This window comes from Saccostrea cucullata, unplaced genomic scaffold (genome assembly GCF_032062105.1).
Source record: "Saccostrea cucullata isolate Sc308-1 unplaced genomic scaffold, CSIRO_AGI_Scuc_v1 ctg965, whole genome shotgun sequence".
Classification (NCBI taxonomy): domain Eukaryota; kingdom Metazoa; phylum Mollusca; class Bivalvia; order Ostreida; family Ostreidae; genus Saccostrea; species Saccostrea cuccullata.
In genome coordinates, this window is record NW_026928551.1 from 168,536 (window position 1) to 284,911 (window position 116,376).

Genomic DNA, 116,376 nt, shown 5'->3' on the forward strand with positions numbered 1-116,376 from the left:
AACCTTGATCATAATTTCTGAATGGTTAAGGCTAGGGCTTCCATACTTAACATATGTATTTTTTGTGGCAAGGCCTTTCATTGAATACCAATACCTTGACCTTGAAGGTTTTGTGAGAAAATTCTTATTTTTTGTACAATTTTTCTTTGAAGTACCCTACTTTTTACAATATATTAAATTTGAATTTAAGAAAAGTTTAATCTTTGCTATGTTGAATACGGGGGCATCAGTGTTTCATAACACACCTTTAGTCAATGCAAATTTGCAATTACATATAAATGGAAGGCACTTTTGTATTAAATGTTTTACACGTTTTAATTTGTGGGTCGTGGGCTGTGTTCACATTCTAATTCTTTGCTATAGACAGTCAAATACGCATTGTTTTCTGCAAAATACATGAGCAATGTGTTTTCTCAAAGCCTGTTTTCAAATACCTGGATTCTCAAAAAGAAAATTTATCGAATATAGGAAATGAAAACACCAAGTCTCTACTGTATTTTGATATATATATAAAATGGGACAGACGGTGATAGTCAATTAATTGATATAAGGACCGGGCCATTTTTACGTAAAAAGTGAACCTAGCTCTTTGCGAAGGTTTTGACAAAATTCTATTTTTTGTAAAGAAAGTGGGCGCACTAGATGGGCAGTCGGCAGGAAATATATTCAGATTTAAAAAGCACCATGTACGTAGTAACATTCTTATACAATGAACCTAGAAACTTCACGAGAATGGATTTCTGCCTTATGTTTATTGATTTGTAGATAATTTGTTTTTCAATTAAAAGGTGTCATGAAAGATAAATTATCTATGTTGCAGACATTCAGAAGACTTTGAACGCAAACTTATTTTTGTGCTCAGTTTTTAAATGCACTGAAAATATTGACTGTAACAGTACGATCGAAATTTCTAGTTTTTTTTTAAATACAATCAATATTTTTTCATCAGGTGTAACTTTGTAATTGCAAGTTCATGTATGTTTATCTCTATTTGGGAACGTTAACACTATAAATGAACAAAATGTGAACGCATTGAAAAATAAAACAATTAATGTAAAATAATTTATGAAACACAATTAGTAACTATATTATAAGAGTATTTCTTTCAGTACCAATTCAAAAATTATAAGCAAAAAGATTAAAAAAAAAAATAAAATATAAAAATCACTGTATTCGAACCTAAAATGCTGCTTCGATATAGTTTGAATCCAGCGACAAACCAATGTAGCTACCGCGGGACACTATACGTAGCTAGCATTTAAATCATTATTTAAAGCCAAAGCCGTATACAATCGGACTTGGTCAATTTTCTACCAGAAAATAAATGGAAAAAAGTTTAGATTTTGGTACAAGGACATTTTTTAAACAACTGGAATAAATTTTGTTAAAAATACCAGATAACACATTTAAAACCTGGAGAGAAGACCTAGAAACATGAAATTAATGAAAAAGGTCGATTTTTGCACACCCTTATATTCAGGTGCATATTCAAATAAAATCAAACATATTTAACTGAATATTTGCCCATTTTACATTCACCTACAACACATTCATTGGCTATGTTTTGGAAAAAAATGTATAAATCAATGATATTTTTTAATTCTTTTTATGAGCCACTTTTCCTGCCGAATTGCCATCTTAAGCGCCCACTTTCTTTTAGCTTTGAAGTCAGTTTTGCTTTAAATATATGCGATAACATTTTTTATTGCTTGGGTGAATAATGAACATCTTTCAAAGAAATTTGCATAAACGCTGAAGGCATTTTTGTATTAAACTAGATATTATTGAGATAGTGGCCTAAATGGCCCGAATTTCAGCAACGAATATTAAAATGTAATGGTCAAGGTCACTGCACATCCATTGATCAGTGGAAATCTGCAAGTGAAGTGCCACATTGGACCAAGGAGAGAGAAGATATGCTCCGGACAAGGATCTACATAACATTTTGCTACAAACTTTACCTTAGACCTAGAAACAAGGTTCAAGGTCACTTCGCACCCTATACCCAGAGAGACTCTGTGGGTGAATTATAAGCCAGACTGAGCCAAGGAGAGAGAAGAAATGCTCCAGACAAGAGACCTCAGACGTACAGATGGACTGAAGCACAGATGGGCTACCGACATTGAATATCTTTGGTAATTTTTCTTAATGTGGCAGTGGCATACAGAAGTCATTTTTCTCCTGCCCAAACCCAACATAATGACAAGAATGAGACTTCTCTACAGGTATATAACTTTACTGAGATTGATGTAAAGAGACTACATGTTATTACCCTTCAGTACATATACACATTGCAAGCCAACACATTTCACTCCAGATTTTCTCAAGTTTTTATTTCATATTAAATGCATGTAAAAATTGAATTAAAATACAATTTAATATTTCCGCACATGATCTGTGTAATTTGTAAAGTTCAATCTCATACTATCACAAATAAATAACACAAATACTCTCAGGAAAGAGTGACAGTCTTACATGCATGTCTTGTGGGATCAATTGAAGGGTTTTCCTCATTAATCAGTTTCCCTATCTAGTGGCATTGTTGTAAGTGACCATCAGATCGAATGAGGTAACTAAAACCTTCTGTCTGTACAATATCTTGCTAAAAAATTTGATTCCAGAACAAGGTCATAGCTTTTTCAAACTAAAAAGTACATGCCCACTGAAGTCATTATGGTACACTTGATGTAGAGAAACAATGCTAGGAAATGTAAAAACTTTAACAGTTTTCACATTGTAAAAACCTCAGAGAATATACTCTTAAAGATGCTGATACAACCACAGGAGTCATCAAAATAAAAAACAAGAGCTGCCATTTATAACTAAAAGATCCTAAGAACAGAGCATCATTTCCGCTTTCCTCTTCCTCTTTTTGATGCTGATGATGGTGATTCTTGGCTGTCTCCATCTAAGCTTCCATTGGCTAGAGTTTTAGCTCTCCTCCTAAAATTAGTGAAACACATTTCACATAAATTACTCAAGGTGAGACCAAGCTCATAAAACAATCCTGTAAATAAATATCTTAATCTACTTCTGTATTGCTATACATTTCCCCCAGAACCACCTTCTGGTCATGATTACCATAGAGATTTATTTCAAAATATCAATTTTTGTTCTCATTGACCTCATTACACATTTGTATTATCAGAAGAGACATTAAGTAATTTATTTTTAAACAAAAACTTTATCTGATTGTTATCCCGTCAACACTGTCAAGTTTGAACAAGCTAATAATGGCCAAGTATAGCACAATGAGTAAGGAGCCCCACTATTATAGGAGGTTAACTTAACTACTTTCTTGTTTTCCATGACGAGACACACCAACTGACAAAGATAGTCTACGTCTCACGGTGTACACAATATAATACCGGCACAACAAAGCTAACAGTTAGACAGAAGAGCCTATCTATAGCATAAAATGGCAGGTCATGATCAAGACATGGGCATACAACAATACTGAAGAACAAAAAAAGTGAAAACAGCCATATAACCGAGTTCTTACACATTTGATGGTTTGGTGCTGAACTGGTCTATTCTAAGTTGTTTAGTTGCTGCTCTTTTCCTGCCCTTAACTGGTGAACTATTTCCTTCTGAGCCCGATTCTGAGTGGAGTTTACTTCGTGTTAGGGTTTTCCTAAAAATATTACAGATAAGCTCAATATACTAAAAATCAAAATTTGACTGAAGTCTGTTCACATTTTATGGTCTTGGGTCCTGATGTCTCAGGTTATATAAAGTTTATCTTAAATATCAACACATGCTTAGTTTGCATTACTGTATTGTATGGATGAGCCGTTTGTACTGTTCACACAAGGTGGGCACAAGAAGATTGATTTACAAACAAAATACCGTATAAGTGGAAATTTTAGCGAGACACAAATTTAGCGATATGTCCTAAAAAAATTGGTATTTTATTTTAGCGAGATGTAATTTTAGCGAATTTAAAAAGTTCACTAAAGAAGTTTTTACAAATAAAACGCAATTAATTTTTAGCAATATTCAATTTTAGCGATCCCATCAACCTCGCTAATAATGCCAAAATTAAATCCTCGCTAAAAATTCTGCTTTTACGGTAGTTATTTTATAATACTGACTATTATAATGGGAGTTACCTGGATGCTGCTGGTGATGAGGTTGATTTTTTGGATGGCGTGACAGGTGATGGTTCACTCTCCATACTTATAGGTGACGATGGATCACTTTCTGAGCTGTCTTTTTTCACTGGTGTTGCCCTGGTCATGAAATATAAGCTCGAGTACTGAAGCTGAACATATTACACAACTGAATACTAATTGTTAAAACAACATATTGTCTAAGCAAATTATATTCATAAAAGTTAAATATCAAGCAGACAAAATTAATTGTAATAGTAATACTTTTTATTTAGCTCACATGGTTTTGATCAATTTTGATTTAACTTCATAGGTTCCATAATTTGAAAAAAAAAATTTGTTGCTTGAGATTGAGGAACATACCTTGTACGGCGAGTTTTTTTGACTGGAGATGATTCTTCAGAGGAAGATGGTGCAGATCTCTTCTGTGTTTTCCCTTTAGGACTGTCTTTTGCTGCAGTAACAGAGGTCTTTTTTGAAGCACCGTTAATTTGTTTCAGTTTCGTCACTTTATTATCACTATTTTTCCCCCGGCGTGGGGAGGAATTTGCAGAAGAGGAGTTGGAATTTGTCTGTTTAGGAGGTCTTCCTGGTCTTTTGGGATGATTCACAGTTTGTTCTTGTTCTGAGTTTTCCTCTACATCTGAAGAACTACACTGAACATTAAAATCCTGAGACTCTTTGGAGGAATCTAATTCAGAATCTGTCTTTTTATTGTCTGTCAGATTTTCCTTCTTTGCACTTTTCCTGCCTCGCTTTTTTGGAACACCTGAGACTTGGTTTTCTTCCTGAGAATCTATATTTTCCTTCTTAGAACGAGGTCTTTTTGTTTTTTCTTTGGGACTTTTAACAGGAGATTCCATGTCAACATCAGATTCACTGAAGAACACAAAAATAACATTTAATCTACATGTATCTTGTCACAAATGTACCCCTTTCATATCTATACACTTCTTTTAAATCTTCCATCTGAAACATCTATACAAGAAATATAAGCTTCCATCTGTTAAGTCTATAAACTAGTATTTATTATGATTTTCCATCTATAATTAGGCTTTTCCATCTGTATGACAGGTTATTTTTACTGCTGTAAATTGCAGCAAATTTATCGGCAAACAATTGTTTGGATTTTTACTTCAGAAATTAAGGTAGTCCGATCCTCAGGTTTATAAAATTAGCAGTTAAGTAATCAAAAATAATCATAAAAGTATCTCTGAATCCACAAAGTCATGCAAATTTATCCACAGTATTTCTTCAAAGTTAATCATATCATATAGGGAAAATTATCAAATCTCCAATATTTTTGCAGAAAAAGCAAATTGGAATATCAGCAATGCATTTTCTAATTGCAAATTGATCAACAAATATATTTTAGGTTAAAAAATGATAGGTATCCAGGCATTCAGAGAAATTGCCATGATTTTTAGATTAATTTGGTATTTTTTGTCTTCTATTTTCGTCACGTATTCTATAATACATAGGGTAAAAGGCTTTTGCTATCATTGCAAGACACCACTAATCACTTCTCATTTCATACCATGCTAATAAGCATTAGTATCTAAGACTGGATTCAAGAAAATCTTATTTCTCTAAAACTGTATTATTTTTCCCCTTTTATAGGGTACAAATGTCAACTTTTAGGCCAAAAAAAATTAATTGTTTCTCAGGCCAAAAAATTCAACGTTCAATGCGGCAGGCAGGCTTTTTTTTTTTTTTTTTTTTTTTTTTAAGCAGGTTTTACACCTTTTTTGGTAAGCCATTTGTGCAGTAAAATGATGATATCTACTAATTCTTAAGTTTTGTTCTCTGAAATTAGTTACAATATGCATTCTACGTTAAATAATGTTATTCCAAACATTTATTTAAAAGTTAACTGATAAAATATTTTATATTGTTTTTCTAATAAAAACGACTGGATTCAAGGGGAATAATCTTTTTTCAACTTGGAAAAATAGAAAATTGAGTTATTTCCCTTTTATATGTCAATAAAATTGATACAAATGTCTGAGAAACTATTGATTAATTTTTTTGGCCTTATAAGACCTTTTCTAAGACTTCCAAAAACCTTGAATCTTATAAAGATGAATAAAATGAAAATTGTTGCATGAAAAAAATTAATTTTCAAGCTTCATTTTGATGCATTTCAATTTAAATATTTTAATTTTTGGAGTTATCCTTCCTGGCTGAGGATCGGATATCCTTAAATCATTCAAAAAACATGCTATTTCATTTTGCAAAATGCACTGATACGATGTTTTATCTGTAAAACTTCATCAGGTGTACATGTTCCTGGTTGAGATATGAATTAGCAGAGTGATGTGTTTTTGTGTCCAAGTTCAAAAATTTGAACATTGCTAACAATTTTTGGGTAGTTGGTCAATGGCTTTCATAGGTGTTTTCTTTGTTATAAGATCTCTCTTTGGATACCTGACCACCAAATTTGACCCACCTTTAGAAAACTTTATCCTTGGCCATAACTTTTGAACAGTTAGCACTATGGCTTTCATATTTCACAGGTGTATTCTTTGTGACAGGACCTTCCTTTGGTTACCAGCAACTTTGTACTTTTGACCTTGACCTTTGGAGACTGACTTGCATTTAGCAAATTTCAACCCTCTCCATAAGCTGCCTTACAGGGGCATATTTTGAAATTGAGATTAATTTTTACGGATTTACAAAATGTGTAAAAATGATTAGCAGCACATAAAAAATACCCAATATACAGTATGGATCTATTTTAACAGAATTATTGTTATCTATATTTTTATTTTAAATGCCAAAAATAATTGAAATTTATATTTATCCTTAAACTTTTTATTTTCACTGCCAATAATACCTGAAATTATATCTACTCTACCTGAGTAAATAATGTCAATGTTAAAATTGCTATAATTTTGTATGGTACCAAAATAATAATGATCCATACCTTTGCTCTTTTTTGAGTTTCTTGGTCTTTGTTGGTTTGGAGGTTTTTTCTCGGGGGGTGTAAGGTAGGGGGTTAACCACCGGTCCTGGACACGCCACTATTTCTGGTTCACTTGGGGCCAATATGGAGTCGTGAACGCCTTTCCTCTACAAATGTCCAGTTTTAAGTTCATTAAAGTCTCCTAAATCTTGAGGATTTAAAAGTTTTACACTATAAGATGTAAAAGTCTGGTCTCAGAAAATAATCAGCCCCCCCCTTTTTTTTTTTCAAATGTTGATTTAACCACTCCACCCCACCCATCCCTTATAAGAGTGGCACAATTCTTTGTTGGAAAATTTGTATTGCATTGATTCTTAAAGCATTCCTAACCTATTTCAGTCCAAAACCTTGGCCAAATGTGAACGCTTCATATTCTGAAGTAAATAATCAAAGGCCTGAAGGGCCTGTGAGTTGACTCGCTCGAGTCAATTGAGCTATTCCATACATCTGGGCACCATACCTTAATATATTCAGTTTATTTTGCATCTTAAGAGATTGAATATTATATGTCTGATCCATGTTCGGTTCATAAATAAAGTGTATATTGCTTTTCCTTTATATATATAGTTTGGCACTAATGGGCTTCCCTATTATTTTGACTGGATTCTATAATGAATTTAAGCACATTAGCTGAAGTGGTCAGTGTTATGGAATAATCAGGTTAAAGATTCCCACAGCAAATCTGGATTCTAAAAATAGATTTTCAACAACAACTAGCTGCAGCTAATGAGAGCAGCAGGTGTTTGTGTTAGGGAGTATTCTAGGTCAATTATAAATAAACTTCAGATGGGAAGATTAGATCCGCCTAACATGCTTGAACATATATTCATACACAGTAATTGTACATCATACAGGTATTTAATCAAAAATTTCTTTAAAAGCATGAAGGCATAAATAATGTTACAGTATGAAATTTTATATTGTTTTTACCTCTTAAGTTTACACAATCACTCAAACCAAAGCATTTTTTGCTAGAACTATTATATTTGGCGTATGGATCACCTTGATGAATGCGTGATAAATTTTACAGCTCTGAAACGGCTATGTCGACAGGGAGTAGCTCGCTACGCGAGCCAACTCAAAAATGACTAAAAACTTCATACAGGTACCTGTATAATTATCACCTAATTTCACCAATACCTTTATTCGTACTTCAACACCAATTTATGACTTTTCAATATCAGATCTCGGAGCCCAAACATAAGACAAGAAAACCTGACCAAGGGGGTCCTCAAATTTCATAATTCAGGTAAAGAACTTATAACAATCATGAACTTTCAATAATCATGCCAACACTTTGACTACTTCATGTCTAGGTGTGAAGATTTGTAAAGATTGCATTTATTTGTGAAGTTTTAGCCCCACCCCTAAGTTAAAGGAGGGAGGCATGATATTCGAAGACTTTGTTCCCCTTTATCCATTAATGTTGAAAGCCAAAAAAGCAGGTTATGCTAAAAATGTTCAGTTTTACAACCGGTACACATCATCAAGCAGAAACAGAGGGCAATAGGTTACTTGAGTGACTCTGCTGGCCTTAAAATGTGTCTTACGTACGTAACTATTACTATATGTATGATTTGGCTCTAAAGAAAACATCGATAACCTAGGATTCAGTCAATTTTACAACTTCTACTGACAAAACATACAATAATACACCCACCTTGTGACCTTCCATCACCAGTTCTTTAGGAACATAAATTTTGGTATTCATATATCCCTGTATAAAAGAAAAAGGGTTGCAGGTTACTCTTTACATATACTGTAGTATTATTTCATCTTTAAATATATGAGGGTAGTAATTGTGGGCAACCAGTATGTTCAAATGTTATCATTAATGGGGATGTATTTCGGGGAAAAAGTGATTTATAAAATCCTAGACACAAGAGGCACTCTTGCTCATCATAACTATGTACTTAGTTTATTTAATACCCAGGAGCAGAGAAGAAAAGAAGAAGATTTTCAAAGAATTAATGTATTTTCACTATATAAGCAATAGAGCCCCGCCCAAACACCAGAACTGGGGCCATTAAATTCACAATTTTGAAAGAGGCACTCTTGCTCATCATAACTATGACTTTGAGATTGGAGTTGGAGCCTTCAAGTATCACCTACAGTGTATATACAGGTTTATGTCTTGTATAAATACTTTCCAACAAATACTTCCTTGACTCTAAAAGTAACACAAACCTTTGCTTGTTTGATAAAACACTTGGCAGGTAGGACTGGTTCCAGATTGGTGTCTTTTAAAGTGATGTGTGTGGCCTTACTCACAAGCAGACCTAATGCAAGATCACAGACTGCATACAGCTTCTGAAAAAAGTATATCATTCTAACTACTACAACTAGAACGACAAATACCCCCTTCTGATTATTTTCAGAGAAGGTGCCAAATTACTAATATTTTATGGATCTAAGAGAGACTTTTTTTTTTATTACATTGAAAAAAAAAATTGCAACGATCTGCAATCTTTGTGAGACATGACACTCTGCAAATTGATTTTTGAAAGAAATTTTTTTTTATATAAAATCAAATTAATCTTGATAACTTTATATCAAATTCATTTTAAAAATAGAAGGCTGGTCATCCAGCAACTAAGTACTTTGACAGACAATTACAATAATTACAATTAAGAGTATTATAGAACAGAGATCTTTAATTCTTTTGCCAAATTCCCAGGAAATATCAGCTTCCCGATAAAAATCTGCAACACCATGAAATATATATCTTGATCATTTGAAGACAGACACGAGATTTGCTGCTTTATACTGACACCATTGTGGTGAACTCTGACCTTGTTTGTCGCTTCATCCTCTGGATCCTGAGCATCCTTACACTGCTTAATGTTTTCTAACATTTTTCTGAAGAATGAATAATTGCAGTCTTCACTCTTACTGATAAGGGGGTCCATTATAAACCATAGGCACCTAAGATAAAATAAGAAATTTAACAGTAAGTAACAGTCTAACACTTGTCAAGAAAACAAAACCAATTAGAAGAAAGGTGTTGGGCAGCCGTCTGTGAGAAACAAATTTTTTGTTACTAAACAGGCAACTAAAGACACTACATTGGCAATAATGATGCAATCAGTTAGTAATATAACCCAACCACTATCAATTCTGTCATTCATACAAAATACTGTAAAGCAACTTTTGAGTGCAAGAAATACAGTGAGTATCACACTTTTTTTTATTCTGAATATTTCTTGCCACATTTAATTCACTGTATTTGATAAAAGAACATTTTCTATTTTAACAAAAATTTGTTGAAGCTGAGAGATCTCAAATGGCACAGCAATGTTATCACCAAAAATAGTTGGTGTGTAGTAATTCCTGCTGAAATCCTAGCTTGTACAATTCTGGAACGATCCAAGTTATCACTCAGCTTACTATATGAAAGGCCAGAGACTTTGTTATATGATTAACTTACTCCTTGATGTTTTTGAGGACTTCTACATGCTCATGAGACTGAAGATCTGGATCATGTGCTAGCAGATGAATTGTGTAAGGTATGGAATACTCCGGCATGAAATGAAACAGTCGAGCTGAAATTGCAAATATACATGTAAGTGAAACACTTATTTACACATACACCATTATAAACAAGAGATGATTGTGAAATACAAATGTTACCCCTCCCCCACCCCACCCCCAGTCCAAGGGGATAAATCTTGTCAAAAATTGATCAATACCCAAAACAGAACTTGACCTATATATTTTATGATTTATCTGTGTACCAAGTTTCATTTCAATATGTGCACTTGCAAAGAAATTGAACAGAAACTGCAAATGACTAGTATTTTTCTACATCCAAGGTGCAGAACTCTGTCAAAAATTGCTCGAATGTACCGACCAAAAAAGAATTTGAAATGAACAGAAACTGCTGGTGGACTGACAGATAGGCCTACCGACAAACAGCAGCAAAGCAATATGCCGTTTTTGAGAACTTTATACATACCTCCAATGGATGGATTCTGCTTGATATAATCCCTCCTTTTTGATATGTTCGCCTGTAGGAAGTTCTTAATTTGTAATTTCCTTTCCTTCAGTGGATCATTAGCAGCCAGACTAAATATACTCATATACTCCAATGGAAGTCGCAGAACAAGCAACCCTTTGTTCAATTTCAAGGCAAAGTTGAGCCTCACACGGTAACAGCTATCCTGTAAATCAAGTTTTCTACATTGAGAGTAAAGCAATCAGCTAACAGGTTTTATACACTAATTCAGCAAATTTAGAATTTTGTACATATGATAGCAGATGATAAAACACTTAAAATTTTTGAAAGATCTTACATTCATTAGTAGAGCTAAGGCCTGAAATTGTTCCCTTGTGATTAAATCTCCATAACATTTGTATTCTGCTAGCTTCAACATACAACATCCTGCCTGGAGTCTCAGTCTGGCTAACTCTGGTTTACTACAATAAATGAATTTGCATTTTAAGAAAAGGTCCATAGGTATAATGCCCACCTGAGTCTTTAACAGAAGATTTGTAAAAATATTTCCCATTAGGCTATCTAAATTTAATTCTCTGGTTCTCAGGCCAATTTTCTCTAAAACAGATGCGGGAGGGAGGCATTTTATTTATCATTTTATTGGCAATAAAGTAGATGAGGGAGGTATTTTATTAATTCTTAATTTTCAAATTTTCTTTAAAATAAATTTTTTTTAATCACAGATATACCTTCCATGTCTGATCAAAAGGTTTGCTTTATCCATTGCTTATCAGCTTGTGAACATCGTAGGCAATGTCTTTGAATGTATTTTCAAACGAAGTAGTCAAAATCTCTTTGAAAATGGCTACCGGAAGTGATATTTCAATACTAAACTAGGAAAAAAATTAGGATTGAACTTTTTTTTCCGGATTGATCTCCGCAATACCAACTTTTTATTTTATCAAAAATACAATATTAGCAATGTGGCTACCTCAAAATGGATGCGCGCGGGCCTGAGAACCAGAATTTCAATTTTATGTAGCCTTAAATACTTCAACCTACTTTAGGCTCCATTCTACCCTTTGATACCATCATGATAAAAACTTAATCTACAAAACTGAGTGTGTCAAAATATGACCTATCGCCCAGCTGTTCTGGAAGAAATATTTGAAAGACTATTAGTATGAAAAACATGTTTCCCTATAATTTTTCACTATATACTCAGTAGAGTAATATCCTATATTCCTAACACCAGAACCCATAGTTATAAATTTTTACAATAAATAATTATGGAAGAGACACTCTTGCTCATTATTAACAAAAAAAATTTCAAAATTATGGTAGATGGCTAGATGCTAAATACAAACCATTGGAGGGGGGTCATAATTTTGATTCCCCTTTCCATACAGAGGTTGTATGACAAAATTCATTTGAGGTTTCAAAGTTGAAATGTTTGAATTTTAATTCAAGCAGTATGGAAAAAAAATACGGCAATAAATCACCCGTGACTCAGATAACCTCTAAATGTAATAGTTTACAGACAGATAGACAACAGGGAAAATTTCACTTCTGTTTCAGCTCAGATGAGCCGAAAAAACAAAACAAAAAAAAAACAACTTTCAATGTGATTCTAAATTTTCTACTTACTTGATCATGCCCTTTTCCATGAGGTCTCCTTCATGAATGATAACAGTGTAGAGCAGTCGTAATGTGGAGGTTCCAGAATTGTTGGCATTGCTTTGTAAACCCTCTAACCATCTAACAAGCATCTTCATTGCCTGCAGCTATATCACAAATCAGTATATAATTAATGCCGACAAAATAGAGAGCATGAATTACACATTATTTAATATTAAGGTCACATTCATTTTAATCTTCTCTAATCATGTTTCAATGCAATACACATATCACTGTAACATGGTAACAACTACTTTTTAAGACGATGAGAAACCAGAAGTCTCTGTGGAGACTGAAGCTCTACTGGTTTGTACTTCAGGAAAGGAAGAGAAAAGTTGGGAACTGAAACTTTACCACAGCAATAAAATGGATAATGAACCTTGATTAAGTCTCTTTATGTTCTTAGTGTAGTCTACTTGCATGCCACATTATATTATAATCAGACTTAAACTGTATTTGGAGTAGAATTTTGAGAGTTTTTAACAGAAATTTCTATTTTTAGTAACAACGGCAACACCGTTCATCGAAATCTAAAACCGATATACAGAATTATGTATCTTAGTGTAGTGTACTTGTGTGCCAATTTATATTGAAATCAGACCAAAACTGTAGGAGGAGTAGCATTTTGAAAGAATTTCACAGAAATTTCTATTTTTAGTAACAACGGCAACACCGTTCATCGAAATCAAAAACTGATACAGAGAATTATGTATCTTAGTGTAGTGTACTTGTGTGCCAAGTTATATTGAAATCAGACCAAAACTGTAGGAGGAGTAGCATTTTGAAAGAATTTCACAGAAATTTCTATTTTTAGTAACAACGGTAACACCGTTCATGGAAATCAAAAACCGATACACAGAATTATGTATCTTAGTGTAGTGTACTTGTGTGCTAAGTTATATTGAAATCAGGCGAAAGCTGTAGGAGGAGTAGCATTTTGAAAGAATTTCACAGAAATTTCTATTTTTAGTAACAACGGCAACACCGTTCATGGAAATCAAAAACCGATATACAGAATTATGTATCTTAGTGTAGTGTACTTGTGTGCCAAGTTATATTGAAATCAGACCATAACTGTAGGAGGAGTAGCATTTTGAAAGAATTTCACAGAAATTTCTATTTTTAGTAACAACGGCAACACCGATGATCGAAATCAAAAACCGATATACAGAATTATGTATCTTAGTGTAGTCTACTTGTGTGCCAAGTTATATTGAAATCAGACCAAAACTGTAGGAGGAGTAGCATTTTGAAAAATTGTTTACAGACAGACAGACAGACAGACGGACGGACGACGGACGCATTACTATCGCATAAGCTCTTCTGGTCTCTGACCAGTAGAGCTAAACATAGGTAATCAGAGATTACAGAGCTCACCTCAACGAATGTTGTCTTTAAGTAAGGCAAAGTCACACAATTAATCAACAAAAAGTGTACATTCCAAAAATGAAAATATTTAAGCAATTTTGACCTGATACTTTGAAATAGACCTACATAAACAATTTAAACTAGTTCTTCTTCATGAAAATGTAATCAAAATCCAGCATCTGAAGCAAATTTGAGAATTTTCATCTCTTGATGAACACTTTAACCTGTTCACTCAACCGCAAAATGTAGGTCAGATTCAGCATCCGAAGCAAGCCCGGTAGTGTGCATCCTTAGATGTATCATCCATGCAAGTTTGGTCAACATAGGGCTAAAAGTTACTTGGAAATGAAACCTACACCAAAAACTTTAACCTGTTCACTCAACCGCAAAATGTAGGTCAGATTCAGCATCCGAAGCAAGCCCGGTAGTATGCATCCTTAGATGTATCATCCATGCAAATTTGGTCAACATAGGTTTCATAGTTACTTGGAAATGAAACCTACACCAAAAACTTTAACCTGTTCACTCAACCGGAAAATGTAGGTCAGATTCAGCACCCGAGGCAAGCCCGGTAGTATGCATCCTTAGATGTATCATCCATGCAAGTTTGGTCAACATAGGGCTTATAGTTACTTGGAAATGAGACCTGCACCAAAAACTTAAACCTGTTCACTCAACCGGAAAATGTAGGTCAGATTCAGCATCCGAAACAAGCCCGGTAGTATGCATCCTTAGATGTATCATCCATGCAAGTTTGGTCAACGTAGGGCTTATAGTTACTTGGAAATGAAACCTGCACCAAAAACTTAAACCTGTTCACTCAACCGGAAAATGTAGGTCAGATTCAGCATCCGAAGCAAGCCCGGTAGTATCCATCCTTAGATGTATCATCCATGCAAGTTTGGTCAACATGGGGATTATAGTTACTTGGAAATGAAACCTACACCAAAAACTGCACCAAAAATGTTAACCTGCTCCAAAAACATTAACCTGGTCATTCCTTTGCAGAAATTGCAGCATCTGAAACTTTGACTGGTACAATGAAACACACTATAACCATCTTCCATGCATGTCTAATCAATATAGGACATAGAAGTACTTAAAAAGAAAACTGCTCCAAAAAACTTAACCTTAACCTGGGACGCCGACGCCGAGGGTATTACATAAGCTCCCCCAACTTCGTTGAGGTGAGCTAAAAATCAGAAAGATTTCTCAAGAGAATTTGTAACAAAATCATAGCTGCAGACTAGCATTGGAAATCAGTAAAACTTTTCATTCACATACATCTTTCAAAGTGAGTCAAGACCCCTTTATAACTTATTTAAGATCTAATGTGTTAAATATTCCATTGATTGATCGATAAGACATTACTTTGGCCATGGTTTCCTCTGTCACATGATGCTCAGAGTACCAGCTTTCTGTAGTATCTGGTCCTGACGACTACAAATTAAAATTTACATCAATATTAAATTCAAACTTCTGAAATTTCCATCTTAAAGCTGATCATGGCTAAACACAGTGATATATTTTTAAAAAGAAAAAACTTGCCCTGTCCATCATCAAGAGGTCTTTAACTATGGTTTTGGACACGATGGCCTTGATATCAGCTGCAAAGTCTACAGGACACAGCTTGGCAATGTGTCCTAATGCTACTATAGAGGTTATAAAATTGGCTGACTCGGGGTTCAGAGATTTCTTGACATACTGAAAAAGAAATATCACTGATAAATGTACATTTTTACAAGAAAACTCCTTCAAAATATTGTATGTTTGAAGCTCATATTATCATTGAATCTAATATATCTTTGAATACATTTTACATGTAAAAAAAAAATTAAGTATTTGTGCTCCAGGGCAATGGACAGCCTTCAAAAATTCCTAGTTTGAGCTTTACCTCAAATACTTGGCTTAGGATAGCTTCTTTCTTTTGGCACACAATTGAAATACACTTGATGGCATGCTTGCTTTGTTTTGGGTTGCCAAGTTTTGCAGATCTTTGAAGAATTGGCAAAAGAACCCTAATAATGTAAATACTCTACATTAAAAAGATGCACATGGTTACTAGCTCATATCAAATAATTCTATTCCTGACAAAATAAAATGTACAATGAAGCGCATTGAAGTGGTAACATTTTCTGTTTGAACAACATGTTTTGAGCTATTTTCATTTAAATAAAAACATGAATACCCTCCCCCTTGAATAAGTTAGTTTGGTTTGAATTGACCCAATGTTTCCGTTGCCATACAGCTATACACACACAGAAGACAATCACTGATCAAAATGTCTCACTGGAGCCTATGGCTTACATCATGAAGTGTAATAAAGCTTGGACTGAGTGGCATCAGAACTTACGTGTAAATATTTGGGTGCTCTGATTGTAGATGTTTTCCAACATTGATGAAAATCTGTATGGTAAGATCAGCTACAAGAAAAACACACAAAAGCATAAAATAAAAAATCCACGTGCCCCAATTTTGCAAATTTTTTGTGGATGCTTAGCATGATGTTGCATGCAATTATTTCACTGCACCATTTTTGACCGTGTGCTCACATGGCTTATGGACCAGCTCTTTCCCAGGTGAGGAACAATAAACACAACTTCTTTTAAGAAACCCATTATAGTAGTTCATAACTTTAAGAGTGACTAAGAGGAAAAAACAATTTATAGGATCATGTTTAATATTTCGTCTGGAAATGGATTCCACACTGATTCATAACATACATTGAAATTTATCCAAATACTCAAATCAGGTTTATTTGTATTAATTTTGATTTTTTTTTTTTGCCTTATGCTCTTCAAGATATACAGCCAATATTGGAAATTGCCCCATTGTAAATCATATCCAGGCATACAGCCGTCCCTGTAAGTATTTGTATTGACTGTACTTACCCACTGCTTCATCATCATGTTTCAAGAAAGACAAGAGCAACTCATATGTCTCTTCTGTTTTGAAGTAATGTGGGTAAACACTGGACAGTGCCTAAAACATTTAATTCAAAAGTTAGGACATTGTCAACTGATTAACATGCATGTTTCTTGTAACTTATTTGTATCTGATCAATATCAAATTACTGTATAGGTTTCATTAAAATGGTGACAATCTCAAATGGCCTAACAGTTTGAATATGAATACCACAAGAATTTACAATTTGTAACTCTTCCAAGATGTGAAAATAAAGAAGAAAATTGTCTTCAACATGTTTAAGGCATGAATATCCTGCTCATGGTTCATAATAATGAAACAAAAGGATACGCACATTACAGTAAAGAGGGATAAGGTCAAAGTCACAAGAATGTAATTAATTTATGATGTCACAGTTGAATTGTATTTACCTACATGCATTAAAGATTTTTATCGAAAATATCTTTTTAAGTTTTTTTGTTGGTAATTGAACTTAACACCAAATTAAAGAAGCATTTTCAAGGTCAAAAGGAAGGTCATGGAAAAATCATTTGAAGCTTTCATCAATAAAGATCAGCTTATGAGGTCTTTTAAAAATTTCTTCAACGGGTTTCTTGAAGGACAGATGGCAGGATATTGTATAAAAAACTATACAAAAAGCTGTATTTGTGCTGGGGCATTTCAATTTCTTTTTCTTCTAAATTCTATTTTTATTTATTTAATGTTTGACAACCAGAATTATGAAAGAAAAGGTCAAAAGATAGCATAGAAAGATTTATGTGTGAAAAAAAGCATACCGTAATTTTGGGATTATAGGTCGATGGGGTATATAGGTCGAAAGGCTCATTTTCAGCCTTAATTTTTGAAAAATCCTAAGATAGGGCAAACTTACTATATAGGACGAGGCTTTCTTTCCCGTTTTCTAACGATTCTTACGCAGATACAACGTATCAGAAGAGGTAAAACCCTAAAATTACCGGGGTTATTCCGTGACATGAACGTATCAAGAAAATAAACAGGTATTTTAATGAGTACAGCATTTAAATTAAGTTTTTTTTAAAAATGTAGTTAAAACTTCTTTGAATTGTGTTACTACTTATTTTTCTCCAACTTGCATGTTCAATCAATCAATACCTCCGTAGTTTCACACTGTTGTTAAATCAGAGGCATAAATAACACGTAAATACGTTATTTTTTTACAGCTATAATTCGGGAAATACCCGAGACCAATGAATAGCAATTCCGATTTCAGAATAACTTGGACACATTCCTAATAAATTTTATTCAGACAGTATTTACCGGTGGACGACAATTACTTCGATGTCCGCCATTGTTATTTTTCTACTCCAGGGATTGGCTAAATGACGCAAATGACCATTGAATGTATATATCACGCAACAGTAAAGAATTGAAATCATATTAACACTCTATAAGGCCAAAAAAAATAATAGTCTTGTTTCCTGCTACCAGCCTAAAAAAAATAGGGTAGGTAGGTAGGAAAATTATTTTATTTTATTTTTTATTTTATTTTTTTCCGACGGCATTTTTAGGATATGAACTGAATACATAATCAAATTAAATATATCACAAGTCACTCAATATAATCTTTTACAATTAAATTTCATATCTTGATGCACAACAACTCAAGTGGTATTTTATAATATACAGTACACTGTGTAGAAAGCTCTTTTAGTTTTCTCAGAATTTTTTTTTTCAGTTATGGAACATGAAGGTATTTGTCAAGTAGATAATCAAACAATCATTCCTTTAAAAACTCAGTGAAGGACCATATGTGTTACAGAAACCATGAACTTTGTTAGATTACACTGTATTTGATTTCTGGGCAGGTTAATTTTATCGTTGTTTATTATTTGAAATCTAAAATAAACAAAAAAAAAAACAAAAACAAACAAAGATGATGAATCTGAATACATGTACATTTGTAATTTAAGTGAAATATTTTAGTGAACAGGAACTAAACTGAGAACAAATGTTAATTGAAATTTCTTTTTTAAACAGTGTAAAATAGTATTTTGTTTACATTAAACAATATAGGACTATTGAAACAGAATGTGAATTAATTTTTTTAATAAAGTCAGAAGTCCATGCAATGGGTTTTTTACTGATATTAGTCCCACCTTTCATTTAATATATGTATGTAAAATTAGTTTAAGTTAGTTAAAATTGAAAGTTGTAAAAGTAATTATCCAGAAGTTAGACATGTATTTATGGTGATAATAACGTTTAAAGATTGACTAGACTAATTATGTTTTCCTTTACTTGCAATATTACCGTTTCCTGGTATTAGTTTAACCCCATATTTAATCATGGCGGTAAAAGTATCTACAAGACACGGGATCCTTCCATGTTTTCAACATTCATCACTACTTTTATGCTCTTTGCACTTGGATTTGGTAATAAAATTAAAGTATGACAATTTTATTTTTTGTTAGCGATGTCGGCAACATTTATTTTATAATCGATGAGTAGCATCGAAGAGCTTCTTACAACTGACAATCGATCACTAGCAAAGATATCATTTAAAGTGGTAGTACTCGAAAAGGTTGTTATTACGCTTGTTTTTGTGTCCTTGTAGTGACACCGTTCCAAAATAACAGAGAGCACATGAGGCTGGCCTCTTCCAATGGCCGCCGCCATTTTGTTTTGTATTGATAACAGGGGAACTGAAAACGGTGACAGAACGACAAATTCCGGAAATATTTCGATTTTTTTCCAATTCGAAAAAAAAAACCTTTAGGGTCGGCCCACCAAAATAGGGTCGGTCGGGTAGCAGGAAACAAGACTATTTTTTTTTTTTGGCCTAAGTTTAATTTATAAATTTCATTGAGAGTACATTCACAATTTGACTGTCAACATGAATTTCACGGCTTTGTTTGTTCAATGAAGTGTAACACTAATACCCCTATAATGGCACGTGGGTTTCTTAATCATGCCCCGCAGGCAATTAATTAAATAACACAGGTGTTGTTTAACACCTTTGCGTACACAGTGTAAATCTCTTTATCTGTCAGACAATTAAAATTTTGTTAGAAGCCAATGTTTGTATACCGGTAGTTCAATGTACTTCTTGTGTACGAAGCTTTTAATAATGGCAACAAATTATTTCACTCATTTTACATTTAAATAAACATAAGACAATAAAAAATATTTAATATACTATTTCAATTTATCGCTACTAATAAATGGTAAAAACACTATAGTTGTGATCGTGAAAATTTTCCGTATTTTAAATTTTGATACGGTTGCGGTTTTACTTTTAGTACAAGATCGCGACTTCCTAGCTTCACAAGATGGATATCGCATGATGTTAATGGATAATACGTTGAGGAATTATTTAATAGGTGAAGCAATGTTGTTTTCCTTTCTCATCAACGGATAATTAATGAAATTTATTTTGTAAGAAAGTTTTAAAATAAATATGTTATTGTTTACCGGGGCATTAATTTTTTTTGCGAAAAATAATCAAAAAAGTTGCGAAAGGGGCACAGATTTGCTTTGAAATTGACGTAAATTTTACTGATTTTGGAGCAATTTTCGTAAACTTGAGCCTTAAATAGGTCGAATTCTGAATATTGGTCGACCCAAGCGGTTCTGAGAAAAAAAGTATCGACCTATATTCCGTAAATTACGGTACTTTAACATGCAAATTTTTGATATTTTGAAATTAGTGTACTTTCACATTCCATAACAAGAAAACAGTTTGAGAATAAACAACATAAAACTGGATACAGTTCACTTACTACAAGGAGTCTGACTCCCTTTTCAGCAGCAGCATCTATTCCATCAGTGATTATGCCAAGTCCCCTAACAGTCTCATCCACGTGTTTAACCAACATTTCAATGGCCGCAGCATCAAACATGACAGGGGCTACTCGCTCCAGAAGAGACTTGATGGAGTTGTAGAACAAATTATGCTGTCCAGGACCAGGGCCACCAAGTTTCTTTAATACCTCTTTCTATTTGGAAGAGAACAATGACCGTAATTGTGTGTGCATTAAAAATTTAACAGAAAGCTTAGCCCTGCTTTAATCTACACTGTGTGGATCGAAAAAATCACAATAAAACAATACTGAAATAAAACACTGACCAGACACCAAGTTCATTGCCAGGGCTCCCACTGGACCGAAAATATTTTTCGCCACTTTTCGCGACAAAAGGACAGGCATACTTACATCTGATTTCTCGACAATGCAATGCACTTATTCATTTTTTTTTTATTATCTTTATAACAGACATTGATTTAAAATTGTAATGTTTAAAGCTTATGGTAGTATCCATTAAAAAAAAAAACTTATGTTGAAATTATACAATTAATTAGATATTGAATTGATATCAGCCAATTCCTGACATGCAGAAAATGTCCTTTTTTTGCTTGGGAAGGGGAGGGGGGGGGAGGGGGGCTACAGACGTAGTTAATATATATATGACATTTTTTTAAATGGAAATTTTCACCATTTAATTAATTGAGAAAAATGAGAAAGGAAGTATAATTAAAAAGTAATGAAAATTAGGTTTAAAACTTGACTTTACTTTAACAACTTGGAGACTCCAGATTTTAATATGCAAGCTCATGTTATTGTAAATAATTGAAATTCAGTGTAATTTACTAAGATAATTCTGTTTCCAAACCAGTTTCTTTTTCACTCTTTGTCAGTTTATGATATAATGTGCATATTTTTTAATTTTTATCAGGTAAAATTTGAAGCCATTCTTTACATTTTTCGACATGTTTCCCTATTTTTGGTTTTAAAAAAACGATCTACATAGAACCAGATTTTGTTGATAAAAATCTTTTATTTACTGACTTCATCTCCTAATAACTCTTTATCCCCCTTGTTTAATCCAAATTATATTATTTCAATCAATTTTGTAACCCTTCATTGCTCCAGGCTAGTTACCTAGTCAGCTGTGTGTTCGTTCAAGCGAGACATAATTTCCTACATGTAGGTTTCAGTTTTCACACCTCTATTGCATTAAATAAACATAGGGACTTATCTGTATACATTGAATAAACAAAGGAGCTAACAAGGACTACACAAATTTTGTATATGGTACATCTAAAAAATTCATTTTCGCCACTTATGAATTCCTTTTCGCCACTTTTGAAAAAAATTCGCAATTGGCGACAATGGCGAATCACAGCTCAAGCACTGTTCATTGCTGATGGACATAAGGGATATGATAAGAGATGTAATCAATAAATATTTCAGTAAAAATCCATATTTCTTTCAGACAGCAATAAATGCATCCATGCTGCTACTTCAATACATTCTAACTTTGCTTTTTATGGTGCAAGTCCCTTGTTCCAATTAAGAGACATATTTTTCTGACTCAAAAGATGTACATTTATATATAGAACATGTGTGAGAGTAAATCATGCGACTGGATTGTTGCCTAACAACTATATTCATAATAGTTTTTATTTTAAACCTCTTCCTTCTTTAACCATACACTTAGTTTATATTTGTATTTATATATATATTTTAAAATTTATATAATATTTGGGACACTCAAATAACAGAAAAAAAGATTATTTAAGAATTGATGCATTGTGAGTAAGTAATCAATTGAACCCTACCCTAATTTTAGCAGAAAAACTTGTAGAATTGAAGCTTTTCTTGTATAATATATTCCTATATTAAGCTGGAATTAATTCTTCAAAAATCTTTTATTTGTTCTTATGACATATGAACTAAGCATTGTTACAATGAACATGGGGGCTCTTCTCCAATTAAATTCATAAGGTCAAAGTCACAGTGTCAGGTTGGAATACAAGAACTAGTGATCGATTTCACTACAATTCCCCCCAACAACTCTTATTAAGAAGAACATTTACCCTAAATGCTGAAGTTATTGCTTTCCTGACTGAAAGACTTACTACTAAATCTTGAGCTTTCTGAGAGGTGCAATCTGGTCCAAGTAAAGTCTTCAAAAATTGACGCATTCTTTTGTCTTCCTTTACTAGCATGGCAAACTTCTTCATATGGTCAGTGGCTTTGTGCGTTTCTGGCAGAGTTTCTAAAAATGAAAGAGAAGTGCTGTTATTTTCAAGCATTTTCTCAAGGAAAGATTCTATCTAATTTATTCATTATGCCGAACAGTTTCTATACCTGACATCAAAAGTTAAATACCTTGATGGAGAGACCCAAAAATCTTTATGTATTTATCAAATAAAAACAGTATTTCCTCTAATAATAATTAAATCAAAGCTAATCTGATGCCTTTTTTCCTCTATTCTGATAACAAATTACTTGGCATTTACTTGATATTGCCCCTAGTCTGCGATTTAGTGGAATGTTTTTTTCTCCTTCCAAGTTGACTTCTATAGCTTCCACCAACTGGGACACCATAACTTTCACACTAGATGAAAACAAGAAGACCATGGGTCAGAAGACTACCCTGAGTCACTTTGACCCTACTGTTCTTATCAGCAGCATTTTTTAAATTCTCTCATTAAAAAACAAGAGGCCCATGGGCCTTATAGGTCACCTGAGCATTATTCAACAACTTTCCAGTGATTGAATTTGATCCATGTTTTAAGCCAGATGCTATAGCATTTACAATTTGGTCATCATAACTATACATTTAGCAGTTCCTTAGTTTGGTTACTTTATACCCATAGGCAGGATAGGGGAACAACAAATGCATTTCAACTAAGTAATATTCAGCAATAATCAGTAGTGCCACTACCACACATGAACCCTTGACTCTTAGGCCTAGATCCTCACATTGCACTATTTTTGGAAAGGCATCCTTGCTTTTCAAAAATATTTGATTAATACCAAGGAGCACATTTCAAACAATTCATTCATTTTCAGTATATAAGTACAGCCCCCCCCCCCTCTATGGTACAACTGACCCTGGGGCCTTGAAATTTTCAATTCTTGAAGATTAAGGAATACTCATAACTGTATAGGTAGTTCATATGCTTAAAACCTAGGAGCAAAGAAGAAAATATTCAAAGATTTAATGTTTTTTCACTATACATGTATAATCAATACAGCCCCGCCCTAACACCAGAATCCTTGACCCTGGGGCCATAAAATTCACAATTTTGGTAGAGGCACTCTTGCTCATCATAACTATGTATTTAGTTAGTTTATTTAAAACCTAGGAGCAGAGAAGAAGATTTTCAAAGAATTCAGGTATTTTCACTATATAATCAAAAGAGCCCCACCCTAACACCAGAACCCCTGACCCTGGGGCCATAAAATTCACAATTTTGGTAGAGGCACTCTTGCTCATCATAACTATGTACTTAGTTAGTTTATATAAAACCTAGGAGCAGAGAAGAAGATTTTCAAAGAATTCAGGTATTTTCACTATATAATCAATAGAGCCCCACCCTAAAACCAGAACCCCTGACCCTGGGGCCATAAAATTCACAATTTTGGTAGAGGCACTCTTGCTCATCATAACTATGTACTTAGTTAGTTTATATAAAACCTAGGAGCAGAGAAGAAGATTTTCAAAGAATTCAGGTATTTTCACTATATAATCAATAGAGTCCCACCCTAAAACCAGAACCCCTGACCCTGGGGCCATAAAATTCACAATTTTGGTAGAGGCACTCTTGCTCATCATAACTATGTACTTAGTTAGTTTATCTAATATCCAAGAGTAAAGAAGATTTTCAAAGAATTCATGTTTTTTCTCTATATAATCAATAGAGCCCCGCCCTGACACCAGAACCCCTGACCCTGGGGCCATAAAATTCACAATTTTGGTAGAGGCACTCTTGCTCGTCAAAACTAAGTACTTCGTTAGTTTATATAAAACCTAGGAGCAGAGAAGGAGATTTTCAGAGAATTTATGCATTTAACACAATATAATTAATAGGGCCCCACCCTAAACCAGAACCCATGACCCAGGGGCCATGAAATTCACAATTTTGGTAGAGGCACTCTTGCTCATCATAACTATGTACTTAGTTACTTTATTTAATACCCAGGAGTAAAGAAGAAGATTTTCAAAGAATTCATGTTTTTTCTCTATATAATCAATAGAGCCCCGCCCTAACACCAGAACCCCTGACCCTGGGGCCATAAAATTCAAAATTTTGGTAGAGGCACTCTTGCTCATCATAACTATGTACTTAGTTTATATAAAACCTAGGAGCAGAGAAGAAGATTTTCAAAGAATTCGTGTCTTTTCTCTACATAATCAATAGAGTCCCACCCTAAAACCAGAACCCCTGACCCTGGGGCCATAAAATTCACAATTTTGGTAGAGGCACTCTTGCTCATCATAACTATGTACTTAGTTAGTTTATCTAATATCCAAGAGTAAAGAAGATTTTCAAAGAATTCATGTTTTTTCTCTATATAATCAATAGAGCCCCGCCCTGACACCAGAACCCCTGACCCTGGGGCCATAAAATTCACAATTTTGGTAGAGGCACTCTTGCTCATCATAACTATGTACTTAGTTAGTTTATATAAAACCTAGGAGCAGAGAAGAAGATTTTCAAAGAATTCAGGTATTTTCACTATATAATCAATAGAGCCCCACCCTAAAACCAGAACCCCTGACCCTGGGGCCATAAAATTCACAATTTTGGTAGAGGCACTCTTGCTCATCATAACTATGTACTTAGTTACTTTATTTAATACCCAGGAGTAAAGAAGAAGATTTTCAAAGAATTCATGTTTTTTCTCTATATAATCAATAGAGCCCCGCCCTAACACCAGAACCCCTGACCCTGGGGCCATAAAATTCACAATTTTGGTAGAGGCACTCTTGCTCATCATAACTATGTACTTAGTTACTTTATTTAATACCCAGGAGCAAAGAAGAAAATTTTCAAAAAATTCATGTTTTTTCTCTATATAATCAATAGAGCCCCGCCCTAACACCAGAACCCCTGACCCTGGGGCCATAAAATTCACAATTTTGGTAGAGGCACTCTTGCTCATCATAACTATGTACTTAGCTAGTTTATTTAATACCCAGGAGCAGAGAAGAAGATTTTCAAAGAATTCGTGTCTTTTCTCTACATAATCAATAGAGCCCCGCCCTGACACCAGAACCCCTGACCCTGGGGCCATAAAATTCACAATTTTGGTAGAGGCACTCTTGCTCATCATAACTATGTACTTAGCTAGTTTATTTAATACCCAGGAGCAGAGAAGAAGATTTTCAAAGAATTCATGTCTTTTCTCTATATAATCAATAGAGCCCCGCCCTAACACCAGAACCCCTGACCCTGGGGCCATAAAATTCACAATTTTGGTAGAGGCACTCTTGCTCATCATAACTATGTACTTAGTTAGTTTATTTAATATTCAGGAGCAGAGAAGAAAATTTTCAAAGAAATAATGCATTTTCACTATATACTTATTTAGCCCCGCCCTAGCACAAGAACCCCTGACCCAAGGGCCATGAATTTCACAATTTTGGTAAAGGACTCAATGCTGATTACAATCATGCAAACAGTTTGACTGCTTGATGTCCAAGAGTAAAGAAGAAGATTTTTAAAGATTGCATTAATTGTAGTGGTTTTGGCCTCACCCCCCAGGCCCCAGGGGGGCAGGGATCATGAAATTCACAATTTTTGTTCCCCTTCACCCATAGATGCTTTGTGCCAAATTTGGTTGAAATTGGTTCAGTGGTTGCAGAGAAGAAGCTGAAAATGTTCAAAAGTTTACGACCGATTGACGACGAACGACGTACGACGAACGACGTACGACGGACGACGACGGACAAAAACAGATAGCAATAGGTCACCTGAGTGACTCAGGTGACCTAAAAAGAAAATCTTACTCTAAATGATGGACCAGAATCTGATTAGTTCCTATTTAAGGTGAATTACCTTAATATGATTTATTAAGGTTTTTTCAATATTTTTCCACGCTTTCTTTACCATGTTTACACTTATAATTTTTTTTTAATATTCCTGTCCCACTTGTGATATAAATTTATGTCCAACTACAAAACACTGAATGTCCTCTCTATTACCCCAGCAAATTCATGACAGGGGCAAAGAAAGTTTAACAAATAAACTGGAGAATTGACAATGCTACATGTAACAATTTTTGTACAACTTCAAAAAATATATACTTACAGATTTTTGTTCTTCAACATTTCATGGAATGCTCTAAAGAAAAAGAAGTAAAAATAAAAATTATTTAATATGAAGTAAGCTTAATAATTCACGGAAAGATTTTCTATCAGAAAAAAAAAATTATGTCATTTTTCTTTAGCTTAGAATTTTATGATAAGAATTGACAATTATCAAAAATCTTTCGTCGGGGAAAAAAACAGTGAGTGGTAAGAATTAAGAAAGTGTCTCCCAATATGAATTACCTCACAGCATGATCATCTATTGTAGCATACAACAAATACAGCCTCTTCATTCTTTCAGACACTTCAGCATTATAGGGTACTAAGCATGTATTGAATACACGCTCAACGAGCAGTCTGAAACAAAGCAAGTAAGAAATGTCATCCTAAGAACAAACACTATCCAAACAGAAGCACCTTTACAGAAATCTAGAACCTACCTGTCCTCATTGTTACTCTGGTAATACGCATGAAAGACTTTGTCTTTAACCCAGGATATTTTTTCAACATTAGCCTTGTCATATTCTTCAGCTAAAACAAATCTTTTGTACAGCTGTCCAAGGCCCAGCAGTGCAGCTTGACGGATTTGAAACTAAAATGACAATAACAATCACACAACACTTCAATACAACATCTTTTGTTAAAACATAAAAGTTCTCCTAACCTATCACTTAATTTAGAAAGAGCCAATTGTGACATACCTAACCAATGTACGTGTATGAAGACAGATGACTTTCAATCAAATAGTTTCCAAAATACTGATCAGAAATCTTACATAGATACAGTAAAGCAGGAACCCTGGAAATTAATTGGGGTCACCATAGTATTGTGACCACCCTGTGTAAAGCAATGTTTATGGTGCTGGTCTAGAAGAAAACTAAGGAGAGGGGACATCTACTTACAAGGACCAAACTGCATTGAAAATTTGATGATTATGGTCAAAAATCATAAATTTGTGATTGGGAATACAATTATACAGGGTTTTAAAGACACTGTAACTTTATTGACTAAAATTGATCAGAACTAACCTTCTTGTCCAAAGTCCTTTCCTTGATGAAGCTCAGCAATTCCTCGGTGCATACTGAGAAGTCATTCTTAGCGACAGTCAGAATGACATTGACAACCTCCATCCTTACTGTCTCTTCAGGATCATGCTGACGAACTTTTAACTGTTCTACAATGTCTTTGAAAAGCTCAGGGTGGTATTGAAGAAGAAACTGGGAGTGTGAAACACAACACTGACGCACCAAAATACTAATGTCATTAAATCTGTCAAAAGAAAATAATATTTTTATATCCACCGATTATTATCTTCTTTCAAAAGACCATATTCATTGAAAACATAAGTTACCTGTATCGATTTTTTAAGCAGTGGCACTTCCATCAATGAAACATATGACAAATCAATAATGCAATATCCAACATACCTTATCCTATTTTAGGCCAAACAAATTGATATTACAGATTTCGTGCCCCACATATTTGGTTCAAGTTACTGTGAAATCACTACTGGTAATTTTTGTGGGGGTTTAATACATTTGGTAAATATAGAAGTTGCTATATTCCAGTTTGACCAAGAGAAATTCCCATTATTCGTTTTCTACAATAAAATTCTAGAATAACAAATGCTTCCCCATCTAATTTAATGCAGACGAAATGGTGAAAAAAGCCTGTCTGAAAACCAGGTTATCAATTTAAAGAGCTTTATATATGATTTCTTTTTTTGTTAGTATGGAAATGATTAATATTGCAGAAAAATATCTCATAGCATTTTTTCTGCAACAAATGCAGCAATAATTTTCATTCTTACAAAGAAAGCATTTTGTTGTTTAACTACAGTGTATGTTCAGCTGTAGGGGCATTTAACAGAATAATCAAGAGCTTTCCACATTTTAAAAATCACTTTTAGGAAATGGTCTTAAATGTACATTTGTACCTTCCAAGAAAACAGTTCCAGAGAGCTTTGTTCTGGTCAGCAAGAGTTGATCCTGGGTCAGAAAACATTTTTGCAAGCAGTTTTGTTACCTTCTTCCTTTCTGACTCCACATTGCTCTGAAAATATTTTAAAATAAAATTTTCATTCTACAATAAAAATCTGTTAAAAATATGATTATATTTAATGGAATTTTGATTCAAGAGAAAACAGACATATAAATGGGTAGGTACTATGAGTAAACCCCTATACAAGGTCAATCTTGATAAACAAACATCACGTGGCCTTGCTGTGCGGGCAATTTCTAGTCTTATATTCACATCAACTACAAATATCATGCGTTTTCTATTTCAACTCCAACAAGTGATAATGTAGCAGTCGACTTTTTTCCCAAAATTTCTAGAGTTGGTCCCACTAAACATGGGTAAATCCACTCTTGTGTCTTGTGGCTGATACTACATGTATAAGCTAAACTAATGAAAAGAAAGAGTGAAAAAATTTGGACTAACAAAATTAAGAAAATATTGTCTACTCCTGATACACACTGCTGGTGTTTGTAAATGTTTTAATGTTTTCTCATTATTTTACAATACCTTTAGTTTGAACTCCAGTTGTGGTAAAACTGAGAGTAAAACATTAGGAGAGATTTGGTTCAATTCATAGATGAGATCATACAGCCTGTCCGAGACTTCGCTCTCAGAGGATTTCCCCAACATCAAGGCATTGTTGAAGAACTACAAGCAAATCACATGAAAGAATCATCTGCACCATTGTCAGACCAAGTTGTCTAAATATCTGATTCGAAATAACTTTCATTAGTACAGATCATGCTGATGCGAGTGTATTACCAATTGTTTTCAATAATAACAAATACTGCATTGCCAATGATATCAAAACTGAAACATAGAATAAGCAGAATTTTCAGAAGGATTCAATTTTGGCACAGTTAGTTAAGGTGTGGGTGGCTAAAATTAAATGTTGCTAACAATTTATTCTGTATCAGTTGTAAAAATAAAGTGCCCCGCCACAGCATGATACGCCCGTCAAATATTGTTCAATAATGATCATAAAATGGTATTAGAGTGCAAGAAAATCAGGTAACTTTGATTACCAAGTTCAAGATTACAAGATTGACACTGATTTCAATGATCTAATTTCCATTAATTCCTTATCATATTTATTGTACATAAATCTCTAAGAGTGTAGGCAATAATTATAAGAAATAATACATCACATAATTCTAAACTGGCTGAGTTAGAGCTTAACAAATATTCATCTGCTGCTTTTTTTATTGCAAATTTTATGATTGATTAAAAATGCTACAGTCTAAAAAACATCAAACAGAAATTATTCTTTAGACTATAAAATTTTATAAGACATGGCACTCTGCAATTTGTTGCAAATATATAAAAATTGAAATGTATTTTTTTTTCAATGTAAATATGTATAATTAGTTTTTATTATATCATACAATATTAATTTAATTTTAATCATGTACTGTATTTTAAAACATCAATTTCTTTTAATTACATTACAGCAAATAACTAATTGAAAGATCTTTATCTGAACTAGCCATCAAGAACTCTTAATTAACACAAGCAACTATGAGGCCATTTCTTTTTGCCCAACTCCCAAGAGACAACAGCTGCATGGTCAGAGATGGTCTTCCAGTTAGCTCTTGACAATAAACTCATTAATTTCTCTCTAATTTGACATGCACATTTCTGCTATCAAAATTCTTCTTGACCAGTGCTTGTTAATTATGCCCATGGGACAAACTGCATTCCTCTTACAACATTAACATTTCTCACAGATTACTGTAAAGTATATGATGAAAAAATAAGTTTTTTACTTGATTTAACATTTTTTAACAACTATACAACTATAATTTTACATTTTTTAGGATTATGAAATTGAAAATTTAAAAGAATTAATTTTTTAAAAAATTTCACTTAAATTAAAAGTCAAAGTGACCTTGAAATAGGCCACGACACACCTTCTACCTAAGATGTATATTTTTGCCAAGTTTGATAGCTCTAGGTCTAATAGTTTTCTAGTAATGAGCCGGACAGGATTTTTCCTTATTTGGCCATAGCATCTTTATTAAAGGTCAGAGTGACCTACTTTTTGTGCGCGACACACCGTCTACCCAAGAAGTACCAGTTGACAAAGTTTGATAGTCCTAGGCCTATTAGTATTGAAGTTATGAGCCGGACACAAGTGGACAGACGGACGGACGGACGGACATGAAGCCTATAACATAATACGTCCCGTCTTAAGACAGGCGTATAAAAATCTTTGTTGGCATTAGAAAATTGGCTAAATTACTTCTCACTTAAAATTTCAACCAATTCTTAAGGAAAAGTTGCTGTATTTGCATTATAAAATACTCACTGTTTGGATAAAAGGTTCGATAGCATTGCTAGTCCGGATTAACAAATCTTTGGCCAACTGATAGACTACCCTTTTCTGTGTCTGAAATATTCACAACTAAATTTATCAAACATTTCATTCTTTTAAATATGATTAATTCTGTTATTCAGAATGTTTGAATAGTTTATTTATTAAAACTGTAGGTCAATACATTGTACCTGGTGTGTACTTAAAAATAGAGAAAGAATTTAAGTATTGTTTACTTGTGTAAAACTGTTCAAGTCTAATCAATTAAAATCAGTAGGAAAGTATTTTTTAAAAAATGTAAAAATCAAAATTTTTAGTAAACATTTTGAAAAAAAAAACTAATAATAAAATAATATGGATCTAGGTGAAGTCTATGTGTGTACCAAATCTTACTGAAATAGGAAAAAAACTGGAGAAGCAATTTAAAGTTTGTCGAAATCAAAAACTAATTCACAGAATTACGCATCTTTGTATGAAAAGCTTTACTGAAATAAGACCAATTTTGAAAAAAGTAGTGTTATTAAAAATTGTATACAGACAGACAGAGACATTCTATTAATGGATAAGCTGGTCTGATTATGATTATTGAGATATTATTAAGTGCCGCTGACTGCTACCTTGTAGGGTTCTATGATGTTGATGAGGATGATATCTAACAGTTCCTGTGACACTGCATCTGCTTCTGTGATCAGTGGAGCCATCATGTCCAGAATGAAGTTTCTAACCTTTGTGGAGTGTTTCTCACTGTCATTAAAAACAACATTGACAACAGGGTTTAAACTTAACGCTCGCCCACTCGCAAATTGCGAGTAAAATTTATAACTTGCTCGCCCACGTGGCGAATAAAAATTCTGCAGGGGTCTGTATTCACTCCCAGTCCCCTTACTGAAAAACAGACATTTTACGCAGGTTTTTGATTTAAAACTACAGAAAAATGAAATAAATCACAGCAGCATAGTCCTATAGTTCATAAATATCCTTCATCGTGTCCATTTAAAGTACTACATGATTTGTGAAATCCCTAAAACGATCGGGATTTTTCCTAATCCGAATTTCCTCCAACCCCCTGTAAATGGTTGATACGTGAGAGATATACAATTTTAATAACTCCCAACTACTCAGTTATATGAATAGTAAGTGTATTCACTTATTTAGGATATGTTGTAGTTAAAATATTTAACTAGAAAATCTTATTGTGTCATTGTCACTTCATCAGTTGAAGAAGCAAATATTTGTACCAGGTATATATGAAGGGGGCTACATATACACATATGTATTACCATGCTAAAAAAAAAGGATAGTAAAAGTTTTGATTGAATTCAATTTTATTTCCTTTGGTTAAATATTTATATGACATTTGATTTTTATAAAGTAAGAACTAGATGCATTTATACAGGTAACTCTCGATACCTCGAAGTCCGCGGGACCGAGGAAAAACTTCGAGAGATCAAGAGTTCGTGTTTTCAAGAGTCCGAAATTTTCTGGGTTTGTTTGACAGGTTTTAAAATTAGTCTTACCGGATGTAATGATTTCCATGCAGTGCTAACTTTTTACACGTTGTTTTTATAAAACAACGATATGTTTTCATTTTTTAGATGAATCTTTAATAAACTGAGTAAAGCAAAAAATGTGCATCATCAGTTCCTGTTCATTTATTTATTCTTTATCATACGGACATCATACTACGCATTCGTTATGTGAAAACGACATTTTACCAGCGTCGCGTGGTACATAGCATTGTGACTTTTCTGAACATGTGCATTGAACGAAATTCTGTAAGTATTTGTCCAACAATAGTCATCATATTGACATTGTGGCTGTTTCTGAATTTTCATATTTCGTTAAACTTTGACACTGATTCGAAATAAAAATTAAAAATTGTTCCATCTTGTAATCTGCAAAATACAATTTCTCAGTGACACTGCGTTTCTAAATTATCGTAATACAGTCAACGATAATTATTTTAATAGCATATAGACATCATAAGATTAATTATAAATCAATTATCACCTTGCAGTATTAGTGTCACCTGAATAAACATCCCGTTTCACGAGACCCGCGTCTTCTGCCTGATGCCATTAAATGTCAAGGTGAAGTTGCTAATTATGCAACTTTGTATACACATGACAACTTCGAGGCATCAAGGGTAAATTTCAATAGAATATGCAAAGCGGACTGTATTTTGACTTCGAGGGATCAAGGGTTTCGAGAGATCAAGAGTTCGAGGAATCAAGAGTAAATTTGCTTAGTTAGGCTGTTTAAAATTAAAACTACGTTTAACGTCACCCGCGCGCGTAGGCTGATGAGAAATTCGTCTTTGAAAAAAACAAACAATTCGGAATTCCGTATGTCCGTTCCGGTTTGGTTCTTCAATTAGCATCTGAATTCTGCTACCCGTAGTGATAGAAAATGTGCTTTGATAGCCTCAGTTAAGGCAGTTGGTGTCTTATTAATGAAAACTAGAGAATTAAAGAGTTTGGGACCATAAATGTAAGTAAAAAATAGATTATTTTATGATTATATTAATGACAAAGTCTTGTTTGTTGATTTTTTTTGTCAGTCTTTGAATCATATGTACAGACTGACACAGTGACAATGACAGACTCTCAGTTCGTGATTCTATTGGCTGAACTTTTCATTGTATTTTGGAGAGAATCGAAAAACTTTTTTTACTGAGTGGAAACTGTGTCAAAAACCAAGATTTATATACAGTGAAAAGCATCATTTAAATCTTACTAATATGTTTCATATTAAAAGTATTTCTGTAAAAAATCGAAAGGAACAGTAATGAGTAAAGTAATTGATTTCTTCATAATTTATGTACCTACAAATAGCTACAATTTTTGGGAAAGATAATATACTTGTCATAACCATTTGAGCAGGGAGAAGCTTACCGAAGATAGGGCCTTTCAAAAGAAGGAGAGTAAGGAAAGTGGTTGGGGTATTCCAAGATGTGAAGAATCCTGTCTTTTGTGTGGAATTCAAGGTATTAAAGATAATCTACATGTAACACTATCAGTATGGTCCAAATATTAGTATTCACACTTTCAAAACTTAATGCTAGTAGATCTAGTACTAAGAAAAAATACGACATAATTCAATTTGAGGATATTTCAACATGAACACTTTTAAATATTGTCATCAATAATTTTGATTGTAGATATTGATCAACTTTTCCCACAAGAAGAAGCATTTGCCTCCAGGTTACCATGGACGTGTGGCAATATAAATCCAAAGGACAACTGAGGCCTAGTTAAAAGCCACTTTCCTGCACATTCAGTCTTAGACTACATTGTTTGCTAACAATAGGACTCAAACTGATTTACATACTAAGGAAAAACTCTGCTAGGGATATTAATCTTAGGTGTCATATCAAATTAAATGCTCTTATTACTTAATTGTAATGTTTTTAATGTACTGAATAGGTTAATTTGAATAAATTCACAATTGTTTGAAAATTTTGTTTGTTTATTTTTTTCCTCCCTCCCTCATAGGTTTTGAACTTTAGATGTGACGTTAAACGTAGAATTAACTTTAAACAGCCTTATATAGTGGAAAAAATCGGGACCGGAGACTCACTTCGAGCGATCAAGAACTTCGAGAGATCGAAGTTCGAGCCATCAAGAGTTACCTGTATATGTATTTTATTTGTGTCAACTTTTTGTCCCAGTATATATCTACAAAAGGCTTTTTTTTTTAAATCACAGAGAATGTGGGCTAACAAATTTAGCAGTGGGCTCCTAAATTTGAAATGTCAGGAGCCCACATGGCTCGTGGAAATTTCAGTTAAGTTTAAACCCTGGACAAGAATTTTGGAAAACGGTTAGGAAGAATGCAAATACATATTGTTTAGCAAGTCCAATTCACAGATAAAATTAGAAGTAGCCAGGAAAATCGTTGGAACATACCTGATTATTGAAAACATTAACTGAAAAAGACTGCAAAATATTTCTTGGCTGTCCTCCAATTCAATACATATATTAAAAGACTTCACCCAGGCCAAATTCTAAAAAAAAAAAATTCAAAAAGACAAATGAAAATGTATGTTAATAGGTGGAAATAAATGCATCACCCATAAACAATGAAGTGGATTTTTTATTCATTAGAGCTGAATTAAAATATGAGTATTTTTCTTGCTTTTTTCATAAAAAAAAACGAAACACCAATCCCTTTTGTACCTTTGGTTGAGAAGTTGCCTTTTCTACACTGTACATAGTGTCAATTTATCATCATTTAAATTTAATGATTAAAGTAAGTCTTATTGTTTCAAGATCTTCTCTCTATATGAAGGAAATTTATATACAATCTCTGGGAGAGATCAAAAGATAAATATCCAAAATAAGATGACCTGATGAGGAAAACATAAATGAATTCAAAGTTTTTGATTTTACCTCTAACAAATAGAAGTATCTCTTGAATGAGGGAGCATCAGGATCTTCCAATCCTCGGAGTTGCTTTATCAGGAACATGAAGATTTCCTTCCAACAGAAACAAGAATTATAAAACTTACTATAGAATTTGCAAGCTGAAAAACAATTTATACATTTATTCAACTTGATTCCCATGGGTCAACAATGCTACTCTGAATCAAACTGCTATCACTGGTAACTGGTTTGTGTTTGTATATGTACCTTAAGTTTTTTAATAACCTGAATCTTAACAGAGGTCAACTTAAGTAAACATTTCACATTAATTTTTATTTAAAAACTTTTTAGTGGTCTTTCTACTTTTTCCTTTTCAAATTTTTATTGATAGTCCTAATATTTAATAACGAAAACTATGCCTACTGTTACAACCTAAGAAATAATTCACAGATTTTACAAGATACATAATTACAAAAAGTATAAGAGGGTTTCACTGGTATTATTTCTAAGATATTTCCTATTATTATAGATACATTTGTACATGTATACTGTGTATAATACCTTGAGTTGGGCAGGATCAGTGTAAGGTGCATCAGGAGCAAAGATTCGAAACACATCTGCAATACAGCATGCCACAAGTAAACGCACATCTTTACTCTGATGATCCATAAAATAATCGGAGGCTAGGTACAAAGCTAATCCACTATACTGCTCATTGTCATCCTGACCCATATCTTGGAAAGCCCTGGCAAGGAGCTACAAAAAAAAAATAAAACAAAAAATAATTCATAGTCAGTCATTTCTCCTCATTTATTGACAAGAGGCAATCTCCTACCAACTGTAAGGATAATCAAGAAATAGTTTACCTTGAGTCTTCTAACCAGTTCATCTTTCCCAAGCTCTTCATTCACTTCCTTACACCCAGATGGATACACCACCTTTTTTCCTGCAACACTGGTCATTGTTGCATTTTACTTAAAAATCTGTAATCCACAAGCAAATAAAGTGCCGCGCCACAGCATGATACGCCCGTCAAAAATTACAATTTTCTTCAACAGTTTAGCTTGCAATCACATCAACCCTGATTCTAAATTTCCATGATTTTTCCATTCCTAAAAAATATTTATCCATCCCCTGTGATGTAAGCATTAGTTATAATAAATATTACATCACTGATGGATTTCTATGCTGGTTGTGATAGACCTTGTCAAATGCCCATCATATTAAACAATATCAAATTAGTCTTAACAAATTAATCTATATCAAATTAATTTTGAAAAGAAAAGGCTGGCCATCAAATGACATATGCTGTAAACTAACCAACAGTTCTTCTGTCTAACTCCCAAAGGTCATCATACAGCTTGATCAGAGTGATTAAGACAGCTAGCCTGAACTCATTAATTAATCTTTAACTGGATGCTTGTCTACTCATTAATACCAATAGATGAATGGGTCTGCACTATTTACCATAACTTTTTTAAAAACATATGAAATACTCAAAGATTTTTTTTTGTTGACATTTAATGTCCGACAGGTTTTAATATAAAATTCATATGGACATGCTGATTCCACCCCAATCCCATAAAATTAGTTTTTATAAATTAACAATTTTATATAATATAAGATTAGTCTACTATGCAATATTAAATTAGTTTTAATTACTTTTCATTAAATTCATTTTAAAACTTAGGCTAGCCAGCCAGAGCTATTTTTAATCCAACAGGCTCACACATTTGCCCAATACTCAAGGGATATAGATAACACCATGCTCTAGCTATTAGCGAACTCCTCACACTCAAAACTCATTAATTTCTCTCTAATTTGACATGCAATTTTCTGTTATCAAAATTCTTCTTGAGTCTTGACCAGTGCTTGATAATTACACTCATGGGAGAGGTAGGATTTCTTTAACATACATAATATTTGTTATAGATTGCTGTCAAGTATATGCTTTAAAAAAATAAGTATTTTCTTGATTTAACACTTTTTTAATAAGGACAGTGCAATACTCTTACATTATTTGGGATGTGTAAGTGAATAGTAAAAAGACACATTTTTTGTTAAATTTCATTTAAATCAAAGGTCACAGTGACCTTGAAATAGGTCGCGACACACCTTCTACCTAAGATGCATAAACTGGCCAAGTTTGATGATTGTAAGTCTTATAGTTTTCTAGTTATGGGCCGGAAAGGATTTTTCCATATTTGGCTATATCTTCTTAATTAAAGGTCAGAGCCACCTACTTTTTGTGCGCGACACACCTTCTACCCAAGATGCATCAGATGACAAAGTTTTATAATCCTAGGCCTAATAGTTTTAAAGTCATGAGCCGGAAACGAAAAGCTAACAGACAGACAGACGGACAGACGGACAGACGGACGGACACGAAGCCTATAACATAATACGTCCCGTCTTAAGACGGGCGTATAAAAACAAAAACACAGTCATGACTATCAGTATTTTTTTCAAAACATGTTTTGCAAGTATTCAAGAGGTATACCTATTACCAATAAAACTTAATTTATAATACATTATGATTAATGCCAATAATGGCCTCCTTGTTTTGCAAAACATTGTATTCAAGGCACTATATTAAAAACTCCACTAACAGTCTTCACGAAAACTCACTGGTCCGAAGACCGAGGCCAGTGAATTTTGATGTCGGGTCAGTGAAAATCAAAATTCAAGAAGTCCGATGGGCTTGTTGATTATAAAAATCATATGCAGTCAAAATTTATTTCAACTGACTTACTTGCGTAATTTCATTGATATGTAAAATAAAAAGAACAAACATGTGTTGTTGAATCATATAACATCTAGTGTTGTATAATAGGAAAAAATCTGAAACCGATTATCGGTTAATAATCGGAGTCCGATTTTAGTGATTAATCGAATTAATCGGTTTCCATATTTATTTTGAAACATATGTGAAATAAAGGATATATGACTCTATAAAATGTTTATTTTTTTACTATTCAATGTAACTAACAACTTATTAAGTAAACATGAAATTTGGCAATTACAATAACAGGGTAACTACTAACTAGTAACTAGTACTAACTACTTGTAACTAACAAAATACATAACAACCTGGTGAAAAAATGGGGCGTGTATAGCATTTTCCCAAACTTCTTACCAAGGACGACAGAGCGTAAAGTCGATGTAGTACCTTTATTGGCGTACGTTCACCTGCAGAGTTTGCAAACGGCTCTTGACATGTCAGGGCTGTCGCAGTACCTTTTGGGAAAAATCCTCGACATTTTTGTCAAATTGGGAAAATTTTAAACATACTCTCATGTATTAACACCCCCCCCCCCCCTCCAAGCAAAATATTTAATCATGAAAGCCATTTATCACTTTGAAAAGTATACTTGAAAAGCCAAAATTTACAGGACATAAGTCATAAGGTCTGATAAAATCTATATTTAACAGATCAAACATTTACTTACTAGGCAGGCATTTTTTTTTTATTTTCATATAATACAGAGACTGAAAAATGTGGGGGGGGGGGTATTTCTTACTGTTTAATTGCATCTTAAATAAATCAAAAATTTAGATTATAAAGAATAATTTTATTGAAATTATTAAGTTACTATTTAAAATCTTCCTTTTAAAGGTAATATCATAAAATTGCCTAGATCTACAATTTATTTCTTTTTTCTGGTCATTTAACACATGCAAATGAAATAGATAGCATCCATGATTTTATTTTAACTTATAATTCACTTTGAAATATATTTATTTATTTTATGAACTAACTCATAATGGTTATCCTTGTTTAATAATGAAAATAAGTTCCCCAACCCAATCTACGTATGACCTATCTATAGATCTCTATTCCATGACAGAGGAAATTCGAGTTAGAAATAAACGATCATGACAGGGTTGTTGCAGATTAAAATCAACCATGCATTACTGCTAAATGGATCAAATAAAGGATGCATTTGTGGAAAATTAGGTGATATAATCAAGAAAACACGTTTTGGGGAAATTTTAAGTATGAAATTGGGAAAATCTAGCACTTTGTGCCACTGGGAATGGGTCCGATATTCGGTCCAAATTTGAGGGCAGTGACGGCCCTGCATGTCTAAGTTTTGTTTCGTCGGCGGACTTCGATTTAGTGCCGGGGTAGGGAAGTATTTCTCGCTGGTCGTCCTCGTTGTCTGCGACACAGGGCGCCATCTTTGCCAATGTGTAGTGTATTCGACTATTCGTGTCAACAACAGTTTGTTCTTTGTAAACTCGTACATTTACAGGTTTTACCAATTAATCGATCTCAAATTTCAATCCGATTAATCGAAATCGGTTGGGTTTCAGCGATAGATTCGGCGATGTCGGCGATAATCGAAACACCACTACCTATTATAACATGGATGTATTACGTAACAGGAACTAAGCTAGTAATTATTAACTAGTACATAAAATGTGCAAAGTTCCAACGAACAACTTACCAAAACGCATCAAAGGGTGAAAAATGGCGGCATTACAAAAGTTGAAGTACGTAAACATGTATAAATTTACAGTTATGAAAATGTATTTATTTTATTTTTTAAGTAAGGGGCCAGTAAAAATTTTGGTGGGCTAGTAAATTTTGAAAGTTCACTGGTCCGACTGGCCAGTTAGTTTGAAAAGTTTTCGTGAAGACTGCACTAATTAATCCATCCAACATGTTTGTAAAAATGTAATGACAAGAAACATAAACTAGAAAGTCTGCTATTGCAAGCAATAGCGTATGTCGCCCCGAACTGGACAAGACTTTCATTTTTTGTATCACTAAAACAATACCCATTAGCTAAGCTTGGAAAACCATCAACTCGTATCAGGCCTTTCAGTACTTTGATTTAAAAATCAAAGTAAAAGAATTTTCACTTTCCCCTGGATTCCATGGCAATAATCGATTAATTGAAAATTTTAAATGCGAATCGCAAAACTACAATTACTAATCACCAAAATAAAAAAGTTTCATGACGAATGTTCAAGTGACCAGAGAGAACACTTGCAGACAAAATTCATTGCTTTTTGCAGGTTTCCGTGGCAACAGTAGCCATTTTGAAACTGAATGACCACTCAACACAACTACAACCAGTAATCATCCATTGAGGAAAGTTTCAGGAATTATTGTCCCAGCCATCTCTGAGAAACAGCCTGGACAACAAAAACATGCGTACAATCGAAATATGTCCTCCCCGACTTCGCCCCGAAGTCGGGGCGACACAGTAACAGGGTTTTTTCAGAGTGTTTAAATTTTTTGTTGATTTTAAGGCATTCACCAAACATGCCTGAGTTACACATCACAGTTGTGGTCAATGTAGGTACATAAAAATAATGTACATACAGCTGCTAGATGCAAAGACTTAATGATCAATTCAATGAAAAGTTCATCATACCTGATAAATCAACATTTATATTTTTACACATATTCTAATAGACGAATTTCACATTCCTAAGAGTTATCTCCCGCAGTCGGCTTAAAGCTCATTTTTCTCACTTTGTCCTTTGTAAGTTACCAATTAATTGTTTTAATCTTCCAACGTTATCTGACAATTTCGATCTTTACCTGTTTTGCCAGAGTATGGGGCAACATGAAAAACATAATGAACATATTCGTACAGATTTTATTTCTAAGATACTGACCCATAATGTTGGTAAGGTTATACAGGGAAAACAGTACCTTACGCCATTTGACCCTGGACCGATCCCAAAAATGGGAATAACTTTTGTAAATGTGAAAATCGTTTATTGTGGTGAGGGCTTGTCCAGAGACATGGTTAGATCATTCTAACTATGAAGAGGTTTCACAATACACTTCAGAATGAAAACTCAAAAGGTTCCTGGTTTTATCCCACACTATAAATTGTTATTTACTAGAGTTTCCAGAACATCAATAAATTAAATGGCTTCAAATCATATAGAGGCTTGGAATAAGAACATATGGAATCATTTATTTGAGAGTCAAAATAAGTATCCCGCAGGAAATTGTCATGTTATATGCCTTGTGGAAAGAGAAAGAAATGAATCACTGTATGACAATGCATCCCTTTCTTTCCCTTTCCACAAGGTACTAAACTTGTGTATACATATTAAGCAGGAGCAAACCTATCTTTCAGCAACACAATATTTAGTAAATTAGTTAAAATTACACATATTTGAAGAAATGAATTCTGTACTTATATATTCGAAAAGTGCTTAATACGTATTAATATGTAAACATACCATAAAATAATATTTTTTTTATAAAGACACATCTTCTCTAGATTTGGTTCCTAAAATGTTTTTAGATCAAAATTATTCGGCCATTTTGAAAGCATAAATTCAACAGCTTTACCAAGAACAAAAACCAAAATGTTTCTTCGGGATGAGCTGCTGCTTCTAAATGATGTTTATCATCTATAGGATAATAACTAAAATTCCTTTACCTATTATTTAGCAAAATAACTTGTACTCTGAAGAATGTCAACAAAGAGCTCCCAAACGGCGCCAACTATTCCTCCATATGAGAGGTTAAATAATATTTTCGTCACCCAACAAAAGAGCACGTTTGATTGGTCAATTAAAAGAAGAAAGTTTAGTATAAATACAACTGTATATTTCTGTTTGACTTCATAGGAAGTTAAACTTTCAGACAAATCACTATTGTTTTCTTTTGCAGCTGTTATTTTCTTATCGATTGCTCTTGCAAAGTATTTACGAATTGTGACTAATTAATTTTCACTTCATACACATTAGCAAATCAGATGCCGCGTTTTATATGCGAGTTGGAGATATTTTCATGCGCATGGCATCTGCGCAGTATAGATTGATTCAGACCACGTTGAGGGAGGATAGTGTAAACATACGTTATCGTCGTCAAAGATGACGATGAATTTGAATGCAGACATTACATAGCATTGGTGTTTGAAATGAAGAGACAAAATCCGATCAGAGAGGTCAATCAAGTTAAACCACAAGCACCTTTAACCGGCTCTCAAAGACAACAGGAAGTGAACGACCAGATTTTTCGTCATGTTCAAGATATGTTTGACGGAAAGGTTGATGGGGATGTGGTGTTTATCATCCTTCAAGAATTAGAATGGAATGGTGTGTTATCAAAGTATTTTTCATAACCAGTGACTTTACATTTCCCTATTCACCTATCTCCCTATTCACCCATCTGTTGTCATATAAATTTCAGCCTGCTTTCGGTTTCTACAATCAGGTCCAGTAACAGTACAAGCAGTGAATTTAGCTACGTAGCTTGGATAACCTACATAGACTTAGCTTTATTTAGCTACTCGATGTTGCTTCATTTAATTTAGTATGAATTATAAAGATAATTTCTTCCAACATCATGAACATTAGACATGTTGGGACCACTCACCCAAATGGGATATAATAGTCCGTTTGGGATATAATATACCAAATGGGATATAAAATTACAGTGAAAAAAATTTAAATGTTTTATTTTGGCAATAAATATCATAAATCTGCATCAATACACTTAAAAAGGAATAGACTTTTGTTGAGCAAGTTTTTCTGCAACCCTACAGTTTGTAAGATTGATCCCCAGAAAGTTATAGAAATTCTGAGGGATCAGTCTCTTAAACAATGGGCATACAGAAAAACTTGTCAACCAAAAGTTATTCCTTAATAAATGTCCTGATGAGGATTTATGATATTTATTGCCAAATTAAAATTTTTTTACACTGTAAATTTATATTCCATTTGGGACATTATATTCCATTTGGGACATTATATCCCAAACGGACTGTTATATCCCATTTGGGCGAGTGGTCCCAAAGTGTGAGATAGAACATTCTATTGTTAAAATGATATTGTCCTCCGGACCCTGTTTAACAATAAAATTTGTTCTGTGTATTCGTAATATAGCAAAAAAATCCACGGACAATAACTCGTACTCAGTGCATTTACTATGACAAATCCAGAGGGTTCTGAATGTAAACATGGCAGGTAAATTTGAAGCGAGAAAAACCATTGAGAAAATTAGTTGAATTTTTGTCTTCATTTGGATTATTTCAGTTATGTATGCTTTACTATAAAAAGAAAGTTCTATCATTGTCCTACATACATTTTCTTAGGTAAAATTCATCCTATATGCATGTATTTGCAATGTAATAGAACAAAGTGGAAAAAGATAATACCAACTTATTAAACCAAATATTCTGGAGTTCTGAATTTCAAAACGATAATTTTGAATCTATAAAAATATGTTGATCATTTCCCATATATGGATTACTAAGAATATGCAAAATAACTTTGGACATGTGTACAGTTATAACAGTGTACTTTTAGCTACAGATCTATTAGCTACAGAACTGTAGTTCTCTGAGAAATTCGGACAAATTAAGCAGCGAGCTACAGACCCAAGCATAATAAAAACCTTTGATTAACATTGCCGCTTTTATGTCACTTTCTTTGGGTATAATTAGGGCCCCGCAAGGATTTCGGGTGAATGTAATCACATGGCAGGTCAAATTTGTCCACAAATTTTCTGTTTTTTCCTAATAACTTTTTTTATGGTAGCCCAATTAAGTTCAAATTTGGTATGGTAGTTCAGTAGGCAAAAAGACATATTTTGATGCTAAGTGTTTGATGTTTCTCTATGTTCTCTGGTTTGGAGCTGGGGTGGTGGGGTAGATTCCTGAACTTTATATAAGAATGAATTGGCAAAGAGAGATAACTTCTGAAAATGTTCCCATTGTAAACTGAATACTGCCATGAATTGTCCTAGGATTAATTAGCTTTCTCCTGAAGAAAATCTAAAGCATTCTTTATCTGTCACATTGAGATTAATTACCACCTCTGTCTGCAAATGTAATAGTTAAGTCCATTTGGAAAGTGGAGTGAAGTATAAATGTTTTTACTTTATTTTTATTGAAATACCCTATAAATATTCTGATTTCATTGAATTCTAAAAACAAGAAATAGATTAAAGAAGATATATATTTTTTATTTTTATTTATTTATTTATAATTTTTTTTTGCTGATGAAAATTCAAGAAGATTATTAATAGGATTTCTATCATTACTGAAAAAGTTCTTATTATAAATTAAGAAAATGAGAGAATACAATAATCCCTTGGATTAATTATCTAGCCTGCTGCAGAAAATTTAGAAGGCTTATCTTTATCTGTCACTTTAAGATTAATGAAAACCTTTGTCTGCAACTGCTGTTTGTTTTAAAGTTATAACAGTGATATGTACTTTTAGAAGGCAGATTTATATAACACAAGCTTCATTTTTGTTTAGATATATACCTTCAGTGTTGAGTTGTTCTTTACTGTCTTGTGTAATTACAAGGATATTATTTACAGGTTTTTAAACCTTTGAAATTTTAAGAAACATTGCCGTCATATATTTTTTAATCATTCCATAAGCAGCACTGTTATAATTCTACCTCATGGAGGGGCTATTGCTGACTGGTCAGTTTTCTAGTTTCCTGTTGTTTAATGCTTTCCCCCACTTTAAAATGGTATCCGATAATTTAATATATACATGTATTTTATTCAATTTGGATTGATATTACATTTACCGGAGTAATTGAATAATTAGATATTCCTTTTGTAAAATGATACAGTACGAACACTGATATTGAGAATTCACGGATATAGCGAAGTTATCTTGAATCCCTAGCTATATAAATTTAAAGAGTTTCTTATACGGATATAACGAATTACGGATATAGCAAAGTAATTTCATAAGTACCAGTCACTTCATATTAACCGAGTTTTACTGAACATGTATCAAGATTACTGGAAAAAAATGACTTCAGTTGAATTAAACCTTTCTTACATTTATTGTATATAATTAATTTTTTTTATTTCGTTTCAGTGGAAAAAGCAATAGATACACTATGTACTATGTGTGGAAGCCAGATAGATGCAACCAAGAAAAAAAGCAAGTTAACTGAAATAGCTAGAGATGTCTTGTGTTTGGATAAGAAAAATAAGTTTTCCCATCAATCAACACAGAACCTTATGCCCTCTGAGTTTCCTGCACTGGGTTCACTTCCAAGTTCTGACAGACCAAACTCAAGAGAGTCCACTCCAAATGTTGTAGATGCACAAAGGTTGGATAAAAAAAAATCACCTGTGAGTCAACAAAGAGACCATTTAGGAAATGCTACTACAAATGTAAATACAGGCAATGAACTCATTAGATTAACAACCCCTAGTGGGTATAATGCTGGTACATCCTCTCCTGGCAGTTTAACTCCAGTCCAAACCAGCCCCAGGCATGTTGGGGTAATTGGCGAAAAAATAAACAGAAAGTCAAGGGACAGTTCACTATCTCCTGGCGGTTTTGTAAGTCCATCTAAATATTCTGAAGAAGATAAAAATATTGAAAGCTATAATGGATTACCGAAGCTTGAACTTCCTGAATATAGGTCCGAGAGACTCACCGGGTATGATGAAGTTCAAGGAGGAAGTTTTCCTTCATTTCATGATAATAGTGGCAGTGAGGATGTATCATTAGATTTTGCGCAACTTGATCCACGAAAATCCAATAAAATACGGTCTTCACATAATTCTCTTGATGATATTGATGAAAATTTTGAAGAAGAATTGGACTTTAAGTCATCCTCGAAGAAATTATCCACTCCATTAGTTCCTTTTTCTGAAGGTATTGGACATTCAATTCTTGCAGGTGCCCTCAATTTGACCACTTCTCAGGACAATGGAATCCCTACTTCTGTAGAAGAAAAATGTCCAATGCTTGGTACAGAGCAGTTACCACATCACATATCTCAAACACTGGGAGGAAGTATTGCACCTGTATCATCTCTATGGCCACAAAACACAAATGACAGAAATAAGTCAAGTCTGAATGAAAGTGCAAGTAGTTATGTGTTGTCAAATTTCTCCCAGCCATCAGCACATGGAACTTCAAGGTATTCATTTGCTAATAAAAGTGCCTTTAATTTAAGACACGACTCAGGAGAATTTGACATTGATAGTTTGATAAAAGAGAGTAATCTAAATGGACTTCATGGAGCAAGCCAAAATCAAGGTAACTCAGATCAGGTGAAAGAAGCGGGCAGTGTTTTTCAAGACCATTCTGATCAGTTAAGTGTAGACAGCAGTGAAGCAGTTGAAAGGCCAAATTCAACAGAAATGCAGTTACCAGTTTTATCTTTTGAACTCTCTGTCACTGCAAAAGAATTTGTTCCAAGATTGCAAAAAGAAGATGATTCTGAACAAGCTGATGAGCAATCAGATAGGACACAGCCTCATTTTGTGATGCCAAAAATGGGGAAACCTTTAGATGGGGGAATACCTATTCAACAGCCTCGAATTCCTAATCAGTTTGTCCCAGGCTTTCGCCTACCACGAGCTCCTTTTGGTATGCAGATGCGTCCACCTTGGCCACCTAGAGGAGCCAGGGGCTCTATTCCAAGGGGAATGCCTCCTTGGATGCAGCATTTCCCCAATTTTCCAGAACCAAGAGGAGCTCCTCCTTTCCTACCCCCAGGTGGCGTATTACCTGTCCAAAGAAGTGGTAAAACTTCAGCTGAGGCTAATGAGAGGGACATTGAGAGAGTGAGTCAAAGGATTGCGAGTGGTGCTGAAGTGCTGGTAGTTTTAAGGGGACTTCCGGGAAGCGGGAAATCTACATTAGCAAGGTAAGCAAGTCTCTCTGCTTGCATTGAATACATCTGTGAAATGTAAAAGTTATAGCTCTACCCAATTAAAAGTTATGGGCAAGGTTCAAGTTTTTGTGGATAAACAGATAGACAGACAAATGGACTGACAAGACAAAATCTATATACCCCCAAATCTTTGATTAAGGGGGCATAGAATTTTTTGTAAAATTCTCAAGAAGAGCAAGATCATGATTAGTGATAAGGCCATGCAAAATTAATTACTTGGTTCTCAGGCCTTTTTTGTGAGAGAAATTTTTTTTCTGCCCCCAAAACATGATGAGGCAGCTTTTTACATTGTACAAAACCTCAAAAAATGATGAGGGAGGTGATTTGGTGTTTATATTTTATTGATTTAGCAATAAAAATCATGATGGAAGAGATAGGGTGAGAACCAAGAAATTAATAATAATACTGAAGCATAGTAAGGTAGGTAGAATCAAGTTGGACAAGGGAATATTAGGGAAGGTTTGTTCAAATCTGGACCAGCTGTGGTAGGGCTGAGTCACTTTCTGAATAATAACCAAGTCAAGGTCACTCAGATGAGCTCATTGGGCCATTAACCTCCTGTTTATTTTTCTGTTTGATATAATATTAAATCTCTGAAAGTGTTTTTTTTTCTGAAAAGCTTGCAATGAAATCATGCTAAAACAACTATAATATATTATGTTCATAGGCAGCTTGTTGGAGATGGACAAATTCTAAGTACGGATGATTATTTTTGGGAGAATAAAATATACAGCTTTGATGTCGGTAAACTTGCAGAAGCTCATGAATGGAATCGCAAAAGAGGTAAATATAAAAATACATGTATATGTATCGAAAAAAAAATTTCATACCTCAAATTTAATAGACTTAAAAAATAACTTGTAATTCTGATTACTCCAACTGACCTGTTAAAATCCCCCCCCCCCCCCCCAACTCATTATTTTTAGCTCTACTGGTCAGAGACCAGAAGAGCTTATGCGATAGTACAATGTAATGCGTAGACATCACTAAGATACATATAATTCTGTGGATCGGTTTTTGATGAACGGTGTTGTCGTGAATACTAAAAATAGAAATTTCTGTGAAATACTTTTAAAATGCTACTCCACCTACAGTTTTGGTCTGATTTCAATATACCTTAGCACACAAGTCGACTACACTAAGATACATAATTCTGTCCATCAGTTTTTGATTTTGATAAACGGTGTTGCCTTGGTTATTAAAAATAGAAATTTCTGTGAAATACTTTTAAAATGCTACTCCTCCAGACCTACAGTTTTCATCTGATTTCAATATTTACTTGACGCAAAGGTTTAAAATAATCAGAGAGTATTGTTTTTGTTTTAAAACAATTAGGATATATAACTCATGACATAGTAATAAATTTCTTGTTAGATAAGGGGTTTACATATAAATTTCATGTCTACCTCTTGAGCGAGTCTGTCTACAATAGACACAGGCCAGACTGAGCACTTCTTGTTAATATATAGCTACAAGAAGGGTGTTTATTTTTACTTATCATACTTTATTTTGTCAAAAGAAGTACATTTTTTTGATATACAATGCAATGTAGATATATTTTAATTATACATATCTTTTGATAATAGCTGAAGCAGCAATGGAGGAGAGGTGTACACCTGTCATTATAGACAACACAAATACTCAGTCCTGGGAAATCAAGCCATATCTAAAACTGGTAAGAAAACGATAGCCTGTCACTCAAAATAATCAAACATTAAATTGACTAGTTCTGTAGGAATTTCCAACAATGTCCACATGTAACTAGTCAAATCTCGATAATCATATCTCTTCAAAAAGCTGCACAGTGGCCTATGATGCTTAAGCATGTTAATCTTTTACCATTTCTTGCAGGGTAAAGCATTTTCATATGAAATGGAATTATTAGAACCCAATACACCATGGAAATATTCTGTGAAAGAGTTAGCAAGGTAGGGAAAATTATTCTGAAATATCTTCATTATTTTGCTTGTTGAAATATTTATGATTAAAGGTCAATACTAGAAAGATTTTAAAAGTTTTAAAGAACTTTTCATCCCTTGACTGTTACATGAAGTGCCAATCCAAAGAATTGTAATAAAAGATGTGTAGGTTTGACTTTACATAGAAAATTTGGTTTTGTTTAATTAGATTGTTGTGCAAAAGTCATATAAACAAAATTATTGAAATTTTATTAGGAGAAATGATCATGGTGTGTCAAAAGAACATATTCAAAAAATGAAAGAAAGGTACCAACGAGATTTAACAGTAGAACTGATCCTGGGTTCCCCTGTAAAGAAAACTAAAATGTAAGTGTTTTTATATGACCTTGTTTCATTATTGTTTTATCTCCTGTATGTAATGTGAAGAACAAAATACAGAAAAAAAATTGTTAAAGAAAATAATTGACAAAAACTGTAACAAAAAATTCTAAATCCCATCAAAAGTTTTTGTCTTAAGTGACTTCAGTCTCTGTGACTTTTGTATATGAAAGTGCTTTGTGTTCATTAGAAGAATTCTTAAATTAGGCAGTTTATGTTCTTTAAGTTCAATTTGAATTTGTTTAATGTGAAGTACTGATATTTTTTAAAAGAGAAAATGGTGACAAGCCAAAGGATGTAGAGTTTTCAGCAGCAGATTTTCCTGAACTCAGAAATTCCCAGCCAGGAAGGGGAAGTCCATTTAATTCTTCACGCAAAGATTCATTGGACCAGGAGGTTTTCTTGACAAGGCCGGAGGATTTCAAGGAGAGTGAAAGCTCAATCAAATTCAGAAAAAACAGTGGTGATTCTGGTCGTGAGTGCTCCACTATTGGTAGTGATACTGATTCTGAAAAAAGATTGGAGAAGGAATTTGATCAGCTGAGTGATAGCAGACAGAGTCCCATCCCTAACTCCATAGGATACGTGGCTAGGTCTCATGTGGCCATGTCACCCAGCAACATACACAAACAACTGGAAATCATCACTAAACGGAAAACTCTGATGTCACCACCTGTTTCTCAGGGTGTTAGACAGAAGGAAGAAACTTGTCCCAAAACTGTGGAATATTTCACAGTGTCTACCTCCACAGCCAACATTACAGACACAAACACAGCAGGAGAAGATATAGAGGGGAAAGTGGAGAGCCTTATTATGGAGAATGTGGGGAGCTGTTGGAATACTGACCTGGACCAAGATAAGATCATTGATGAACTGAAATCTTGGATCCTTTTCATGGACATTGATCCAACCCAGCACATGCAGGTAGAAAAAATGATAGAAGAAAAAATTAAAATATTATCTACAAGTTGTGATAATGAACAAGGTGATATCAAGGAGCAGAATTCTGCTGATGAAGGCAATGTTATAAGTGAGTTCAGAGAAATAACTGTGTCTAAGACTGAAGTGGTTTGGGATACACCCATGGATCAGAGAAGCAAGAAAAAAAATATCCACAAAAATTCTAACTCAGAAAGGGACCTAAAACCTGACAATGGGAATGGTGATAATTCAACACATAAAGAAGTACAACAAAAAGATAATATTGAATCAGATGACAAAGACCAGATGACTGAAACTATTCCAAAAAGTAATGTAACATCAGAACTAAACAACATTAAGGCATCTGAGCTATTGTACTGGTCAAAACAGGAAAACACTGACACTGATATTGTGGTTTCCAGTGACTCATGGGAAAATAAAGAACCCCTTGGACAGAGACAGGTCAGTACTCATCCACAAAGAAATAGCCAAGCTTCAGACACTACTGAGGCTAAAGTGGCAGAGAAATCTGATGCACAAAGTCTAGTAGAGAACATAAATAGTGCCATGAACTCCAAGCATGAGGATACAGAACCTTTTTCAGACACTTCCAACCTCTCAAAAAGTATAGCTGGCTCTCCCACGGAGCCCCAGGCATCAGCTCCAAAGAGATGTGAAGAAGCCAGTGAGTCTACTTCTAAAAAACCAAGCTCAGTAGTATGTGAAGCTAACAAGATATCATTACAAGATGAAAATGTTCACGAGAAAGATAAAGCAAAGTCACTTAAAAAGAACAGTAAGAGGAAAATGGCTGCTAGATTCCCACTACTTAATGACAGTGACAGGGCTAAGCTAGCTGTAAATGACTGGACTGCTATCAAAGTGGACAGCCTTGATGATGTGAAAAGTGACAATGTAGAGAAAAAACTCAGTGTTAATGACAGTAATGTGGTCATAAAAGTGGATTCAGAGACGGAGATAACACCTCACGATCTAAACATAATGCATGATCTTAGCAGGGGAACAACAGACAGCAGTAAAAAACCTTGTAAGGTAGTGATTATTGAAGGCAAGGAATGGAAAGTTAATTCAACATATAAATATTCAGAAAAAAATTCAAAAAGCTCAAATGTTATGACAGTGCATCGCAGTACAATGACAGAGGATTTTCTAGAAGCAGACATTGAATTCTTGAAGAACAGTTTTCCAACAATCCCAGAAGCAGACTTGAAAGATGTTTTACAGAGTTGTGATAATAATGTAGAATGGGCAGCAGACATTATTTTGGATTGGAACTTTCATGACATTTCGCTAAGTCAAGAAGACAAAAATAAATATTTAGACTCTATGTTTAAGGTACAGCATGTGCCAAAATCTCCAACTATCCCTGCCAGATCGAGAAGTTCTTCAAGCATGTGTGTGGGGGAGCAATCTGACCAACCTGCCTTGTTAATTGACATATGTATAAAATACTTGGAAGACACAAATATTGCAACCAAAGAAGACATTGAAAATCAATTGATTGCAAACTCTGAGAAAAGGATGCTCTCTTATGAGTCCAACATCCGTACCTGTCAGCAGTTCTCCAGAGGTAATGAAGGAGATGAGATATTTATAGAAGATGAGGAGTTCAATAGAATGATCCTGCAGGAATTGGTAGCTATCGCAGAAGATGAGCCAGCAAATGATAGTGTTTCTTTACAAAATGTGTCGAAGCTGGACCAGAGCTTGAATTCCTCGTATGTTGACTCTCCACAGAGTGGTGTGTTTGAGGAGGTGGTAGATACTAGTCAAGTGAGTGATGCTGGCTTTATCCCGGTGACAGAGTCCCCGGCTAATCTGACACTCTCCCTAGAACTCCCCAGTGACTTTATTCAGGCTCTTCTCAGCCTCTTTGGATCCGTTGGAAACTTGACTCCAGGTAAACAATATCTACAATCTCTGGGGATACATGTATATGAAAGAAAACTCTGTCTGTGAGGGTGGGGTTTTTTTTTGTGTAAAATAGTGGCTATAATATAACTTTATAATGAGAAACTGGAATGATGACCTTAAACCAAGATCATATAGGCAATATCAATGATACTGACCTTATATCTACTAAAATTACCAATTAAAGTTAGATGCAAACATTGCTTCACTGTTTGGGTACAAGTTCATTCATATTAAATATACATGTATTGTATTCACTTGTGTTGAGGTCGTGCTAGAATTAGGCATCAAATTAAACATATAAAAGTTTGTTCAGAATAGCGAGAGTCTTTTCCTGAAAAGCAAATCTACATTAGTAATATTTACATTCAGATATGCCCAAATAGTGTGGATAAGTTTTATTTTTCATGACAATTTATGCACTAGAATGGGACCCAATTTAGTGCAAAATGTTTTTTTTTTTCAAAAGCAATTTCCCATGCACTAAGATGACTCAGGTTTGTCTTATGGTCCTGGAGTCTCTTGTTTGACAAGTTTATCTACACTGTAGATCCCTACAGGCAGCTAATACTTCAAACACTGTCAATATATTATTTCAAGTGTAGTTTACAGTGTAAAGATTATTTTAGACAAAACAGTTTTGTCCAGAGATCCTTATAAATGCATTAGTTAACAGTTTGTATAGGAGTCTTTTTTCTTTATATAGCAGCTGCAGAAGCTCTAACAATTCCAGTAGATTACATAACGGCACAGCGACTTCACCAGTGTCTGAAGACAGAACATGTAGAAATCCATGTTAATCGCAGGCAGCAAATTTCTGAAGGTATATTATCACAGAAAGCCACTAGCTTAAAATGAATTGACCGAATTGAATGTTGATTGTAAAGGGAAATAAATTAGGAAAAAAAAACTGTTGGAGAAAGTGATCAGTACGGTAAAAAAAAATCATAGGCATGATTAGGAAAGGAAAAACTAAGATAAATATATGCAAACTGCTAATATGAAGTTTATTACTTTGCATTTAGATGAAGCCTTTGCACAACAACTTCAGTCAGAAATGAATAATTCTGTGTGCAGATCTACTGAAAAGTCCATGCATCTTATAATGCAAGAACAGTTACAAGAGGAGGAAAGGAAAGCTAATCTGGTAAATAAAACTGAAGAAATACTCAACATGTTCATTTTTGGGCATTAACAACAGTCAAAGTTTTTTATGCCCTGCGAAGAAGTTCCTGAAATCCAGGACAGAAAAACCTGTTACAGTATGCCATAAATTATTATAAACCAACCAAATAGTCCCTCAAAGTTTGGGAGCACATTTCTTTGAAATTTGATTTTTTTTTTTTTAATAAACTATTTTTCAGAAAGAAGATTTAAAGGCCTCAGGTTTACATAATACAATTGGAAATAGAATGAAAAGGCAGAAGCTGCATGAAGAATTTCCAGCCATTGATCCTTCTGTCTTAGATGAAATATTTCAAGCAAATTGGTATGCTATAAAAGATATCATTTTTTACTGCTAATTGAATTTAGTAATGATCTGTTGCTTTCATGATCTCAGCTTAACAGGAAATGACAAATGAGCCTTTCTGATCCAATTTTGTCAATGTCAGCAGATCTAGGTAATCCTTTTCCACAGAAAAATACCCTGCCCTCACAATAAAACCTAAACATCTCTCAAAATGATTGTAATTCTGATCCAAATGTATGAAAAAAGTGTCCTTTTCCCCTAGCAAAAATTGTTTATGTAATGGTAACAGACAAAAATTCTTTGTCTTAGTAATGAGTAAGAAGAAGGTCAGCCATTGGGGAATATTATGCACCCTAGAGATGCATTTGATTCAAATTTTATAGGAGTTGAGTCTCCCACAAAATGCATTAGTAATGATAAATTTGTATATTCAGCTTCAGTTATGCTGACACAGTGAGAGCAGTGAAAGGATCGCTGGGAAGTAATGAGCCACCGAAGACTGTGATGACAGCAGAAGCAGCAGACAAGTATGAAAGAAAATTGATTGAAGCTGCAAAACAGCAAAGTCTACAAGAAATGGTAAATCACTGCCTACTGTTTGCCTCTGTCTTATTACAGTTCACATTTGCAATATTACAATGTATTCCAATTTGCATATGAACTTCTAACTTGAATTTACAGATTGATTCATACACTTACCGTCCCAAAGTAAAGAAGGAATATCAAAGTGCTGAGAACCCGGAGTATGAGGACATCCGAGGAGAAGCCAATCTACATTACAGACTGCGCCATGAATGTTTCCAGAAAGCCCAGGAGGCCTTCAGGCGAGGCATGAAACAAGTGGCCCATTTTTACTCTAATCAGGTAGGTGTCATTGAATTGTATATTTTTAGCTCTACTGGTCAGAGGCTTCATTGACTTGTAACCACATTTCCCATGGACCTGGGTTTTTTTTTGGTAATTTTAATTTCCAGTCATCAACTGGACACTTGAACCTTATGTGAGCCTGACTGACTCCTTATAAGGCCTTAAGGGGGTCATTGAACATTCATGTGGTATACCATTTTTTTCAATAAAGCCAAGATAGTAAAGCCAGTATAAGGAATACAATAAGGAGGTGGATCTACGTTTGTCATATAAATATATTTAGCTTATTGGCCTTGATATTTTTTAAAACAAAAATTGTAATAATTATCATACATATTTTTGTTGCATGAATCTAATCAATTTGCTTGGTTTTCAGGGCCATTTGCACACTAAGAAAATCAAGGAGGCAAATGAAAATGCTGCACAAATGATTTTATCTCGGAGGTATGAAAACTAGAGCAAGTGATACCTTTTCCAATTCTTTAAAATGTTGTACAAATTTTCATGATGTGCTGAAATGTCAGAATCATAGACTAAGACATATTTAAATATATTAGTTATTATCAGCCATATTTCTTCTGAGATTTTTACCATCACATAGTTAAAACAAAATTTGCAAGTTTATTATATTTTTTTTTTAAGAGTTGAGTATCTTGAAACCAAGTCCACACTAGATTTGCATGGTTTACATGTAGATGAGGCAGTTACTGTACTTTCAAAGGTTATAGAAGATCAGAGGAAAAGTAAGTTAATAAGATTATCAACATGTTCAGCAGTATCATTCTTTCTTAAGTAAAATGAATGGTTCTTATCTTGTCTTTGATTAAAAACTGTGGTTAAATATTCTTTTGTTTGTGGAATGTGTTCTGCATACTTGATGAGTACTGTAAATCACTAAATTTTCGCGACACCTTATTTTCGCGAGATAGTCACTGACTCTTGATTAGCGAGACAAAATTTTCACAAATTGTGGTTATTGCTCTATATAATCTTAAGTAATACTATTATACGCGAGAATTAAATTTTCGCGAGTACACAATCTCACGTAATTACGTAAAAATAAAGTTTTCGCGAATAAAAAGTGATTTACAGTATGTTAAAATGTCTGTCAGTAATATCAACACATTTTAATATGGTAATTTCAAGCCCTTCCTAGATGCTTGATGTATTGTACATTTTTAGGTCACCTGAGTAAACTCAGGTGACCTATTGCTATCCGTTTTCGTCCGTCGTCGTGCATCGTGCGTCGTGCGTTGTGCGTTAACATTTGAACATTTTCAGCTTCTTCTCTGCAACCACTGAACCAATTTCAACCAAATTTGGCCTAAAGCATCTATGGCTGAAGGGGAACAAAAATTGTGGATTTCATGATCCCTGCCCCCCTGGGGCCTGAGGGGTGGGGCCAAAACCACTAAAATTAATGCTATCTTTAAAAATCTTCTTAACTCCTGGACATCAAGCAGTCAAACTGTTTGCATGATTGTAATCAGCAATGAGTCCTCTGCCAAAATTGTGAAATTCATGGCCCTGGGGTCAGGGGTTCTAGTGCTAGGGCGGGGCTAAATAAGTAGGTAGTGAAAATGCATTATTTCTTTGAAAATCTTCTTCTCTGCTCCTGGGTATTAAATAAACCAACTAAGCACATAGTTATGATGAGCAAGAGTGCCACTACCAAAATTGTGAATTTTATGGCCCCAGGGTCAGGGGTTCTGGTGTTAGGGTGGGGCTCTATTGATTATATAGTGAAAATACATGAATTCTTTGAAAATCTTCTTCTCTGCTCCTGGGTATTAAATAAACCAACTAAGTACATAGTTATGATGAGCAAGAGTGCCTCTACCAAAATTGTGAATTTTATGGCCCCAGGGTCAGGGATTCTAGTGTTAGGGCGGGGCTCTATAGATTATATAGTGAAAATACATGAATTCTCTGAAAATCTTCTTCTCTGCTCCTGGGTATTAAATAAACTAACTAAGTGCATAGTTATGATGAACAAGAGTGCCTCTACCAAAATTGTGAATTTGTTTGGCCCCAGGGTCAGGGGTTCTGGTGTTAGGGCGGGGCTCTATTGATTATATAGTGAAAATACATTAAATCTTTGAAAATTTTCTTCTCTGCTCCAGGGTATTAAGCAGATGAACTACCTATATAGTTATGCTGCACAAGGGCCCAAATCTTCCAGAATTTTGAATTTCAAGGCCCCAGGGTCAGGGTACCATAGAAGGGGGGGGGGGCTGTACTTATATACTGAAAATGAATGAATGGTTTGAAATCTGCTCCTTGGTATTAATCAAATATCAAGGCCTAAAGGTCAGGGGTTCATGTGTGGTAGGGGCACTATTGATTATTGCTGAATATTACTGATTAGTTGAAATGCATTTTTTGTTCCCTTACCCTGTATATGGGTATTAAGTAAACAAACTAAGCAACTGCTAAGTGTATTGATATGATGATCAATGGTGCCTCTTTCAAAATTGTGAATGCCATAGCATCTGGCTTAAAACATGAATCAAATTCAATCACTGGAAAGTTGTTGCATAATACTCAGGTGACCTATAAGGCCCATGGGCCTCTTGTCATGATTAATACCAGGACAGGTTAAAATTTGGCGGAGGTTCATACCAGTGTAATTTGAGCTCTGTCTGCACCAAACTTGCAGGGATTTTGCATGAAGGGATGCACCCTATCAAATTTGCTTCTGATACCTTTTCTAAATGAGTGACCATGCTGAAATGCCGGCAGCAGGTTCGTTCATAATATACTTAGATCAAACTTTGAAGGTGATGCATCTAGGGATGCACTCTACCAGACTTATTAGGAGTGCATACTTACAGACTTTCTTCACATGCTGGATATGAATGCATCAAGGGGTGCAAACTAACAGACTTGTTTTGTTGCACATAACTAGATTATTAGTTTAGTATGGGAGATTCATTCAGCCGAGCTGTTCCATAATCTTTGATTTCCTGTGTTTAATCTCTCGTAGAGCTCTGTGGTAGAGGTGACAAAAAGAAGGATCTCTTCATCATAACAGGAAGGGGCAGTCATAGCAGAGGTGGAGTGGCAAGAATTCGACCAGCCGTAATACGATGGCTCAAACAGAACAACTACAAGTAAATATACACTTCATACATCAGTATCATTGCAAAACTTTAGACTATTTCAAAGTTAGTTTATTGAGCTTTGAATATTGACTGTTCTTCATGCTTCTGTGTTCTATTTCAGCTCATAAAGTTGAGGAGATATCCTTTATTGCAATGTTTATTATCAGATTCAGTGTGAAAAAAGGGTTGGAATAAAAATTAAGTAGTTCTTTAAACTTTTGGACCCCTGGATGCTTTTCAAACATTTTACCTAGATTAACTTGGAAAGTTTGTCCAATAAAGTCCAATATGAAATTATTAGGGGGTCAGAGGACATAGAATTGAAGCATTACATGTACCAAATTACATTGCGAATATCAAGCTTATTATTTCTTTGCTTTGGAACTTCTAACTTGATAGCAATGACAAAGATTAAATAATTAAAACTTAGATATCTTATATGCCCATCTTTATTATGTCCTCCTTCAAAGAGGGGAGGGCATATTGCTTTGCTGCTGTCTGTCTGTCAGTCGGTCTGTTGATCTGATGGTCCACCGTCAGTTTCTGTTCATTTTCTTTGCAGAGGTTATACATATATCCACACATTGAAATAAAATTTTGTATAAATACATGTATTTATCATGAAAATATCTAGATCAAGCTTTGTTTTAGGCACAATTGAGCTCTTATGGACAGAGTTATGCCCTTTGGACTTTAAAAAATTCCTATTTTTTGCAATTTCCATTCATTCATGACAATTAATTATCTTGATAATTATCAAGGTACATTTACCAAGCATTTGTGCTGGATATATACCCAAGAATGGTATTTTTTCCTACATAATCATTTTGGATATCACTTTTGTTTTTTGTATTTTTAATTATGTACTTCTGAACTACTAAGTATTGGTAATTTTTTTCAGTTTTGCTGAGGTAAATGAGGGCCTGTTAAAGCTGCGTTTGTTCTGAAAATAAAAGACTAGGACTGACAAATGGACAATACACTTGTGCCTTTTTTCAGTAGACGATCATTGAATGTTTTAAAATTTGCTTAACTTTGAAAACATGTATTAAATGCATGTTCTTTGATGTCTTTATTTTCATCGTTGTTTTATATATATAGTATATACATGTTTCTGATATTCTGAAAGAATATGCCTTCTTTTATAATTATTTTTATGATCCATATTGTTTTATGATATGAACTTGAGGCATCTACAGTAAATTTAATACTCTGGTGCTGAATATAATTTTTTCTATAAAAATTGCATAACATATGTTTCCCACCCACAAACAATAATCTCACTAGGTTGTAGGTATTGTTAAACATAATTTTGTTGACATTTAAAAAATGTATTAGTATATAATTAATTATTTTTTATGTTAGATATAGTGTTTAAAATTTAAAAAGAAATTTCTTGACCCATAAGTTAAGATCTTCAGACATTTTGCATAACATTTGTATTTGAAAAAATCAAAGTGTTCTATCTTGCTTAAAATTGTTCATTTTTTTGTGTTAAGTAGAATTGATTATACTGAGTTTTAGATGAATATAAGACACAAATAACCTTCATTCTTTTATAGAAAAAAGTATAATATTTTGATAAACTATTTGATATGTAATTGAAACTTTTTGCATGTTTGTTAAAACATTAGAATTATTTCATATCAATGGGACAGATTTCTATTATGATTGTTGATTTTTTTTCCTGCATTTTTTCTTGATGTATATATATTTAATGGGTTTCAGTTCACTACTCACATCATGAGATAAATATATAAATAAGGGTAGTGGATCTGTCCAAAGATTATTTTCACTTTACAAGTGAATTCTATACCAAAGAATATTTTTTTAACCCCCTCCCCCAACAACAAATGAAGTTAGGGGTGTATATTGTAATTAGCTGAAGCCAACTTTAAAATAAATATGTGTGTTTGCTGTCTCCTGACTACATATGAAAAATTTGGGTCTGTAGGAAGTTGGGAAACTTTTTTTTTTTTACAGAAAATTTACAAACCAGTGTTGAATTTACAAAATGGACTTTTCCAAAATGCTGAAATATAAATAATTGTTTCCTGGAAGTCTGGAAAAGTTTGAGTCATTAGAAGAGGGAAGCCAAATTCTTAAAGATGGATCTGTCTATAGACATTGATTTAATTAATATAACAAAAGAAAACTCTGTCCTAATTTAATGATCATTTGTGTTTGCATGTTCATGCAAGAGAAAAATGTTTGGCATTCATGTAAACCGAGTTGCTCAGATGACCTACAGCTACCTGTTTTGTCCATCGTCATTATATATATTATATATATGTATTAACATTTGAACATTTCAGCTTCTTTTCAACCAATTTTAGTACCTATCATCTTAAACCAAAGGGGAACAAAAATGATGAATTATATGTTCCAAACTTCCCACTGTCTCCTGAGTGATATGGCAAAATTAATGCTATCTTCATAAATCTCTTTTACTCCTGGACTTAAAGATGACAAACTGTTGGCTTGATGATAAGCATTGACCCCTCTGCCAAAATTGTGAAATTCATTGCCCCAAGGCAAGGGATAAATTCTTATCCTTGATAATTTCATACTCAGAAACCAATGATTACTCAGTGTACCCTTTTAAAGGCAACCGTGAGTTTTTATGTCATGTTAATCTGAAGGTGTTTAAGAATGATAGATTTGACAAAGATATTCTTGGTTGATTTTCCAACGTGTACAGAGCCAATTTGTTTGGAGGATGAGTGAAGTCGATGAATTAAGATAAAGGAAACTGTATTGAATTTGGCTTAGTTTACAATCCCAATATGTCCCAAATCAGAAGTGTTTGTTGATGGAATAAAATTTTTGTAAGTGAAATTATGTGACATTATGTCCAGCATTATGTAAATGAAATTATGTGAAATAAAACTTTGGGGAAACATGGTAGGCTTTGAAAAGCAGCTGTTATTATCCCCCTTTCTGTGTTTTTTTATGTTTGTGGTTTATGTTTAGAACGAGCATCTAAGTGTTAATCTGTTATCTGTACTATTATGTGCACTAAATATTTTTGGAGATCTAGATACTGTTTTATTTTGCTTTTCATATTAATTTTTACTTTAGTTAATTTATTGAAAAAAGTATAGGAAATAAATGTACTGTTGATTTAATTACCTTCTATGGAGTATCAATCTTATGATATGGAAGTTGAGACAAATACTGTATACTAATAGGTAAGACAAAATGCACTGCATTTTAAAATAGTTACATATATAAGAGATTGAACCAGTGCCATGCATATTCTGAAGTAGTGGATGCTTATACTACAAGTATTTATCAATTTGCACCTGTTATATTTTGTGGAAGTGAAAAGTTTTTTGCATATTTTTATTTTCACATATTTATATATACATGTACATACATTTTTTATTTGGTTTGTATGACGATGGAATGTAATCAAAAACACTAATTACTGTACATTTAATATGTTTTGTTGGAAATTAAGTCTTGAAATACATCTTTTTTGTTGCAGAAAGCCTTTTCCCTATTAAATTGAAAGCTTATAATATTTCATTACATAAGAAGGTCTTCAACTTTTCTGATGAGACTATAAATGAACAGTTTAATTCATTTATAGGATTAGGTCAGAAGATTTGTCATAAATTTATTACAAGTTATTGATAATTGTTTTAAAAAACAGTAAAGAATGTAATTAACTACGCACGAAAAAAATAAATGATTGAGAGCAGTTTGTCTTCATTTTATTTTAAAGCCCTTTTATAAGTCTCATTGCCCTTTTGGTAAGATGGAAATTAGCCAGACTTTTGTGAATAGCTGATTTAAGCTGAAGCAACAGGTTACATGTCTTAAAAGCTTTTATCTAATGAGGTTTGATAATCACTTTTTACTTGCATCTAACTGGCAATGTTGCATTTGATCTTTATAACACTGTGACTATATTCAGTTCACTAGGATGTACAAGTGTATCCACATTGGAATATCCTTCTTCTAATGAGTTATTCAAACCAGAATTTCACAATTTGGAGTATTTTAGGTACTTCTGTACCTTATATTAATTCAAAATGGATAGAGGATGCTTCTGGTTGTTTCAATGTACCAGTCAAGATTTCAGATGCTGCATTTTTAGCTAAAGAATGTCCAGGTTATTGTTTTAAAAACAGGTTAATGTTTTTGGTTTATGTTTTTGGAAGAGGTCACTTATCCAAGTAAATTTTAGATCTATATTAACCAAACTTGCATGCACAATGCATCTAAGGATGCATACTACCAGTATTGAGTCGGTTGCTGAATCGATGTGCAAACTAATTTACATACTGGTGTTGTAGAGTAGGATTTCCTCCATAGCCAGCTTTCCCCGGGAAATCATACTCTAGAGTATGATTACCCCCTGAGGGGAAAACTTACCAGAGCCAATTTTCCCCCTTTTTCTTTCTTTCTCAAAGTAGGATTTCCCCCTTAAAGCTTGTTATAGGGTCAATATATACTACAACCGCAATATATTTTTGTGAAAAAAGATCAACGGTAAACTGGTAAATTAGTGTTTTTCGACTTCAGTATATATTTCAAAGCATGAACTTTCAACGGAGATATTTATTTTTTAAGAAATGTAAAACTCCTCAGGTTCGATGTTTACATACCTCTAATAGCACAGCGATATACTTGTATATGTCACACATTTTTAATGCACAGTTTTATAACAAGGCTATCTTAAATTTTTATGGATTAATTTTTCTCCAGAAGAAAGTCATTTATTTTTGTATACCTTTTACTACTTATATGTTGCTTGAATCCAATGTGTGCAATAATTACTATGTTGTACAAATGTCCATCTTTCTGTAACCAGTCCTTATTATAAAAACTTATATATTATTGGGGAAAAATTGGCTCTGGGGGAAATCGCACTCTATAACTACTACACAGAGTAGGATTTCACCCCGGAAAATTGACTCTGGTATGGGATTTCCTCGGGGGAAATCCTACCCTAGAGCCAGTTTCCCGGGGGGAATTCTACTTCAAAGCCAGTTTTCCGGGGAAAAAGATTTTAGAAGGGAAAGCCTACTCAACAAGACCGGTAGTAATGTGCATAGGGATGCACACTACTAGATTCAGTGTTTAGTTTGGAATTTTGCCTTATATACAAATGTATTGTATTTCAGAAGAAAACTTCTCACATTCAAGTTTGTTGGTGTGCCATTCTCTTTCAAGGGAAAAAAAATGATAAAATTTAAAGGAAAGGCTTTGTGCATGTATTTTTGTCATATTGTAGCTGGACTATGGTAGAGTAATATTTCCATTTCTAATTTTTTCCCCCATGATAACTCTTTGAAAGTTTGCGGAGTTGATTTCTTTCATAATTCTGCCCGAATGTAAATTAGGCAGGTCGATAGGTCAGGGGCTATGGAGTCCTAATATGCATGCAAATCTCGTGCGCATCTGTCTCTGTGTCTGACACTACGGAGGCCAAATATGCATGTAAATCTCATACGGCTGCTTTTGTGTTTGACGTCAGTGGATGAGGACTACTGAAATTGGCATGGGAGTCCTCGTGTAATATAAATCTATGTCTACTTTTTAAAAATCCAAATCATATGTCACATCAACCCTCGGGTCCGGCCCATATCAGCCCTCGGGCTGATATGACATATGATATGGATTTTAGTATGTAATATTCTCTATATATCGTAGCTAGGCTATGGTAGGATCATATATTCTTGTCACATCCTAGCTGGGCTATGATAGGATAATATTCTTGTCATGTCCTGGGTGGGCTGTGGTAGAGTAATATATTCTTGTCATATCCTAGCTGGGCTGTGGAAGGGTCCTATATTCGATCTTGTCATATTCTAGCTGGGCTATGTTAGGATCATTTATTCTTGTCATATCGTAGCAGGGCTATGGTAGGGTCATATATTCTTGTCACATCCTAGATGGGATATGGTAGGGTAATATTCTTGCCATATCCTAGCTGGGCTATGTTAGAGTCATTTACTCTTCTCATATCCTAGCATGGCTTTGGTAGGGTCATATATTCTTGTCACATCCTAGCTGGGATATGTTAGGGTCATTTATTCTTCTCACATCCTAGCTTGCCTTTGGTAGGGTCATATATTCTTGTCATATCCTAGTTGGAATATGGTAGGGTAATATATTCTTCTCATATCCTGGCTGGGCTGTAGTAGGGTCATAAATTCTTCTCTTATCCTAGCTGGGCTATTGTAAGGTAATATTCTTGTTATATCCTGGCTGGGCTACGGTATGTATGGTAGGATATTATATTCTTGTTCTTTCCTAGTTGGGCTATAGTAGGGTCATATATTCTTGTCATGTCCTAGCTGGGCTATGGTAGGGTCACATATTCTTGTCATATCCTAGCTAGGCTATGGTAGGGCCATATATTCTTGTCATATCCTAGGTGGGCTGTAGTAGGGTCATATATTGTTGTCACATTCTAGCTGGGATATGGTAGGGTTGTCATATCCTAGCTAGGCTATGTTGGGGTTATATTCTTGTCATATCGTAGCTGGGCTTTGATAGGGTCATACTAGTATATTCTTGTCATATCCTAGCTAGGCTATGGTAGGGTCATATATTCTTGTCATATCCTAGGTGGGCTGTAGTAGGGTCATATATTGTTGTCACATTCTAGCTGGGATATGGTAGGGTTGTCATATCCTAGCTGGGCTATGTTGGGGTAATATTCTTGTCATATCGTAGCTGGGCTTTGATAGGGTCATATATTCTTGTCATGTCCTAGCTTGGCAATGGTAGGGTCATATATTCTTGTCATGTCCTAGCTGGGCTGTGGTATGGTCATATGTTCATGTCATATCCTAGCTGGGATGTGGTAGAGTAATATATTCTTCTCATATCCTAGATGGACTGTGGTAGGGTCCTATATTCCTATTATATATATGTCCTTCTGCAGTAAATGTTTATGTTTGTTCAAATCATAACTCCCGAGGCTTAACAGAGTGAGAAAGGGGGGGGGGGGGCAAAAAGAAGCCAAGTGGTTAAATATGGGTGTATAGACATTTTAAACCTGTTAAAAAACAGCAGAGGTCCTGGAGCAAGAATGCAACTATAATAGGTTACTAGTATCAAGATTTAAATGGGTACAGATAGTAAAAGCTTTATATAAAGGTCCCTGACAAGGGTTAAAATGGCCCAGGTGAGCGTTGTTTCCTATACGCCTCGTGAGCTTGCAGGAATTGCAAGTCCATAAGGAGCGAAAAACTCAATAACAGCATTTAAATGACGGTTTGTGTTGTTGACGAACTAGATTGTTCTCGGTGTGTCGAATTACAACACAGGGTAGATAGAATTCCGCATTTATGGTATTGAAAAGGAACAAATTCATAAAGCATGAAAAATCACTGAGCCAAGGCCAGAAATGGTGATATAGAAAGATACAAGGGTGTGTGCCCATTTAACAAGGATGGATCACTATAGACGAGGTATCAGCCAGTTAAGTTCAGTCCTTTGTTTTATATACTATACTATGATGTTTTACATGAATTTGTAAGATATACAAATGCAGCAGCAGCGCATATAGATATTATAGTTTAATCAAGTTGCAAATTTATCGTATAAAAATCATCTGGGATGTCAAGGTAAGATAATTATTTTTAACAATAAGAAGGGTTTCAAACTGACAAGAGAAAGTATGCTTTTTAGTGTTGTTGAGAATCGCATGGTGGTAAAGAATTCCGTATTAGATATGCCTTGTACAAATTAACTTTGCTTTTGTCATACAAATAGGACAATTATCGGCGAATTCGAAATATGATATTTATAAGTCACATTGCTTACAGTTTATCATATATAGAATTCAAAAAAGCCTCATTGCTAACCATTTCACATATCTATCAAAAGTGTGCTCGAAGAAAATTATTTAAGAGGTTATACTTTAAGCACAAATACTTTCAAATTCTTGCATTTTCTAGCCACACCTGACAACTTGACACCTAGAGGTTTATAGATATATATTCTGATATTGTGCGTCAAATTGTAATTGGTTGTACTCTTATCCATTGACGAGATCTGCGTAAAAATGAACCCTTTCCATACGCGGGGAAAATTGTCAATTGCATGAAAACCTTTCTCTACGGTTGGAGATATGAACAAACCTGAATCAAATACCTTGTTTCCATTTTTCTCAAAACATTCCTTTAAAATTAAGAGATATAATTGCGGACAGACAAACAGGACGAAAGTCTATGCGGTCAGTTGCTAGAGTTAAAAGTTTTTTTTTTAAATATACCATTTACAAAATATCAAAGCTTTATAGTTTACCTAACCATAAAGTTATTTGACTGATAAAAATTCACGTATATGCCAAGATGCATATTACAGACTGTTGATAAAATAAGACTTTCCATGTTTAATTATTTTCACCCCCATTTTAAAAAAAAAAGATTTTTTTTTAGATAATCGCAGACCTAGCGACGACCTGCGACCATCGCAAAGTGCAAGTCCAGATGAAAATTTTGCTCACTGGGCAGAGCCTATTGTTGCTTGCGTAAGAAATTTTAAAGGTGGCACATTGATTGTGAATAGCGCACCATTTAGAGACGCGCTCTTGGAGGCCGAGAGAAATGTAAGTACATATAACAAATGATAAAATCCTCGTGTTTTTAAAAGGAAAAATAAAACTATAGCTTCAGTTGGCATTTTGTATAAAATTTATTTGTGGAGATTGGCAGAACTAGAGGTCTTGATATGGAAAGGGGGTGGGGGTCCTTAGGTAGCAGAAGTATTAAAATATGTACTCTATCAAATAATAAATGACTTTGGCATTGGGACACCACCACCACCACCCCATTAGAAAATGTGGACCCCACCTTTATCATGAAGGAATTCAGTTTTTTTCTTGCTTCTTAAGAAATTATGGAGTTGTGAATTTCTTTTTGACTGGGTTGGATTCCCCTAGCGACGACCCGATCCCCCCCCCCCCCCCCCGGAAAGAATTCTGGTTCCGCGCCTGGTGGAGGTTTACAACATTACATCATAAAAATCGCACCTAAAAATCCTTCATTTATTGGAACTTCTAAATCATGACAGGAAATTAGAAATTAAAGTTCAAAGCTACGTTTCCATTTATAAGATTCCCATCATATTTTATCATGAGTACAGCTTTTCCTATGAAGTCATATAGGAAATACATTTACATATGTTTATCAAAATGAAAAATGGCTGTTAAGTAGCATATAGCGTTTTATTTTTTAGTCAGTTTCTTTGGGGGGATTTTTCCTTACTATTTCAGTCTATAACTTTGAAAATAAGGAATTTAAAATTCATAGAACACCTTTGGAAAAATAAAGGTCATGTAAAGTGGACAAAGGTCAAATAAAGTCACATCATCCACTGATTCCTTCAATTTTTAGGCATAAGATTTTTTCCAAGTCTCCCAAATATATAAAAATAAATGTAATTCAATTTTCTTCATTTTGACACATTTTAATCTGTGTTCTATCCCAATTTAATTATTCATAAACGAAATAGGTTAAAAATATACACCAAACCAGACATCCATTTTTTTTATATCCATCTGTCCTTAATTTAGTATCTTATTTTTTCTAATCATTATATAGTATTTAGTTCTTGTTTTATATTTAATCATATGTTTGTGATTTTTACAGTGGGTAGAAGAAAACATAGACTATAAAACAGAAGAGGAAAAGCCCCAAGTAAGGCCAATGTAACCCGTATTAATCTAGGTTGCTTCTACAATAATGTACAATTTTGTATTTTTTAGGTATAGTAAAAGCGTGATTTCTTTAAGTTTTAATGTTTAACTTAAAAAAAATATTTTTGACATACTTGCATATAGTGATAGCTTTTAAATATTCAAAGATTCTACATTCCAAAAGTATTTCATATATTACAGAACACAAATAAAGGGGATCAGTCAAGGTTAGACTTAATTTTATCACAGCATATACCGATAAACTCTGAAAAATATCTCTTTATCAATTAATTGTTTCGAGCCACGCCACGCATTCATTATGCAATAAATATCCATGAAAACGTCTTACCTTTATAAACAGGGAGGAACTTATTTCTGAATTAAAATCAGAAGTAGAAAGACTTAGGTTGGCCAACCTTGACCTTGAAAAAGAGAGGACGGCGAGAGGGCTACCTGTACTTCACCCGATAGAGATCACTACTGCTAGGTAGGAATAGAAATTCAGTTCATGGGACATGTTTTGTTTAAGAAACTTCAGTCGGTTCCCTTAACTTAAAGACCTCGTTCTAATTTAACAAAAACTTGATGAAACTTCCTTGTGATATTGGCTGACTTTTACATGATGTATGTGAGTTGATCCTTACATCGCTGGTTCGAATCCCACCGTGGGAGGTCGAGACCGCTCCTTCGGATAAGACCATATAAACCGATTTCCCATGTTGAAGTAGGTGCTGGCACGAAAAAGGTCACTTGCTGTTCAATGGTCCTAAATGCCGAATATAGGATAAAATTACTAGGTAGCGGTGTCTTCATATGATTAAAAAAATTCTCGAGTGGGACGCTCAACAGCAAACAAACGAACGTTTTTGTATGTTTTGATCAATACATAGTAATGCACCTTAAATGTTTACATCTAAACAGTTTAAATGAAACATATTTGTTTTTCTTCGTTTTCTGATAGACCCGAAAATGTAGCTGAATTATTATCAGAAATATACAACACAGAGTGGCAGCCTGCCTTTGAATTCTTCATTTACAAGAAAAAACTCAGAGAAAGAGAGGCCACAGAGGAACTGCTTAAAATTCTTCAGGTTGTTTTCTGTCATGTTAAATACTTGTAATACAGTGAAACTTGTTTAATCCGAATGCTGTATAATCTAAAATCTTGCCTAATACAAAGTATACTTTGTCTTTTTTCAGTTAATTCATTTGTTTAAAATATTGTCTTGTATGGCTGAATGTTGTCTTATCCAACAACTGGCGAACAGTTCGGTGTCCAGGTTAGACAGGTTACACTGTACATAAATGTAATAAAACTTTTACAACTACAGAGAGTGAGGATGCCGACAATTGTACATGTATATAAACAGGGCTTTAATTATTTTTTCAAGATTAAGATTCAAAGTACTTTTTTCTATAAACTCCCTAGAGGTCGTGATTTGAACTAACTTGAATTTGTACTTTATTTAATAAACGTTCCACATGAATTTCAACTGTTTTGCCCATTTAATTGTTCTTGAGATAATTTTGAAAAGATTCCACCAAATTTACACTATGAAAGCGCGTAGAGTAACCTGAATACCTTTGTGAATGGTTTGGTTGAAAATTGCCCATTGATACTGAATAAAGTTTAAAATGTTAACATTTTACAGATGGACAACAGACAACATGTTATCAGTAAAGTTCGCTTGAGTTTTCAGCTCAGCTTCAGCTGAATGTCATTTCGAACATTATGTAAAATCATGGTAAAAAGCTCTAATTTTGTACGAGAAATAATGGAAAGGTCGGGGAAGTGCATACTTAAACTATTGCATTTACAAGTAACGCGATATTCAAACTCTAGACATTTAAATCTAAAATACTGCACCGGAATTCTTGTTTACAGGATTGTTTTGAATTCTGTGAAAACCTGTCTAGAGAACATCTTAGAGATCTAACCGACACCTTGTTTGTTCCTACTTCAAACCAACATCTACTGAAAAAGGTTATCATTCAGTTTTAGTCAACATTAGTTTTGTTTTATTGTTTATTTATTTAATTGGTACCTGATGACATCGAAAAAAGTAATAGAAATGTCCATTTGATGTTTCATTTTCTGGGAAACTAACTGGAATTCCTCAGAGAACTTTCAAATAAGGCAGACTTTTTAAAAATGTTATAAACATAAGTGTATAGTGTATACATATTCTTGCTCGATATTTTGCGGACATCGTTTGTATAGAATTTTATAGAAATGTTGAATATGTTGAACACTGATATAATTATAATGATTTTCACAGATTCGTATACCCCAGTCTACGGAACAAACTGACCAACAAGTATCGTTAGAACTCTCTAGACTCAGGAGATCAGTAAACCCTCAGATAGTTCCAGTAATTGAACAGGTATTCAAAGTACAAAGTCTGGGTTATTTTTATTTAAAGAGCGTACAATTACTTATGAGTTATGATAGGTCTATGAACAAAAAATAAACACAAGTTAAGCGGTTAGACTCACTACAATATTATACGTTTTCCTATTATTTAAGGAGCACTTTTTTTCACCTTGGTTGTGCAGAACTGTTCCTTACTGGTCAAAAAAACAATTTGGATGGACAACCAATTTTCAACATAATCATCCAAACATTTTAATCTTGTACTGGATCCTATATACTAGTATAAGAAATTCGATCCCTTTCACATAAACCAAAGCCATCTCTAATCTCTAAAACCCTTTGAGAGAATATAAAGATTGCGTTCCTTTTGTTAGCTCTGCATCTTTGTATGAGGCACCGTTTTCGCATTTACTGCCAAAAAGTGGCATTATTAATTTCAGTTAAGTGTGAAGTTTGGTGTTACGTCACGATCTTTCCCGTCAGATGCTTCCAGCGTAAACATGATTGGTCAACATATACTATCAACAACGACAACGTATTTTTTTCTTTTTCTCTTATGTAATTTTTTTGTACTTTCTCCTAAATTCTGTGTAATTTTGTGTCAGTTGTAGATAACTTATTAGTGACATATGAACCTGTTACTATATGTGTATTAATTAACCTTGTACCTGTGGAGAGGGCTTATATAGGCTATGCCTGCTGCCCAATCCGTTTATGTAATTGCTACATAATGAAATATGTTCAAACCAAAATCAACATTGACACTGAAATAGTTTGTTGCACGAGCAACCAATCAGGGATAAGAAGAAAGTTCCAGTCGTAAAGCTTGCGGTTAGGAGGCGTGTACAATTTACCTTTAGCGCAGATGTCAACTAGATCGTGACATAACGTAAAACTTCACACTTAATTGCAAACTATAATATCACCTATTTGAATCAATGATGTCACCTATACAGATTTTGAATAAGTAATATCATCTACAGTTTTTGATTTGAATCGGTGATATCACCTATTAGAAAAGGTGATATCACTAATTAGCTGATATCACCCTTTCTTTTCAAATAGATGATATCATTTATTCGAATAGTTTCTTGGTGGTAAAGTATACAGTCTAGGGAGCATTCATTATTTATTTCAAGAAATTCAAATAGGTGATTTCACCTATTCGAATGGGTGATATCACTTATTCGAATTGATGATATCACCTATTTGGCACGAATGGGTGATATATCACCTATTCATTTCCAATAGGTAATATCACTAATTCAAATAGATGATATCACCTATTGGAAATGAATTAGTGATCTCACCAATTTGAATACTAGTAAGTGATATCACCTATTCGAATACTATATCACTTTTTGGCAGTAAATACCAAAACGGTGCCTCATATCTATGTAACTTGTAACTACGAGTACATATATTTTTTTCAGTTGTTTTTCTTAACGGAAAAACCACATCTGAAGGCCCATTTAAAGGCGGTCAAAGTGCATCCTTTCATCAAACTTTGTCTGAAGTGCGCGTGGATTTCTGCCATACAGGACAGACCATTATCAGTAACTTTCAAAGTGAGGCCAGGTTCACCATTTTCTTCCGATATAATGATTTCTCGGAATGCCCCAGCCCCAGATGTGGACTATTTAGTGTGGCCAATTGTGTTCTTGTATGACAGAGGACCGATCTTGCTTAAAGGGATCGTCCATTGCTCTCAAAAAAGATGAATTATAGTTCAATTGAAATTTTAGTTTTTCAGGGTTTTACATGTGGAAGGTATATTTAGACCACTCTTGCTCGAAATGATGGAGAATCAAACATTATAATCGATAAATTCTACTATGAAATATGTAAACGTTGTGGGGCTGTTCAATTTTTATTTTTATTGATTTTTTTTTTTGAGGTATGGAGTGACGTATGAATTTATCCCAACCGTGTACAAAACAAAACTGGACTTCTGAATGTTTGATTGCCATTACATTGTAGTGCAGTGCAATATAGGTATAGGTAGATTATGAAGATACGAAGCATTAATATGCTTGCGGGTGAAAATAAAATTACTCACCAGTCAAAGAGGAGTGTTGATTTCTTCAGAATATTTTTTGCTTGTCCAAACTAGTCGTTCGATAAAAAATTATCAATGCGTACAACTTTGTCGGCGTACAACTTTGTCGAAAGAGTCCCCAGACATAATTAAGTGCTGTAGACTGTTAATTGAAATTTGTATGAAAGAATACATGCAGTCATATATCAATTAAAAAATAAATTAAATATTTCATCCGGTCTGTTTTTTCCATAAAACTTTTCTTTTCAAAACACTAATTTAAAGAATCAGATTTTTAATTCAATTACAAAAAAACAAAAAAACAACTAAGTTTATTTTGATTGGATAATTTGCCAGGCACTACAATGGGTAGCATTGTTTTGCAGAAGAGTGCGCATGCAGTATATTTTTCGCAAACGCTAACTGGACATTTGATTTCAAAAAGAAAAAAATCAATACGTAACTCTGTCAACATGTCTTTTGTCATAATTACTGGATTGTGAATTCAGAATCATATGAAAGAGAACAATTGTATATTAAGAAAATTTGATTTAATTAAAATGCATCCAGATTTTAATTAATTTGATTTGAATTCAATTCAGAATCATATGAAAGAGAACAATTGTATATTAAGAAAATTTGATTTAATTAAATTCCATCCAGATTTTAATTAATTTAATTTGAATTAAATAAAATCCATCCAACTGTTATTTCAAAACACAAAATTAAGAAAAATTAAAATTTGCAGTGTAAATGCATTGCAATAAAGTGTCGTCAAATTCTTATATTTAGAAAAGATATATTTATTCTCTCACAAATAAAATTAAACCCTTCTCAGTCAAAGAGGATTGATCATTTCTTCAGAATGTTATGTGCATATCCAAACTAGTCCTTCGATAAAATGTTATCAGTGCGTAACTTTGTCGAAAAAGTCCTCCGACATAATTCTTTCGATATAATTACTGGATTGTTAATTGAGATTTATATGAAAGAGAACAGTCATATATTAGTAGAATGTGAATAAAATAGTTCGTTCAGTCTGTTTCTTTTTTATTTTAACTTTTTTTTTAAAAACACTGAAGAGAAAAATGTGTTTCATCATATTTTTCATTCAGTTACAACAAACTGACTAGGTTTATTTTGACTGGATGATTTGCTAGGCACTACAATATGTTGCAGTGTATTGCAGCAGAGTGCATTATGGTGCAGTAGGTTATACTTGTATTTTAACAAGCATAATTAGTTAATGCCCTTTAGAAACATTCCCCACCATCCACCCTCCAAAGTCACCCTTTATATACAATTTCCTCTTGCGGCTGAAAGTTTGTTGCAAAATTTGCATACTGTCAGTTTCTTACAAAGTTCGATAATCAAATTATGGCCCTTTGAACAACGTAGACAAAACGATTATGCAAATGTTCAGGCAATATTAACGGATAACAAGCTTGTATACTATATAAGACAAGAGAGTCACTCACTCATGTTAAGTTTGGTCTTGTGTGTATACGTAATGTGAGTTTCTCTCACAAAACAAGTACTGCTAGATGGCTAGGCATGTAGTAGTGAAAGCTCTCTTGATTGTTCTACAATGGGCGCTTTGTTTGATCGAGTCTCAAGATGTTCATTCGTCAGTCAGACAGGAAAATTCCAATTTATTTCAATGTTTAACTTAATAAAGATAGACCAAATATGTTTTAAGTAGACAGTATACGTCAAGCAATTACAATGGGATGCATTGCAGCACTGCACTAGCTGATTTTTTGTTAATTTAAGATCATCCAGTCTGTCCCTAACTTTTTAAAATAGAAAAATAAAGATTAAAGACATTTTGTTTCAATTTTATCTTCAATTAAAAAAAAAATCATGTAAAACAAAATTGGACTTCTGAATGTTTGATTGCCATTACATTGTAGTGCAGTGCAATATAGGTATAGGTAGATTATGAAGATACGAAGCATTAATATGCTTGCGGGTGAAAATAAAATTACTCACCAGTCAAAGAGGAGTGTTGATTTCTTCAGAATATTTTTTGCTTGTCCAAACTAGTCGTTCGATAAAAAATTATCAATACGTACAACTTTGTCGAAAGAGTCCCCAGACATAATTAAGTGCTGTAGACTGTTAATTGAAATTTGTATGAAAGAATACATGCAGTCATATATCGATTAAAAAATAAATTAAATATTTCATCCGGTCTGTTTTTTCCATAAAACTTTTCTTTTCAAAACACTAATTTAAAGAATCAGATTTTTAATTCAATTACAAAAAAACAAAAAAACAACTAAGTTTATTTTGATTGGATAATTTGCCAGGCACTACAATGGGTAGCATTGTTTTGCAGAAGAGTGCGCATGCAGTATATTTTTCGCAAACGCTAACTGGACATTTGATTTCAAAAAGAAAAAAATCAATACGTAACTCTGTCAACATGTCTTTTGTCATAATTACTGGATTGTTAATTCAGAATCATATGAAAGAGAACATATTAAGAAAATTTGATTTAATTAAAATGCATCCAGATTTTAATTAATTTGATTTGAATTTAATTCAGAATCATATGAGAGAGAACAATTGTATATTAAGAAAATTTGATTTAATTAAATTCCATCCAGATTTTAATTAATTTAATTTGAATTAAATAAAATCCATCCAACTGTTATTTCAAAACACAAAATTAAGAAAAATTAAAATTTGCAGTGTAAATGCATTGCAATAAAGTGTCGTCAAATTCTTATATTTAGAAAAGATATATTTATTCTCTCACAAATAAAATTAAACCCTTCTCAGTCAAAGAGGATTGATCATTTCTTCAGAATGTTATGTGCATATCCAAACTAGTCCTTCGATAAAATGTTATCAGTGCGTAACTTTGTCGAAAAAGTCCTCCGACATACAGACCCTAAACCGTGCTACTACACCACTTGCACGGTACGGTTCGGTACGCTTTGTTCTCGGAACGGTTCGCTTTGTTCACGGTAAGGTACGCTTTGTTCACGGAACGGTTCGCTTTGTGCACGGAACGGTACGCTTTGTGCACGGTACGGTTCGCGTGATGCACGGAACAGTACGCTTTGTTGACGGTACGTTTCGTTTCTTGCACGGAACGGTTCGTTTTGTGAACGGCACGCTTTGGGAAACGGTATGCAAATGAAGTGGGCGGAGCCTGTTAGCTTTGGTCATTGATTGGCTGCTAAAAAATAGTCTATTTTAAACGAATTTTGAAGATCTTTATGCATGTTTACAATTTCATTTCCGTTATTAAAGAATGTAATTTATTTATTATTCATATAAATTGAAGTATTAATGAGTTTCTATTTATTAGGGAAGTTCAAATGTTTTATTACATGTACATGTATGCTATTGTGTTTATCATAGCCTTGTGTGCTATGTTTCGGTTTCAATTTTAAAGATTAATTTACACTGAAGCAGTGATGGAGGAAATAAGAAAATAAAATGAAAGGAAAAACATCGTCCCACTGATCTTTATGGCATTTGTAAATATATTGATATATAGAAGAAATAGAAAATAGAAAAAAGACACACATTTATATAATAGTTTTTCATTCTAGAATAAAGCTTTAACAGAATTGAATATATACTTGTTCGCGGAATTATATATTTAACACTATACACGTATATAAATTATTTTCAATATTGATTGATCTATAGAAAAAATATGACTATTTGTGCTTTTATTTTTAATCTTAGTAATAAGAAATGTAGATTGTTTCTCATTTTTAAAATTGTTTGATCTATCGTTTAAATGTCTGCCTTAGAAGAGAAATATCAGTAACAAAAAATAAATTTATTAATAAAAAATGTTGAAGAAAAATAATTTTAAAAAATTTACAGGGCATAGAATACTTGTTTGTTTGTTTGTTTGTTTTTCTTTCTTTTTTTCTTAAGTTAATCTTTATTTAATCTGAAAATCTTTAATTACTCTGAATTTAGATACGAAAATCAGAGGCAGAAACTCGGAATCAATAAAATGACTTCCGATCGCATTTCGCGTGAAGAAAACATTTCTTTTCATAAACGAGTATTATGTTTTTAAAAATCCTTTCAGTCTAAGTAATTATTTAAATAAGTTTTTCTTCATTTTGATAAGTTAGTCTTTTCTTGTAAAATGTGTAAATACTATGTCGTGAAAAAGAGAGAGAAAGAGGGAGAGATGCAACCCCGTTATATAATCTGTAAAAAAAAAAAACAAAACAAAACAAAAAAAACCTTGTATTTATCTCATTCTTGGTTTTATTTACATCGCCAAAGTCACAGATGCTATTTAATTTCCACAACTTTAGTTCAAACTCAACCTATTTACAACTATTGCGCAATGCATTCGTTCTCTGCACATACATGCTTTACGCAGAAAATCCTTGCATCACCTGTCCTTGAAAGTCTGTTTACGCGGAAAGAATTTCTCTTTTGTTTTGAAACATTCTGATGGTCAATTCAGAGTTCACACCTTTTAAAAAATATTGGGTCACAGCCAGAGGGTCGGGGTGCCGTGTATATAACACACCTTTCAAATTATTTAGCTTTGACTACATCAAGTGTACATGCATTTTTAAAACTCACTCAACTGACATTCAGCGAAACTCATCTACTTCCTAAAATGTCCCTTTTCAGACACAATTAGATAAGGGTGTATCCATTAATTATGATTATAGCGTCACATAAATTCCCAGACTTTTGATGAGTTTTAACTAACTAATTAGTATCGCCTTCTATAAAGGGGGGGGGGTAACAAACATAATGTGGCTTGAACGAGGATTGAGAAAAATCATTGTATTTTTTATTTTCATTTTATTTTGTAAGTTATCCTTTTTTTCAGACACAAATAAGCATGTATCCTGTAGACTATGATTTTTATTAGTTAGATTATATCCGTTGATTCCGTTCAGTAGAAATCTGAAGTCCCTGTTTACCGCATGTAATATTTAAATCCATATTAGACAGAATTGCCGTTTTTCAGTGTAAGTCTAACTGCATCAGCCGAGTATAATTATCTGAGCAGAATTAATTAATATATGAGTCTAATACATTTTTTTTATTTTACTCTAGCCAGACGGTTCATAATTATATGTTTTAAATTTCTTACAAAATAATTAATTAGTAAAATCAGGCATCTGATATGAATGCATACTTACGGCAAAAACGATCGTGTATCTGATTCAGCAATTGAAATGGGCAAAATTAAAATCGAAATTAAGTCGAGACAACCAGGGAATTAGTTTAAACATCTGTATAGTTAAATTACGAATATTTAAGTACAACAAACATTTAAAAAAAAAAAAAAGTTTATTCTTAAAGAAAATGAAAATATTTATTATCAGTTCCGTAATAGGGAACTCTTATATACCGTGTTACACGGTGTCCACAATCGCTGACTTCCAAGATGCCGACATCGAGTTCAAGGTTCACGGTGCCCGTGTTTTGCGGGAAAAACTCGTGGCCTGTACTGTACCTTTGATCACAAACACAACGAGTTGATCTAATTTATAGCAAATAAGTTATCAATGTAAACTCTGTCTAGTTGTTTTGAATTTTCACACTTGAAAGCCCAGATACATGTTACTTGATAATGGTGTTTCAAATAGCCAGACATAACCTCCGTCCTCTTTCACGGGCGCTATTGAGAGAAATAAACCAAAATGACTTATTTGGTCAACGCACGATTCAAAAATCATTGGGGGCGTGGTTTGCATAATTAACCAAAGAACGGTACGGTTCGTTTCTTGCACGGAACGGTACGCTTTGTGGACGGTACGGTACGCTTTGTGCACGGAACGGTTCGCTTTGTGCACGGTACGGTACGCTTTGTACACGTAACGGTTGGCTTTGTGGACGGTACGGTACGCTTTGAGAACGGAACGGTTCGCTTTGTTCACGGTACGGTACGCTTTGTGCACGGAACGGTACGGTTCGTTTCTGAGGTGCAGTAGCACGGTTTAGGGTCTGTAATTCTTTCGATATAATTACTGGATTGTTAATTGAGATTTATATGAAAGAGAACAGTCATATATTAGTAGAATGTGAATAAAATAGTTCGTTCAGTCTGTTTCTTTTTTATTTTCACTTTTTTTTTTAAACACTAAAGAGAAAAATGTGTTTCATCATATTTTTCATTCAGTTACAACAAACTGACTAAGTTTATTTTGATTGGATGATTTGCTAGGCACTACAATATGTTGCAGTGTATTGCAGCAGAGTGCATTATGGTGCAGTAGGTTATACTTGTATTTTAACAAGCATAATTAGTTAATGCCCTTTAGAAACATTCCCCACCATCCACCCTCCAAAGTCACCCTTTATATACAATTTCCTCTTGCGGCTGAAAGTTTGTTGCAAAATTTGCATACTGTCAGTTTCTTACAAAGTTCGATAATCAAATTATGGCCCTTTGAACAACGTAGACAAAACGATTATGCAAATGTTCAGGCAATATTAACGGATAACAAGCTTGTATACTATATAAGACAAGAGAGTCACTCACTCATGTTAAGTTTGGTCTTGTGTGTATACGTAATGTGAGTTTCTCTCACAAAACAAGTACTGCTAGATGGCTAGGCATGTAGTAGTGAAAGCTCTCTTGATTGTTCTACAATGGGCGCTTTGTTTGATCGAGTCTCAAGATGTTCATTCGTCAGTCAGACAGGAAAATTCCTATTTACGAGGGATTATCAAAAAGTTCGTGGAGTGACGCTATAAGATTAGTACTATGTAGTCTGAGATTACAAAATTTATAAGGAACATAAAGCAACAAAAAAATAAAGAAATGTTGAAAATACTAGCTTGATACGTTCATTATTTCCCAAATTATTATAAAATTAAAACGACATTATATGATCACCCGGCGCCGTCGCCGTTTAGTTTTATGACTTCCTACAACGTCATTGTTTTTCAATGTCTGCTCCATCTACCCCATACACTTATTTTGATGAGATTCCCTGGAGCTGAGTTAGGACTTCAACCCGTCTTGTTTATATGATTTTACAATGTCATCAACATGCAGCGGCTATCAATGCATATAATATTCTAAATGGATTTATACATTGGGAAAGATCCTCGCTTGATTGTACGAGCATAGTTTGATTTTTGGAGTTTAATATCTACAACACATGATCAACGTAATTTTTTGACGTGATTGATTTTTCACACCTTGACTACAAATCGGCATTAACTGTGCATCCCTTTTCTCTCTGGACCTATTTTGACATTAAAAAACAAGTATTCTGGATGCATATTTTTTTTCTCGAGTTTAATCATTTTCTATAGGCATATACTTTTTTTCAGGGACAAAACTTTATAGATATTGGAAAAGGAAACGCCTCCCCTTTTTTGACGTCATTTTCAAGGCAATATTTGTTTGGTTACTCCATGTAAAATTTCCGATAAAATTTCATAGAACTTCCAGAATGAAGTAAAAAAAAATCCGTATTTAATTGAACAATAGTGTCCCAACACATACCTGAAAAAAACGGAATTTTGGACGTCAAACGTTCATATCAAAATAGTTTTCCACAGTTACACATAGGTCGAAAAAACGTCGTTTTTGAGGTTGCGCCGTCTTGTCATACCATTGCTTACAAAAACATTACTAATTTATTAAAAGATAAAATTTATGATTTGTGGTTTATTCTATAGATAGAACAGATGATGTTAACTAGATATTTTATAATTCATTGATGTACGTAAAGCGGTATAAACTTTATGGCGCTAGTCCACGAACTTTTTGATACTCCCTCGTATTTCAATGTTATCTTAATAAAGATAGACCAAATATGTTTTAAGTAGACACTAGACAGTATACGTCAAGCAATTACAATGGGATGCTATTGCTGTTGTTGAGGAAAATCAGTGTTGGGAATTTAAAAAATGATGAAATTGGAGCAGATGAAAATTTCACCTTCAATGCTTAAATATTAATATTAAGCCATGGTTGAAAATCGGGAAGGTATCTGTTCCCAGTTTAGTGGATTTTATTAGCTCATCTCAACGAAGTTAGGGGAGTTTGTGTGATACACCTGTACCCTTGGCGTCGGCGTTTCAGGTTAAGGTTTTTGGGACAGTTTTCTTTTTAAGTATTTCTATGCCCTATATTGATCAGACATGAATGGAAAATGCTTCTTATGTGTTTCATTGTACCAGATAAGGTGTCAGATGCTGCAGTGTCAGGAAAGTAATGACCACGTTAATGTTTTTGAGCAGGTTGACATTTTAAGCGCAGTTTTTGGTGCAATATTGTTTTTGTTTGAAAGACGCGTCTAAAGATATTACTACCAGTACCAGACTTGCTTCAGATGATTAATCTGGCCTACATTTTCCGAATCAGTGAAAATGTTAGTTTTTCATGCAGGTTTCCTAGTAAGTATGAGATCTATGTTGAGCAAACTTGCATAGATGAAAGATCAAAAGACGCACATTAATGGACTTGCTTCGGATGCTGAATCTGACCTACATTTTATGGATTAGTGAACAGGTTAAAATTTTAGAGCACGATCATTCGAAAGCAAGTATATGCCCTATGGGTGATACATCTAAGGATGCAAACAAATGGCCTTGCTTTATACGCGAGGAATTAATTTCCGCGTAATTTCGCAAGAAGCATCACTCGGGAAAAATATTACTCGCTTTTATTTTTATAATGCTGAAATCTATGTTAATTCTGTTAATCAACAGTCCATTCGCGAATTATAATTCTCGCGTTTTGACGTTAAAGAGCCAGTTCGCGATAAAAAGTTCTCGCGAAAAATAAGGATTTTACAGTATACAATTACCAGATCATGGACCAGGTGAAAGTTATGGGCGTAGTTCTATCAACAATTAAGAAACTATAAGGCATAATTGGCCTATATTAACCAAACATGCATAGATAATGCAGCAAGGGATGAACACTCTCAATCTCTCAAACTTGCTTCAGATACTGATTTTCTTGATGAGCAACTAGTTTGAAGTTTTTGGATAAGTCTATTACCGTCCAAGTACACTGTAACTACATGCCCTATCAGATCAAAATTGCATAAATTTTGGAATGTTAATTAACTTCTAGAATATCAGTTAATTGTGGAACTTTGAATTACTTAAAGACAACATTCGTTGAGGTGAACTCTGTAATATCAGACTCTGGTTAAAAGTTACCTGTTGTTTATTTATTTATTGAAATCTTTTCTTGCAACAACTTTTCTCAATGAGTTTCAAGCGTAAGGTTCTTTGAATTCTTAGAAACGGCCTTTTAAAAAGTTTATGTTTGCACCCCATAACCATGGGTGCTTGGGTCAAGGATACTGTATATTCTCTATATAATGTATTTTTGAGGAAATTCGAACTATACTCGTAACATTTTTTTCAGTGCGCAGTGTTAATTATTATTTTTTTTTTAAAACCTTCCTGCTTCATATACACTAGAATGTCACGGAAATTTTATGCACGCTTTAAAAATGACATATCTCACTGTATACTAAAAAAAACTTTTAATGTTTTAATTAATTCGCATTTCCCGCGAAGTTATTTGAGATTTACCGAAGCAATAATTTTTTGATACAAATCCGGAATTTGGTAGGTCGTCCTTCATTTTTTTTTATATACAAGAAAAAATCAAAAATCCATCATGGCGGCAAAAATCAACACCGAAGTGGCCAGCAAAGCTTGGATAGTCGTTACTGAAGTGTTATCACCGAATATTGGTAATGTAAGTAAATTATTTAATCGAAATAGTGTATGTGAGATTATAGAAGTAATATTTTCTGATGGCATTACTGGTTGACGAGCAGCTGTTGCACTTTCAGATCGGTCTGTCACATAATCTCATTAAGCAGGTCCGGCACAATCTCTTGATTAAGCTATATAGCTTGATTTAGCTATATAGCTTTATTAAGCTATTCAGAATAGCTTGATTGAGCTATTTTCTCAGACTTTTTTCTCAAATGTGTTATTTTTTCAATATGTGCAAAAAGTCGCACCTAGGTGCAGTGGAAATATTAAACTTTGTTCTCTTCTGAATACAATGCATGTAAAAATCACTCACCAAATTGCGTCTCCTTGAGAGACTTTGTACTTTAAGTTTCAAAAGTTTTGGGGCTATTGAAGAATGACCTCACAGTTTTTTCTTGAATGAAATTATAAAAGAGGCCAGTTATGGCCAACAGGATAATTAATTAGTAACAGTTCAGCACAACGAGAAGCAATCATACTTACCCACGCCTCACCGCACACACAGTCACTCAAACAATGGAAATTCATATTTTGCTTAAAGTATTCAACAGCAGCAATGTAAGAACTTTCTAGGATTTAGGTTGTATTTTTGAAAGTCCATAGTACATATATGAATAGTCAAATACTTGCGACTTTTTGTTTATTTCTTTCAAAAAACGTTTTTATAAAAAGCTGCATATGAATAGCTTTATCAAGCTATTTTGAATAGCTTAATAAAGCTATATAGCTTTTTAAAGCTCTATAGCTTAATCAAGAGATTGTGCTGGACCTGTTAAGCAGGTCCAGCACAATACCCCGATAAAGGTATATAGCTTGATAAAGCTATATAGCTTTATCAAGGTATTTAAAATACCTTGATCAAGGTATTTTATGTAATGAAAATTCAAAAAATTCTTCAAAAATTAAATACTGAAAGTCGAGTTCTGAGTTTTTGTCAGTGTGTCTACTCGTGCATGAAAAACACTCTGGTATCAAAAAGAAAGCATAAAATAACGTCTCCTCACACGACACATTTTTATACTGATTTGTTTGTGTTTGAGTACTTTACATGGGTGAATTTACTGACAACAACTCAGAACTCGTCTTTCAGTTTTTAAAGAATTTTTTTGAATTTTCATTACATAAAATACCTTGATCAAGGTATTTTAAATACCTTGATAAAGCTATATAGCTTTATCAAGCTATATACCTTTATCAGGGTATTGTGCTGGACCTGTTAAGGGTCAGGTCCAGCTAGTCTAGCATGTCTAAAGACTATTTCTACCTACGTAGCTACTTACAATATAGCTACCTAGGACAGGCTAGGTATTTTAAACGTAAACCTACCCAAAGTAGCTATTTTAACTACTTTTTGCTTTACATACATTTTTGGCCAAATCCAGGAACGATGCAATATAGCTAGTGTATATATAGTAAAAATGTATGTTGCTACTTTGAGTAGGTATAAATACCTACGTAGCTATATATAAGTAGCTACTTAAGTAGAAATAGTTTATGGACTAGACTGGATGATTTCATGCCCAGACGTGGACCACTTGTTTCCATTACCGTATTTGGGGGAATACAATACGCACTTTTTTCCTAAAATAAATTTCTGTGAGAAAGGGATGCGTATTTTACATCACAATGGGATTTTGATAAGTTTTTCTTTCAGGTGAAACACGGCTATCATACGTACATACCGTAGTATTACCAAGAGACATACAGTAAAACTCGGTTATAGCGAAGTCCTGGGGACCAGAGAATTTAATTCGCTATATCCGTAATTCGTTATATCCGTATAACGAATTCGTATAACCATTATAGCGAATTCGCAATATGCATGTTTTCCTTCAGGTATTACTACCAAATATGTTAGGAAAGCAAATATTAAAAAACACATCTTCGATTACTAAGGTTATATTATGAATTGGATTTTATATACAAATGCATAACAGAAATAGAGTCAGTTTAATTTATCATTTTTTTATGATCTTTGAGAGTTCGTTATAAAGGATGTAAATTTCATTATATTTAACCTCAACGGGACTCAAAATCAGTTCGCTATATCCGTAAATTCGTTATATCAGAGTTCGTTATAACCGTAAAATTTTACAAAGATTTGTTAAGAATTTTGCCGGGTACCCAGAAAAACTTCGCTATATCCGTGAATTCGCTATATCCGTGTTCGTACTAAACGAGTTTTACTGTATACAACTTCTTTTGTTTATTGTCATTTTTAAACTTCGGAAAGTTATTGTTGGAAGGTATGCTTGTTAAAAATAACACTTTCATAATATTTTGATGCTAAAATGACATGAGAAAGCAAGTTAAAATAATATGAGCTCCATGTTTATCGTCTCCATGTAGGCCGCCATTACCGATGCTATTTTAAGACGTTAACACATTCCTTTGTCACGTGCTTCCGTAATCATAGTACATATGCACCTTATCTGCCTGACAAAGTAATAAGTCATTTTTTAATGAAATACAATAAAATAAAATTTTTATTTTAGTTTTTAAATAACTCGGTGAAAATTCACTGCAACACAAACACCCCTTTATACATCCCAATGAAAGGAAGCCAATGTCGTGACACACGTGCGCTGGTCACTTGATAATTACCTCTCAACACCCGTTACACCCCTCCGGGCAATTAATTGTCTACCGACTCCAAAGCAATGTTTCATAGTTATAGCGATGATTATTTTCACTGTCCTTAATTGCTTTGCCTAAATTGGTTATTTTCTTTGTTAAAAAGCGGGGGTCGGTTTGTAACCTTTCGTATGTGTGAGCGTGTGTTGATTACGACACATTAAACAATTAAACACTTGTTAAATGTAATTTTACCTTATCTTATACTTATCGAACCCTTGTTTAAATAATTGAGATTTAACAAATTAAATATGAAGTAAGCTAAAACTTCAGTGTTATCATTTATTCGTGCTCTGTAGAAAATAGAATATCCGCGACAATTCAGAAGAGGAAAATCGTAGTCTACTTAATTTTTAAAATACTTTGATGTTTCAATTTCTTTTTTCAGCATGATTACCTCAAACCAAAATTAAATATGACAACTGTTTAAACTTGCAACAATATCTCATGCTTTGTTGATATAAAATTATTTCACCAAAGAATTATATGGCCACTTATTATTTCAAAATCACCGTATGCTTAAAAAATAAATTCTGTTAACACCTTTACGCAACATTATGTTGTGCTTTGTTGAAATTCATGAATTAATAATTTTCTCCAGATTGCCGCGATATGGAAATTGCAGATTAAGAAAAAAATATAAATGTATTTGAAAAAAAAATGTGTGTTCTGTAAATTTTTGACACTTAATCTTCGCGCCAATTTTCGTTACAAACTACCGCGATTTTCAAAGTTCACAACATCGTTTGGTAAAATTTTCTGTTGCGTATAGTACATCCGAACTGCGTTTTTTCCCCCAGTTCCAGACACAAAAAGGGGGGTGCGTATTTTACATCAATGCGTATTATACTCGGCCAAATACGGTAATACGGCCTGAAATGTTAGTTGAATCCACACTTTTCAAAAGTTATGTCCCTTGGCCAACATCTTTGGGGAAAGTCTATAGAATCCTTGCAGTAGCCTTTATATTTTTTTGGTTTGTAACTTTGTCATCTGACTAGATAAATTATCTTGTATAGTGATTGCCCTAAGAGAGAACAAGTTTGGTGCGCTTTCTGACCTCTCTAGATTTTTCATGTAATTTCAGGACGCCTCTACATTTTTCATCGTTAGAAATCGGCACTTACGTTGAATTCATTTTCTGTACTTGGTATAGAGGACTTTTAAGCTTACTGCATGTTTTATATGGCAAGTTCAAATCTGCAGACATTTAGAAGTCGTTATTCAATCATTTTTGAAGCTAGATCTCACCTGACACCGGTAGGAGAAATGTATATATTGATTTAAATCAATATTGAACCCAGGCACCCCCTGAAATCCAAGATGGCGAGTAGTGCTCCTTTACTCTTTATATATACAGTAAATATGACATTTTTAAAACATGCTAATTTCAACGAATTTTTATTTTTTATTTTCATGAGGGTACCGTGGAGCCTCATTTATCCGGACGCTTTGGTACCTAGTCAATTTGTCTCTATATGTGAAGCATCCAAATATCTGAATTACCAGTTAAACAAGACAAAATCATATTTAAAAAAATTCTATTCCAATGAAAAATAGTCTGGATACTGAAGCGTCCGGATATCTGGCCTCCAGATATCTGAAGGTCCACTGTATTCAGACACATCTAAAAAAAAAAACACATATACACCGTCCTAAAACCAAGTGCCTATGATTAATTTCAGCCTTTATTAATCAAAACAAGAAGTCATAGTCCAGGCAAGAAACACTTAATGATATTATGTGACTTTAGGCTGAGATTCTAAAGGACACCAGACTGAAATTTTAATATATCCTAATCTCGCTGAGACTAAAATGAGACCCAATGACACCAGAGACCTATGTGATTTCCAGGCTTTTTTACAACTTTGATATTTAGTGTGCTGGGAAAACGTTGGAACAGTTTATAGAGCAAGTTTGTTAATGAAGATTTATATAGTAAAGGTATCTTCTACACTTGTGATGGATTTTCTAGTTTCTTTGAAGTGAATACTGGGGAGCACTTTCTGGGACAATACACTTGCTGATCTCAAAATGTGCTGTGACAAATGGTCAATGTTTATCATGGACTTTTTTGACAGGTCTGCTCAAGTTTTGTTTTCAAAAGTATCAGCAGAGACCAATCTGTGAAAACATTAAATATAGTTGGTTGACTTTAATATTTTGGGAAAAGAGCCTGCAAAAAATGAAAATGTAAACCAAACTTTTAGGGCTGGAGGGTAAAATGAAGGGTAGGCTGGGTGACAGGAAACAAAAGTTATTTATTTTGCCATATAGCAGGTACTGATTTTCAAGGATAAAGATATTCTAACTATGCTATTTAGTTGATTTATCACATTCTGTTAATTTTTTAAAATTTTAATGCAGAAGAGACCAAATGAGACCGAGTTTCATAATGCAGTTGACATTATGTCCCAAAACGGCCTTGCCTACATAATTGAAGAATGGTTTGTGGAATGTTTGCAGCAGCATCTAAGAAGAAATGTAGCACCAAAATTCTGGAATTTTTTTGATTTGGAGCAAACAGATATTTTACCTCAACAGTTGGGAAAAGCAGTGAATTACCTACACGAGATTACAATGGGATACTTGCCATGTATAGACAGGCTTAACTCCATGTCTGTGATTGTTGAAAACAGGAAGCCATCTACAGTATTCAACACAAATAATTTGTCTGAGGCCTATATACTTCTGATCAAGTCAATCATCTTCTTTGTTTTACCTGCCAAATTTTGCACTGCAGTGGAGATGTTTTATTCACAAGCTTTCAAAGTGTTTCACCACAGCACGTCCGAGGATGAGGAAGATCAAGGTACGTGTACTAGTATGTCCACTCAATCGCAACTTCTCAGGCCTTTCCAAGTAGCGGAAAAACGACCTCGAATGTATTAGGAAGACGCCATGACAAACCCCCTTTTCACAATCTTTGAAATAAATGCATAGAGACCTTTCATCTGTTGGATATGGAGTTTAACTTTATTCAATGTAATGATATTACCTAAAATATACAATAGAAGGATTTTCTATCTCTGTCTATCCGATATTTGAATACACAGGAAATTTATAAAATTTTAACATCCGGAGATGTTAATACATTCAAGGTTGTTTTTCTGACCTCTGACGGAAAGACCCGAGATGATGTGATTGTATGTCCACTGTCTCCATACGCAAAATGTCTAGCCTTGGGCAAATAGTTTTACCTCTTTTTACCTCACCTCAACAAAGTTGGGAGGAGCTTATGTGATACCCTCGGTGTCGGCGTCCCAGGTTAAGATTCTATATCTTGACCCCTGGGTGTAGGGTGGGGCCACAATAGGTATAACAATGGGGAAAATTTGGTGACGAATAGCGTGACTATAGTTACTCAGGTTAGTGTTGTAGCCCTTAGGCCTCATGATTTTTGTGTATTTGTAAGAAACTAGGTAAAACTGATTATAGGGGTGTTTTGTACCACCTTGAATTGATGTATATAGCGACCTGATTTTCATTCCCCATGGCTTTAAAATTTATTGCTATAAATCTAACAACAACAAAAAATTAGCTGTCCCTTTGACTTCATTATAAGCATGTTTTATTGTTTACTAGTATATCATGTGAAGAGGGGGATTCTGAATAAGTTATGAAGGTTTTGTAAAATGGAAAATGAATGAAGCTAAGTAAATTACAGATGTTATAGATGAAGATTCTGACTATCAAAGTTATTAAGGTTTTTTGGAACGGAAAATGACACTAAGTGAATTACAGATGTTATAGATGAAGAAGAAGAGGAATGTAAGGGTTGTGACAGAGAACAAGAAGACTGTGTGTGTAAAGACATCCTGGACAACTTCCACACCATCAACAGACAACTGTAAGTATAGTACTTTGTGTGTAAAGACATCCTGGACAACTTCCACACCATCAACAGACAACTGTAAGTATAGTTCTGTGTGTGTAAAGACATCCTGGACAACTTCCACACCATCAACAGACAACTGTAAGTATAGTACTTTGTGTGTAAAGACATCCTGGACAACTTCCACACCATCAACAGACAACTGTAAGTATAGTACTTTGTGTGTAAAGACATCCTGGACAACTTCCACACCATCAACAGACAACTGTAAGTATAGTTCTTTGTGTGTAAAGACATCCTGGACAACTTCCACACCATCAACAGACAACTGTAAGTATAGTTCTGTGTGTGTAAAGACATTCTGGACAACTTCCACACCATCAACAGACAACTGTAAGTATAGTACTGTGTGTGTAAAGACATTCTGGACAACTTCCACACCATCAACAGACAACTGTAAGTATAGTACTTTGTGTGTAAAGACATCCTGGACAACTTCCACACCATCAACAGACAACTGTAAGTATAGTACTGTGTGTGTAAAGACATCCTGGACAACTTCCACACCATCAACAGACAACTGTAAGTATAGTACTTTGTGTGTAAAGACATTCTGGACAACTTCCACACCATCAACAGACAACTGTAAGTATAGTACTGTGTGTGTAAAGACATTCTGGACAACTTCCACACCATCAACAGACAACTGTAAGTATAGTACTTTGTGTGTAAAGACATCCTGGACAACTTCCACACCATCAACAGACAACTGTAAGTATAGTTCTGTGTGTGTAAAGACATCCTGGACAACTTCCACACCATCAACAGACAACTGTAAGTATAGTACTTTGTGTGTAAAGACATTCGGGACAACTTCCACACCATCAACAGACAACTGTAAGTATAGTTCTGTGTGTGTAAAGACATCCTGGACAACTTCCACACCATCAACAGACAGCTGTAAGTCAAGGACTGTACAAGTGGAACATTGCAATGGTTTTAATTTCACTATGTTCATCATCATAATTAAAGAATTTTCTTTGAATATTAAGCCATTGTGGATATTGTTAACATATCAAAATAGCATTTAATTATCTGTACACTTTAAAATCCTAAAATTTTCAGTTGGCTACATTTTATTGGAACACCTCAAGCGGTTCTTAATTAAGACAAAAACATTGTGTATAAGATCAACATTCCTGTTGTAAACCTCATAAATATGAACATCTAAAGAAAAGGTTCAGTTGCTTCAATCCCCCTCTTCTTAATTTAGAAGGTGATGTGTTCTAATATTACCAATATATGTAGCATTTAGAAGGTTACATGTAAGTAAATGCAAATTTATTTCAGATGGGAAGTTTTTGCCTTTTTATCAGAATTCATCTTCGCTAGCCAAGGGTTTCTGATATGCTACTCTCCACATGTTCATGAGGAGAGTAGCGTATCAGAAACCCTTGGCTAGTGAAGATGGTCAGAATTATGCTTTGTGTTTTGTAGGGATGACATTGGAATATTGGAGAGAGTATCGGGTATGGCTGTTACCTCCATTGTACATGAGCGAATCAAGAATCACATTGAAAACACTTGTAAAGGCAATTTTGAAACATCATACCTAAAAAATCTGGAGGAGGTGGGTAAATAAGTCAAAGGAAATAGAAATCAAATGTACACAATATTGTTCAGAATTTCTTCGAATATAAAGTTTGCTAAGTAAATGTTTGTGTATTATTCTTCCTATCAAAACTGAGTTCTTAAAATGTAAAAAAAAATTGTACATAATTACTAATTATCCTATTATTGAAAGAAAAGAAAAATATTCTTTTAAAATGCTCACTTTGAGTGTATGCCTTGGTATATATATAAGTGCTGTCTTATTTCTACAGTGGCTGGATAGTAAGGTATTAGGCTGGCTGACTCTGGTGTACTCTGGAAACTGTAGAAACACCTACTCGGATTGTATTGAGGGATTTAAGGGTAGACTTCTGCACTTTTTGTATGAGACCTTTGCTAGAACTCACATTGATCAGCTGTTTAACATCATTATTGAGTTCCCGGAGTCTGAGCCGGCTATTCTGGATTTGAAGGTCTGCTTAGAGAAGACCGACCTAAGAGGAACACTGGTCTCCTCTCTAAAAACTGCTCTGGAAACCCGACTGTTACATCCAGGTCTGCACTCTTATGAACTGACGTTAAGATTCTTTTCACACAGTTTTTGCTGATTTGATTTAGGATGAATTCACTGTTTGGATGAATGACTGTAAAAATTCATTGCATAATTTGCATTTCAGGTGTAAATACTTCGGACATTTTGACAGCATACATAGCTGCTATTCGAGCGCTCCGAATATTGGATCCAGTTGGAGTTATTCTTGAACTTGTGTGTGACCCAGTCAGGAAGTATTTAAGGTAGAGTACCTGTATGTAATTCCTGTATGCAATTCCTAAGGTAAAAAAGGATTTTTAATCCCCCCTCCATCCCCAGCACTCACGGATAGGCAAAATTTTTTTAACAGTAATAGTTAAGGTTCATGATGGTTTAAATATTAATTCATTATGTAGGTCAAGGGATGACACTGTTCGACAGATTGTATCAAACCTGACAGATGATGGCAGTAATGAGTTACTGGAAGAACTTCAGAAAGGTCAGCCATTGCTGGATGACGGCTGCAGTAGTGATGATGAACTGGATGATTGGGAGAATTGGATGCCGGATCCTGTTGATGCTGATCCAAGTAAGACTCATCCCAAGATAATAAACCAAGAAGCAGAAGTTGATTTAAGATCTAAATAGGTTCACAGGGATTCAGTTTCTCTGTTTCAAAAGTAAACATATTTAAAAGCTGAATGAAAACTTTGTTTGGGCTTTGATTTCATAATAAATAAAATCACAAAATAGATAAAAAAAAATTATTATCAATGCTTTAACAGTAAATCATCTGTTTCAACAACTGTTCATAATTTGTTACCTAGACATTTCTATCATTCCTTTGCAGGAAGCACCTCTAAGAGCCGCAGGGCATCTGATATCATCAGTATGTTGGTCAACATTTATGGAAGCAAAGAACTCTTTGTGCAAGAATATCGAACACTGTTAGCAGATCGAATACTGACACAGTTTAACTATGAAATAGTGAAAGAGATTCGTTATCTAGAACTTCTGAAATTAAGATTTGGAGAATCTCAGCTTCATTATTGTGAAGTCATGTTAAAGGATGTGGCAGATTCTAAAAGACTGAATTCTAGGATAATGGATGAGAGGAGGAAGTCTGCCGAGAGAGAGGTAGTTTATATAAATTCAGTTCATAAGGGGTGTGCAATATTCAATTGATAAAAGCATATTTACAGTATTGTCATATTACAACATCAAAGTACACAATACCCGGTAATATGAAATTGTGATTTGTCAATATTAGGATTTTGTCCCTTGAGACTTAAGCTGGTTTGCCACCTAACTTCAACTTTTCATCTGTAGATAATAGATATTCCTCATCAAACTCTTATTTTACAAATAATTATTATATAATAAAGTGTTTATGCAGTGCATTATACATGTACTATTAATGCCACCAAATATATTTACCAACAATGCATTCTATCAGCAGAGCTGCCAACCCGTACGATTTTGGCGTAAGGCGTACGAAATCAGCATCAAAAATACGCCTTACGATTTCTCTCTATATTCTTCTGATTTTAGTTTTTCTCGTTCAAAGTTTATAATACCGGTATTTTCATAGCTGGCAGTCTATAATTTCTACTATTATAATATCTTCATAATTCTTACAACGCTTGCTTGTATCATTGTTTTGGTTTTAGAAGGCCGATCACATTCAGGTCAATGTTTTAAAGTAAACAAATTGGAAACATGCCTCAGATTGCATGTCAATTTACAACTTCAGCGGAAGGGGGCCTAGGTGTTCCCTAGACCATGCCTTACTATTTGTCATTTCAGAATGTTGGCAGCTCTGTATCAGGGTCCTCTGTAGTTCATCAGTCTCGTCAACACCTATAAATAAATAACAACTTTAGTCTTATTCCAACACCTCTTTCAGGAGATAGAAGTGAACTCTATGGTGCTGTCTGCTCAGTTTTGGCCTGCCTTCCGAGAAGAAAAGATCAAGCTTCCAGAAGTCATGCAGAAATCATTGGAGGAATACACCAAGAAGTTTGAGGCTCTAAAAGGAAACAGAACCCTAAACTGGAAGCCTCATCTAGGTACAGTCACTCCTGTTTTAAGAGGCCATTTATGGGAGAATGAAAAACACATATTCTGAGTATTAAAAAAAAAGGTCATGAAACTTGCATATTTTCTTTGCATGCAAATAAAAGTTGATTAACAGTAATGGGCATTTGATTATTAAGCATATACAGGGTGTCCCAAAACATATGTTACACTTTTAATCATCTATAACTTTATCAAATCAAATGCATTCACAAAGATATTTTGCCAACATCTAGTGTATTAGAATACATTTTATCTGACAAACTTTCGGGAAATTCTGTGAAGAAGTCAGGCAATTATAATGTCCTAATGACGTAATCATATTTTAATATGGAAGTACATGTATAATGGAACCTTCATGTAAACAGCTGATAGAAATCTTAAAACTTTACTTTATGTCTAAATCTGCTACTTTAGTTATTAGAATCATGAGAAAACAACATCCTGTTATAATAGTGCTCAACAGAATACTAATTTAATTAACAGTTTTGAGAGGGAGTTTGAAGATAAAGGCACCACAAATGACATATAACTTAATTCTGGTATTAGAAAACCAAGAAAAGCCCGATCCAAAGAGAACATTAACACCATTGATGGAGTTATTACTGAAACTTTCCAAAAAATCCTTAGACGGGTCCTTCATGAACAAGATAACACCTTTGGTAAATTGGTATATCTAGTATTCATAAAATACTCAGTACTCAAATTTGATTTAAAATTGATTCCTTACAAGATAAGTGTAATGCTGCATTTGAAAGAGACAGAAATTAGAGGTTGTTTAAAGTTTACCCATTGGATTTGAATTAGACCCGATTCTGAAAAATTTAACAGATGCATGGTTTTCCGATGAAATCCTCTTCCATTTAAACAAATTTAAAGAGAATCTTAAATTCTGTTGTTTGGTAAAACCAAATCTTAATGTGGAAAAACCTCTTAACTATTAGAATGTAACATTTAAAGTTTGGTAAAACAAACTTCAGAAATCGTGTTTAAACAATGTTAATTCAAAGTGACGTCATTTGGAACATGTGGTAAAATGACGTGTGTAATTCTAAAGAAAAAATGATGGTGATTAATAATAAAATTGTAACAAATGTATGCTTGACAAAAAATTTATAAAATTTTTAGCTCACCTCAACGAAGTTGGGGGAGCTTATGCAATACCCTCGGCGTCGGTGTCGGCGTCCCAGGTTAAGGTTAAGTTTTTTGGAGCAGTTTTCTTTTTAAGTACTTCTAGGTCCTATATTGATTAGACATGCAAGGAAGATGCTTCTAGTGTGTTTCATTGTACCAGTCAAAGTTTCAGATGCTGCAATTTCAGCAAACGAATGACCAGGTTAATGTTTTTGGAGCATGTTAACATTTTTGGTGCAGTTTTGGTGTAGGTCTCATTTCTAAGGAACTATAAGCTCCATGTTGACCAAACTTGCATGGATGATACATCTAAGGATGCACACTACCAGGCTTGCTTCGGATGCTGAATCTGACCTATATTTTTCGGTTGAGTGAACAGGTTAAAGTTTTTGGTGCAGGTCTCATTTCCAAGTAACTATGAGCCCCATGTTGACCAAACTTGCATGGATGATACATCTGAGGATGGACACTACCAGGCTTGCTTCGGATGCTGAATCTGACCTACGTTTTCCGGTTGAGTGAACAGGTTAAAGTTTTTGGTGCAGGTCTCATTTCCAAGTAACTATATGCCCTATGTTGACCAAACTTGCATGGATGATACATCTAAGGATGCACATTACCAGACTTGCTTCGGATGCTGAATCTGACCTACATTTTCCGGTTGAGTGAACAAGTTAATGTTTTTGGTGCAGGTCTCATTTCCAAGTAACTATAAGCCCTATGTTGACCAAACTTGCATGGATGATACAACTGAGGATGCACACTACCAGGCTTGCTTCAGATGCTGAATCTGACCTACATTTTCGGGTTGAGTGAACAGGTTAAAGTTTTTGGTGCACGTTTCATTTCCAAGATACTATAAGCCCTATAATGACCAAACTTGCATGGATGGTACATCTTAGTATGCATACTACCAAACTTGCTTCGGATGCTGAATTTGACGTACATTTTCCGGATGAGTGAACAGGTTAAAGTTTTGGTGCAGGTCTCATTTCCAAGTAACTATGAGCTCTTTAATGACCAAACTTGCTTGGATGATACATCTAAGGTTGCATCCTACCAGGCTGGCTTCGGATGCTGTATCTGACCTACTTTTTTTCTGGATGAGTGAAGAGGTGAAATTTTTATGCAGGTTTCATTTCTAAGTAACTATTAGCCCCATGTTGTGTAAACTTGCATAGATGATACATCTTAGAATGCTCACTAATGGACTTGCTCCGGATGCTGAATTTGACATTCATTTTCCAGATAATGGACCAGGTAAAAGTTATGGGTGCAGGTCTATTACCAAGAAACTATCAGGCTTATATAAACCAAACTTGCCCAAATGATGCATCAAGGGATGAAAACTCTCAAACTAGCTTGCTTCAGATGCTGGATTTTAATCATATTTTCATGATGAAGAACTAGTTTGAAGTTTTTACATAGGTCTATTCCAAAGTATCAGATCAGAATTGCATAAATTTTGTATTTTTTGGATGTACACTTTTTGTTGTTTAATTGTGTGACTTTGCCTTACTTAAAGACAACATTCGTTGAGGTGAGCTCTGTAATCTCTGATTACCTATGTTTATTATATATTTTAAATTTCTTTAATGTAACTTGAGGTGTAAAATTTTTATAACGGTTTAAAAGTGTAACATATGTTTTGGGACACCCTGTACATGTAGAATTAATAAATAAACTTTACAGAATAAAAAAAATATTGAGTGGGTAAATGGTTTTAAAAAAAAATAAAATCAAAAGAAATTTACTTATGATAAGATTAAGATAAGATGTAGAGTAGGAAGGAGTGTTTAATTGGAATGTTTATCTGCTGAAAAGGATTCGTAGTCAAAATCATAATTAAGGGACCCATTGATGGAATAGAAATTTACATTTCTGAATGCTGTTGTTTCTGTTACACTTGTTGAAAATGTGTCCACTGGGACATTTTTTGTAAGAGATAACTTAGCAAATTTATGAGACTTATAGAACTGCCATTCCTTATGATTTTGGATTAACAAGAGTCTAAAATGTGCCTTGCAATTTGTCTATCTATTCTTGTGATTTTTATATTGTAAAACCCTTATTTTTATTCTTTGATTTTAGGCTTGGTGAATATTGATGTGGAATTGAAAGATCGTACACTGAATTTCAATGTTTCACCTGTGCATGCTGCAATAATTATTCAGTTCCAGTCACAAGGTATGGTATAATATTTATTAATGTGATCACCTAGAAATTGTGAAGATATGCAATAAATAGGAAAAAAACTGATCCTATTATAATATTAAGAGAATATTCATTGTCTTTGACTGCTTCATTCAAGTTTCTGTGAAACTGAAGTTTAGAAAAAATAGGTGTAAATTTTAATGCTGATTAATCTTAGAAATTAGAAGTGTTTGAAACAGATGAAAAAAAGATAACACAAACGAAACATTTCTTCCAAAATTCAGATATCTTTGCTTTAGATGCAACACTCACTTTTAAAGTGATACATGTATGTGTTTAGTTTAACAACTGAATGTTTGGCAAAGCCACATGATTTTGGGAAAAGTGCAAAACTGCAACTAATGACCGGTCCTTTATAATTGTTACAGAGACGTGGACTGTGGAGGAGCTGAGTAATGTCCTCCAGATGCCTGCCACGGCTCTGAGGAGGAAGATTGCCTACTGGCAGACCCAGGGGCTCCTACGGGAGGAGGTCACAGATAAGTTTGTCCTGGTGGAGGAACACAAAGGGAGAGCTCACGACGTGATCGTAACAGACGATGACGAGGCTGAATCAGCCATGGCTTCTGCCCAGACACAGAGAGAAGAAGAGCTACAGGTATTGTGTATAGGATATCAGCATGGAGACTTGCTTATTTTTACATATTTTTAATGTGTGATGAGTGTAGTCATGATTTGTTCTACTTCTGATTGAGATTGTATCTGACCAGTGTAACGACATTATCTTTACCACAAGTATTCCTCTCTGATTACAGGTATTCTGGTCCTATATTGTGGGTATGTTGACAAACTTGGAGAGCCTTACAATAGATAGAATCCACAGTATCCTGAGAATGTTTGCCATGCAAGGACCATCTGTCGTGGAATGTAGCATTCCAGAACTTAAACATTTCCTAGACTCAAAAGTCAGAGATCAAAAGTTGTTATTTTCAGGAGGGGTGTACAGACTGCCTAAACCTGATATGTTATGAATAAATATATAATACTGGTTTGCAAGTTGTTTTTGATGTACCGTATATTTTTAGCTCATCTTGGCCTAAGACTTTGATTGGAAAGGGTCTGGTGTTTGTCTGTTCTCTGTAAAATTTTTATTTTTTTACTTCTTTAGAGTACCATTCATGACGAAGCAAATTTCAATGAAATTTGGAACAAAGTATCTTTAGATGATGAAGATTCCAAGTTTTAAGAGTCTTACCCAAGGGGAGACAATTTAGAAATAATGAAAACAGAGAGTCATTTGAAAATCTTTTCCACTTGGAACCAATGATTAGAAAAAAGAATCCAATCAGATTCTTTTACAATTGTAATAAGTGGAAATTTCAGCGAGACACAAACTTTGTGAATTTAAAAAAAAGTATTGGTGAATATTTTATTGATCAAGATATCTATAAAAACTAATATAGAACAAATTTCTAGCGATTTCATTTTAAGGATCTCTAAGCCCTCACTAATAATGGCAAAACTGAATCCCGTATAATTCTGCTTATACTAGTACTGTTGTTAAAATTTCTGCAAATCTTGGTACCAATAGCTTAGGTTAGGCTACAATAAGGGTCAGTCTGCTAGAATATCATGTGAACAGCATACCACAAATAGATGCATATATAAAAGGAGACATTCCATGATGTGTAGATTCAAGCTTAGGCATGACAAACTGTTATGTGAAAGAATTGGATAAATGTTACCTAGATATTTTTGAAGATGCATACAAAAGTTCAAGCAAGTGTACAGTTTACAAGGATAAATGAATACAATGTATCATCCATATGTTGCTGTCGTCCTTAGTGTATGCCTTTCAGCTTGTAATAGTTTGGACTAAATGGCTAGAGCACCTGACTTGTAATGCAGAGGACTTTAGTTTGATTCTGAGTTCAGCTTTTTATTCTATCCTTTGATGCAACATTTGGTACTGTTGCCAAGTAGAAACCTGCATGTGAAAGTCCTGCCTGAGGCTATTGAAATTGGATTGTGTCTCCAGGGCCAAGGACATTCAAGAAGGGAGGAATGTCATAGTTTTGGTATAAAGGGCTGAGATATTGGACTGGGATGGCTCAATGGATGAGTGCCTGAATAGTAATACAGGATTCCTGTTCGACTCCTTTCTTCTTTCACGTTACAAACTCTAGTACTGAAAATTAGACTTTCTCAATGGCAACAAAAGCTAGACATAGTAAAAGTGGTATGACCTATTTATTCAATAAATCAAGCACACTTGTATGTGTAGTACATTTCTTGTATTTATGATTTTTTGACATAATTAATATAAATAAAAAAGGAAATATAAATTACACAGTCAATATCACATACAATGTATCACAATTATATGTCCTTTAGATAGAGTGAGGACAATAGGACGGAATAAGATTTACAGAGAACAAATTTCACATAGCTCCACAGGGATGAAGCTCTAGATATATATAATTTTGTCAATAAGAAATATAAATCATAATCAAAATTTGCAAAGCATACAATAAATTGATAAAAATGAAGAACTTTATAGTGGGTTATTTTGGTAGGGTGCTAATTTCAGTTGGGTGTTCCATTTTTAACTATGAGAACATGTGTTTAAATCATGTTTCATATGTACAGTGAAACACATCCATATTAAAAATTTATTAAAAAAAAAAAATACAACCAATCTGGTTATTTTTGAACCAGGCTGTTTGAACTAAATTGGCAAAATAAAATATCTGCCAAAATAAGCTTTTATTTTGCACAGTGTAATTCTTAATAACATCAATACTTATTTGTGACATTCATATTTAAAATATTGAAATTCAAGAAGCAAGTCTTTAATTAATTACTGATTGTTCTCATATTGGGGGGACTTTGGGGGAGTGGGGGTTGGGCGGGGGGTAAGATATGCCCTCCTTTGCGGGATAAGAGCATGATCTCCTCCTTGAGAGCGTCTATCTCCTGGGCCTGGAGCTGCACTAGCTGTATCAATCTCTGTCTCTCCCTGATGTCAGCCTTTCTAGCACCTGTATATTCCTGACCCTGTGGAAAGAGTAGGCATGTTTAATATTATTTCTTTCTCCAATATTGCTAAAATACTTGAGATTTTTAATTGAGTTTGAAATGAAGATAAATGGAAGTATGTTTAGTTTTCTTATTCTGTCAAGTTTAAGAGACTTTTTGTAAGTTTCTTGGTTCCTTTCAAGAAAATAATATTTAGGAAAAAGGTGAATGGAGAAAAACCAACACTTACAGAATTCTTCTGCCTGGAGTCAAGTTCTGATTCGTATGATTTCTTTTCATTCAGTAACAGACAAAGTTGGTCCAGTCTGTTTGTATTATCACGAATAAGGGCTGTGATTTTGGCTTTCTTCTCAGCTATCTTTTCCTAAAACAATTTTTTTTTTCATCATTTACAATTATAAAGCTTGAACATAAGATATAACATTACAATATTATGGAAACAAATGCTGATCAAGTGTCTCATTAGATACCAGTACATTTTTTGATGTATTTTATGACACAAATCAAACATTATACTTACATCCCATACTTCTAATTCCTCGGCACATTGAATTTCAGTCAAACGTAATTTTTCTTTCAATTCCTCAATCTGCCTATTCACAGTAATAGTCTCCAACTTTTCTAAGTCAACAATCCTACCAAACTTGGCAATCATCATTTCATTGGTGCGTTCCTCCATTTCTGAAATTTTGCTGTCAAACACTTTCCTGTCCTTAATGAGCTGAACGTGTTTCCTTCTGGATTCCCTACATAAAAATGAAAAGTTTTATATTTGTGTGAAAAAAACTTATTCTTTATGTTGAGGAAACACTGCTTGTTGTCCAAGTGATGTATTTTCCTGGTGCCTTGTGCAATGAAAATTTGTTTTTTTTCTTATTTACATTGTACAAGAATATACATGTACTATAAGACACAAATATTATACAAGTAAAAATAAGAAATTAAATCACTTCGTTAATGTTCCATACATTCCATTTTGCTTCTTTACATACATTCTCTTTTGCTTTTCACATGATTAAAAAATGTTCAAGTATTTTACATGTCTGATTAAACAGGTACTGACTTCATGTGTTTCTTCTGCATGTGCTTTTCATGCTCCAGCTCCTTGATCCTTTGCTGAAGTCTGGTGACGCCATGTGACTCAAACACCAGTGTCTGAGAAAGATCTTGGGGCAGGATACCATTAATTATGTACTGTATCTGATGGAGCTTCAGAGTCACCACCACATCTAACTCATTCAATTTCTGCTGCTTCTCTAGCTATAAATGGAAAAAAAAAAGCTACTATGTTGGACACAAACATTGCTGGATTTGTTACAGAATTCTTGATATTAAGTAAGAAAATTTGTCAATAAACAACACTAGTTCTCTTTTCTACATTGTACCTGGAAGGCCTCAAGGTCATTCTGGGCAGCTTTCAGAGCACCGTCCACTACTTTCAGTTTCTTGTTGTTGCTGTCGGTTTCTTTCCGTAGAGCCTCGTTATTCTTCTTCTCCTCCTGTAGAGCTTCCTCGATGTCCAACTTCTTCTCCCTCAGTTGACAAGTATTATCATAGATATTCTGTCAAAATATTAATCAAAATTAATAAATTTTCTTTGAGTCTTTCCAAAATAAACAGCAGGTTGGCAACTATATATGCAATGAATTACATGTACCTGCATCTTAAGAGAATACCAGATGACACTGAATTTTATTACCTGATCACAGCCTGGGGGACAGATGTCAAGGTCATATCCTCCTTCTTCCTCGGACTCTTCATCATCTTCATCCCAGTCAGATTCATCATCAGAATCTTCATCACTGTCTTCATCAGAACCTACAGAAATCACGTCAGCAGTGTTAATTATTTCTATTTCCAAAAGAAATGGTTTAAAGGCAAAACCAAATGAGTGGCCCATGCACCACAATGCTCAACTGAGTTACCATGGCCCTTTGTTCTTTAAATAAAGATTTTAATAAAAATTCCTCAATTTTATTCACATGACAATTGTGACCCAACCTAGCCCCAACAGGACATGACATTACTTAACTCAAATCAGCAACTCCTTGGAAATTGTGACCAAACTCATACAAATTTTATGATTAATATCACTTATTTGTGCTTTGGTTATATTGATGAAAAAATTGTTGGTCCCTTGAATTTTTTAATATAGGAATCTGAGCTAGTCTGTTAATTATAATTAATAAATTGTTGTTGTTCAAACACAGTGAAAGATTGAATGTACCTTCTCCATCTGTGACCTTCTTTTTGGATCTCTTGATTTTCTTTTTGAATACTTTGGTCAAGTAGTCCGTAAACTTGTTGTTCTCTCCTAGAGAAAGCTGGAACTGAGCGTACAGTTGTTTCTCTCTCTCCTGTAACTTCTCTATCTCCTTCTTCTTCATATCCTGCTTCCCTTGTAGCTCAATTATCTGATAAAAATAAGGATCAAAAATCTTAATATATTGTTGTTTTTATGTATTACTTGTAAGGCAGTTGGGGCTTCCCATATATATGGTGTGGAGGGTCCAATAATCATCACTAATATACCACTGGATAATTCTGATTACCTTTGCCTGCATTTCCAGTTTCTCCTGTTGCTTCCCTGACACTTTGGCCTCCATAACATCCTCTCTCTTTTCATACTCTTTTAGCAGAACAAATTCTTCAAATAGTGTTACCTGCCTGTATATAAGAAATAAATCTCTGAAATCCTAAACTGTTCTTTCAAATCAACATTCATGGGATTATCCACTAGTGGTAAAAATGCGTATTTGTAATTGGATCCCTACCTTAAGTCAGCATTCTTCATCACTATATCTAGCCTGAACTTATCATGGCGTAACAGTCTCAGTTCAGCATCAAAGTTTAACAAGAGCTCCTCAATTCTTCCCAGAAGTCGATCTTGTTCATACAGCATCCTGTCAAACAAATACATATTTTACCAGACTGAGACTAACACAGATGTATAATTTGATTCTGACAAAATGTTGCATTTCAAAACAATATTTTGAACAATTAAACAACTAGGGGGAAAATTATGTTAAACCAATTAGCAATAGAAATCAGTGTTTTTGATACTGGTGTCTATCCTTTTTACATTTATTACGAAATTGCTTTAAAAGTGCAGTTTGCTTGGTCCTTGAAAAAAAATGAACAAATCTGGTTGGTCTACATTAAAATCTTAATAAAAACTCCAAAAGTTAAATAGAGGTTGAACTCTCTGAGGTACTCCATCTCAGAAAAGATCAGATGGGCCAATCAGCGAGCAGCAAATTTACAAACAAAATGAATATTCTATAGATTTATAGGATATGGACAACAAAACAAAATAGATGGAATTACATATGATATAACCCACCAATCCACTAAATGATGTTTTGTTACAACACTACATTGTTTTATGACATACTTGATTTCCATGCTTTCTTTCATCTGTAGCTCTAGTGGAGAAGTCTCTATTTCTTCCAATTCATCATCCTCCCCAGCCTTAGAATCACTGACTATTGTGCTTGGTTTAGGGGTGGGTGATGCTCCCTAGAAGAAGTGTTTGTCATATAAAGTAACAGGAAATTCTCACTCTGTTAAAATCATTCAGAATTTACTCCACATCTATGTAAAGTTACCTTGTCCTTGGCTGTGTCAGCAGTGTTACCAAACCCCCCAAAACCTCCAAACCCACCGCCTCCCTTAGCTTCTTTGGCTCTCACTTCCATCTCCTTCTTAAACGCCAGCAAGGTGTCTCTGGTGTATTCTAATTTCCTTAAAAATATGGATGTAAGAGAACAATTAGTTATATGCTTAAACATAATTGAACATTCAAAAGTGGTGGAAAAACTACATTACATACAAACATTATAAAATTGGTACTAGTAACTTACTTCTCTGGCATTTCATCAGGGTACATTTTGGGGACTGGAGGAATGGGCTTGTGCTTTGATTTATCTAAGTTAGTCTGAACTTCTCCGAGCTGAGCCACCAATTCACGAATCTCCTCAATCACACTCAGTTTCTTGTCTCTTATTTTGAGCAGACGTAGATTGAAATTATACTTGTGCTCATGTATCTAGTAAGAAAAAGAAACTTATTATTCAAAAGCATATGTACAAATCTTACTAAAAATGTAAACGTGAAAAATTCAATAATGTAAGAAAAAACAGTTAATAAATGTGTTTATTACTTATGTTGTAGTTATTAAATTCATCTAAATGTCTGCTACGTGATCAACCAAGTCATGTGATATCAAATAAGATGTGTTCTTATATGGCTAAGAGAATGCTCAAAGCAGTTTATAGTAAATGTAATGCAAAATTTAGACTACATTTTAAAGCTCCAGGAAGCACTTACAATATTGGTGCAGATATGTTTTATTAATGTTGTACTCACTAAATCTTTAAGGATGAGTAATCTGCCCCTGGCTTTTTCTACATTCATTCTTAGATGGTCAGGTACCACGTAATCCTTGGCTGTTTTCAGTTTGAAGTCTCCCATATTATCCTTGGCCTCTTTAATGGCTGCCAGGTCTGCTGGATCCTCATAATCGTCATCAGGCTTTGTGTTGTATAACTCCTCCCACTGAAAATTATAGAAAAATTTCAATTTTAATTAATATGTATACAACATATTGTATTTCGCCATGTATTTTACTAATCCTATTTCTTCAGACTTAAAAAATGAACAAGAGGCTTAACTTTTAACCAAGCAGCTTTAAAAAAAAGATAAAGAAAATTCAGAATACATTGTACATAAGCCAACAACTTTGGATAAACTAATTTTAAAATAATGTATATTTATGTTATATATATAAATGTACTAAAATCAGCTGTAAACAACACTGTATCCACTGATCAGACAATATAACCCATACAAATTTTTGTTTTAGATGGATTAACTTTAAGCTGATCACTAGATGACCCTATGTATCCTGACCTGGGCCCTCCTTGCCGCCCGCTTTTGTTTCTTCTCCTCCACTTTATGTAGGGCTTTGTTGATTCTCTCCCCCATACTGCCCTTCAGGGTCGTGGTCAGTTTGGTCCCCGTCTGATCCCCGGGCTTTCCACCACTTCCAGCATGTTCATCCGAGTGTGACAGTTTACCTAAAAAAATCATCGTTTTAATTTATGTATATAGCATCTTTGCTCTCTTGATAATAAATCAATATTTAAATAAGGAAAGAAAGCACTTAATATGAACATAGAATGATCAAATTCCTTATATTTTCTTCTGTGAAAAATATGGGGACAGACATATTGGAGTTTTATACACACTTTTCATATACTGCTGATTTGAATATGACTTACCCCCTAAGAGGTCACGGGTGGGGTCTCTAGTTATGTCATCTTTTACCATGGTCATTGTTTTCCTTCTCTCAAACTCGGCCTTCATTTGGTAAAAGTCATCTGACAGCTTCGCTGCCCTAAAACTTGCTACTTCATGTGGTGTTTTAAATGCTTTTACAACTATCCTTTCACATTCAACCACATCTTTGTACCTAAAAGACAGATAATTTGCAAAAGAATGTTTTCAGTACAAATTTCATGATATTGTTCTTTACTAGTATTTTATTGTATACCACAATTAAGTTAAATGCAGATGTTTGCATGAAAATGTCTAGATCAATCAAATAATGTTGAAAGCACCCAAGAAGCAGACCCGATGACCTACAAACCAGTGTAATCACCTTTTTCTCAGCTTTTCCAATGCTACCCTCTGTTTTTCTGCCTCCCATGCTAATTCCTTTCTAACTAGGTCAATTCGATCAGTCTTCTGCTTTTCTAATTCAAGTTTGATTTCTCTATCCAATTCAAATTCCTGCCCAACAAAATTTGACATGAATATAATATTGTTTAATTGATATCAGTTGACACTACCATACACTCTGTATAACACTGGTACTTGCCTCCTTTTTCAGTTGCAGATGAACAGGAAGTCCTTCATTTTGTTCCAGAATGCTCTTGAACTGTCGCCTTAGCTTTGCTATCTGGCGACGAACCTCTTTTTTCTTTTCATCAGCTATTTTCATCATTTTATCATGTTCTGCCTTTTGTTTTGCATCTTCAATACTGAAAAATGATAGGGTTTTATGATATAAACAGAATTTTTAATAAATCTATATCAAGCTAAAAAAGTGAGACATTTATGTTTTACCTGTAAGCATTTGGATCTTCAATATCATCAACACTGATTTGTTCTCCAGATTTCTAAAAAAAAAGTCCAAGAAGATGTTCAAGTTTTGTTCTTCAAAAAAAAAAATTGTAAATTTTGATTACTCCTTATATAATTTGCCAGGTAGCCAAGCAATTCAATTTTCAACACAGATATAGCAAGCCTGCACATGTTTGAGGTTGTAAGACACTGACCTTTGCTGAGGGGAGTTTGGCTTTGGCCTCGGCCACTTTCTGGTCCACCTTTTCTTGCTCCATTATGTCATACAGGAAGAAGTTGCCATCAGCTCCTACTGACACCAGCATCTTCTCGTCTGGACTTACTCCTAGTCTCACAACATGGCCATAGTTATTGTCATGAAAGTTCAACTTCCAGTGGGGACCAAACGCATCCATACTGAATTCCTTCTCTAGACCCTGAATTCTTATTCCACCATCTTCCATACCAAACAAGATTTGTCGTCCATTACCACTATAAACAAAAATTCAGCCTGACATTATAGACAACTTACAGACTTTTTAATACACACTAAACACAAACTATGTGTATTGGGCTATTGGTGCTTTTTTATTACTACTAAATACCTGTATTGCATAAACGTGATTGGAACATCATTGGAATCTGTTACAGGAATGGATTGTAATGGTGCATCTTGGAGTTCTTCAGGTAATCTTGATCTCTCTTCTTCAGTGGTAAACTTACATTCATACATATATCCAGCATCAAACTCTCCCTGTTCATAAAAAAAGGCTAGAGTTTATATAGCTGTTTTGAAAAAAAAAATCAAACAAAATTAAATACTGTAGATCACTAAATTTTTGACATTATTTTTGCGAGAGAGTCATCGACTCTTGATTAGAGAGCAAAATTTTCACAAATTGTGGTTATTGCTCTATATAATCCAGGAATCTATTATAGGAATTAAATTTTTGTGAGCACACTGTCTCATGTAATTCCATTCTGGCTCTGGAATAAAAAGTGATTTACAGTATCTCTGCAATAAAATGAAAACAAATTAAAGCAAAAGAATTTTCACATGAGTTTTTGTACAAATAATCAAAAAATTTCACAAAAATGCAACAAAAGCTTCCAATGGTAAAAGGTACATGTAATCAACCACTGTATACAGGCTGTAATTTATCTAAATGCAACAAATTTAATTAACAGTTGAAAATTTGGTATTTACTGATATCTATACTGATATCTAAAATATACCATGGATATGTTTAAGTAAAATTTAATCTTAATCATTTTTCTTTACATTTTTCAGCCCTAATATCTAAAATCCTTGAATACAATTTAGTTATTGCCTTTTTCCTTATAAGTTCAAAAAGATAATATATATTTAAAAACATTATATACTTTATGTACTGTAACACTCATGGCACATGAAGTGCCATTAGTTTTTAAAACTTGCCTTCCTCTATATCTCCTTGTTCTGACTCTGTCTCCAGTCCTCTCTCTATCCTCTTCCTTCTCTCTTCCTCCTCCTTCTTCTTCCTCTCCTCCTCCTCAATTCTCTTCCTCTCAAGCTCTTCTTCATGCTGTGATATAAAATAATTCATATAACTAATAAATGATTGAGTTATTTCTCATGTAAACTTTATGGTTTTAAAAGAGAAATTCAGTTTGGAATTTTCAAGCATCTTTCATGCACTTACACGTAATCGAGACTTGATGCTTTTGAACTTGTAGGACCTCACTGGTAAGCCAGTAATGTGAAAAGTTTTAGATGTATCAAATGTTGCCCCATCTGGAGAATCAACTTCTAACACAAGACCATCTTCACAAAATACCAAGAGAGTGGATTTTTTCTGAAAATTAAGAACAAATTTTCATGTTTTTATACTAAAAGTACTGAAAAGATAAACTTCATTTCTTTATGCTCCCATCACAGTATATATGAATGGATTTTGTGTGTTTTAGATATCACATCTATCACAAGGGCAGAACAGTAAGTACCTAAAAATTAAGCTAACCCTTTAATCATTTAAATTTGACAAAAATAAGCACTCACAAAAGACGAGGGAGACCACTGGACCTGTCTCACTGCTGCGGGGGTCTCTATAAATCCTATTGGTTCATAGGTTTTTCCGATATTCATAAAAAATATTGTGTTATCTGCACCCTGTAAAAGAAATTTGGTTAAATTATAAATAATAAATTTGACCAAGAGAAGAATAGAATTTATAAACGATTTTAATTAAATGTATTCAAAAATAGGTTAAAAATCAATCTATGAAACTCTTACCCCTGAAGCAAGAATATCTCCTTTGTCATTCACAGCAAGGGAAGTAACGGCCTTGGTATGAGGTTTGAAGACCTGATCGAGGTCAAGGTCAATGTCATGTTTGTGTTTTTTGTGTGCTTGATCTTCATTGGCCTTGGCAATAGACATGATTCTGACCACACCATCACTAAATCCAGCTATGATAGTTTTTGCTTTAGGATCAACCTAAAATATGGGTATAATTCATGTGCAAGGTTAAAATTGAAGCATCATCACTATTGAAATGATACTGTATATTACAGTAAATGAACATACAAGCATATCACTTTATTTACTACATGTAAAATTTCGACCATGTCAGCTGATGATTTAACATAAGGGTAATATATGTATATGAAGAGGAAATAGATGAGCTTACAATTTGTGGAGCCCAGATCAGAGCTGTTCCAGCATCAGCAAACCTCTTCTCATACAGCTGTTTCTTCTGTAGAAAATCAAACACCCGCACTGTGTCTACAAAACCAAAGCATCTGTGTATTTGTGCTTGTGTTATTACTTGCTCTTGGCATTAAGAAATATTAGGTGAGTTGTAGTTTATAAATAAGAAAAATGCCGTAGACTTACGATCAACACCAGTGGTGGCTACGAGGTGAGTGAGGGGTGACACATCACACCCGGTGATGGCTCCAGCGTGGTAGGAGAAGAGTTTGTCTGGGGCTTGGGAGGTGTGTGAAAAAGTCAGATCCAATTTCCATATACCACCATTGGCATCCTACAAGGATTAATTATGAAAAATATTCTTAAAACAATAATTTAAAAATCCTATGATTTCATCAATTGTAGCTAAAATGTAAATGGATTCACTATAAAACTCTTTTATCTCCCCTTTTTATATACTTTCTATACAATATTTTGCAGGACTTACCTGTGCATACCACACAGTGACCTCATTTTCTGCATCAGTGGACTTCAGTATGGACTTTAGATGGACATCATGGCCCACTCGCAGCTCATTCATAGGCTCCATTTCAAACAGTCCTGATTCGTCTGCCACATCAGCTGTGTCCACACTCTCAAAGTCCCAGACCTGAAAAGCATAGTACACACAATAAACATCTGCCGCTTGTATAGAACATCTGATCTTAAGACTCCTTCTACACATTAAACAATACCAGATGAAACCTACCCTTATAAATCCATCCATTCCAACAGTCATTAGCTCCCCTTCATCCAGAAGGATTTGCTGGATGGATCCATGGTGACACATTTTTTTCCCTTTGCGTCCAATCTCCACTTTGATTAAGCCACCCTCCCAGAGAAGCATGTTACCAGATTCTGTTCCAGACAACACTTTTCCATCAGGAAGTTCAACATAACCTTCTATGTCTGAAATCTCAGTTTTGCCAAACTTTCCCAGTTCTCCTTGAAGTTTTAAACCTGTGAAAGTGTCTGCCATTTTCCAGAATCTGTAAAAGAAACCAATAGATGTACATTAGACAATATAATTCAATACATGTACTTTAATTGTAAAAGCCCCAAACTCTACATTTTACTGGCACAGGCTTAAAACTTCAATTATTGGTTTGTTGTTGTCATTCAATTTTGAATCCAATGAACTTTTAACAGCATAACTAAACTGCTATGTATAATTATATTCCTCATGTTGGCAAATTTAATTTATTCTCCTTTTTAAAAAAGTTTTCTTTCATTCTATTTTTTGTATATCTATATACTTTTAAATATTTAGATGAAGTTATTCTTGCCTGATATGTCCAGTACCAGCGGTGGTCAGCTGCCCCTCCAGTTCCGTGGAGAAGGTCACACGGAACACTTCCTGGGAGAAGGCCTTTGACCTCAGTACTGTTTGCTCCTCCTTCCAGTCCCAGATAGTTAACATGTAGTCCGGGTCCCCTCCCACAGAAGCCAGTAAATCACCCTTAGGACTGCCAAAGAAAAGGCAATATTCATAGTTATTTTTTCAAAGCAATTTTTATAGAGATTTGAGTTATAAAAGGAACTTTTTAATAGTAAAAATATGATATCAAGCATTTCTAAAAAGACAAATACAGTGTAGTATGAACTTACTTAAAGTCAACATATGAGTAGGATCGCTCTGTCCCCCCTCTCAGGATTCGATGCAGCTTTAGTGATGGATACTCAAAGATGTTGATGTTAGGTGAGGTTCCCTTTTCAGCAACAGCAAAATATTTCTTAGAAGGATGAACCTGTAAACAAAAATTATACTTAAAGTAAATATCAAATAAAAATATAACCTATACAAGAGATGTACTACGTGTACTGAACTTAATTATTTTCACACAAAAATATTGATGGCCCTACATTGACTCTCACACTGAAGATAACAATGAGATGGCAGGTACTACTTACTGTGATGGCCCCAATACCTCCCCCACTGGTACTGCGCAGGTATTTCTGTTCCTTTGTCTGCAGATCCAGAAGTAACACGTAGTTACCCGCAGCAAAACACACCGTTCTCTCGTCCAACAGATGGAGGTTGTGACGCTTTGTACAGTCATATCCAAATGAATGACTAGATAGAAAAGACAAAAATATGAATTGTTTCCAAAAACACTTTATTATGATTAGAGATGAAACTTATCCTTCTAAAATAAAATTTCAGTTTTAAATTACATTATAATAATAGGCACTTTTTAGATTTTTCTTTTGATAATTGGTCATATTTTCAAAGAAAACATTTATCATACGCCAGATTGATGTAGTCCTTGGGTAAGCCTGAGTCCTGAGTGATCTGTGGCTGGGAGATTAAGTCTTCGTAGTTGTAGAAAAAATCATCAGGAATCTTCTTTTTCTCCTCCTCTTCCTTTTTAGCTTTCTTCTCCCCTTCCTCATCTTTCAAAAAAACATAGAACAAAACTTTTAAAATTGAACTTTTACATAATTATACTTATTTTCTCTTTGATATATTCATGAAATAATTATAAAGAGAAAAAAAAATACTGATTTATATTTTCAAGTTTTTATGTCCCCTTATTCAAAGATTTGGGGGTACATTGTTTTTGTTTTGTTTGTCTGCCTGTTTGTCTATTTATTTGTTTCTGCAAAAACTTTCCTCATTTTTTTTACATTCCTTCTTCTCCTGAGTTTCCCTCTTTGATCGTCATGTCTCAATTTATCCCTAGTCTACCCACCCCTCACTTCCCTCTACTCAACACTTACCCTGTTCATCACCCTCGGCAGCATTTTGATTTGTATCCCCCTCTCCTGTTTCTTTAGGTTTCTCGCCCTCTGCTGTTTCCTTGGGTTTATCCTCTGTTTTCTGGTCATCCTCGGGTTTGGTTTGATCATCTGCAGCCTTTTCTTCCCCGTCTGCTTTCTTCTCCTCTGCTGGTTTATCTGTAGCTTCCTCCTCTGGTTTCTTTGAAGACTCCTCTTCCTTGCTTCCTGATTCTTGTGCTGGCTTATCTTCCTCCTTTTTCTCTCCCTCTGGTTCCTCCTGTGCCCCCTTCTCACCTCCCTCTGTTTTTTCCTGATCTTCCTTTACCACATTCTCCTTTTCCCCCTCCTCTGTTTTTTCCTGTGTGCCCTCTGGTTTCTCCTCCCCGGCCTTTTCTGGGGGAGCCTCAGACCCAGGCTCTGGTGTCTCATTCACCTCCTCCACCTTCTTTGCTTCTTCTTTAGGAATGTCATCTTTTGTCTGGTTAATCAACACATAAAATTAAAAATATGTGTAGATATGTGCAGAAATGTATTGGTATTCAACACATTTAATGAACTTAAGTTAAAAAACAAATCAAATATATAGTGTTTTTTTCTTCAATAGATTAGTTGTTTGAATTAACAGCAAAAAAACATACTTATAATATGGTTCTTTTAAAAATAGTATACTGACGATTTGGCAACAATTGAAAAAATAATGCAACAAGCATGTCTGTATTGGTAGCTAGTTTAGACTACAATAAATGATGAAATATAAACCTGTTCTGTGGCCTGGACAGGAGGTTCCACTTTCTCACTTTCTTCAGCTTCTGAAAAATTAAATTAAAATAAGTCATGATTTGTACATATTGAACATTACAACACTGGACTGTTATTATCTACATGTATTCGGCAGCTATAGAAGATAAGGTTACCTTTGTTCTCAGTTGGGGTATCCCCTTGGCCTCCTTCTTTACCTAAAAATATAATAATAAAATAGTGTGAGTGACAGAAGCTCAAATCAAATATTCTAATTATAATAAAAATGTCCCATTCCATCTTTATTTATTTTTTTTTTTTACAAAATATTATATATTTCACAGTCAGTAGCTTAAAAAAACTTTCATTCATGTATCACCTAAATACATGCAGTAAATCTAAAGACTTTTTTAAATTTACAGTATATGATAACACAATTGAATTGCAATACACACATATATCTATATATACATTTGATGAGTTACACTGTACATGAAAAGAAATTTCATATGCATATGATGAAAAAAGAAATGCATGAGGCAAAGTACTGTGAAATCATAAATTTTCATGGGTTTAATTTTCGTTGTTTTTGAGGTATGACAAGACCCACGAATTCATGTCCTAAGAGATTTTCCTAAAACAACGAAAATTTGACCCCACAAAAATGTGATTTTACAGTATTTCTTATCATATTAAATCATGCTTTGATCAAAAACATGTCATGCAATATTACATTAGATATACAATAGATCAGTTGTAGGGAAGTTTGGTACATTCTTCTCCCCAAAGTGTGACAGTTATGCCTAGAGAGATGTTTTGGGGAAGCACATGCTGGTGACTTTAGTTTATAGTTGAGGACAAGTCGCCTTCTTTCAATGTTCTGTGATCTTTGTAGACTGTGGTAGGATATACAGAAATCTTGCATTGTGATGCAAAGCTAAAAACTGAGATTTGGGTTGAAGAGTAAAAATGGAATTCATGCAGTATTTTATCCACTTCAAAGTCAGGTAATGCATTATAAGTACTGCAGCATATTGTAGAAGTGTAAATTTAAAGCTTGACATAGTGGAGCAGAATGGGGCTTTTTTTCAGTAGAGTTTATAGGTTTTATTTTGTATAATACCTCTTTGTACCATCACTGTACTATCATTTATGATGTCATTGCTTTTGGGGTTTACATGCTCTCTTTTATTAGGAAATGCAAAATTTTGGTCTCTATTCTCCTGTACATTGGATTTGTCAGATTCATTCTTTTGATCATTTGTTGTTTGTTTAGGAGATGAATCTTCATTTAAAAGAAATATTTCTTGGCAAATTACATCTGTGTTTGTCAAATCACTCCTTTCCAGTGCTGTATATTTATCATTCTCTCCAGGTGACATCTCTTCTGATTTACCAAGATTAGCATCATTGTCTCCTTTGACAAAATTCTTCATGTAATTTTCTGGATTATTTTCCCTTCTTTCATCAGATTTAGCTAATTGGGAAACTTCTGCATCAGAATTGTCAAGTAAAGTTACTTTTCCTGAGTCTACAGGGATCACAGATCTCTTAGTTGTCTCCTCTTTCTGTACATCTGACTGGTGTGTTTTACTTTGAGTTTCTTTATCATTTTGTGGAGTTTCTCTATCTTTAGGGGAAGTCAATGGGGATTTTACCTCCTGTACATCATCCTTATGCTTAAGCCTGTACCTTCTCAGAGCCTCTGCTTTCAGTTTGTGTGTGGCCCCCCTCAGTGAAAGTGTCTTTTTCCCCTTGGGATGTGAATCCTTTTTCTCTATTTGTTAACATTTCAATATTGTGAATCATGAAAATGTAATTGGTATCAAGTCCGTTTGCCCAAATATTACATGATTGCCAAAAGTCTTGTCAAGACAAATACATTTTAATACAAATATTAGAACTAGAATAATACATGGAAAAATTGTGTATTTTAATTCATTATCAATGGCATTATATTCTTTCTTCATATTAATTTTTTATGCCTCGAAGCATTTTTTTTTTTTGCACTGTGTCCCTTGTTTATGACAAAAATGACATCATTTTGATCTCACATTTCTCACAATTTTTGAAAAAATTAAAATATCACGTAAACGTGCTGGTTTCTCTGACCGGATAGTAAATTATTTCAACACTGTAAATAGTTGCATTAATTAGAACGACTTTATGTTTGTAAAGAATTATATAAATTATAGCTTGATTCAAAAGGAATGCTTACGAAATAAATAAAAAGTAAAACACAAATGCAACCATATAAAATTACAAAAAGTTTGCAAGCAGAAACAACTTCAAAGATCTATTTATCAAGATATGTTTTGATCTAACCATCTAGCTGAATTGTATTAATTACAGTTTCTTGTTATGTATTGCTTTCCGTATCTACTTTTCCTTTATGTGAAGATATTTATTAAGATTACTACGTATCCTTTATTTTTAAATCTATCGACTTGTTAATCTATAAAACATTAAAAAATGGATATAAACTTACTTTTTTCGTCATCCATGTTCCCTTGTTGCTAAGAAGCACCGGGTTGCTAATTTAACGTATAACGAACCCGAGTTGTGGTAATTTTCACACGCCTGATATCGGATCTCGATCGAAATTGAATATGATCATACCAACTGTATTTTTTTTTAATAGGTGAAACCGTGAAAGAAAAAACAATTACATCCATGAAATTGTTTACATTTACAAAATGTTTATTTATACATTAGCTTAAAATCGTGATGTCTTTATCATGTTTTTTTTCCCACTCGATTGGCGATGCTTTAGAACTGTCACCCTAAAAGTATGTTATTGCATCAGGTCCCTGATTACATTCATAATTTTATATAAAGTCTAGGATTTTTTATATCATTGAAAGCTGCTTTTTCAATAAAAAGCAACTCGAAAATTTACCTTGTCATTGCCAGCAGTGGTCATTTGCAAAATTATTTTGTTAAAAATCATTCTGATTGTACACACAAGTACTCTGAAGTTGACATCAAAAAGATGCTTGAGTTTCTGATTGACAATATCTATGTCGTTTTTGGAGACCAGGTCTTCCAACAATCTGAATTATTGGAATTCACATTTCTTTTAAAAAGATTAAAATAATTTTCAATATAATATTTATGAAAAGGGAATTAAACCAATTGCGCCCCGGTCATAGCAGACCTGTTTTTGTATTCATATGAAGCAGAATTGTGCAAAATCTTATGCGTGAAAAGAAGAAAACACTTGCTGTGACCTTCAACTCGACATTTAGATATATCGAAGACGTACTGTCAATTAACAATGGTAATTTCCATTCTTATGTCCATACGATATACCCTAGCGAGCTTGAGATAAAAGATACCACAGAGTCTGACACATCTGTGATGACTTTAACTTTTCTATCGTCAACTCTCCTTACTTATGCAGCAATATACCTTCATCACCTGCATACGGTGTTTATATATATCTCAGCTGATTCGATACGCAAGACCATGCTCTACGTAGGAACAATTTCTAAAACGAGGTAAATTATTGACAAACAAGTTGATGAAACTAGAATTTCAGCTGTCTCATTTAAAGTCATCATTTCGTAAGTTTTATGGTCGATACAATGACCTTGTCAGCAGATACAATTTATCATTGAGTCAAATGCTGACTGACGTTTTTCATACTTAATGTTAGTCCAATATTCATACACTGCATTGACGACGGATTTTTCCGTTAATTCCCGATCATGACAAAGAGCACACGTACGGCGGGTGTGACCGGTCGGCAAGGGATGCTCACTCCTCCATGGCACCTGATCCCACCTCTGATGTTTCGGAGGTCCGTGTTTGCTCTGTTCCTATTTTGTATTGTTTTATGGACTTTTGGTCTTGAATACTGTTTGTTATCTCCATATGTTTCATTAGAACTGTCACCCTCAAAGTATGTTATTGCATCAAGTCCCTGATTGCATTCATAACTTTTTTTGTTATTATGATACATTTCTTGTGTGTTATTTAATTTATGCATCGCGTGAGGCCCATAAGATAATAAGGATCGAACAAAAAAATCAAAAGGGGGGGGGGGGGGGGTAGATTGCATTGATTCGAAGCGATATAGATTTGAAAAAAAAAATCTTGTACGTGTATGTATTCTTAATAAATTAACAGTTTAACAAGGCTATTACAGCTGTCTATCATTCGTCAAAGTTTAGATTAACAAAGTTACCCTGTATTTATGCCCCACCCTAATTGAAATGGCTTCTTCGAATAATTAAAGGACGATATATGGCAATATATGCACTTTGAACAAAAAATCCAATTGCGTTAATTTCAAATCAACGAACTTTGAAATTGTTTTTCCAAAAAGTTTATGAGTGCACATCAACTTTTTTTTTTTACCATGGAGACATTTAATACACTTTGAAAAATATATATAAATCATAAATTATAGATACCGTTATTTTGTAACATTTCTTTAAAAACAAAATGATTTACCCTTGTGGAGAACGAGGAGAGGACAGGTAGAGGGACCCTAGCTCAGCCCAACTCTCTATCTTTTTTATCTTTGATACCTATAATTTTTTTCTGATATCAATTGGTATGATATTGATTTCCTTTCTCTCAATAAATTTGAGATAACCTAATTAAAATAGATGAAAAAAATGAGATAAGCTTACTGGGGGTGGGGGGGGGGTTTGCTCGTGGACACCGTATTATATTAAGAGAGAGACTGGGAGTCTCATGGACTATGTCTAAGAACCAATAGAAAACTGACTATACTTTAACCAAACTAGCTTTAAGAAAATCAAAAGCAATTTATTTCACGAGTTTGAGGGGATATTTTGATATTTTCATGAGTGCAATAATTCTAAGTACGCCTTCAGCGTTTATGCAAATTATCACGCAAGCCAATCGATTGATCACATCATGAAATCGAAAAATTAGGCAGTTATTTCCTTGAATCTTTTGCGCTGAAATGCAATAATTTCAAGCAATACTTTTATATCAAGTAACAATGTCGATTTACCCCCTTAAGTGAGACCACACTGAAAAAAAAATTTGTGGCAAAATATTTCATATTATAGAAGAAATTTACAAACAAAACATGAAGTTGATTAGAGGACCTTGCTCCCATAACCTTTTGCATGGTTTTCTCGTAGACATGCTCTTAATACAATTTGAGTCCAACTGCTTTTTGTTTCTCGAGTTTTTCTGGTTCATTTTTTTTGCTTTCTCTGGCTTTCAAAAACGATGCTTTATCTCAGAAAAAAGCCTATTTTTTTTTCATTTTTTAACTAGAAGTATGTGTAGTTATAG

General features: G+C 34.0%; 5 protein-coding genes and 1 long non-coding RNA gene across 6 annotated transcripts; 4 read left to right on the plus strand and 2 right to left on the minus strand.

Moving 5' to 3' along the window:
• Positions 1-2,312: 2,312 nt before the first annotated feature.
• LOC134277936 (sister chromatid cohesion protein PDS5 homolog B-like) lies at positions 2,313-42,367 on the minus strand. The gene is made up of 33 exons (XM_062760235.1): positions 42,157-42,367; positions 36,607-36,723; positions 36,302-36,496; positions 35,768-35,854; positions 35,285-35,382; positions 31,994-32,120; positions 31,371-31,451; positions 29,570-29,710; positions 28,980-29,095; positions 28,072-28,312; positions 27,484-27,635; positions 27,287-27,400; positions 27,045-27,077; positions 23,244-23,341; positions 22,860-22,999; positions 20,722-20,937; positions 16,948-17,038; positions 16,410-16,479; positions 15,951-16,074; positions 15,605-15,760; positions 15,428-15,496; positions 12,659-12,795; positions 11,370-11,493; positions 11,033-11,237; positions 10,505-10,619; positions 9,870-10,002; positions 9,265-9,387; positions 8,738-8,794; positions 7,039-7,184; positions 4,476-4,991; positions 4,113-4,232; positions 3,503-3,634; positions 2,313-2,943 (listed from the first exon to the last, which is right to left on the minus strand). Exons 2-33 carry the CDS (start codon positions 36,700-36,702, stop codon positions 2,847-2,849), a joined length of 4,350 nt encoding a protein of 1,449 aa, XP_062616219.1. The 5' UTR covers positions 36,703-36,723; positions 42,157-42,367; the 3' UTR covers positions 2,313-2,846.
• LOC134277921 (uncharacterized) lies at positions 33,795-34,913 on the plus strand. The gene is made up of 3 exons (XR_009994348.1): positions 33,795-33,866; positions 34,259-34,362; positions 34,537-34,913. It is a non-coding gene; the product is annotated as an uncharacterized LOC134277921 (long non-coding RNA).
• Positions 42,368-42,510: 143 nt separating the features above from the next.
• LOC134277935 (NEDD4-binding protein 2-like) lies at positions 42,511-59,460 on the plus strand. Its single transcript, XM_062760233.1, has 16 exons — positions 42,511-42,817; positions 45,568-47,359; positions 48,054-48,169; positions 48,973-49,061; positions 49,238-49,314; positions 49,561-49,671; positions 49,956-52,525; positions 53,243-53,359; positions 53,562-53,683; positions 53,901-54,025; positions 54,442-54,586; positions 54,689-54,871; positions 55,251-55,318; positions 55,517-55,617; positions 57,861-57,987; positions 58,880-59,460. Exons 1-16 carry the CDS (start codon positions 42,640-42,642, stop codon positions 58,923-58,925), a joined length of 5,967 nt encoding a protein of 1,988 aa, XP_062616217.1. The 5' UTR covers positions 42,511-42,639; the 3' UTR covers positions 58,926-59,460.
• Positions 59,461-65,212: 5,752 nt separating this feature from the next.
• On the plus strand, positions 65,213-71,755 carry LOC134277937 (uncharacterized). The gene is made up of 9 exons (XM_062760236.1): positions 65,213-65,411; positions 66,384-66,553; positions 67,596-67,643; positions 67,844-67,869; positions 68,004-68,129; positions 68,604-68,733; positions 69,528-69,626; positions 69,922-70,026; positions 71,450-71,755. The coding sequence occupies exons 1-9, from the start codon at positions 65,393-65,395 to the stop codon at positions 71,735-71,737; spliced, it is 1,011 nt and encodes a 336-aa protein (XP_062616220.1). The 5' UTR covers positions 65,213-65,392; the 3' UTR covers positions 71,738-71,755.
• Positions 71,756-81,651: 9,896 nt separating this feature from the next.
• Positions 81,652-96,787, plus strand: LOC134277938 (anaphase-promoting complex subunit 2-like). Its single transcript, XM_062760237.1, has 12 exons — positions 81,652-81,745; positions 86,770-87,214; positions 88,147-88,252; positions 89,735-89,867; positions 90,121-90,403; positions 90,526-90,643; positions 90,797-90,969; positions 91,231-91,517; positions 92,287-92,449; positions 95,682-95,777; positions 96,173-96,402; positions 96,560-96,787. The coding sequence occupies exons 1-12, from the start codon at positions 81,665-81,667 to the stop codon at positions 96,773-96,775; spliced, it is 2,331 nt and encodes a 776-aa protein (XP_062616221.1). The 5' UTR covers positions 81,652-81,664; the 3' UTR covers positions 96,776-96,787.
• Positions 96,788-97,975: 1,188 nt separating this feature from the next.
• Positions 97,976-113,611, minus strand: LOC134277926 (cilia- and flagella-associated protein 44-like). Its single transcript, XM_062760227.1, has 38 exons — positions 113,585-113,611; positions 112,220-112,873; positions 111,273-111,314; positions 111,118-111,167; positions 110,359-110,836; positions 109,887-110,031; positions 109,549-109,711; positions 109,246-109,385; positions 108,924-109,103; positions 108,347-108,626; positions 108,086-108,247; positions 107,785-107,932; positions 107,579-107,673; positions 107,182-107,385; positions 106,948-107,058; positions 106,592-106,744; positions 106,348-106,474; positions 106,058-106,071; positions 105,515-105,663; positions 105,125-105,401; positions 104,913-104,965; positions 104,665-104,827; positions 104,446-104,576; positions 104,066-104,256; positions 103,695-103,861; positions 103,152-103,340; positions 102,647-102,831; positions 102,392-102,527; positions 102,178-102,302; positions 101,558-101,686; positions 101,336-101,450; positions 101,011-101,197; positions 100,483-100,601; positions 100,169-100,345; positions 99,847-100,043; positions 99,304-99,529; positions 99,013-99,147; positions 97,976-98,801 (listed from the first exon to the last, which is right to left on the minus strand). The coding sequence occupies exons 1-38, from the start codon at positions 113,598-113,600 to the stop codon at positions 98,601-98,603; spliced, it is 6,414 nt and encodes a 2,137-aa protein (XP_062616211.1). The 5' UTR covers positions 113,601-113,611; the 3' UTR covers positions 97,976-98,600.
• Between the last annotated feature and the right edge of the window lie 2,765 nt (positions 113,612-116,376).

What these genes read in the sequence shown, in the direction of transcription:
- LOC134277936 (XM_062760235.1), bottom strand. Translation starts at nt 36,702, where the DNA reads ATGACCAGTGTTGCAGGAAAAAAGGTGGTGTATCCATCTGGGTGTAAG. An exon ending in ACATGATGATGAAGCAGTGG is followed by an intron (nt 16,480 to 16,947) that starts GTAAGTACAGTC and finishes TTTTTCTTGTAG; the next exon opens with CTGATCTTACCATACAGATT. An exon ending in AAACTCAAAAAAGAGCAAAG is followed by an intron (nt 4,992 to 7,038) that starts GTATGGATCATT and finishes TGTGTTCTTCAG; the next exon opens with TGAATCTGATGTTGACATGG.
- LOC134277935 (XM_062760233.1), top strand. Translation starts at nt 42,640, where the DNA reads ATGAAGAGACAAAATCCGATCAGAGAGGTCAATCAAGTTAAACCACAA. An exon ending in TGAATGGAATCGCAAAAGAG is followed by an intron (nt 48,170 to 48,972) that starts GTAAATATAAAA and finishes TTTTGATAATAG; the next exon opens with CTGAAGCAGCAATGGAGGAG. An exon ending in AGCAAAGTCTACAAGAAATG is followed by an intron (nt 54,587 to 54,688) that starts GTAAATCACTGC and finishes TTGAATTTACAG; the next exon opens with ATTGATTCATACACTTACCG.
- LOC134277937 (XM_062760236.1), top strand. An exon ending in AACTGCTTAAAATTCTTCAG is followed by an intron (nt 68,734 to 69,527) that starts GTTGTTTTCTGT and finishes TCTTGTTTACAG; the next exon opens with GATTGTTTTGAATTCTGTGA. An exon ending in TAGTTCCAGTAATTGAACAG is followed by an intron (nt 70,027 to 71,449) that starts GTATTCAAAGTA and finishes TATTTTTTTCAG; the next exon opens with TTGTTTTTCTTAACGGAAAA.
- LOC134277938 (XM_062760237.1), top strand. Translation starts at nt 81,665, where the DNA reads ATGGCGGCAAAAATCAACACCGAAGTGGCCAGCAAAGCTTGGATAGTC. An exon ending in TATCACCGAATATTGGTAAT is followed by an intron (nt 81,746 to 86,769) that starts GTAAGTAAATTA and finishes ATTTTAATGCAG; the next exon opens with AAGAGACCAAATGAGACCGA. An exon ending in TCCTGTTGATGCTGATCCAA is followed by an intron (nt 90,970 to 91,230) that starts GTAAGACTCATC and finishes ATTCCTTTGCAG; the next exon opens with GAAGCACCTCTAAGAGCCGC.
- LOC134277926 (XM_062760227.1), bottom strand. An exon ending in TACAGTGATGGTACAAAGAG is followed by an intron (nt 111,315 to 112,219) that starts GTATTATACAAA and finishes TTATATTTTTAG; the next exon opens with GTAAAGAAGGAGGCCAAGGG. An exon ending in GCATCAAGTCTCGATTACGT is followed by an intron (nt 106,475 to 106,591) that starts GTAAGTGCATGA and finishes TTTATATCACAG; the next exon opens with CATGAAGAAGAGCTTGAGAG.